Raw genomic sequence first — 127,486 nt, 5'->3', positions numbered from 1 at the left:
TAGAATCATACTGCGGTATGATGGCCGGTAACAGGTTTTTTTCCCTTGATACTTTGTATCGACCGTTCTTCGTCTTCGTTCGCTCTTGAGATTCCAAGTGTGTGAACTATTCCAACGCCTGTCCATGTATGACATCACTGCAGCTCCACTCCACACTAGTGGAATTGTGATGTGACAACCAGCCCGGACTCGATTGTGTGTGTGTCATGTCCTCTGCACATTTGGGGATTCAATTTGAAATCCTGATTCTTACCTACAAAGCTCTTGATAGTAGTTCTCCTACCTACATCTTCTCACTAATGTTCAAATACCCACCTACTCAGTCCCTCCACTCATCTGATGATCTTCATCTGTGTTCTGCTTTGACTTCCACCCCACACGCTCTCCCCTTGTCTCCCGTCTTACAAGAAATCCCTTAAAACCCACTTCTTCAGGGACGACTATCAACCGTCAGTTACCTCTACGCCGCCTCTCCCAGCCTCACTCATGATTTTCTTATATATATATATGTAATGAAGAAGAAATTTAAATTCACTCCCAAACCACTCCTGAAACAAAAGCCGTCCAACTACTTTATTAACACATAATATTGTGTCATCGAGTTGTGTTTGCAGCTACGTCACAAACACTCGCACACCATCGCTTATCGGGGGCAGGAATGTGGAGAAGAAGGATCTGGTCCAAAAGAGCAGTTCTTCCTCCACCATAGGGGTATTTAGGAACTATGCTTTGGTCAAATACCCCTATGATTGCTTTGATCACTTGCACTTTACAAATTCAGATGAAAGAAGATCCTTCCACTTCATTTGGCTTTGTTTCTTTCTTTTTTTTGGCAGAACTTATGTCGATCTGCATATTTCCAATAAGACAACGTGAAAGACAGATTGGTCTCATTTCAAACTGGAACTGCCTGGGGCATTCAGGAGAAGCTGTTTCAAGAGATTCATTGTGTTCCACAATGTATGAGCTTCCCAAAGATCACTGCATGGGGTGTCCGTACCCGGTCCCTCTAATAGAGTTCAATACACTATTTGAACCCAGGGATAAGCTCTAAACCCGACCGTCTAGTCCTATTTAGTGGGACAGGGATCTTAAGCTATAGAGATCTCTGTCCCACTGATTGTCTCATCTAATTGCAAATGTGTTGGCAAAACAAGCTTTGTGCATACATTTGATGGACTGAACTGGAGCATTGTGCTTGTGAGCTGTGACATCACACTGCCACCTTCCTCTGACATCACAGGATACATTTTTTTCCCCCTCCACCAGGGCATCAGCTTATTCCATCTGTTTCTATGAAGCTTGTGTGGTACCCTCTTCTCCCATGACAAATGATTTGTGACCATTCCTATAATTTTGTCTATGAATGTCCAATTTATAAAACTGTACATAATGGTATTAATGAAAAGGGTTATGTTAATTTCTATGGAAACCAATTACTCGTTCTGAAGCTTTGTGCTAATGAAGCATTTATGTTCATTAGTCCTCTGTGTGTTCTTCTAGCCTGTCAAACATACATGAATATTAATAGTAATAATTTAACGATGGCCCCTCTAAAGCACACGTTTCACAGGAAGACCTCAGCAGCTGTTTCCTTCTTCTGTTAAAGGCGAACTTCTATTTTGACTGCTCAGAAATTATTTTGATTATTCAATGTGACATAAAGCAATGCACTAAAAAAGTAGGATGTTCTTTTTTGATGCATAAAACACGCTATATCTGCAGACAAGGTGGCCACCATTTTTGACGGTCATGTGACTCCACTATACACCCTAACACTATGCACCTACACACACGTACACGAACACAGTCATCCTTCCACTCTTTTTCCCCTCTCGTCCCATCTCCCATGTTCAATGGATCTTGCGCGGCTCCTTCTCCCACCTCAAAACCTCGCACAGAGCCCTGTCATCAGTGAAGATTGCGCTCTCTGTACTACCGTTGGGTCATGTAATGTGACCATGTTAGGTGACCACACTGGGCGTCTTGATTACTGGTCGCATGGGTGCTGTTCGTGCGTTTTAGCGCACCCCTGATTGTGCTGTATGTAGTATGCTGCTGTCTTGCTGCTTCCCCCCCAAGGTATTTGTGATAATAGCCTTATACAAGAACTCTGTAATCAATATCTGGGGCTAGAGGCTCATGCGCTGCTTGGCCTGACAGTGACGTTCGAAGTAATCTCCACCGAGGAACGATGGGAAATTGAGGAAGCTTTGCCTTTGGTGGATGACAGACCTGGAAAATATAACGCTAAATAACTTTAAAACATGTAACTTTAAATAATGATTATAATAACACATGTTACAGATGGTTTTCAGGGCTGGAATCAATTACTGTTTTATCTCAGATGTGACAGTTCCCCTTTCAGGCACCGAATATCCTTCATGGCCGGATTAAAGTGGCTTTGTGCCTCTCGTCTTAAAATAAATGCATATTTTCCATGGAATCCAATTGGGTTCCGTCTCAGTTTATGACATGAACCTGGAACAAAAATATGAAAGGATATTTCGGAAACCTCTAAAGGGCTATTACTCTTCTGTAGGTTGTGATACCCTGGTATTAGGCAAAGCAGACTCTAGACAACTATTTCGGCAGAGCAACCAATACAGCATGCGGATCTTCTGAATTAATACTCCTTATTAGACTAGAATGCCTAGATGGAACAAGAGTCATTGTAACCCAAGGAATAAATCACTAAATAATCCAGGTTTCCACGAACAGAAGCATCTTTCGCTAAATATAATCGGCCATATTTAAAAAAGACAAGCAATTCTATTGGAAAATTCTAAATTTGTCCCCAGCAATGCTACGTAATAAAATAATTTGAAGCTAACCCAAATTTGACCTCACCAGGTCCATAAGTTTTGGTTCTCTGTTTTGTTTCTAAGAAGGAGATCTTGATGGACTAATTAACATGGTGCTGGTCTAGGACTAGGACGACAGAGCTAAGAAGGTTGGGGGGGAACGCGGGAGACGGTACAGAAGATGTCCAAGGACTCTGAGAGAGCCGACGCAGGGATCAGTGAAGCAGATGGAGCTCTGGAGCGCTACGCTCATCGCTATTTCGGCTAAATCCGGGTTTCCGTGGGCTTTCACGCATTATCCGGTGGCTACTCAGGATCCCTGAGTACTGGACCCATGCTGGTTCAGTAGATTTGGAGAGGGAAGGAGGACTTCTTGATACCAAAAGAACTATTCTTGTTTTGAAACGAGGAACAAAAGACCCCAAGTCAAGCGCTCAGAGTATACATTTTGAGCCTGGTGCAGATCTCGCCTCTCTTAATGTAAAAGGTGTAAATTACCAGTGTTAATGCATTCACACGGGATCGCTAAGTAGATGTTGGGTTACTAGAACAACTTACAACCCGTGTCGCGGAACGTGTATTGTACACCCCAGCGTGAAATGCTAATGTCCTCGTTGAAACACAGCTCTGATGTTGGAGATGGCCACCTACAGACAACTTAAATCAATAGCTAAAGAAAGGCTTCCACGTGTCATATAAAGCATTGCGTCACCCATAAGTGCGGACGCCTAGGGAGTAGGATTTAAATGCCCCAGGAGGGAGGTAAATCATATCGTGAAGTGCGAACAAGAGTTTCCACCCAAACCTGAAGCTCTAAAGAACCTGCGCATGTACACTGTACACACATCACATCCCATTAACACAATGGACGTCATTGGTACATACGTTATAAATATGTTATAAATTCCATGTAACCATAAGAGCCGGGCTGTCTTCCTGATGGATCCTTTTGTAAAACGTAACTTTTAATGCAGATCCATTTCTGATCTTTGTGTGCAGAAAACACCCTAAATTCTTGGTATTTTACTTGTTTCCTCCAAGAAATGTTAATATTAATAATGAAGGCAGGGTAATTATTCTTTAGAGAATCCAGCGTTTTTTTAAGCTGATATTGGGATTTAGTGGTACGTAGAGTTATCTCTATTGCCTGGACCTCAACATTGAATATAGCCATGAATTCTGGTCAGTAGCCACCACTCACTTCAGTCCCAATCCACCAAGAACTTCCTCTACGGACAAGTGTCCCTGAATGCAACATTAGCCTTTCCCGTAATGGCAGTGGAAAGACTTTGCTACATTTTGCTTGAGATAATGTAGCCTGGTCGGGAAACATTTGTTTCCATGTCCCTAAAACATTTTCCTACCCAACTAGAAGAGATGGTGAAGCCACCCATTCCATAGACTACCCAGTTCAGCATCTAGAGTCTAGGTTCCTACAGCGTGTCCTTCAAGAGATGTTGTTATTTTTTGGTAATGAGGGGACAAAAAACAGCAAGTTACCCACAAAATGGGAAAAAGAGAGAGTTATGGAGATTAGGCTTAAGAAAAAAAGTTCAAGGAGTCGCTGATCCCAGAAGTGATGGAGTAGCCTCTGGTAGATGGTGGTGTCTATCTTGACATCATAGAGTCGACGGCGGGGTCTTCATCTTAGACAAAGGTAACGAATCCTGAAACACCTTAGCGAATGAAGATTCTTTGACTGGTTGATCTTGGAAAAGGCCAAGGGATGGTTGGGTGTAAGAAATGGAGAGCTTTACCTTTTTTCTTCTCCATTATTCCGATCGGTTATTTGAAACCCAGATTTCATCCGAAACATTCTAGTCAGTTGGATTCCGTTGACTCGCTGGTAATGCGGATATTAATATGAATGCGTAAGTCTATAAGTTGTTTGTTCTTTGCATCCATTAAGGGAATAAATGTAAAAATGCTAATTATGCATCAATTTAACAAACTAAGTATTTATTTGCATGTGAGCGGCTGTGTCAAAGGATCGTACATAATGTCAGTTCACGGTCATTGGGAAATTAATAACTCGGTAATTAAGAATTCTACAGAAACGCAGTCATTTGTGAATTAATTTGTTGCAGGAGCATGCTGTTGGCAAACACAGTGTATTAAGATTCTGCTTATTTAAATATATACATTAGCATTTGGTAAAAAAAACTGACGTTATTTCCGCGGAGTCGAATCTGTGCCGCGAGTCTGCGCTCCTCGTGTTTCACATACTGAGCCCGGCAGGTAGACAGCGTGGGTTTAGGCCGTGGGGTATTTACCCAGGGCTGACCCACGGCAGCGCCCCCTGCTGCCCCCTCTGCATTAGCCATCTTCACTGTGAAGCACTAGGATATGACATCATATCCTGACGCTCTATGTCATAAAGGCACACAGCTCCTTGTAACGCGTCCAATGGAGGCTGTGCCGGCCCTCCATAGTGTAAACCACCCATTCAGTATCGGCGCAGTGGAGGGGCAGATCTTCCAAGAGGGCAATCCCCTGCTACGTATGGAGAGCCCAACTCCACTCCTCATCTACCCTGTGCATTCAGGATCTACTCTGATGAACAAAGCATCCCTGTCTGATATATGAGCTACCTGTACAGGTGAGCAAAGCCTGATGGTGTGCTTCATACGCACAGCCATATATAGAGCAACATCCAAATAATAGTACAGTATCCAAGGTATAATAATAATTATAATAATAATTTATTATAATAATGGAACTGAAAGTATTGTTGTTGGGTTTGTTTTGTCTGATAGTAGTAATAATAATAATAATAATAAAAACAACAACAATAAAATGTATTATTATTATTAATCATGATAATGGAACTGAAAATATTGTTGGATTTATTTTGCCTTTTTATAATAATAAAAATAACATTATTATTATTATTATTATTATTATTAATATTATTATACAAAACAAACTCAACAATATTATTGTCAGTTCCATTATTATTTATTACCATTATTGTTATTATTATCATTCTCAACACATAATAAACAAATAAACAATAATATTCCTTCTGAAAGATAAAAAAAAAACAACACTTAATGAAAACAGACCCAAGACCCAAGACACAAAGTAACACATTCCGACCTCCCGCGTTTTATTGTTACAATCCACAGAGATGGCAACCAGAGAATCAAGCTGCGACGGACAGCGCGTGTATCCAATCAATCCCGAGGACGGGACGTTTGTGAGCGGTAGCGGCCAATAGGATCGCGGTAGGGGCGGAGCGGCGTGGATTTCGGAGACACGTGTACAGGGAAGCCAGGAAGTGTTCCCGGCTGGCTCTAAAGAAAGGGGCACAGGTGTGTATGGGCTCGGGGGTGCAAGGGTTAAAAGGGCAAAGTTCGCAAGTGTCAGGGGGTATTTTATTCAAGTTAAAGGGTAATGGTGTCAGTAATTCATTCAAACGGGCCACAGCTCCATAGGGGCCATTGTTAGCTGAGTAGCCCTGACAGGGGGTCAGTGCCCCCTTGAGGTAAATTAATTGGGTATCTATAACTGCCAATGCATTTTGGGAATAAAGTGCTTTTTAACATTCAGTAGTTGCATAAAAGGGGCCACCAAGGCCCCCATACAAAGGGTTAAACATGCCTAGTGGTATGTGTTCTAATAAGCACCCTGTATGATGTTTTCCACTGTATGTAAGGAAGGGTCATGTATGGTGTCATGTTATTCGTTGGTGCTTTATCTATAAAATAATAATAATAATGTTGGAATTAAAGGCAGCAGTAAAGCGCGGTTACGGGTACATCCTGCTTGGCATCACTGTGTTTATAGGGTTAATGGGTGAAATGTGGCTTAACAAAGAGGGTCTTAGGTAATAGTGGGGGGTCCTACCAGTAAAGATCCCTTATTGCCTCATGCATACCCTTTAAAAAAGGGACCTGTGACATCATTACTTCAAACAAGTGGCCCTCGTGATACATTTTTGTGAGTGGGGGGGGCAGGTTGTGAAAGTGACACGTAATAGATGGAATTGGGGGAACCCGAAAACATTTTTACGGTTCAGCCCCTGATCGGTGAAGGTGAGCGACCAAATGAAAACAGTCACCTGTCCCTTCTCTTACATCTTATTCTGGATTCACAGTATAAGGCGAGGAGACGAGCGCTTCCAGGACACATACGTGTCAGTATATTAAGGGCTGCCCTGCAGTATGTGCGATGTATAACGGGTTTTCTTCTCTGATCTTCTCCATCCTGCACGCTGCAGGGCAGTGCTTCATGTGTGCGAAAACAACTTCAAAATCATTCTAAAATACCCTAAGTGACTTGGAATTACCCCCGATCTCTTTGCATTAAGATCTAGAAACAGGGCGATCTTTGCCCCCCCCCGTGAGCCCCCCGTTGCTCATATCTTTTCCTCGTTGGTCCCCTCACAGTAGAGCGTGTAATAGTTCCAGGACATAGGATTAGGGTGATTCATCCGTGTTCTGCACCTATATCCTGCTCGTTCGGTTCAGAACGTGTTGACGTTAATTTGCTGCCTATAGGAGAGAGAAGTGGAAATTCCAGTTGGATCACTTAGGGAAGAGAGTTAAAACGGAGGGTGTTATCGGGTAACCCTCCAACCGTTGGGCTCCTGATCCAGGATCTCTGTGAATCTACTTTTGGTTTGGTGACTTTTTCAATGTTTACAGCTTTAGATTATTGGAGCTCGGGAAGTTCTGTGCATTTTCTTTTAATTACGTTACAGTAAAGCGTAACAAACTGTCACCGAGACAGCAGTGAAGCAGCTTATAAAATATGTTTGGAATAAGAAGAATATCGAGGCAGGAAAGATGTCCGTTGCTTAATGTTAGCCCAGCCTGAAGTCGCCCTCTAAGCAGGCCAGGGTCGTCTTCAAGGTCCAAAGACCGTTGGGGCGCCTGTTGGTATCCTGCTGGTGAACTTGGCTTAGCTAAATTTTAAGTGAAGTAGCATCATCTTAACACTGATATTTCACCTTCTAAATGGGTAACCCAGCTCTTATGAAAGTCCAAGCTTTGCAAGATAAGAAAAGTGGAGAGTGCCCAAAATGCCACCTGAACACTATGCTGTAGAGCACAGAGGATGAGAAATAAAAGCACTTTATAGCAGCTTTTATGTTTTTATGTTTTATCCCTTAATCCCAGCATAGAGCCCATCTGCGTCAGATTTTTGGAACCTCAGCTCTCCAACTGTTAAGATGGTCACTTTATCGTCATTGCTGAAGAAAGGCCAAGTCATGGTACCTGCCAAGTTTCCTGTAGATGACATCAATGATGGTTCTTTTGCTGGCCAGGGGCTAGAAGGTCCTAACTAAGCCTCCATAGGGACGTTCTCCTTTAGTTTGGGAGGGAAGGTCTTTAAGTTGCCCCTTCCAACTCTTTATTCCCAACGTCAATGGCCGTATGAACGGAAGTTAGGAATGATGGTCCTCAGTAGTGCTTTCTTATATCCATATTCCATAGTTACGTAGCAGAGTCAGAATGGACATTGAACGTAAACGTTTCAAGTAATAGAAGTGTTTTGAAAGTCAAAAGTGGACTGATGTTCACGGAGATCGGAGACAAAAAAAAAAGCCAGTGTTTTCTTTATATCTCTGCTTAATCTGGCTACATTCATCATTAGCTGTGTGTTTTCAAGACAAGTGAAAAGTTAAAATGAAAACAATTCTGTACATCTAAAGATGAAAAGACAACGGAGAGAATGTTTGCGATTTCTCCCAAATGTCACGGAAATTCCACTTCCAAAGTTATACAGTCCAGACTCGTCATGGGGGGAAGAGTACAGCACTTGAAGAAGACTGTCCTAAATGATCTGATAGGGTTGAAGCAGTGCAGACCGGAGACATCTTGGTCTGGGTTCATTCCTTAACTAGGAAGTCTTCTTCTGGAAGAATAAACCCTTTGGAGGCCGTAGGGACCTTAGCTGTCCGTTGGCGTGGTGGTCGGTTGACACGATGACATGCAGCAGGGAGTTATGGTCCTCTCGCTGAAGTGACATTGGGGACAGCCACATTTTTTCCTCCATCTGCATCGTGACTGCTTTAAAACCCAGGAGCCATGGAGCTTGTCTGGCGTTAAGAGCCCTGGAGGGGACAGACCATCTCTGTGATGTTGATAAATAATTTGGTGTCTCCTGTCTCTGCACAAATTATAGTTTTAATTATCTTCAGCTATATTAAAATACTTTGCGACCTTCTCCATGTGTAGATATTGTAAGAGTCTACTTATTATATATTCTTGTCTTCTTTGTAAGAATGTATCCGGTGGGAGAGGGACATAGGGGACTCTAAATGTCCTACCAGCTTTGCTGAAAGTTTGGCCTTAATATTTGGGACCTCCTCAATTGTCCACTCATCACTTTCTATGATATACGGTACCCAAAGAGGTTACGTGTTATTTTATATATAGAATACATTTGAATGATGTCGTTATGCAATCAGGTGTGTCATTGTGTTTTTAGAATGCTGAAGTGACAATTATTCCTGTGGCGCTCAGTAGACAAAAAATGAGGTGATGCCATCTTGGATTAAGCATCTCTAAAGAAACCAAAACCCAGTTTGTATAACAATTATCCCTTCTTTTCAGGATCCAGGAACATGATAGAAGGAGTCAGCCCGGTGGTGCAGTCCCTCCTGGGGACCCTGTTTACATGGGGGATGACGGCAGCAGGGGCGGCTTTGGTGTTTGTCTTCTCCACTGGCCAGGTGAGAGGACAGGAACCTTAAAAAGTTCTCGACCGTGAACCTATTGTCACAAAGGTATAAGAGTTTGCATTGCCAGCCCAATGCCACCACGCCGTTGGCGTCCGGATGTACGCGCGTTTGCGTGCCAGTGTTCCAAATCTGTACTCAACAAGCATCTGATTGGAATCATTCCTATGTTTCGGGTGAAAAGTCTGGTGTTTTTTTCACATTGTGTGACCACCTCAAAAAAAAAAAAAAAAAATCTCCCTCCTCAGGCCACATCTGTCCTGTTTAGTCTGCAGGCTCCATGGAGAAGATGCCGCTTGTCTGTTGGGATCTAAAGCTCACGATGTAGTGATAAAACGTGACATCCTTAAGCACCATGTAACTGGCAGCTTGATAATTTTACTGACATTGGCCACTAATTCTCCCGCAAACATCGAAGCCTACAAAACTTTCAGATGGCGAGAACTCATGGTTAACCCATTGATAAAATGACCTTAATCTATCTGTCAGCAAAGAATGGGGAATAATGTTTTTCACAAATAAAAATCTACCGATAGAACACCATGACTTCTCAGCCTTGAGGAGGTGCTTGGAATTATTCCCTTTACAGGCGGTAATTTGGTGTTTTAAATAATAATCTGTGGTCCGAGGTCGTAAAAAGTGAAAGATCGGGTTAATGGTACCATAAAAACATATCTCGTAGCAGAGGAACACAAGCATGCCGGCTTCTCCCTGTAGTTGTTGATAACTTTGACAGCTTAAGAACCGGGTTCTAGACAGTGCTTAACATTTAAGGATGAAGGTTTTGCTTATTGAAGGTTGAATTCTAGATTTGGCTGCCACATAAAATTCTATCGTTCTTTGTCCCCCACAGAGACGGATCCTGGATGGGAGTCTGGGCTTTGCAGCTGGGGTAAGTCTCTTTCTACCTCCTTTTCTGCCCCTCTTCGTGGTAATTCTGGTTTGGCCAGATCCAGCAGTTGCATGATTTTAATTCCATGATTTCTTGCGTATTATCTTCTAACGGGTACTCGGGAGTCCAGGTTCATCTTTTATGACTTAATGACGTTGTCATAATGTAGCTCCTGGCACAGACCGGGGTTGTGTTCCATGAGTAGTGTTGGCAGAAAGATGTGTGACTCTTAACTTTGTCAGTTAACTTTTGTTAATGGGTTTCCTAATCATCGCATAGCAATTTGGCTCTCCTAATCACGGCTCAGTTTATATAAGATGGAGCATCTAGATGCAACACCGATGACCACCTATTGCAGGGACCAGCCGAATGCTGGATATTTAAAAAGCAAGCTATTAAAAATATATCTGTGGCAAATGATGGCACAAATCGCATTGCATAATCAATTTACTATTATGACGTCTTCACCCCCCCCACCTCTTACATAGGTTGCCTTATGCTTAATGGGGGAGATATAACAATGTATTTGGGTCACCATTAACTGGCTCCTGGGGTCTTACACGGGAGGAACGATCCGTGAACCATGGAGCAAGTTATTGTCTGTCGATTGAGTGTGGAAGAAACAGTTCGGTTATTAAACAGGAATATTAAAAATGTGACCTGTGTCCCGTGATAAATACAGACTTTCTTCCATTCCTGAAAATATGTTCCGTTAATGCACAAGTCAAAGGTCCTGTTTATGAGGGTTTACATTTTATGTCTTTTTACTTGATCTCCCTCTGTTATGTTATGCTTTTGGTTCTTCCTTTGAACACATTAACCCATACATCTCCTGCACTGTTTGAATTGATTTGGGTGGAAGAAGTCTATGGTGTCTGTAGATAAATCTCCTGCATTTTCCTCCAACGCGGAACAGCCACAAGTCGCTTGTTTCGTTCACACTTGTTAAGATTTAAAGTCTTGAACGTTTAAACTCCCCTACAAGTCAAGCCCAGGCATACAGACACAGGGTTTAGATATTCTACTGAGGGTTCGAGTCTTATCAGTATGAGGAAGGGCTACAAAATTCTAAGAAAAACAGGTTTTAGTGTGCAGCATTTATTAGTATAAATAAAACAAATAAAAACAATAACATAAAGTTACATAATGAATCTCTTGGGGTTCTAAGATTCATGTGAACCTTGTTGAGTCATGGTAAGCATAAACACAACTCCGGCACACAGTCCTTGCAGAGTACTTGCGGCCCATACATAATCTACCTGGAGAAGTCTCTAGGTTTGGCTCATGTTACTTGAACGAGCAGAGCCCAATTCTTTTATCTTCTTCCACTCCCTAGATTTTGAGTTGAGTTCCAAGTCGAGTCTCCTTGGCCAATAGTGAATTACCTGATCCTTCAAACACTCACCGCCCGCAGGTTCCTTTTGGGTTGGAACCTAAAAGACTCTTACAAATTAGTATTCACTAAGAGATACGAGTTTTGTTTATTTCCCAAGGTAAATGGATATACATGTAGTGGCCCAAGAGAGGATGAGGTCTTGGTTGAAGGTGATAGCTTGTGTTGGCCAACATGGAAGAAGATGTAGATTCACATAAACCTTTAGGATCTCAGAGGTTTCTTCATCAAGTGAAAGTCAGTTCTGCATCCAGGGTGCCAATAAAAGCTCTTGCCTTTGATTACCCCTCTGGGTAGGAAGCCTCGTTCCGCAATTGTTAATCGTAGTCCTATAACTCGAGTCAAACCATCTTTTAAAGGGACCTATTACAATGATCATACAGCCTCTGAGAGAAGTGAGATTATACAACATTACAGCTCTTTCCTCTAAAGAACCATTTTCTTTGATGAAGGTGAAAGTCTAATCATCCCGGCACGGCTTTGTTTCATCTTCACAATCCATTCTTCGGAGAAATCATTCAAATGACCTTGAATATTGGAAAATTGAACCATATAGATTCTCTTTAAATACCAATATATATGTAATTTTCTTTTTATGTTCACATGCATATGCCAAACGAGTTACTTTGCAGTTGCATACATAATTAAATATGAATTTATTATGAGAAAAAAATCTCATAAAACATTTCTATAAAAATAAAGGTATAGAATAATAAAAGCACTTATGTTACAAATCGAACGACTAAAATTAGACAAAAAAATATCTGACGTAGAATTTTCAAGGCTCAAATGGATTAAATTAGCTACTGCTTTTCGTCTTTTTTTTTTTCTTTTTGCTTACATGTGACTAAGCGCTGATGAAAAAATATTACTAATTAACCTCTACCGGTGGGTGTATAAAAAAAGGAAATAAAAGCAGTTTTCTGGTGCATGTCTAAGAAGAAGTAGAAATCGGTCTGGATTTTATTTTAGGAATAACTTTAAACTCATGCACATACCTGAGAACTGTCTGAGTTTGACCCGGAGTCTCCGAGTGAAGAGCTGCTTCTCGGGGTCTCTGGGTTACTTTCTTCTTTCTCTGGGAAAGTTAGTGGTGTTTGGCCGCTCCCGCTCCCTGCCCACTTAACCTAATCCTCACCCATTAAAGGCTGCCTGGATCTAGCCCCACCCTTATTTATGGCTAGCCCCGCCTCCATGCACGGCTAACCCCACCCCCTCTCAAAAACACTGCACCCGGAGTGAGAGGGCGAGCTCTGGGTAGCCTGCCCCGATTCCCCAGGGAATGGGATCCCATCTAAACTTCTCGGACTCTGCATGATCATTTCTCCTTTAGTTTTTGCTCTCTTGATGTCCCCGTCGCAGGTGGATGGAGGAGAAGGGAAAGGACAACAGCACAATATGCAAATTAATATGCTATTTGTGCCACGGATCTCAGTTCCTGAAGTGGCACGGTTGAGCGCTTTAAGCTAAATGTACTGAAAATGATCAATCTGATTGACAAAAAGTAAAACAGGCTGTTTTTTTTTATTTTTTTTTTATTGAATTTATTTAAAAGCTGCGAAGGCGGCTGTTTCCCTTTAAGTCGCTCCCCGGCCGTCGGGTCACTTCTTGGCTGTCTGGCAGACGTAGAACCCCTGGGATATGCGCGGGTTTGACTCCTTCACCCGGCGGACGCATCTCATTTAGCTAGTTTGATTAGGATGTAAATGATTGATGAGCCTTGTGAATATGGATCCCGCCGTAACGATCTTAATACGATGCCTGTTTTTTTTTTTTTTTTGGAGAGGTTCAGACTCCAGAAAACATGTTTTTTTTTTTTTTATTATTTCTTAAAGAGAACGCAGGCCATATTTGGAAATTTTTCTTTCCCATCTATAAATCAGGACAGAAACGCTTGCAGAGGCGCGTGATGAAGGGTTTTGAAGCCTGCTATGTATCAACGATCAGCCGCTAAAACACCGAGAGTAATCATAGGAAAATCAGGCAGGTGGTTTTTTTGGCAAGTTTGCAAACATTCCTTTTTCTGCCACCGATCTGAAAAGTTACATTAATAGCAACGCATCTAATAAAGGGTCTGATTCCAGAGTGTTCACATAATAATTAAATGGGGATAATTATTGTAATAGCTTAGTATATCGTGCGGCCTCAGCATGGATTCTGCTTTGGGTATGGTGCTGTTATTCCCCCCCCCCCTTATATATATTTATTCACTCCTTGTCGTCGGTGGTTCCTGAACAGAATATTTCAATCTTTCTTCATTCAACATCAGCACATAAAAAATAATAATTGCCATTCCTGCAAACTCTCCAGGGGTTGACCTGGAGTCTCCAGGTGAAGTTGGCAATTGGCCGTGCCAGTTCTCCACCCATGTTCTACCTACTCTGCGGTCCCTATCCTGCTGTAACGACTCAAACCTTAATCAGTCGTCGGCCTCGTCTTAGATTCAGGAGCCGTATGTCTGCCCCATGCATGTTTAATACCCTCACTGTATTACCCTCTACCACTTCTCCTTGGAGGCTGTTATCTACCACCCTCTCAGTAAAACGTCCTTATGTAGCATCTATGCCACCGGCCAACCGCTCAGTGAGGCTTTAACTCATAACTCGGAAAGCTTTCTCGATCCTGAGTGATACCTGCAGCCGCCGCGTGCCACGTGAAACCCATCTAGAAATCCTTTTGACAGTTTGTTCCTCGGGCTCGCGTTAAAGCACGACGATTTATAAGAAGAAAAAAAGCCACCTCCTTTCTAGGAAGTTTTTACATTTCTCAGAAGTACTTATTAACAATGAGAAAAGAGCCCCTCTGGCTCGGTTACTGCATACATTTGGTGATTTAACTTGGAAATGCCGAAACTTGAAAAGAATAGAAGAAAGGAAATTAGGATTTTTTATTTTTTTGCCTGAACCCATCATAAAAATGGGACTTTTAAAAATGTAATTTTTTTTAGAATTTTAAGCTGTGAGTCTGTTAATTTATTCCGAGAAAAGTTCTTTCAGTGATAGTTTGAAAGTTTTGCTGGCATAACCGGAGTGCGATGGTTCAGCTGCTTTCTATTAACGATAAGGGAGCAGAATAAAGTGTCACGGACGGTTTGTCCTGTTGTTGTTTAATGTTTGATTCAAATGCCCCGCAGAAGGGTAAATTCTCGTGATCGGATAACATAAAGATGGCCAGTTGTTTGCCTGTATCGGCCCACGCCTTTTGTATAACCGAGTGGATAAATTACTGTACACTCAACGCTGGATGGAGTCTACCGCCATTTTTTTTTTAAATGTAAGCAATAGAATGTCTCGGTCTTAATTACCCTCCCAGACACTCTGACTAATGAAAGTGAATGGAGAAATGGACTTCATTATCACTGCCATAAAGCATCAGCTCAGTGTGGTGTTGGAGCAGGGAAAGTCACCCCAAAATATCACATGACTGACAACAATGGCGGCTCCAGGTCGGTGGTCTGTGGGTGTGGGGACCCTACAACGGGCCCGCTCATAGAGGTGAAGATACCACTGGTGGAACAAAGAACTAGACTATCTCCACGCAATACCAGAGGCTCCTTGATGGAGTTTAAAGCAAAGTTGCGAATTTAGAACCATTGTTGTGGAAACCAATGGATTGTTTCTCCTCTCAGACCAAAGAGGGAAGTAACAGAATACAACATGGCAGCTTCTTGTTTGATGGGGCTTTATCCCATCTTTAATATTTACCCCATTGTGTCCTCCTGTATCTTCGATGAAAGGGCTCCTTCTACGTTCTTGGGATATCATTTTGGGGACAGTCTGGATATGTCTGCCTTTGTTACCACTATAGGAAAGTTATCTCACAAACCATATTACCCCATAATTTGTGAACTTTTTTCTTTTGAATAGCTGTTTTTGTTCTCAGATTCCATGTTCTTCTTCCTACGGCGGGAACTCCAAGTCGAGCACTAATTACAAAAAGCAGCGCGTACGGTCTGTCATTAGACAAAAATATTACATTAGGACGCCGGCAACAATGATTAATCTGCTTTACTCAGCCATATTAATGTCAGAGACTGGATGGATTCTGGGTGATAACGCGACCCAACCTTCTGCTGTTTACTGAATGGACTCCTTCCAGACCTTCTTCGGGCTTTAGTCATTTTATAGTCTTAAGTGAAGTTAACCTATGAATGGAGAAACGCAGTCAAAAATGTCTTCTACAACCCAACCCAAAATTCTTGGGGTGGGGGGGTTAATAATCAAATCATTATCCATTATCGAAAAAGCCCCTACTGCCCTCCACATTCCAGAATAGGACATAGCGATAGGATAAATATAAGTGTTGCCCCCGTTTTGTGTATGAAGAGACATATGGAGGGGGAACACGGCTTACATGTTTTGGGCTGAGACCTGTTCTGGATGCGGCACATGGGATCCGAGTGGGTTTTATCTCATGAAAAATGTCTACCTGTCGGTGTAATTATTTTTAATAAGATAACCGCGCGGTGATTAATAATACATTAAATGTGCTTTACAACTCTTTGCCTATCAAACTAATTGTAATAAACCCCGAGGGGGCTTAACCCCTCTCCAGCCCGGCTGCCAGAACACTAGTTCATGGTATTAATTATGCGCGTTCGTTAATATGCAGCTTCTGGTTGGTACGGGGACGGGGGGGCAGTTTTACACCAAGAATAGCATTTCGGAACATCGTGATCCGTGCCGCGTGGCCCCTACGGTCTGCTTTAAGGAGTCAAAAAGGAAATCCTAATGGGGGAGGATAGGGGTATATACAAATTATGTGATGCCCTACTCGTTATGTCTCGTTTACCCATTGTACAGCGCTAAGGAATATGGTGGTGCTATATAATTAAATATATAATAATAAATATATCATGCCAAGATACTAGAGCCTCTTAGTGTTTTGTCTCTGTAAAACCTTTTTTTACGTGTTTATCTATTTGTTCTCACATCAGCAAAGATTTCCCCGCTCTGTTGCTTGCCCTGGTACCGTGTGATAAATCCTCGAAGTGTTTATCAAGCAGACCAAGATACGGTTAGAGGTTTTTATACAGCCGATGAAAACGGGCTCTGTTTTTAAACTGAATTTATCAAGTTACTCTTTTTGCTTTTTATTTGATAAAAGAAGGTTGATGGCCTTAAAAGTTGTCTCAGTATCCCTCACTCTCCTTTTTTCTCACTCCTTTTTTCCCCTTCTTCTCCTTTTATCTTCCTCCTTCTCCTTTTTTCTCAACATCTCTCCTTTTTCTCCCTCCTTCTCCTTTGTGTCCCTCCTTCTCCATTTTCTCCCTCCTTCTCCTTTTATCTTCCTCCTCCTTTTTTGTCCCTCCTTTTCATTCTCCTTTTTTCTCACTCCTTTTCCTTCTCTTTCTCCTTTTCCTTCTCTTTCTCCTTCTCCTTCTTTCTCCCTCCTTCTCCTTCTTTCTCCCTCCTTTTCCTTCTCCTTCTTTCTCCCTCCTTCTCCTTCTCCTTCTTTCTCCCTCCTTCTCCTTCTCCTTTTTTCTCTCTCCTTCTCCCTTTTTTCTCCCTTCCCCTTCTTTCTCTCCCTTCTTCTACTTCTCCTTTTTCTCTCTCCCTTCTTCTCCTTCTCCTTTTTTTCTCCCCCTCCTTTTTTCTCCCCCTCCTTTTTTCTCCCCTCCTTCTCCTTCTCCTTATTTCTCCCTCCTTCTCCTTCTTTCTCCCTCCTTCTCCTTTTTTCTCCCTTCTTCTCCTTCTCCCTTTTTTCTCCCTTCCCCTTCTCCTTTTTTCTCTCCCTTCTTCTCCTTCCCCCTCTTTTTTTCTCCCCCTGCTCCTTCTCCTTCTCTTCTTTCTCCCTCCTTCTCCTTCTTTCTCCCTCCTTACCTTTCTTTTTTTCCCTCTATCCCTCTCTTTCTTTGGCATTCTTTCTCTTACTCTCTCTCTATCTTTGTTTAGCGTTGTTTTCTCTTTTGCTCTCTCTCTCCTCCATTCTCTATTTCTTTCTCTCTTACTGCCTGTGTGAATATAAATTATAAATATGTGAAGCATTCTTAAAGGTACAGCTTTCAGTTACAGGGGACACCCTGCTTATTCAGATTAGTTAACAGCGAATGCCGCGCTCTAACGGGCAGCCTGTGTTCCGGGGATAAGCTAATCGTTGACCTTTCTGGGCAATTTACATAAAGCCGGTGTCTGTTATAGAGCAGTAATGTGACGGTGATGGGCAGTCTCATTGACAGCGCTTCACAAGAAGATACACGGCTCTAATTAAAAGGGGAGGAAAAAAACCCATTTCCATGCTTGGGTACAGATTTGTAAATTGTGTCGTCCTCTTCGAGGGAGACGTAGGACGGAATCTGCTAACCCGAGATGCTTGTAAAACGCACAGCGCAGGGCAGCAGCGATTTCAGTGCCCCCCGTTACTATTGGTGATCTGTTTAAATGATGAATAAACCAGTAGTCGTTGGTGACTGTAAATGGATCTTTAATAAAAGGAAACTGGTTACTGGGGGGGGGGTACATTCGCTGGATAGAAAACAAATAATTAAGTAAACAATATGTTTTTAATAATAATTTTTAAGAATTTTTTTTTGTGTCGTTCTGGTTGCGTGTTCTCAATCTATGATCGCATCTATGTAGATGCGATGCGTTCCTTGTGGATGCTCTGCAGCAGCAGTGCCATAAAAAGAGCTGAATCTGTGCTTTTTTAACCGAGCGTTCTTATAATTAGTTCAGACAGGCTGATTCTGATGAACTCTGTAAGCCTTTTGGGATAGAGTGGATAATAAGGCATCTGTCCATCTGTTGTTGGACTACAACTCCCAGGATGCATCTTTGTGCGCTAGAGCATGGTGATAACTATGGTTCCATAACAAGAGAACCCCGTATTGGCTTATAGAGTGTGGATTTATACAACTACATGTAGGCTGCTTCATGTATCCACTACTACATCTTCTTGATGAGATGATTGAGGCTTTTGAACTCCAGATCAGGTTAAAGTGTCTTGTTCTTGTGCTCTTGTCCCTCTTCTTCTACTTGAACCTGGTTAGTGGGATTAATTCTTTCTCAATCATTTGAGAGTTTGTATTCTGTCTCTCCGTCCTTTCTTGGGTTTGGGTCTTTACAGCAGGAAAAAAACGGGCAGACCAGACGGGGCCAAATGGCTCTTATCTGCCGGCGGCTTCTATGTTTTCCATGTAAAAGGGGCATTTTTTTGTAATCCCAGCAGATTTAACAGCAACGGCGGAGAGACTGTAAATCTGAGTGTTTTACGACCCGGAGACATTTTTCCCATGAGAATGAACCTCTGTACATAGCCTGCAATGCAAATGTAGCACGTAGCCTCATCCATGCCTTCTGCGTTGGGGGTCCTCAAGGAGAGCGTGACCCCTGTAGCTTTAGGAAGATGAAATCAGGTTAAAAGGATAGTATGAAGAATTGATGTTATTCTACTTAACCTTAATCACACGTTAAATCTTTACCCACCTAACGATTAATATGGATGTGACATTTAAATTGTCCTTTTGTTTCCATTCGAAGCATTTACGTTTTATCCCGGCTACCTTCCCTTAAAGGTACATGCTGTGTATGTGAATCTCCTTCCGACCTGCTGACATTGTTTTAAAAGCTCCGCCAAAGCAAAGCAATAAACCAGGGTTTTGCTGACGAGAAGCGTAGGTTCGTTTGTAGGGAAACGATAGAACTGAAGTATATAAACAAAACATGGTAATCGTATCGCAAATTAAATTTGTGTTGGCCGAACAAACAAAACGAGTCCTCGTAACAATGTGAGCGCCAAAAGGGCGCCTAGAATGCTGCGAGCGTGTATCTATCACCAACGGAACCTGGCGATGGCTCATCTTCCTTTTCTTTGTCCTTCAGGTGATGCTGGCGGCTTCGTACTGGTCTCTTCTGGCCCCTGCTTTAGAGATGGCCGAGATGTCTGGACAGTACGGCTCCTTCGCCTTCCTTCCAGCCGCCGTCGGGTTTGCCGTCGGAGCCGGCTTTGTTTACTTGGCAGACAAGATCCTTCCAGCTCTGGTGAGTGTGATTTTTTATTTATTTAATTTATTTATTTATTGTTTTGGCCACTTGGGACGGCGTCGTCTTTGCAAACATTTAAGAAAAAGGAAATCTAATAAAATGTTTGCAGCAGCTCGAGGAGCGAGATTCCCGGCTTTCTAAATGCTTTTTAGAGAGACTGGTCTCGCTCGGGAGACTTGGAACTACAGGTCGAGATGTATCCCTGGAAAGGAAGGGTCAGGTACCTCTGAGATGTCCAAAAGTAAAACCGTTTTTGAATTTATTTACTAAACTATGAGCTTCGAATGCAAGATTGGTTTCTGGAGAGTCCTCCAAGTCAAGTGCGACCAGGTCAAAGCGCCCAGCGAATTGGTGTTCATAGGCAGCACCATTGTTAGGAAGTCAGAGCTTTTAAAAATTTGCCTCCATTGAAGATCTCAGGGGATCCTCTTAAGATTGACAAGTCAAATGTGAGAAACCCACCAATCGCTGACCCCAAATGCCCCCCGAATAAACTTCATCTGATCAATGATGACAAAACATCAGCTGAGCCCTCTAGGTGTAGAATAAACCGTCCCAGATCTGGTGTTTCATCTGAAGCTTTAATGATGTTACATAGTAACTCCAACTCTATGGCAACTTCCTATCGGTGGTTTCTTTTGATTGTCACATGACACATTAAGCATTCCCTGAAATTGTTAAACACTTTCACACCATTAACATTTAGAGTGATTTCTTGGAAGGCTTTGGCCGTTGAGCGGCGACGTTCCTAACGCTGCGTTTAGTTATAAAGGAGTTAAGCTCGGCAGAGTAGGTGGGACGGCATGCTTTTTATAGACCCTCTAATCCGCAGAGCACCCGTCACCCCCCCTTTCACCCGCTGATGGGTTTTATTATTTATTATTAAAGTTACCGCAGACATTATAACTGTTGTCAGCCTCCCATTTAACTGGAATAAAGGCGCCTTTGTCTGCGGGGATGGCGAATGCTATTCAGAGGATGCTGTGTATTATTAGTCAAAGAACCGTCAGCCTGACACGTTATCCCGGATGTATCTAGCGACAGGTTTCTGACGTTTAGAGGGGACAATGTGTGGGTTAGGAAGTAGCCGCTTAATGCGGATTTAGCCGCCGTAATCTGCTCTATTAGATGTACAAGACGTACCTTTTCTTGCTTTCGGAATGTAATGGTATTCCATACTTATATGACGCCATGTTTATTTTTTTAAGTTGACTTATAGTTTTGAACTCTTCGCATTCCAAAAGGGACAAATAGGAGCTAAATCACTAATATCCGCCGTTATTTCTAAAGAATGTAAGTCGAGGCGCCAAAGAGATGGCGCCGTCGTGGCAAAGGCCTCTCTCCTGATGGGCTGTAGCTTAAATTACCATCGAGATCTTGTATGGCCGTTAACCCTGTGGGTTTTAGGTATGTAAACGGGGTATTTTACATGGTTTTCGGAGCTCAAAGGGTGTTCCGTGTAACAGCAGGAGTAATCTAACTCGAATTGTCCATTTGGAGGAGGTCAAACTCCAGACGGGCACTCGGGCCATCAACACGTCGTTACCAGGCAATAAGCGCTGATAATAAAGGACGGGCTCGGGCTCCGGTAAGGCGACGTTGTCGTGATAGATAGTTAACGATTGCAGCGAGGTGTGTTGCTATGTTACCAGGCGAGAGAGGTGCCAGGTCCTTATCAGCCTCCGGGAGAGAGATCTCCTTCACTTGACAAGTTAAAGTACTGAACAGGTTCGATTAATGCTTTGTAGAGCCGCCAGCAATCTGTCTGCAGCGGCGTTCCGTGCGTGATCCCCCCCCCCAGCCCTTTCATATCACATTTATGTGCGTATCCACCGCTTTCCTCCAAATGGAACAATTCAATATTCATTAGTAGAGCAAAAAAAGCTGCTATGTGGACAGCTATGGGTTCCTGCTTCATGGAACCAAAGGCTAGCGTGTTGGACTAGTAACCCCCCCCCCGCTAAGTGTACAAAAAGATTGTTGAAGTTTGTAACCGTTTCATAAATTGAAACAAATTTTTGCCGTTCTCTCGCTTCTCCTCCTTGCCCTCTTATAAATGATTCCTGAACCAATCAACAACTGCAGCAATAGAGGAGAGGTAATTTAATGGGGAGGAATAACCGTGAGAATCCTGAGAACACGACGTTAAGATGGTCTCTCTGTATACACATTTCATTAGCTTACTCAGTGTTGTTTGGGGGAAGCTGACGGCCCCATTTTAAGTATAGCATCTGTTAAGGCTGATGTTTATCTTACAGGGTCTCTGCTTTAGGATCATTCTATGGATGTGGATAATCACTAGATGTCCAGATGCTGATATAAACTTCTCTTTCCTATTTTGGTTCCGCTCCACGGTGTGACTCTGCTTTGAACGTAACGCGCCCTTTGTAGCTTTAAAATATGTGATCAATACAGTACCGGCCCCATTACTATTTTCTTCCGCGCATCTCAAAGGGAAGAGCAGTCTGGGCTTCTAACGGTCCAGATCTCGATCTCGAGAGTCCGGTCAATCGTTTAGTTATAGAGGAATTCAGTTCTTTCATCTCTCTGCTGTCTGCCCTGGCAGGGAAATAGAGATACTCCTCCTCACGTGTCTAACCGGACTAGCTGCGTGATTGGGACAGATTGCGCAATAGCTTGGCGCGATTGGAGGAGGACAGATGATGAGTGGTGTCCACCAGAAGGATGTCCCGTTTGCCAAAAATACTAATAACAATGAGAAAACACGTCTGTTGACGAATTCTGTCGCGGGCCCGTCTTTTTCTTCTGTCAGAGCACGATTTTTGATGCTCATGTTTGTCCCACATGGAACCAAACTGAAAGTCTTATAAAGAGTATGTCCTAGAAGAGAGATATGAATGTTTTATGGAGTCTGTTCGCTAAACCTAGAACTTTTTGCTTTAAATTTAGGTGGTAAGAGCTTGAGTCTGCCAAACTTGGCTCAGCGTCCCACCTGAACTCCACGGGCTCTTGGCTGTTCCCTAATTTCTTAATGAACTGAACCAGGAGTTTTACTACTAGTTAGAATACTCAATGAGAGCTGGTAGTAGAAGAACTCCTGGACTAAAGAACGGGTTCCAAAGACACTTTCCCAAAGAAACCCAACAAATAAGAATGTTAAAAGGCAACATTGTATCCCTTCAAAATCATTGTTCCCACCGCAACTTTTGAGCGTTCTCCCTGCACGTTATGATGCAGGCCCATCGGTATTTCTAGCTGACGGTATTTACAGTCTATGAAAAATGAAGAATCGGGGACACAAGCGGAATAATCTGACTTTCACCGTTCTGTACGGTACATATTCTCTCTCTCCTTGCGATGGAAACACTGAACAGGCTGATAATCCAAACCCTGGAACAGCATAGAGGAATGTAAATGAATGTGTACGTCTCACACGTGGCATAAAGAATTCTCAGAGAACCTCAACATTCCAGATCTATAAATCCCCTGGAATTTCTTTATGGAATAAGTCATTCTCCCGGGACTTTTATTTGTCGGCACCCTCCAAACATGGTGAGGTTACAAGACCGGATTCTGGCTGTAAGTGATATCCATGGTCTCCCAGTTTGTGCAAGTCTTTAAAAAGGAATCTTATCAGAAAATAAAGAAAACATGAAAAGGAACGACTGGTTAGTTTCCAATTTGCGGTAATTACACTCAAGTTATCTCGCATCTGCTCCCAGCCAACTTATTATGCCAGTCTGATATGAAAAGACTGCAGCAACGCATATCAAGAAGGATGAAGGCACCAGAAGCTGTACGTTTTATATGGGTCTTGGGAAAAATCAACAGACCCATCTAAAATATCATCTCAGTCGATCTATACTTAAGTTTTATTACTTTTGCCCTGTGCTGCCTACACGGGACCCCTATGCACACGCCTTTTGGTAACATTGCTTCGCACTCATTCAATGAATAGTGCGTGGGGCGTCGGGGAATAGATTGATCGTCTAAAGGAACTGCAGCTCTAAGGGTTGGACGGATGGAACCTATGAGTTGACCAGTTACTACAGGCTTCACCTGGGTTTAATAATTGTTTTAGCTACAGGAACTCGGTCTGAGCCAAAAAATGCTGGATTCCCAACAGCAAGACGAGAGGATGAAACCGACTGGAGTCCGAGAACCCCCGACTCACGAGAAAGGAACCATGGTTCAACAGTAAAGGGGAATGAAAGCCTCCTTCCATAGATCTTGAGTGGGAAAGAATACCCCAGCTCATATAAGGGTCACACTTAACATAGATTTCGCAGTCTTTCTGGAGTAAGTCAGATTTATTCTCCCGCTGACCTCTCCAAAGCATCACAACACGCAGTCCATTATATAAATGTTGATTTACAGAGGATAACTCTTCTCCCCGTAGTTAACCAAAAAATGTCCCATCATTAGGCTAAACACCAATATTATAATTAGTCCTTTACACGGTGCATAGAATTTTATTGGAATCTTGTGATTCCTTAAGCTCTATATATGACGCTGGGGCTTCCCTTACCTCTGGAGGGAGCAAAGATTTACATCAGTTTATACACGATGCAAAAACTAACCGTATTTCTTCGTCTCTGTATGAGAACCGGGAAATGCATTTGGCTTTGTTTATAGGAATCAATATTTGTTCAGGCTGCACACACACACACGCTCGCCTTTCTTCCACTATTATTTCAATTTCTTGACCCATATTGGTCCTCGATGTCCGCAAAAGTAAATCAAAAGGTGGATTAACAGTAAGTCTGAAAACCATCACTTATTTGACAAGTTCCATAAACCCCAAAGTCCATAGGTGTATGAGAACCCACAGCTCGGGGCCACGTCTATGCGTGTGCCACGCAGGCTGAGAGTACTTAGATGTTGGTGCAGAAAAAGGCGACGGTTTCGAGTCTCTCGACGGTGGTGCCCACTTCTTTCTCCCTTTCTCGCTCTCACGTTCCCGTGTTCGCATCACAATATGGGTGTATCCATGGCAACCAGCGAAATGTCCTTGATATGTGGGAGAAAAGCGAATACGCGTTCGAAACACTTGCCTCACTTACCCATCCGCCCCCTTCTTAGCCACATGTAAGCTCCCCCACAGCCACCGAATCTGCATGGGACAAATCTTCATGGGATTTACACGCCAGACCCATCTAGCTTGGTTAATTGCTAGTGGCTTCTACGGTTAGCTTGATGGTCATCGGTGGCAGTGCCCATTGGGACAGTATTATTTGCTTGGGCCATAGACCCTCTATAACCCTCTTGTAAAGCAGTGATCACAGTGGAAGAGGGGTAAGGGTTATGGATATCGACAAACATTTTATAATTAGTACATTATCACAGCCATGTGTTTGTCTGGCGTGTGGATTAAGTTCCATTTTAAGAACAGGTTATGATGTTGGAATGGTTTAATTAAACATCTTCCTGGATTTATTCTACTGGCTCTCTTCATCTAACAATACTGTTTAAACACCAAATATTATTCTGAACTATTCAGGAAATAGGAAATGGTATTAAGTATTAAATCCCCACTTTGTATGTATGGGAGCCGCCATCGTAACTTCCGTTTTTCAGCATCTGCATGAAGATTCTGCCTCGTTATCTCTCCCCTACATTTAAGTTGCTGGTTATTATCGATTGGTTCCAGCAGCCTTTGTAAGGAAGAGGGAGAGAACGTCGGCACAGGACATATGTTCTCCTTTGCCTCCTTTTTTTCCCCCCAAAGAATCTAAAAACAATGCCAATGATCTAAAACAAAAGTTCTGAATAATGAACTGAGTTATGCTTAAAGCAGTGATGGTGATAGATCTCCTTTAATAAGGGAAAGCTATTTGCAAATGCCTGGAATATATCAGTTATTGCATTTAGATTGATTTGGCCGTCAACTCTTTCATTTATTGGTTTCCTTCCCTGACCTGCAGCAATGAATTGCCCTCCAGCCGGATGCCTTTTTTTGGGGGGGAGGAAACCCCTCCTCACTCGTATTTAAAGGGTTAAATGTGCTATGGCTTATGAAGAAAGCAGATAAAGGTTGTTGAGGAGTGAATGGTAGTGAAGGTGGAGTATATTGAGAACACTGTGTGCTCTGAGTAATCATATTACCTTGAGATGGAGAGGGAGGAGGGCAACATATTAAGTGCTGCTCTCAGCTAAAAATTAAAGCGTAGTGCAGCCTTTGAGGGTAGTTTTTTTTTGGAGCGGATAGGATGGTTGTGCAACCCTGCTTGTTGGAATTATTCCAAGGGGACCTCTGTTGTCATACATGGAAGTCACTTGTAAGGATTTTGTTTGGTTTGGTGGGCGAATGAGCCGATACTTATACTATTCTTGGTCATGTACCCTAGCATTGTGTCGATGTGACAATGTGTCCACAATGTATCCATAGATAGAAACTGTTCCTTGAGAACACAAAGATACTTTAAAGGAAAGGCATGTAACCAAAAGGGTTAACGAATGTTTAATCCCGGGAAAATTGGTATCGGAGACTAGGGACCCCTCTTCTTTAATCCTTTTATGCAGAATAATTGTGGACGTTATTAAGCGCGCCAGATTCAGCCAGGAGCAGCATTGTGTATCGGAAAGGGCAGAGCCGTTTAATCTCATGCTTACATCTCCACGCCCCGCTCTAATCCTGTTCTGCGTCTCTTTAAGTGGAGGATTTGGGGGTGACAGTTTATATAATCTGTGTCTCCAGGGGCCGGACTCTTTAATTAGACATTTTGCCTCTAGTTTCGTCATCTGGCGGAAGATGGGAAACACTGATCTATTCACATGGAAAACAGTAATTTGTTTCACTTTTAAGAGATTTTTCCTTTCTTCCAATCCTCCCTGTGCCTGAGGGAGGGCAACCTCGTTATTATCATCCTATTATCATCAGATTTAAGAAAAGCTTACGGAGCCCTAAACACTGTTTCGATGGCACCGTCAAGCTTTCAAAGTCCCCCGTAACGCCCTTTCAACTTAAAACAGCAACATTGTTGATGTGATCTCAAACTGAGCTTTAGCTCGCGTTGTTACATTATCTCCTTATTGTCACCATTTGCTGTTTAGGATTGAGATGGAATTTGATGGTTCCTCAAGGTTTTGCTTTAGAATTAGGAAGCTAAAACTCAGAACCTAGACTCCGCTTGGACAAACTCAGGAGTAACGACCCTTTTGAGCAGAGTACCTGCTGGCTTTATAGCGGAATTTGGGTGGAACTTGGTAGAAGTACGCGTTTGCAAGGGCTTACAAGGTCAGCAGTTGGGATGGAGACCCCAGATCACAAGTGGACTTCGTCATAAAGACCCTACAACCATTAGTTCTTCCATTGTTGCTGGGATGTAATAGGAAGGGGAAACGGATCTTGCTCTTTTTTTTTTTTTTTTTTTTATTATAAAGCTCCCCCTCCCCCGTTCTGGAACCAAGGAGTAGGGACAACATACTGGCCACTTATCCGTGTTCTCTTCTCATGGCAATAAGACAGAGAGGGCATCGTGCCCACATTCTATCTGTTGTGTGTACAATAAGAAGGCTTTCAGAGCCATATTTGTGCCAAGAGGAGTAAGACGTGTTGTTCCATGTGTCTCGTGGTACTTAAGAAGTTATAAGCAGTGGGTTTCTGGCGGCATTATAAGGGAATCACTGGCGTCTTCCATATTAGAATGATCTGGATGTGTCGTAGCATAAAAGCAAACTCCATTACGCTCCTTAACATTCTGGACCAAGCGCCGTTATTATTCTATTAAAGTTTTAGAAGGCGCTTTGTGACACAGAAATGATTCCTGTGGATAGTAAGGGTCATGAAATGGGATACAGACTATCTAACTCATAAATCAATGATAATAAACTAAGCCGAGCATGTACTTTAGTATTCTATGGAGAACATCATCTAAAAAGGTGATGAGACTTTGAAATAGTATCAACTAGTTACTAGTTCTAACACAAGACAGTAATTTAACTATCACTCCTTGCAATCATGTAGAGTATATAGAATGAATTCTGTAGGGCACCATGAAAGACTATGAACTCTTTCCTATGCAACTTAATTGCTTGCGCATGGTTGATTCACATCTGGCAGAGGAGCCGGCAAGGATTCTTTTCATGGCCCTGCTCATGCTGAAAACATCAGATTCACCCCAGACTGCCATTGTCTTCCGAACCCAATTACACAGCGAGCAGCGCAGCGGGGGAACCCAGCGTCTCATGAGATGACGATCCATCATGCGTCTTGATGCTCCGTCAGTTCTCTGTACGAACACTAACCAGCGAGCAAACAGTACGTAGGTAGAAATCTTCTTCACACATCTTCTGAAGAGGGCTGGTTGTAGGAGACGTAGGAAAGAGATATGGATGCATGGAATAGCCTTACTGCATTGATGGTAGCATCTAATACCGTACCAGAAAGCGAGTATGTATTTAGGTCCAATTTAGGTACATAATCAAAAAAGTAGACAGAATTTGTTCCCCAAGAAAAGAAAGCGGCTGTAAGCAAAATATAAATTGTATTACTAATTGTGTCTCGCTTCATCAAGAGATGATCAAGTATCGGTTTGGAAAAAGTTTTGCTTCATATTTAAGTGGGGGAAACATTTGTACTAAAAAACCCAAAATCCTCAGCCAGGCTTTCCTTAATAAACCCTCTGCCTCTTCGCTGCGTCTGTTGCTTCCGTGCTCGGAACTTCATGGTTAAACATCTCGGGTTCTGTTTATTTTGCCCGGGATGTTAATGGATTCAGATGTATCGGTGGCAGCTCTCTCGGACTTCCTGCCAGTTGGAGACCTTTTTCTGGGAGGTGCAGATGGCACCGCTATGGCACGGAGCCATGGGGTTAACTGAGGGCATCTGGGCCTTGGGCAGCATAGACGTGAAATATGGCAACTGATGATTCATCTAATCCTATCCATTTCTCAGTTCATCAATGTTTTTTGGTTTGCTTATTTTTTTATGATCCCAAAACTCTTTATCCTCTTGGTTCTTGATCCTTTTAATCTAACGCAGATCCTCCCTCCATCTCGTTAGCCTTTTCTGACAGATGAGCTTGTTCTCTCAGCACGGAGAACGGTCAAAGGAACCTTTGTTGGATTCGCAATAGTTAAAGACCAAGCACAAGGCATCCTGCAGGCGCTGAGGTTCTAATTAGGTAGACGCAGCGTTGCTGTCTGTAAATGCTGCTTGGCTGTAGACTGTTTATCGGGAATGGAGAACGCGGCTTGGAGAGACGGATAAGAGAACTAGAGACAGGGTAAATGTGTAAGATGAGACTCTGTGAAACATTAATGAAGTTATTAGGGATGGAAGCTATGGCTTAACGAAAGTGATCTGATATGTTTAGCGTATGCGGTTTACATGTAGGTGAGGCTTGGTGCTCTGCGGTTGGGAATGAGGCTTTGTGCTCTGCGGTTGGGAATGAGGCTTTGTACCCTGCGGTTGGGAATGAGGCTTGGTGCTTTGCGATTGGGAATGAGGCTTTGTGCCCTGCGGTTGGGAATGAGGCTCGGTGCTCTGCGGTTGGGAATGAGGCTTTGTGCTCTGCAGTTGGGAATGAGGCTTGGTGCTCTGCGCTTGGGAATGAGGCTAGGTGCTCTGCGGTTGGGAATGAGGCTAGGTGCTCTGCGGTTGGGAATGAGGCTAGGTGCTCTGCGGTTGGGAATGAGGCTAGGTGCTCTGCGGTTGGGAATGAGGCTAGGTGCTCTGCGGTTGGGAATGAGGCTAGGTGCTCTGCAGTTTGTTTTGTAGGAGAGGTGAGGTTAGGCACTTTGGAACTTGGTGAAGATCACTAAAACCTGTTCTGTAGACGAGGGAGAGACTAGATGATGTGAGAGCGGCGGAAGAGACTTAGTTCTTCCACCACTGGAAATGTGTTTATAAGCAGGTTGCTTTAGAGCACTATAGGCACAAGCAAAGAAGAATAAAGGATGATCGCCTTCTCAACAAACTTAGATTATCTGTGAGTGGAGAAGGATGATCAAGCTTGTAAGAACAAGTTCTGGACAAGAGAATAAAGGAGATCAGGTTGTGGCAGAGAGAGAGAGACTGGAGGAATTTGGGTTTCGTTCGAGAGAGACTTGTGGTTGTTAGGTTCTCTGTGAAGTAGAGATGGAGGTCAGATTCTGGGCAAGAGAATCAGACGATAATCATGTTCTAGGTGAGATAAACGTGGTGGTCTTGTTGACGGAGAACCATGCAAGAGAGAGGGGCCGAGACCGGACTTGGATAATACAGGGGAGAGACAAAGCAGAAATAAGAATATCCGCATGTTTGCCAGGAAAGAAGGGTTTTTTTTGTATCCCTATGTGACCTGAGTCCTAAAGAAAGGGCTGTTAGCACCTCTTCCCTTAATATTCAAGGACTTTGCCGTGCCCTTTCGTGTTTGGGTTTAGTAAATACAGCCATTTAAAAGAACCCATGCTGACCTTGAGCTGACTTTTTTTTGGCACTTAATTGATTGACAAACATCTACGCCACAAACTTCACACGGACAATAAAGGCAAGTGGATCGGCAAGTCCTCCTACAGACCTAGACGCGATTCATATCGACTTAAAATGAAATTGTACGAACACGGAGAGGGAAATGAGCTTTTCAGAAGGTCAGGTTTCCCAGGCACACGGCTTGATTTGGTAATAAAAAGGAAGAGAAAATCAATTGAATGTTTGTGTTTTTAATTTCCTGGTGGCAAATCGTGATCCAACGAGAGCCACGGGGACGATGTTTTCCCAGCTTCATCCTCCCGTGAGCGCCACATTGGGCATGAGACGTGTTCCCTCTAAGGTGAATAATCCAGGACTATGTATAAACAATATATGCATTAGAAACTCGGTCGAACTCTCTTCCATTTGAACATTTGATTGTTCCACCTCCTCTTGTGTTTACAAGCTGTATAGGAGACACTACACATACATAATGCAACGGTAACAATATATGTGCCCACGAACGGTTGCTCATGGGCACCGTGTGAAATAAGCTTCATTTATTAAGACTGGAAGCCGTGGTATTTCTGTGTACGTCGCACCCACGCTCGTATGCCCGACTCTGAGTCACCCTCTCTGTTTAGAATCGGCTTCTAATACACGCAGTTTTATCTCTCAATCCTCGCGTTCCTCGGTGAGAAGGTTCGCGGTGACAGTCTTAAGAACCCCGTCGTCTCCTCTCTTCATAAAGCCTTGCGCGTCCTGTCAGGGTCTTTGTTAAATCCCGTGATCTGTCTGTTCTCGACACATTCATTTTCCTCCACGAGATAGATCGTGCAAACCCAGAGAAATAAACGCCGGAGAGGGACAGAGGAAAAAGTCCTTGTCCGCCAACTGTCAACCTCCGCAGACACCTTGTGCCTTTATGGGGGCTCGTTGGGAAGGAACATCATCTTATTCAAATTACATTTTATTAATCGAAATCTAGGCCATGAGAAATCTAGGCCTTTCTCCACTGCCAAAACATATTTTTGTTGTCAATTATAAAACCCTAGCCCCAGGAGCAACACTTCAGAGATTGTCCAGGAAATGGCCTGACAAAAGGTGGCAAACCTATTCGGGGGGGGGAAGCGTTTTTGCTGCGCTCTCCACATTTCCTGTCGTGTTTTACAAACTGTCTAGTACAGGAAGTACTCTTAAGAAATAATTCCCTTCACCTATCATGAAACTAAACCGCAACATCCCATCAGTTGTGTCCAGGCATAAAAGTTTTACGTTTTGTGAAAATAATATGTTCTGGTAAACGACCAACTTAAGTTTTCTTTTTTTTTTTTTTTTTTCCAAAGCGGTTTTGATGACTCGGTTATAAATATTTAGTATCTAGTTGTCCAGCTGCGGAAAGTGATGGGTTCGAGATTAATTCTCACCGACCTTGAGCTGGTTGCATTAACCGTACAGAAAATTCACGGTGGAGCTCGGACACGCGGAGCGTTAATGGCACAAACACACGCTGGTGTAATCAGAGCCGTAGGTTTAATAACTAATTCATCATTAACGGGTTTTGGGTTGTTTGGAGAACAGCAGAGGCATGAAGTGAAAATAAAATGACACCCGCAAGGATATAAAACATTTTCTTCCTACACTACGCGTCCGTTCACACTGGGGCTTCCTGTAACAGGGCACATTTAAAGGATTAATGTATGGGGGCAGCCATTTTTTTTTCTTCACTAAATACCTTCAGATGAGGCAGCATGTCATCTAAAATGAACAAGTTATTTAATGAACGAATTATAGAATTCTACATAGTAACGAACTGCCTCTTATGCGGTATAGTGCAGGGTAATGTAAATGTTGGGTGGAGTGGCAGGAAAGGGTCAGGGCCAGTGCAGGCAATGGGCAGTACCAGCCCTGGAAGTGGGTGTGGCCAGAGATACGACTTCCTGTCCACTTCACTTGAGGTGGACATGTGGGAGCTGCAACGGATTCTACATCTTACTGTGTTGGTCAAACCGGCTCGTGAAACCCGCTGCAAAAGCTGGACAGTGAACGGAAATCGGGACTGTATCCTGTACCCTTATTTATCTTATTTTTGGGACATTTTTCACCCTTTCTTATTTTTTGCGTGGTCCTCCTTTCTGATTTGGAGCCGCGCTTTCTCTGAACGCGTAATCCTCCAAAGGAAACCCTCTGGCTCGTCGCTGCGATGCCAGGTAGGCGGCCGAACTTCATGGGAGTTGCACTTCTACATGGCTGGAGAGGAGATATTTCTGCAGCTTTCGAGAAGCAGCCAAGGCCGCTGGTATATTATAGCGGTTTAACGTCCAACGCTGCGAAAGGATGAGTCACCCAGGGACACGAACCGCATAGATCTTAATCATATCGGCAGTGGGAAGGAATAACTCACGACCTGCATGCTATGAAGCTACCACGAGAAGCTGCCTTTATTACAGCATGTCAAATATATAACATTACTAAAATACATGAATGAATAAAGGAGAGAGGCGTAGAGGCGGTAGAACCGGCGTGGTGGCGGTTTAAGTACTTCAGAAGTATTCCGGTTCCTGTTACTTTATTGTAATCCAGAATTACAATCCCTCGGGCTCCATGCTGCCCCTGATACAGAATTGAAAGATAAACAGAGGGTAATACTCACAACGTGGAGACCTTTACAGCTGAAGAGCAAATATATTGAAGGTTTGGAGAGTTTCAGATGTCCAAGGCTTAGACCGGTCTGTTCACATGAAGAGGAGACTCTGGTCCATACATGATGAAAAAATATGGAGGAGCAGAGATAGCTCTACTAGGGCTTTCTCATAGCTAAATATGTTGATTAAGTCGATAAGTTGTTTCCGTTAGGTTAGTTCATTGATGGAAAAAAGACTTGCTTGTTTTGAAAACTATTAAAAAAGGTCTGATAATTATTAATGTAGGACGCAATTTCAAACCTTGGATCAGCGCCGACCCGGCCACCTTCCTCAGACAGAGAAAAACATTATTTTTTTTATAAACACACATTTCATTATTTTTCCACTGAACTTTTAAAACAAGCTGCCACTTACAATTTATTTAAAAATAGATGTATACACTCAACAAATCAGCGGAGCTTTTGATTTATACCGTGTTTACAGAGATTGAATCTGATTGGAGCAGTGCCTGGCGAGCCAACGCGATTAAATTGCAACGTCCACTTGTGTGGCCCCCAAGCTTTCATCAGATAAGACGTACCCCCCATGCGACACGTGGCTTTGCCTTTGAACCGATTTCTTATTCCGGAGCTTGTTGTTGTGTCTTCGGATTTGTAGATGCTGTCTCTTGGTTTGCCGTTACGTCCATGGCGCCACATCTAACAAAAAGTGAGGCCAAACAAATAGTTTGTCTGTAACACCATACTTATGGGTAGAATGTTACATTGTTTTTTCTACTTCATATAACTCAATAGATTCTGCAAGCACTTCTTCTCGGTAAATTGATTGAGGAACATGTATGAACTTGATACAATGTTACATTGATTATGTGTCAAGAACGTTTTAAGTAACTGTAAACCACTCTTTTTAAGTTCCAACTCCTTTCTAGATGGTTCCACGGCAAAACTAAAGTGAAACCTGTTAAAAAGACAATTTTAGCAATCAGAATTTGTTTCTCGTGGACAAATTTAAGCCACATCACATTTTTTTTTCTGAAAAAGGGACTCCATGATGTTTACTAGCTGAGCTGGTTCTGTAAAGTTAACGGTTACGTTAACATTTTTTTGTTACAGCATTCCTGTCTTGCTTCTGATGGATCTGATAGACCACTTTTTCTCCCCCCTAAATCTTCCAGGAGGTGAGGTTTTATTCCCCTTCCGTGTGTTGATGACCTTTGGGGCAGAATGAATTGATCGTTAGATCTGTATTGGATTTAAAGTTTTAGGAATGGTTAACGATTGACAGTCGGGGCTTTCCGTTTCCTACTGAGCTGGGAATATTGTTTGTAGTTAACGAAGGAATAATGGATTTAATGATTTGCCTTTTCCGCGTTTGCACCGCGCTCGTTACAAGCCCGTCTTTGTGCGCTGCGGTGACGTATCGCTGATTATCACAACGTAATCGCATTGATTGAAGGCTTTTCCCTCTTTAGCCGTGTTTCTGTGTATCGACTCGCGAAAAAAAAGTGCAACAAATGAATCTCGCGGCTTAGGAATGCGAGCCTCGCTCCTGGCGTTTTCAGCGCTGCGGATCCTCGTGGTTCTTTGCAACAGCAGCTGATTGCTTTTTAATTATTCAGAGAAATTGCTTTTGATGGCTTGTCTCTTGGAACAAAGAGTTAACCCCTCTGGTGCCGGAGGTTGGCACCGGGGCGACAGCTGAAGCAGAGACGCAGTTTGGGAATCATTAAGAATTAGCATATTACGGTTAATTGGAACCTTTTTTTTTCTTCAAGGGGGTTAATTAACTACAGTAGGGTGACCTGCGCCCCTATAAAATTACAGACCCCCAGCCAGATGTAAATGATTCCCACCTGCGCCGTCTCTATCGCATTAATGATGCCGTCTGTTTCTTTTTATTAATTTTTTTCCTTTTTATGTCAATGTCCACGTTTTGCAGCCATTTTCAGTTCTTCTTCTCCAGATCTGCTTACCAGCTCTTCCCATTACGCCATCTCTAACGTATTCAATGGCGCGTTCTGACCTAGGGTGGCGGGTCCAGTGGGCCGGTAGCTCCTCTGCCACGTAACAGGGAGCCGGTTGCCCTATTGGGGCGATCAGGCTCCTTGTAGCTCAATGGGCCGGTTAAAAGGAAGAGATCATTGATTTCAATAACCGGCCCGTTAACACCATGGAGGGCTGGCGTAGCCTCCGTTATTCAATGCCCCCCAGCACCGCGCTTCCTTAAAAGGTGGAGCGCTGGGATATAATGTCTTAGCGGGGTATTTACAGGTGACTCGGGGGCAACTGGTGGGGCTGCCGCCTTGGTTTTGACCTAATACAGCCACGACTGTATCGTTAAAGATGCTGTTACACTTACAGCATTGATTGTGCTGTCTGGTCTGTTCAGCAAAACTTCTCTTGTGTCGCATCATAATTGCGCGTCCAGGAAAAATAAATGAATCAGGCAGAACGTTACCTGATGAAATAAATATTTATGATCTTTCATGAATGTTGTGTGTCCAGACTTTGTCACACTGCGGAGGAAAGAAGGGAGAGAACTCCAGGACCGGAAATTGATTAGATATGCCGGCTTTGCCACTCTTTGCCACTCATTTCAGCGTCCCCTCTTCTCCAAAAGAATTGTCCTGATGACGAAACAAAAAAGCACAAGTCCGGGTTTTATAAATGCAGTTATAATAAATCCTTCACGGTGACGGCTCCTCTTTAAATCTTTCATCGCCCGCGTCTTTGTTCCGTATTTCTGCAGGTGATAAGAGCTAATTCGGAAGAGAACACAATGAATTACAACATGTTCAAACACACAATAGATTTGTTTGCCGGGGGATACAAAATCAAATAGATTTTTCTATAACGCCAGCAAGAAAAACGATCCCCCTTCATCTCGGAATAAATAAGAAAAAAAGACTGATTATGGGATGGAAAGGGAACGCGATATTGATGAGAGTCTTCAGATTTTTTGGTTTATTCGCAGGGGCCGCAGGTATTTAGCTCATTTCAGTTAATTGCATTTCGCATTAATACTTATTTTTATATTCATGTGAATAATGAAAATGATATTTTCTCTAGGCTGTATCATAGCAACCGGGGGTTGGTCTTTTCCCAAAATCCTATGTTTTACAGTTCTTTTCATGGAATAAACCTATGTTTACAGGTTAAAATATGCTATATATATATATATATATATATATATATATATATATATATATATAACACACACACATTATAATCTGACTATATCGTGTAAGGCATAGCTATATGGTGTTGGGGTGAAACTCAAGATAAACTTTCCTAAAAGCCTCATTTAACCTTAAAACACTGAGTTCCGTTTGGACGGCTGATGGAGTCAACTGGTTGTATCCCCTGAACTGAAACATAGAATCTGCAGTCAGATCGGCCCACTCGGCCCCCGTCTAGTCTGCCCGTTTCTCCTGCTGTAAGGACTCAAACCTTAATCAGTCGTTGGTCTCGTCTTAGATTCAGGAGCCGTATGTCTATCCCACGCGTGTTTAATCCCCTCACTGTATTACTCTCTACCACTTCTGCTGGGAGGTTATTCCATTTATCTACCACCCTTGCTTTCTTACTTTGTTACATTGCATATAAGCCTCTGACCCCCTAGTTTTAGATTATGAGCTCTTGTTCTAGAACACATGCAAGGTGTGTATTTCAGGGATCGCTGAGGTTCTGTTGAAGATATTATAGCTTGTAAGGGTGGACAGCCTGCTCCCCTTCTGCTGCTAGAGGGTTATTCCCACCTTGCATTTGATTTTGGCTCTTAAAGGCCACGGCTTGTCCCGCAGCGAGCAGTCGGGTCTCCCCCGGTTCCCAGAGATCAGGTTGTGACGTCTCTTGCAGCCGGAGGTGAATGGGACGTCTCGGACAGGTGATAATGCCGGGCGGGGCGACAGAGACCTTGGCATTTCCCACCGAAGATCCTCAAAAAGCGGCATTCGGAGACGGCTGCCAGCGATGGCTTTTCAGAAAAAGGTCATGTTCTCCTACTCAATGCCTCTTCCAGGACGCCATTGTTCCATTGGAATTGCTCCGTACGGTAATACCGCCCCATTGTGTTTAGGCTTTTATTTATGTCTTTCAGCCCAGATCCTGCTGTGATAATCTCTCCGTGCTCCGAGTGTCTCTTTGCTCTCTCGGTACAAAGACTCTCTCCTTTCTAGCTGCCTGTCTGTCCGTGTCTGTGATGCGAGTCCTGGCCTTGGTAGTTTAATAACAGCAGGGATGGGGGGGATCACATGTTTAACGGCAGTAATTTAGATTGTAAGCTCTTAGGAACAATGGTCTGTATGCTGCCAGCCAACATGTAGATCCCCAGCTGTTGTGGGACTACAACTCCCAGCTAAGCTTAGCCCGCCACAAGCACATTAGGAAAAACACCATATCATAATCCGACATTGCAATTGTAAATGTTCCCTTTTTATAATGATATTTTATTAAATTGTACTTTGCATGAAAAGATATAAAGCCTTTTCTAACGGCCTTTATATTTCCATTTAAAGAGTTAAAGTGAAATGAAGGCCGGGATTAAAAAGGAAGCTTTATCTTTCCTTGTTATAAAAAGAGCTGAAAGTTGCAAGATTGTCAGCGAGACGTAAATAACGGCCGTTTTCCTGGTCTCTCCGCCGCTAACACGCAGTATACATTGAGTCGCAAGGTCGCCGAGCGGGGCTGGCCTTTCAACTGCGGCAATTAATAGGCATAGCACCAGTCAGGAACTGTTAAGGCTAATGCCGGAGATGAAAATCCAATTTATTTACCGCCTCCACCTTTCATTGAGAAGGAATAAAGAACCACTTATGGACGGACAAGACGCCAAGCCGGTCGGATGTGTCTGTTAACCCCACGAGTGCAAGACGGGTCTGCAGCGAAATGCGGGTCATGCTTACAATGCAGTTCTTATAAAGGGTTAAAGGGCGATTTCTAGGATTACATTACATTCAATCCTCACCCAACAAGCAGGATTGTTTCCATTACTAGAATTACCACTGGTCGGTCCAACTGGGAGCCTCCAGTTACCAGCAGACTTGCCATTGGTGCTCGGCCAAGGCACATGGGTGTTCTGCGTTCCCGATGTAACCTCCTAAGTGCCAACAGCAGTCTTTCCCCTCAAATCCATCGACCGTCCTTCCATCAGAAGAGCATTGGTGAAAAAGGGAGCATGATGGGAATTGAAGTGCCTAATTGTATTGGCTTCAGTGAGCTTGAAGTGGAGTAAATCTTTTTTTTTTTTTGTTAAACCCTTGAGAAAGGGAAGATGTGATGGTGCCCGTAGTGTTTGGCCCTATGCTTCAGATAATGATTGTTCAAATATTACATTTCATACCCTTACTTAAGGTTTGCTTAGTCTCCATAAGTGTACAGAGGCCCTTTACCACTCCCATCACTCCCGTGTTCCAATGGCCCTTTATCCCTCCCATCACTCCTGTGTCCCAATGGCCCTTTATCACTCCAATCACTCCTGGGTTCCAATGGCCCTTTATCACTCCCATCACTTCTGTGTTCCAATGGCCCTTTATCACTCCCATCACTCCCGTGTTCCAATGGCCCTTTATCACTCCCATCACTCCTGTGTTCCAATGGCCCTTTATACCTCCCATCACTCCTGTATCCCAATGGCCCTTTATTGATCCCATCACTCCTGTGTCCCAATGGCCCTTTATCACTCCCATCACTCCTGTGTTCCGATAGCCCTTTATCACTCTCATCACTCCTGTGTTCCAATGGCACGCTGTGTTCACTGATTTAAGTTTAAAAGGATAATTGATGGTTAGAAACCCTTTTGTAATTATGTTACAGACAGAAATCTCCTTTTCCATGAAAACAGCTGAGTGACCCCAATCTTTTAATGGGTAGTGTGTGTGTGCGTGTATACATATAATCACTTTCATGCTATGTTCATTTATCGCTCCCTTTAAAACTGTAATTTAATTGATATTATTTATGGTCAGAGTGAGGGAAGAGAGTTATGGTCACAGCGGCTTAAGAAGAAGACAGACATTTTACAGTTTGCCTTTTTGTGTGGAAAGAGCCAGACTTTCGGCCGTAATCAGGCAGCTGCCCCGGTAATTTAATTAGATTTATTCACTCCCAAGGCCGGAGGAACGTCTAGGAAACCGAGGAAAAAGAACAAAAAAAAAGTTAAAACAGATAAAAGAATTGCTAAACCCTCCTGGAATTAGAGAGATCTACACAATCCATAGCGCATTTTAATGCATCCAATTTTTATTGCTTACAGACGGCAAGCAGGAGTCCATCGTTCCAATTATGGCTTCCTAATCAGATTGTTCACTGCTCGGGACCGCTTCAGAATTCCGACGGTGGTCAGCCTGGGCAGGCATTGATATTTTATTAAGGTTAATGGTCTTTGCGCGTTGGCAGATATTCCTTGGAGCGTTGTTGAGTTTTTTCCGCCTGTCTGTAGCTGTTCTTTTATATATAGGGAAAAGTGATAACTTTAGTAGATGTTTCTGTATGAAAGATTTTATGATCGTTAATAAACTGCTGAAATATGATGAAACGAGAGAACATTAGTCAGATAAAACAATATATTTTTTTTCTGCGTATGCGCTGTTATTCCACTTTTTTGTTTCCTTCGTGGCTCCCAAGATTTTTTGGAATGTTTTTTTTTTGTGTCGCAAAATTGCCCGACCTAAAAAAAAAAAAAAAGAAAAAAAGAAAAAAAAAAAGCCTTTAAAGGAATTATGAATTATTGCCAATATGACGTTAACATCTGTATTTGGGGAATAATATTTTTTCGACACTCGAACTAATGAATGTCTGTGGAGGAACGGACTTCATCAGCATTGCCATAAAGCGTCAGCTCGGTGTGGGCTTGGAGCAGGGAAAGTCACATGACTGACAATGGCGGCCACCAGGTCTGCAGATAAAGGGAATTTATTGGAACAAAATGAGATAAAACCAGGTTTCTGGCGCTGGGGGGGTTATTACTGTATACAACACTGGGGGGGTTATTATTGTATACAGCGCTAGGGTGTTATTGCTGTATACAACACTGTGGGGGGGGGTAATTACTGTATACAGCGCTGGGGTTTATGCTCAAAGAGAAAAATAATTTTTCCTTTGGGACTTCCCAGGCAGACAAAAAGGTGTGAGAGGTGAATACCTGTTGTGCTAAATAGGTATTTATATTTGATTAATGTATCAGTAGAATAATGCCTTATTTATAGTGGTATCGTGATGTTGGTGAACCGTGACTCCCATAATGCTCGGGGACATAGACTGATTATATAACTGCCAAAGGAGCTTTATAAATCCCAAAGCACTCCTTACAGCACAAATACCTCTCCCCCGGTTTGGCTTCCATTGAAGGAAGTGCTTTTACATTAGCGGTGGAACGTCCTCTGCGAACGCAATTACTCCCAAAAGAGCTTCTTGGTTTGTAACTTCGCCGTTTTGCAACCTGTGGAAAGTTGGTCTTCCGTAGTTCAAAATGTTTTCTTTTCGGCATTAAAAAAGAAAGTGTGTGTTACAAAAAGGTAACATTTCATAATTAAAAACATAGCAAAACAAACAAAAGTATCACCTGGCATAATATTTATCTGATTCATTCACAAAGCCTTCTGAATGGTGAACGTTGAACAGAGATGTCTGTTCTAGAATGTATTGCCTTATATGGTTATATTGAGTTTAAATTTGTCCTTTTCCCTTCTTTCTGACAGGGCGTGGTGGATGATCCATATGCCATTGCAACCCAGAACCACGACGCTAGACCCGTCAAGGAGAAGGATGAGGATTTGAGCTACGAGGACCGGGAGCTGAGCATCCGGATAGGTAGAGGCTCCTCTTACACAGGCAAGCATCCTATGATGTCATATACCATGCAGGAGCACAGCCGAGAGCTGGGTTACCATCCGCCTGTAGTACCGGCAACCATTCATACTAACACCTAAGAATTGCCACGTTGTATCCGCGGGGCCATAAGACCGATATGAGGTTGTCGGTGGCCTCCGGGCACTAAAGGCTGATGGTATCTCCGCTGTGGAGCAATGTGCTGGAATAAGAAGACGACCTTTACATGTTTTGGGTTCTTGGGGCTCTCTTCTTCCAACTGTCTGAGGGAAGCTGTCTGATCCTCACAATGTGGAATGAGATGACTTGAGGAGGCTAAAGCCTCTTTACCAAAACTGCAATACCATGAATAGCCAGGGTAGCAGACTGCGCCCACGTTTTGGCTGCAAACATCTGCAGATGAAGTTTCATAGAGTCATTAACGTAAAAAAAAGACAGGACGTTTAGAAATGTGCCTGTTGTATTCCTCACGAGGAAATGACTATCGAGGTCTTATCTATTGTATATTCAACATACATCTGAAACAAAACTTCATCCCATGGCTCGCTACATTCTAAATTCAGTTTGCCTACATAGACAGCAAACATTTATTCTGCGTTCCCAGTAAATGGGTCAGGTCACCGGTTCTGGTTGACCCTCTGATGTCGTTCCGCTTGCACATTGTGATGGATCCCCACAGCGTCTCTCATGTCTCGGGGTGTATATTCTCTGTCTGGCCGGAGGTGTTGAAAACATGGCCGTGGCACCTTCAATTGACTAATTACCAAACAGTATCGCGCTGTGCCATCCATTTGGCCGTGGACATTCTCTCAAGGACTGCCTCCGCTCCTCTTTATTTATCCTTGCATGGAAAATCGTTTTTGTTTCTCGTGATTTACTGTCCTTTCGGCCTTCGGCAGGAAACTAGAACAAGGTGTTCGTTAATTGCAGTCACAGAATGACTTGTGACCTTTTCAGTAGGATGGGGAGGCATCTCCGTTACTTGGTATAAGGGATTATGAGGGCAGATCAGAGATGTTACAGGCTGTGGTCTCGTGGAGGATGGAACATAATGGTTCTAATAGATTATTTTAGTTTATGTACAGATTAGGCACAGATATTATGGTGGGCAGCATATGCAGGACCTTGAAGACATCTTCTTCGTGTCTGTAGAACTTTCTGAACAGGGTCCAAAGGTCTCATGGGTCTTCATGTCCCTTCACTAACCCCTTAAGGACAATGGGCGGTCCCTAAACCCATTGAAAACAATGCATTTTGAGCCCGTACATGTACGGGCTTTGTCATTAAGGGGTTAATTAATGTCTTTAGTTTACAATAGGGTAAATATATGTCGGCTCTGATACTTACAGATCCTTTACCCACTCACAAAAACGAACGTTCGTGTGACTAAATCCCCAAAGGTAGAGAAGCTCAGAATAAGACGGCGTTAGAGATACCTTTTGATTCTTCTCAGTCGTTTTTCCTCTGAATCGGGCACTTTTTGCAGGCTTTGTCCTTTGTTTGATGAGATTATAAATCGTTCTAATCCTCAGTACTTGTAAGAAAGCCTAGCTCCGTGCCCGGTTTTTCTGAAAGGTTTTGAACGAGATAGCAGCGACGATCAGAATGAACAGAAAGCCGGAGGAAGAGCGTTTGCCGTAATGCGCTTTAGAGAAGGGAACCAGAACTCAGAGAAGAGAATAAAACCCCGGTCCCTTTTGTGTTCTTTGGAAGTGAATTGGCTTTTCCAATACGCAGCAAGCAGGAGGACAGACGGAAGGAAAAGAACTGTAGGAGCGGTCAGGTCAATGGAAGAGCGGCGGCTTTTATTCCGCTTTGTGAACTCATAACTTTATACTGAAGTCTTAGACAGAGTTCTGTAGAGCGGAAGAAAAGGAGCTCGCAGCGTCGGGGTAGTTGGGTAATATGAGATCCGTAAAAACTTCTCCAACTCTCCACTTGCTTTGAAGTGGTTGATAAAACCCATATTATTGAACACCCTGGCGCTCGCCTTGCCTACGGAGTGGTGGCTTCTGCATAAAAGATTGTCAAAACTGGTCTTGCAACGAATGCTTTTAATTAATATTGTTGGTTCTGTTGGCAGTCCTCCACCTAGAAATGTGTCTGTCCAATGATTTGTGGAAAATAAAACACTTAAGCGCAGATAACAATTGTTTAGCCCATTTTACTGCCATAAAACATCCAACCTCAGATGGTCCTTGGCCTTTTGTTTTGTCCCTTTTGGCCTTTTGTTTTGTCCAGTATTAAGCATGCTTAGGTGTCGATCAGTAATGCATCAGCCCTTTCTCTGCCTGTGTAAGTTAGGTGATAGGATTCCATCATAAGAGAAATCAGTCCCTCTAGCGGTTTGACTCGTAGAGCCTCCAGAGATAGAGGATCGTGCGCCGTATTAAGAAGAGAGGGTCTTGCTGCCAAGTGAAATGGTGGGAAGATTAATGATTTGTATCGCTAGCGGGTCGGTACATTCAACCAGATGGGTTTCGCAGGTCTAACGCCAAAACTACTTCTGTGATCTTATTGGAGATCAAGAGAATCAGGCACAAGAAGTAGGACTCATATCAAACATACACCACCGTTCAAAAGATTGGGGTCGCTTAGAAATCCCCTTGCTTTTGAAAATCATTAAAAGTCCATTAAAATAACATGAAATGGATCAGAAATGGAGCGCAGACGGGGTTAATTTTTTAAATGAATATTGTAGCTGGAAATGGCTGAATTTTAATGGAATCTCTTCATAGGCATACAGTGGCCCTTTATCTCTCCCATCACTCCTGTGTTCCAATGGCCCTTTATCACCCCCATCACTCCTGTGTTCCAATGGCCCTTTATCACTCCCATCACTCCTGTGTTCCAATGGCCCTTTATCACACCCATCACTCCTGTGTTCCAATGGCAAGTTGTGTTTCCCGATCCTAGTTTAAGTTTAAAAAGCTAATTGATCCTCAGAAAACCCCTTTGCAATTATGTAACAGTCAGAAATGTCCTTGTTTTTCATAACAGCTCAGTGACCCCAAACTTTTGAACGGTAGGGTGCATGAAGCTCGTAACCCCGGGGTATCGGGGTGTTAGGTGTTTCATATGAAGACATGGCTCAATGCGTAAAAGAAGTTATTCGTTTCTCTGGCACTGAAAGGATTAATCTGAGGAAGTAATCGCGTGGAAGCATCTGGGACTCGATGTTTCTTCTCTTGGCTATAACACCCCACAGTGTGTGCCGGCCTTCTGCCACTTCAATTCTTGGCTGTGGTAATAAAAAAGACAAACGAGAAGAGGATAAACCTGCCAAGGATCTGGGCAGCGACTGCTGCCGGTTAAACGATCTCTGTTATTATATATGCTTTATGGGGTGTTCTGAGATTTTTCTCTCTGAGTTTATCAAGTTCCAATTGAAAAGTCAAACGCTGAGAGAAATGGAGGGCAGACCCCACTAGAGTCGCAAACTATATATGTTTACCAAGTTACAGCGGTATAATGGGGTGACAAAATTTCCAGCGCTGTATACAGTATTACCCCCCCAGCGCTGTATACAGTATTACCCCCCCCAGCGCTGTATACAGTATTAACCCCCCCAGAGTTGCATAAAGTAAAGTAGGTGAGCATTGACAGAAACCTGGTTTTATCTCGAGCTGGAGCCCGCCATTGTTGTCAGTCATGTGATGTTTTGGGTGACTTTCCCGGCTCAAACACCACACTGAGCTGATGCTTTATGGCAATGCTAATGAAGTCCCTTCCTCCATAGACTTTCATCAGTCAGAGAGTCTGGCTGACTGATTAAGACTCTTTAGAACATATTCTTTATCCGATACTAGTAATGAGGAGTGTTCTCATTTAACTACCCAAAGCTTACAGTTGATTAAATAAGCGCAATAATTTTATTACCGATGAAATCTGGCTTTGGCCATAGAGAGACTAAAAAAAAACTTTCGGAATAATGCTTTGGAGATTAATTACAGCGCGGTGATCACGGAGCCGTCGGGAGAAGGTCGTATAGGAGCTTTGCAATAACCGTAACCTTTCTCAATAATCACGCGCATTGCTTAGGCTGGCCATGATTGAAAAGATCTTTCTCAAGAGGTTTTAAATTTCCGTGTAGCGATCCCAGCAGCAGTGGTCACATCATAAAATGCTCCGTTTCTTTTCATCGGCCCGATAGAGACCCCATAACAAGTCTTTGCTCATCCAAGCCTCCCTTTTTAATCCCGTTGCCGGCCGCATCAACGTGCTGACTTCAAGAGGAACTCTTCTTCGTCCTCCAGCGTTTCAATAATATATATTATTATTATTTATTATTATTATTATTATTATACGATAATGTATAGGGAGCTAGAGCTTTCAGCTTATCCAGACACATCTTAGTCTTATTATCACCCTTGTGTCCCGAGGGCACTTATGCCACGTAACTCAATCCCCAGTAGTGTTTATGAGGTCTGATCCCGTTGACAAACACAGACATGCTGCCAACTTGCCATTCAGCAGCTCAATAATCTCCGATTCATTTCCTTGACACGAGTATAATGTGTATTTTCATGCTTGCGCACATATTCCAAATAGCCCGGGTACTTCACGGTACCTCCTGGGGGACGAGTACTTTCAATGTGTTTACGGGTAGAGTTCCTCAGAGACCTTAATCTGCGTATCTGCCACGGAGGGCGAGGGGGAATAGCAGAGTGTACATGGTACGTGAGGGAATTGCTCGGAATCTGGAAGCTGGGGTAATGCTAGAACTACCTTAGAGGAGGGGAGGTGGATTAAAGGAACAGCTTGCTAGAAGCAGATGCATTCTAATGGGGGAATTAAAACATTTCTGTGACGATGGGAAAGCACGATCATTAAACGGTAAGGAGTTGTGTTGCTCGTTGTTGTAAAAAAAATTACATTGTGAAAAAATGTTATGTTAGGGACTTGCAACGGTGAGATTGGTGGGATCTTATGCCGCAGTATGTGGAGGAAAGACTAGGCGAAATGGGAGGAATCCAGAGCTGGGAAAGTGCTTAGGTCGTAGAAGAGTTAACCGGAAGTGAGGTCAGAAGTAGTAGATTAAGGGGGCAATCTGACTTGAGTTAGGTGACTGCCGTCTCTGAACAATCAACAAAAATCAACAATCTATCCATCTATCTATCGATCCATCCATTCATCTATCTATCTATCTCTCTATCTATCTATCTATCTATCTATCTATCTATCTCTCTATCTATCTCTCTATCTCTCTATCCAATTAATGTTAATGAATGGGTTTTGATTCCTAATATCAGGATGTGTTTATGAATGTGTGTGTTTTTTTTTAACCCAACTATCCGTGTTTATGGTCCTCTGGGATGCTGTGTAATGGATCCTTACGTCTGCTGAGATGCTTGTTCTGCAAATGCTTGGGTTTTAGTCTCTCTCCTGCCCCTTTTCTCCTCCGATACAAACATTTGTGGTCGGGGGTAATATGCATTGGCCACTTGAACTGTCCGAACCTACTCTGCGTGTGCTGTACGGTCCAATCCCCAGAGCAGCTAAACTGTTCAAGACCCGCGAAGCCCATTGCTAAGACCTTAATCTAATAGCTGTCCGTGGTTCTGAAACCCTGGATATCAGACATACATCGCAGGTTCCTCCAAACTCCTTCCACCCTGGTAGAGTCTCCCCCTCAAGGCTTCATCCCCTAGACATTCTACAAGATTTCTGTTTTGACTTTGTTACACTGTAGCTGGTTGTTACTTTGTCGAAACAATCAGAAGATCGCCAAGATTCCTCCAAAGTGCTACAGCAGTGTATCTGTTCCTAACGTCGGCATTATCCCAGTCTGCCCCTTCTTGGGTATTTTCTGGGGTGATATAGAACCACGCCAGCAATAGAGTAGACTAACATGATTGTTGACTTTGCACCGGTTCCGGTGTTGGACCGCAGAACCCGGAAGACACACGCGTGTGAGTGCTGAGTGCAGCGTTAGATGTGAATGAATGCGCGTCTCTTCTAAAAACCTTAAAATCCAAATGTCCTGATTCTTTTGATTTTGTTTCCTCTGACCTATCCTTTACCTCCGCTCCCTCATCTCCTGCCTCTTCTGTCGTCGTCCCTTAAACAGGATATCCTGGCCTTCGGGGCCACGCATGGTATATGGCAACGGATGGAAAATGCCCTCATTTATGGTTTTACTATGTATTTTGTTACTTTTTTGTCCTCTTTTTCTGCCCAGGTATAAGGTGCTAAATATTAACCCATCGTGTGTTTTATGACTGCCTGTAAGTTTAAACAATTTCCGCACCAACACAGAAGTGAGTCCGTTTTCTGTGCATCGCACAGCAGATTAAAGGTGCCGTTCCACTTAGACAAAACATTAAATGCACTCCCTTTCATGTTAACCTAATTCATTTTATCGAATCTGTTTCAGCATTCCTTAATGGGTTTAATCACTTAAAAACACAGCAAAGTTGTTAGTTTCCATGGCAACATCCTATCGTGTGAGCTTTTGTGTCATGTGATAATTAAGAGTTCCTGACAAAAGTTATGAATGCTGGAAAATTCAAGAATTATTTCTGGGAAGGGTTTAAGCTTTCAATAGAACTAGGAATGGTGTTTGTAATGCTGCATTTAGTTATTAAAGAGTTATATTGAGCAGAGGAGGTGGAACAGCAGCTTTAAATGTTACAATCAAGCCACAGTTTGTCATCCAAAAGACAGCCAACTTGTCTGGAAACCATCTGTCATTTATGTTAATGAAAGAACTATTTTTAAGTTAGTAAAATGTATAATTTTGAGCTATAACTTAGCATCTGCCGCTATCAAAATCAAAGCCAGGTCATTTCATGCAAATTTCCCTTCATTTCCCACAATTCCTCAGTGCAGACTGCATTGGAGTCCCAAGTTGTGTGTGTGTGTAAAAAAAAAAAATAAAAAAGTGTAAGAATTGGGTCTGATGAGGAATTGGCTGAACCTCTTTTCTCCTTAAAGACTTCAGTTGCCCCCTCCGTCGGGGCTCCTAGAAGATCTGGTGCTCCTTTAGATTTGGAGGTCAGAAAGGGGATGTTCCAGAAGTGGAAGACTGGATATCCAACAGGGAAACATGAGATATTTTGGGTGAAAAGAGAACAACTTTGGGTATAATCTGCTGTGTGACTTGCTCCCCATTGTGATCTTGCATGCAGAAGCTGTGGACCAAGTTGCCATCACCCTTTTCACCTCTTACCCCTTCAGTGAGTCTGGAGGTTTAAAGAGCTTTGGGCAACTGAGAACAGGCCTTTTTACTGTTAGGGATGTTTTTCCCCCCTTAACATGCATTATTTGCAAATAAAGACATTTCTCGTAATCAGTAGTGTCTTGGAACAAAGGATGAAGAGCTGTTTCCCTAGGCCCCGTCTAGTCGCCCGTTTCTCCTGCTGTAGAGACTCAAACCTTAATCAGTTGTTGGTCTTGTCTTAGATTCAGGAGCCGTATGCCCTGTCCCCATCAATGTTTACTACCCTCACTGTGTTACCCTCTACCACTTCTAACTGTTAACTATTGAGCATGGGTCTTTCACTGGTAAACTGTCGGCTTGCGCTCCTGCTGTACGCTGCTCTGTACTGGCTCTGGTCTGGCAGTGGAGCTGACCATGGTGCTGAAGCTCAGGTTAAGCTCCTAGCGGAATACAACGAGCCACATCTAGTGATGAAAAGTCGTCAGAGGCATGTAGTGGGTTAATAGCCGAAGCACATCTCATGGACTGAAAAAAGCTGGGGGGGGCAAATGCATTTGGGGAAGATTCTGCAGACCCCCGCCCCACATGCACTAGAAAGATTTAAAGGGACCTCTCAACTAGTGTTTCCCTTTTAAAGTCCCTCTAAGGTGCTTTCTCGTGGCAATTAGTGCTTAAAGCGCTAATTGCCACGAGAATACTTTTTGTTTCATTTTCCTGAGGTTTAATCTGTTAACCCATTACACCTCTCACTAGCATTGGCTGTAGCGCTCTCCCTTAGAGAATGTATAATGTGCCTGCCGCAATGAAGGGGTCGGTATTATCCCGGGGTGACTGGGAGGTGAAAATGAGCTTCCTGGGGGTAATTTAGTTAGTGATGTCCGGGCAGCCGCCTCCCCGGAAAATGCTGATTGCATCCCGTCCGCCTGTCATTTGTGGAAAAGTCACGTGTAATTAGCATTTGCTAGAGAGGTTTTACCATCTCAGGACAGCTGCCCGGCACTTTAACCATGTAGAGGGCGTATTATCTACAGAGAGGATTCCCTCGGCGGCTTTGCCTGGGATGTTGGGAGTTGTAGTCCAAAAATCAGCTTGGAGTGGTAGGGCTGCAGCATACTGAGGTTATAGGTCTGTTATTTTTAATTTCTCGTGTATTTGTGTTTTTTTTTCTTTAATTTTGGCTTTTGGGTGTTGTATTTTCCAAAAAGTGTAATTTTTCTTTTTTTTGCACCACTCTGTTTATCTCTTTCAATTTTCACCGATGCACCTCCGCCAAAAATCTTCCCTGCGTCACGCTGAGAGATTGGTCGTTAATAGTAAGTGACAGTTTGAAATGTTCCCTGATGCTGGATAGAAGCAGCAGCTGTGACTGTCCATTAAGAAAGAAATAATATATAATACTGGCGTCAGTTTCTTCACCTTGCACAGTAACCGTATAGCAGGTAGTGATGCCTTGCACTGTAGCCGTATAGCGGGTAGTGATACCTTGCACAGTAGCCGTATAGCAGGTAGTGATACCTTGCACTGTAACCGTATAGCGGGTAGTGATACCTTGCACTGTAACCGTATAGCAGGTAGTGATACCTTGCACTGTAACCGTATAGCAGGTAGTGATACCTTGCACTGTAACCGTATAGCGGGTAGTGATACCTTGCACTGTAGCCGTATAGCAGGTAGTGATACCTTGCACTGTAACCGTATAGCGGGTAGTGATACCTTGCACTGTAGCTGTATAGCGGGTAGTGATACCTTGCACTGTAACCGTATAGCAGGTAGTGATACCTTGCACTGTAACCGTATAGCGGGTAGTGATACCTTGCACTGTAACCGTATAGCGGGTAGTGATACCTTGCACTGTAACCGTATAGCAGGTAGTGATACCTTGCACTGTAACCGTATAGCGGGTAGTGATACCTTGCACTGTAACCGTATAGCGGGTAGTGATACCTTGCACTGTAACCGTATAGCAGGTAGTGATACCTTGCACTGTAACCGTATAGCGGGTAGTGATACCTTGCACTGTAGCTGTATAGCGGGTAGTGATACCTTGCACTGTAACCGTATAGCAGGTAGTGATACCTTGCACTGTAACCGTATAGCGGGTAGTGATACCTTGCACTGTAACCGTATAGCAGGTAGTGATACCTTGCACTGTAACCGTATAGCGGGTAGTGATACCTTGCACTGTAACCGTATAGCAGGTAGTGATACCTTGCACTGTAGCTGTATAGCGGGTAGTGATACCTTGCACTGTAGCCGTATAGCAGGTAGTGATACCTTGCACTGTAACCGTATAGCGGGTAGTGATACCTTGCACTGTAGCTGTATAGCGGGTAGTGATACCTTGCACTGTAGCCGTATAGCAGGTAGTGATACCTTGCACTGTAACCGTATAGCGGGTAGTGATACCTTGCACTGTAACCGTATAGCGGGTAGTGATACCTTGCACTGTAACCGTATAGCAAACTCATTTCAACAGCCACTCGCTCTAACACCGTGCACTTACACATATATAAGCCCTCCTCTCCCTCGCACTACTAACCCTAGGCTCACCCTTGATATTCTAACTTCACATTCATGCCAACACCACACACTAACCTACACATAAACACTTTAACACTAAATGCTGACACACACTCACGCTAACACCATACACTAATTGATATGTATGAAAATATCCTGTTGTGTACATAGTGCTACAGTAACCTAACCATAAATGCATCAAGGCTTAATAAAGCATATACATAGACATGTTGATCAGACATCCCGCGCATGAGTTCCATAGCTGGCTAGACCTCTGTTTTCGGTGGTGTTCCCAGTTACTGGAGATAGACCCTACGCCAAGATGAACTGAATCCCATATCCACGATGTCCCTCAACAGTCAAGTGTCCCATTTACCTTCAGGTGGATTCATACCATGTTGTTGAGTTCATGGATCCACATGGGTTGAATTTGGGATCTGACCTTGCTTGTTGAGCCAGACCTTTGTCCATGACCCGAAGGCATCTTGTGAGACTCTTTGAGCAGTCGCGACCCAATGAAATGTATCTCCAACCCGAATTTCAGAACTCTGTGTACAATGCATAATAATCAGCACAGGGTGAGTGATGATATTTTCTGAAGCCTATTCTATGTGACATATTTTGTGTGGGGTATGTTTGTGGTGCCAAATGTGACTATTATCAGCGGAGATCTGTTTAGTACTCTCTTCCCCCACCCCCGTTAGTAATACTGTTTCAGTAATTGGGTCCTCGTGCCAACCTAGTAAAAACAGAGCAATGATATCTTTGTGTTCCCTGGAGCATCTTGCATCTAATTAAACATTGTGTAACTACACGAACAGAGCTTGCTAATTAAATCCCCAAATATGAGAAGCGCGGATTAGGTAAGAGAGACGGACCGGCAAACGCATTTTCCTTTTTTAATATATTACTTTGCGGTGTGTTGGAGGCAATTCTAAAAAGGGTTAACTTTGCCGCGCTTGATGCTTCAGTGACGCCTTCCAATGTAACTTTTATTGGACAAGAAAAACAGCATCTTCTCTGTTCACAAGAATTGAGTTGAGTAGAAGGCTGTACGGTACGAGTCTTAGGTCAAGTTGGCTTGAGTTATCATCAAGATGTTGTTGAGTTCAGCTTGATTGCCGTCAAATTGGTCGTCAGCCGGGGGTTGAATCAGTCATTTGAGTCAACCGTCACATTGGATGTTGAGTCATGATTGCTTGATTGCTGTCATGTTGGTCATGCCAGCCGGGGGCCAAGTCTTTTTTGTGTGTCAACATTGGCCGTTGAGTCAGCCATCCTTACTGAGTTTTTTGGAGTTTGGGGTCAATGAAGTCCCTCCTAAGGAGTTGAGTGGATTTGGAAGGTTGAAGCCCCTTTTCAGCTCGACTACAAAACAAACTCTTATGTTTTCCATAGCAAATCGCTACAAGTTGGCAGTGAGGTTGACCTTGGTCGAGTCCTTCTGAACAGTGGTCAAGTTGACTTTGATAAATGGCCAAGTGGCTCCATTCCGGCACACCCGATGTAAGCTCAGTGAACGGAACACATGTAGAACCTAATTGTTGTGACCCTAAAACATAAAGAAACCAGGTCTGCCATTTCAGTTTGCAGTAGGACAGTGTTATGTGCGGGCCAAGCGGGGCAAACCACCAGTTGTAATAATGTTCTTGGGCAAATGTTTGGCTCCTCAGATTGTCTGCAGTTGCTACCTGGTATCGCTCATGGCGTATAATAATAATAATAATAATAATAATAATAATAATAAGTCATGAATATAAGTAGCCTTTACATGATCTTTTACATGCATGTTGTTCACGTAACACACAGCACACGTTATAGGGCACTGATTAAGCCACGCATGTTAAGGCTTATTAAAGGTTAGTGTTCGGTTATGGTTGGCGTGGTAGGGTACATTGCACCCCCCCCAGGCCTGTTCTTTCTTGTCAATAATTAGAGAAACAAAGCAGAATGTGTGATTGCAAATGGAAAAGAATGTATGAGCTGCGATAAAACAATAATTAATTCACAGAGGTCTGCGGCAATTAGACAAGAAGTGTCAGAAAGGGAAAAAGTCAATAACAAGCAAATAGAGCGGGGTAAATAACAGAGAGTAAATACAGAAAGACTTTACCTCTCCCCTCCTCCTAATACACAGACATCAGAACACCCACCTCTCCCCTCCTCCTAATACACAGACATCAGAACACCCACCTCTCCCCTCCTCCTAATACACAGACATCAGGACACCTACCTCTCCTCCTAATACACAGACATCAGAACACCTACCTCTCCCCTCCTCCTAATACACAGACATCAGAACACCTCTCCTCCTAATACACAGACATCAGGAAACCTACCTCTCCCCTCCTCCTAATACACAGACATCAGGAAACCTACCTCTCCCCTCCTCCTTATACACAGACATCAGAACACCCACCTCTCCTCTCCTCCTAATACACAGACATCAGGACACCCACCTCTCCCCTTTTCTTAAGGAGGTATTTGGCAGGTTAAGCGAGGTTTAGACCCTTTTACCCCCCATTACTTGCGGTACTTTGATGCATTCTGACTGGCGGGTCATTAGTAGACGCCGGGCACGCTCTGAGTTAATGAAGCGCGCCTGGGATAAGCGTGGGTGATGTTATAATGGGATGATGTGAGCCTCATAGGGTGCGTAAGTCTGCCACACTGACACAAAGGAGGCTGCAGGAGCCTAATGTGCAGCCAGACGAAAAAATACCACCCCCCAAAAAACCCAACAACCCCGAACAGATTGAAGAGAGAGGATGATCTTAATAAGTAGCCGGTGATCCATCACCACCAGACGCGCTATTATCTGCAGGCTGGCACCGGGGTGAAAGATGTCATCGCTCTTTATTGTAAAGATAATGTTTGGGTAGTAATGGGGGTATGTGTTTTTTGGACAGGTTTGCTGGGAAGAAAAAAAAAAACTAAAATACTAAACATAAATGTAAATGAATTTATTCCGCATTGAGGTTACCATGGAACCAAAGCTTTCATCCCCGGCCGCCAGCGGAAGGAGAATGGATACAAACGCTCAATGAATTCCGACACTTCTGCTTCTCCGCGTCTAGACCAACTTATGTATTTTTTATTTTTTTTAATCTTTTTCCTTCTGTTTTTATAGCTTCTTGTCCTTAATGCCGCAGTTTGTTTGCAGCGGAGTCTGAATAGAACAGAGTGGAGCTTTAATCTGTGTTTCTCGAAATCACATTATCCGTCTTCACCAGAGCGTGGGCAGCTCGGGGAGGCAGAGAGCGCCGATAGTAATGGCATGCTCCGAGGGTTCCTCAAAGGCTCTTATGCCACCGGGGCGCTGCGAGGGGCTTTTCTACAGCTCTATAAACAAAATATTAGTTCTGGATGAACTACAATTATATATCTGATTAACCAAAGGTGTTGAAGGCTTCTGAACGACACCGCGGGGGTCTATAGACCGTGGTAGGGTCGCGTCTTGTTGAGAGCGATGTGCAGAACTATGGGTCATGGAATGACATGACGTTCAACAAGATATCTAATAACAATGGACTTGTTGCCCCATTCCGCAGCTCGATGCTGCGAGTTAGGAGATGGAATCCGGCAGCGCTCAGCTCCTTATTGTAAATCATTCGCATTACGCGGTTATCCATCCAGCAGACATGACGTTACCATGGATAAATCACCGTGTGGGTTTGACACTGAAATTTATTAAGTGTATTAAGGAGACAGCGCAGATCTCGTGAAGGATTAGACTGATTTTGACATGTTATATAAACACCACGTTCGCGGGTAGTTGGTGGGGATAAGTAATTCCTCTGCTCGACACGGAGGTGGCGGGGTAAGTGTGAATACGGAGGATTATATGAGAGAGGGAAAAATGGGTGAAAAAAGCGGAAGTAATGCGGCCCAAAGCTGGACATTTCTAATCGTCTCAATGCCAAGAAAGCCGTGGAGAAAATCCGGTCTGCCCTACGTTGAACTTTGGGTGGTTTTGGTCATAGAGGGCAAAAATTTGAGCCGGCAGCGTGTTCCCCGGCTACTGATATTTTTACGGTGAAATCTATCGATGCATGAAGTTAAATCTCTCTCCTCCCTGCTGCGGAGCTCATTGTGCAGAGGTGAGGGTGGTTTAGGCGACGATGTACAGTTACGAAGTTGGGCGATCCCGAAGCTTCGCTCCGTAGTTTAAGCAGACCATCTGCGATTGGTTCTTTCTGTTGCTCCTGCAGCCAATCACATTACGTCTGCTTTTCTGTATTCAGAGCAGACGTCCGACATCAGATGTGCTCTGAAAAAAGTATTACATCGCCTGACAAGCCGCATAGCAGATGTCAGGCGACAATTACAAAGGAATGAAAATATCAAAGGCTGGGAGACGACAAATCCAAATCATCCAGTTGGAAAAACAAAACACACAAAAAAAACTATAATCGTCAAAACAGTGCGTTTCAAAATCCAGGACGGCGTGAGTGGCAGCCTCCTGGAGGACTACAGTCCTCATCATCCAGAAGAGCTGGGTTCTGGAGGCCAGTTATCCTGCCAGATCCTTCCTCTAAGGAACACAAATGAAACCACGTCTTGCGTCTTCGTGGTATCCTGAAGATCTGGCTTGTCTCCAGCATCCTTGGCCGATAAAATAGTAATAATAATCCACCGATCTACCAGATTTTTTGCATCATCAGGGCTATGATCATGATGCTCCAACGAGACTCTCTGTGCTCTCCGGAAATCTGATCAGATTTTTACGTTATTTAATCTGGTGGATTATTATTAGACAGATTTGGTGGGCAAGCACCTTCATCCATGTTGCTCACAGTACTAAGGAGTGTGAGGGTATCTTATCTAGCTTTATATCTGAAGCTTGGCCGGTAATACTTTATGACCTTTATGTGGTCGTCGTCGGAACGCCTGATGTTCCAATTCCTACACGCTGTTCTAGAGTGTGACCTCATCTCACGTTCTGATGGGACCCCACGGCATGTACCTTACAGCCTTAAGTGCTAATGTATCCCAGTAATGGCTTTTCATTATGCAGCACAAAGAGCAGAGAGCCGGCGTGATTAACCGCTAGAGCAGCATTGGAAAAATTGTCCAAATTGGTCCGATTTATACCTCTGAACCCCCCCGTTTCCATGCGCTGTGCTTCTTCCAGTCTTTGGTCTGATTAATGAAACTAATGCATAGCCGAAAACAAAACGTATCAAACGTATCACAGATACTTGATTCGACTGTTTAACCACAAATTGCGAATCACTTCATAGATTCCGGCAGCTGAGCCTCAGAGTACCTTTAGGGCAGCAACTGCGATTATTCCATCTTAGAACGTAAACGTCATTGTGTCTTGAAAAGACGAAGCATGATGGATACGGCAACAAGTTCCAGTATTCTGATGGGGTACGAAAGGAGGTGGTTGAGATGAGTCTGCTCATCTAAGACGTTCTTAGTCCGTTCCTCGGCCTACGCTTACTGTGTCCTTGGTGAAGATCCCTGCCCTGTCTTGCTGTCTCTGGCCACCTCCTGTATGTAAGAGCACGGCGTGCGGCCACACGCGTGTGATTCGTCAGCCGCTGGTTTTAACATACAACATGCTTCCTATTGCATCCCGAAGACCACCATCTCCTGAAGGTTATAGGCACTCTGGGGTCTAAAAGGTAGAATTGTAGTTAAGCGCCTTGACTTCACTGTTCGCTAAGAAGGTCCATCCACCGTGAGTGGGTCAGGCATTCCAGAGCAATGAGATCTTACAGATGGCAGAGGAAAGGCCGGACTACATGAGCCAAGTGTCTAATGAGACATATAAGATGAAATCTTTGCTGTCTGATTTCAAATTAGACGCCAATCCACAGCGGTGCCGGCAGGTTATACCCGGCGGAAATCAACCGAAGCACCCAGATCAGCTCTTTCGATTGAACAGCTGTCCATTTAAGTCTGATTATGGATTTCCTTTCCTACGTGGAACGCGTTGTCAGGCGGCACCATAGTGCGCGGTGCTCGAGTGCACAATCGACAACTCTCAACAAGAGCCTCCTGTACATATTGAACAGACTGCCGAAATGATGCGGTGTTCAACTCAAGAGTGTTAGAAACCCGCCGTTAATCTGCTTGATTAGATAGCAGAGCCAAAAATAAATTGAATTTAGTAAAGTCGATTTTTGGCTTATTTGCGGAGAAGCCATGCAGAGGAATCTACCCCGATCATAATATAATAAGAGACCTCCCCGTATTTACTACGCATTACTCCACACAAGGTCGGCCCTTTTAAAGGGAGGGGGGTGTTAGAAGAATAGGCCATAATCTAAGACTATAGGGTCAGAGGCTTAGGTGTTTTACTTTGCTGAGAGGGTGGTAGATAAGTGGAGCAGCATCCAGAAGAGGTGGTAGAAGGTAATACAGCGAGGGTATTAAATGTGCATGGGATAGGCATACGGCTCCTGAATCTAAGATGAGACCGACGACCGATTTAAGTTTAATTCTTTACAGCACAGACGGGAAGGTCGGGTCTGAATATTCTTTGTTTCTGTGTTCAAAATGCAGAGCGAAGTCGGAGTTTAAATGATCGACGCTCCTGCAGACTCTCGTTTTAGTGAATTTACCCCATAAAGCTGACAATAGAATGGAGCCCTAATAACTCATTGTCATGGATTCCCTTCAGTGCTGGTGACGCGTCTAAATGCCAGGGTTAATTGACTGTCTGAAGCACTGAATTACATTAGCCAAGGGGATAGAGTTCAGCTAATGAGTGAACACGAAAACCGCTCGTCTCAAACACCGCATTAACCTATGCAAATGGCTGCAGGAGCGAAACCTTTATTCATTTTTATTACAACTGGAAAAAACATTCTGTGGGTGTTGTTTTTTGATTGTATTTACCACCCTTTAGATATCGCCTTATCGATTCCCACATCGGGTACCAACGGGAAGAGATCAAAATCCGCATTCCACCAGGTTTTTAGCTCTTCGATGGTCCTGCGTGTCGTGGGCAGATCTAGTGGAGCTCATCTCTATGTAATGCCATTTATGGACAAAAGTATTGGGACGCTTGACCATTACACCAACAGGGACTTTGATGACATCACATTCTAAATACATTGACATTCATATGAAGTCGGTCCCCCCCTTTGCAGAGATAACGGCTTCGGCTCTTCTGGGAAGGCTTTCCACGAGATTGTGTAGCATTTCTGTGGGAATTGTTCCCCCGTTCATCCAGTAGAGCATTTGTGGACGAGACGTCCGGCTCGCAATCTCCGCTCCAGTTCATCCCAAAGGGGTTTGATGGGGTTGAGGTCAGGGCTCTGTGCGGCCGGTCAAGTTCTTCCACCCCAAACTTATCCAGCTATGTCTTTATTATGGAATAGCTTTTTGGTGTCCAGTTTTTCTATATTTTTTTCCTTTTGTCCAGTCTTTGATGAGTTACAATGAATACTATCTTAAAGCTACAGGTTAGGAGTTGCATTAACCTGCGGCAGGTGCAGGGTTAAGCCTGCGCGGTTTCCCTCGAGGAGGTACCCGCGATTCAGTAGATCATTCCCACGATAACCCATCTTATTTCCCCGGTGGCCCTGCTGCTGCCAGATCCATCACTCTGCACTTGTTAACTCCTGCCCCTGGCGCACCATCAATCTCGGGGGCAATCCATCGATCTGGTTTCGCATACCTCTCCTCCCTTGTTGGAAATAGATTATTCTGCACTTGTGAGTTTCTGTCTACTTAACCCCTCCGGTTCCCCAGTCTACACAGTGCATAAAACGATGAATATTGTGTTTTAAAGGAGATTTGTCGATCTAAGCAATAATATTTAACATTAATATATATATATATTGGGAACACCTATCCTAGCTTCCTGTTCTCAGTATCTGCATGATTTTTCCTCCCCATTAAGCAAGGTCTCCCCTTAGGCTGCTGATTGTTGTTGATTGGTTCAGGCCGACATTTCTAAGGTTTGGGAAGGAAAAGGGAGAGAACCTATGGAGAGAGGATATTAATAAGATAATTATCAACTATCTGGCTGTCGGGGACGCGTTTAACCAGAAGCCCCGTTACCGAGCTCTGTACAGCCTTAGAGACATATTGAAATGCACAGATACAGAACCAGAGAGGGTCCTGTCTGCTGTAACTTATAGTTATAATAATGATTTTGCTGTCATGTGATGTCACCGTCATGTAACTAATGATGTCATTTGCAATGTCTGATGCCAGTAGCAAATGTTTCTTTACTGTATTTCACAGCTTCTTTACATTTGAGAGATCTTAACTCCATCTTGTTTAATGTCCCTGACAGCCCTCTTAATAAGCTCTTAACTGAGGTAGAAGCTGCAGCCCTGCTGCTGCCGCCCTTCTCCTCTATGGCTTTTCGGTTCTTACAGCTGATTGGATGATTGAAACAGCCAATCAGTGACAGGAAAGGCATCTTATTGAAACCAGTGGAAGCGCTTTCTCCACATGTGCCCCATTGGTACCGTTCAGAGCCAGCACTCAAGCTGACTGGTGGCAACTGTATCGGATGGGCTAGAGGCAAATGCATATGGGGGGGCCGTGTATGCCCAAGGGGGGGCATCACAGAAATTTAAAGGGACCACACAGCTATCATAATCATTACAGTGTATATAATGTCTTTAGGGTCCCTTTAATGTTGGGAAGCAGCATTGCTTGCATTAGCCATGCCCCAGAACCTGTTTAGAGAGTTAGCAGGCGTTTGTGTTTCTTGCGCATGTCCAGGCCGATCTGTGTTTGTACAGAATGTTTGCATGTACACAGTGCTTTACAGCGGTAACAAAAAAAAGTAATTAAAAGGATAAATGGAGCCAGATGTAAATCTACAGATATCGCAAAAGTCCACGTGAGCCTCTATACAACGAAAATATAATAATTCTGATCGCGTCGGGGGGGGGGTCGTCCGCTGATCACGTGAATGAATATTTATTAAAAACAGATATCAAGGTGAATTCAGAGGTCTGCAGGATAGTTCCCGTAATATGATTATAATAATAATTTACCCGACCGTTATATGTCGAATAAAATGCTTCGGGCAAATGCTGGTTGGCTACTTAATGGAAATGCTTAAATCTCCTAAGACGTTTTTGTTGTAACTGGTGCAGGAATCAGGGTTTTGGATAAGAGTATTCTCTGCGTATCTTCAGCACAGTGGGTGTCACGATTCAAAGGTTTCATTACAAAAGGTTCATTTTTAACTCGTATAAATATGTTTGTTATAGTTTTCTGGATGTTGGTGTCGGCCTTCGATGGCTTTTCCTTCGTAATTCCGGATTTTAATGGCGCCGCCTCTGTTTCCCTGCAGATAAAATTGAAAACGGGGATGTGCACCAGAGGAAGAGAGGAGCTCAGACCGTCTCGGGTGAAGAGTCCTCCATGCTGAACCCCAAGGAGCCCAGGCAGAAGTCGGGGAGCAGCTGGAGAAGGATCATGCTGCTGATACTCGCCATCACCATCCATAACATCCCAGGTAACGGCGCGCGTAATAATACGCTCTAAAGAGACTGCGATTCCTGTATCCGCGTCTCTCCATGCTCTACAACCTTACACGTGGGACAGTTGGGGAGCGGCGTCCGCTCTCTCTCTCTCTGTAATGTAGCATTATGTAGACTCCGGGTCCTGCTCTGTCCTCGAGGGGCCACAAGAAGAATCATTTCTAAAACAGTCTTTTATATTATGGTAAACATAGAAACGTTTGGCGGCAGATCAGACCCCGTTCCCCCCCGTCTAGCCTCCCCGTGTCTCCTGCTGTAAAGACTCAAGCCTCGTCGGTCTCGTATTGGATTCAGGAGCCGTATGTCTGTCCCATGCATGTTTAAATACATTTCCTCTCTGTATTAACCTCTACCACTTCTGCTGGGCGGCTGTTCTGCTGAATACCTCTGACTTTTTTGGCTGCAGAGGACCAGAATTGGGAATCACTAGTAAAACTAAATTGTATGTGTTCAGAAAGTTTCTCGGTGTAGCGTTGGGTACTTTGGTCTCTGCTGTGCTCACGCAGGTCTCTTACTGGATGTGGCCGTCTCATGTTTTTACAGCAGCGCAGTAAAATAAGTTTTGAACACCCTTTCATGGCGCACATTGGCCTCCTCGGCTTTGTCGCTGTCGGAGACGGACGCGCGGCTGCCCGCCAGCTCTCCATCTCGCGTGGAAAGTCGACGGGCTCTTGTTTGGTTGTCAGGCGTAGCCCCTCGTGGCCGGCGTGCGCGGCTTTCATCTGATCGCTTTGTGCTCCACTTGTCAGCTTTTGTGCTTTTGTTGTCTCTTGAATCGCGGCGGCACAATGTCGTGCAAAGTCCCCGCGGTTCCCTGCTTTACAATGATACGCGAGTTGGAGCCTTTTGTGCGACTGCCTTGAAGGCAAACGTATTATAATGATGTTCTGCGTACGTTCAGCGCCAGCAACCCCGCAGCCTCAGCGCTCCGTGCAGCAGAGCTTTTACCCGGTAACGGCACTGGAAATACTCATTTATATCATATTTATAGCATTATACAAATAATGGGTTTGTTCAGAAAAGGCACGGAAGCTGGTAACGCCGACCGCGGCCAGAAGGGATCGCGATGCCCTCTTCCGGGAGTATGCTGCCCGTTTCCCGCCAGGAAGCAGGCTGCAGCGCCCAGGTTCAGTTTCCCGCCCTGGCACGACGCGGATGTCTGTCGGACGCCAGTTTTACAGACGTTGCCCAGGCTGACGCCGTCTCTTCTGGTTTGGGCCCCCGTCTCTTCTGGTTTGGGCCCCCGTCTCTTCTGGTTTCGGCCCCCGTCTCTCCCGTGTTGTTACTTTTATCGCTCCACGGCATTACCATATAGATGAAACCGCAGGGAACGCGGCGGGGACAGAATATTCTACGCTACTAAAAAACGGGCCAGAGCTGCCGCCTGTCATAGAATATTTTTATAATAAATATATATTTGTAGGATTTAAATCCTCGCTTGGCCTTTTGTTTTGTTTTATGCAGCTCGATAGTTTCTGCTCTTGGACATCAGCAATGACTGCCGGGAAAAAGAAAATCGCATAACTTGTGAACTGATCTCGCAGTACGGCGTGTGATGTCATTTGTGTGATGTCATTAGAGATTTTCACCTGTTTGCAAATAAGTGCACCGTGTTTAGTGCTAGAAGTGGCTTCCTTCTTTGGAAAATGGGCCGCCGCTTTCTATTGATGGCCTTCCTTCTAACGTGTGGCCATTCTCGTCTCTCTCACTGTTTTTCCTCCCCTGTTCATGCTACTTTGTTTGTCAGTCCTTGTCTCTTTCACGCTCTCCTTTTTGTTCTCTCTCCTCGTGACTCGTGGAGCTCTATCTTGTGTCTCCGTCTCCCGTTCTGTATCGCAGAGATTTCCGGTTCTCTCTCCGGATTTTGACGGCACGTTTCTCTCTCTCTCATCCAGCGAAACCAAACTCATTATTTGTGTTCCTTCTCTTTCTGTTTCTCTGTTTTCCATTCCCGGTCTCTGCCTTTTTTGATACCATTATGTTTGCTTGCTGTAGTTATTATGTCTCGTTCCACACTCCTCTTTCTTGTACTCAGTTGACTTCCTCCTGCTCTGCATCTCTCTCCTCTCCCATCCCTCTGTCTCTTTGCGTCTCTTTTCTCTTGTCCTATGTCTTTCCCTCTCTCCTTTCCCTGCCCCGTCTCTTCCCTCTCTCCTATCCCTGCCCCGTCTCTTCCTTCTCTCCTTTCCCTGGCCCATTTGTTTCCTTCTCTCCTTTCCGTGTCCCATCTTTATGATTCTCCATTTCATCTTTCTCCTGTGCCCCTGTAGCTCCCGCTTTGTGACCATGTTGCATGTGACCGTGTTGCGTGTGGCTTTGTGGCCGTGTTGCGTGTGGCTTTGTGGCCGTGTTGCGTGTGGTAGCGCGCAACATCTTTCATGCCGTGTGACCGTGTTGGCTTGTGGCCATGTTGCGTGTGACCGCGTGGCCGTGTTGCGTTTGGCCGCATTGCTTTGTGACCGTGTTGCGTGTGGCCGTGTTGCGTGTGCTCCTCTGTCCTGAGCACACGTGCAGCGAGCGCGCTCTCCACCCCAGGGAGCCGAGGATTAAATATGTAATGCAGTCTCTTAATTATAAGATAAATGGGATCCCCGACGCTGTAATGAATGACATGTTACTTAATATATCATTCATGGTGTGTCATTCCTCCAATAATCTAGTCTCTGGTTATTAACTCATTAACTGCTGGCTTGGGGAGACCACATCTCCTAAAAATCACCGCCCAGCTAACCATAATCACAATCTCTTATTCCCAACAGTTAGGGAAAGCAATAACCACCTCCTCTGACGGAATCCACGATCCAACTACTCATCAAAGAGATGGTCCTAGCTGGACCATCCATGGAAGCCTCTCCTGCAAACCCCTGACTTTGCTCTCCCTACTATCCACCATCTGTATGTCACCTGGACGCGCGCTAATATATAAAATATATATAAATTATGGATAAGTTTAAAGGTCTGTGAAGGTTCATAGAGGTTTCTGGGACCCTACAGACGGGTAAATGATATCAGCTTTAACTTATTCTTCTGAACATTGTTCTTCTTATCGTTCTCCTGGATATTGTGAGCCGGGGGTCGCCTGATCCTTTGGTTATCGGTGGTCGGTCGGTGTCCATCGGGGTCACGTCCGGGCTTCGGTTTTCTTGGAAGGACTTCTATCGATGCTCGTAAGATAACTGATTCCTGGCGAGGAATGAAGGAGCCTGATGACTATCGATCAAAAAGGGCTGTGCGAGGAGCGGAATCTCAGAACCTAAATGAAGTCCGGCGACGGAAGGATCGCTCGATGAGTCTCTGTATTCAGGGAGGAGCGCGGGGAGCAGCCGGCGCATTCATTATGCATGGAAGACGGTTTGCTGCATGCGGGGGTTGAGAGAGTTTTACTACATCAGAGGTAGAAAAAAATCGCTATCCAGGGTCCTGAAACAGTCGGTTAAAGACGCGGAATTCACCGATGTGACCGAGTGTCCTGACTCACCCCGCAGTGCCAGGCCGGTCTATGGAGCGTCTTTGGTGTCATATAAGTGGCTCTTTATTATTGGCTAACCTTGGGGAGCAGAAACATAGGATCTGCTGGCAGATCGGCCCCATCCGGCCCCCGTCTGATCTGCCCCTGTTCCTGCTGTAAAGACTCAAACCGTAATCGTTGGTCTCGCCTTAGATTCAGGAGCCGTATGTCTATCCCACCCATGTTTAATACCCCCACTGTATTACCCTCTACCACTTCCACTGGGAGGCTGTTCCATTTAGCTACCATCTTTTCTGCTCTGTGATGTGATCTCTGACAGATCTGGGATGGTTCTACCAGATCTCTATCTTACTTACTATATAACTTGCGTCCACCCATGGCAAATTACTTATAAACTATATATATACCCGTGTGGGTTATGATGTCACAATGTAACATTATCTGTTTTCCTATCCTGCTTTTTGATTTTTTTCCTTTTTAAAGTTAAGCTTAATTGTTTACTCTTGAGTTTTTGATTTGTTCTTTTGCCCCTTTTCCTGCTCTTTATTTTCTTTCTCCTGTTTATCCACATCTTTACTCTCTCCTCTCTCTCCCTCGCCTGCCCTCCTCCTCTTTATCCTTCACCCCCTCCTAGAGCGATTACCCTGAGCTGATTGGATTCGGCCCGGTGAATGGAGAGCTCTCTCTTCTCTGCCGGTTCCTCTTGAGATGGACTCCAGATTGTCTCGTATGAAATCAAATCTCCCCGGCCCAGGGAAATGATTGCGCGATGAATGAGGCTGTAAAATCCATTATTGCTCTGAAGTGTCAGCATGAGCTGATGGAGTGATTTACAGAGCGAATAGGAAGCACCTGATGCCGCGGTGCAGACACCTCCAGGGTTATATTACCTGCGCCGGGGCTTCTATAGAACCTTCCGGTGCTCCTTTTACAGATGTCTACAGTCAAAATAAATTGTAAAGGGATACAAAATACATCTACGGGGCTCATTCATTCGCATATTTCCCAGCACTGGCTCGTACCCGCGCGTCTATCCCAGTAACATGGCCTGCGCATGGCTGTATTGATAAATGACCCCCGAGTGGTATAAAAAAATACCCCCCCCATGTTTATTTTGTCCCCAGGGCTAATGTCCTTTCTCAGGAAAACGTCTTGGAATTACGTTTGGTAGCGAGGTTATCAGATCCATTTGTCTTTCATGTTTTGAGGCCGTGTGGATCGTACGTTCTGTTAGTGTTCGCGTAACTTGATGTTTTGTATCTCTGATTTTAATTCCGGACTTAAGTTTTTCTTACTGTTTTTGCCTCTGGCTACCTCATTGGGGAAGCAATTCCCCGCACCTACTACTTGTTTATATAGAAACATTCTTATTATTAGGTTGAACTTTTTCCTTCCGGTAATTTTAAAGACTCCTTTGGGAGAAATCCTCCCTGCGCTCTCTCAGTAACGCCGCAGCTTGACAGGTAAAGAGAATGGTTGGCCGAGGTGTAAATGGCCACGTTTAGTCCGGTTAGACCCTTTTCGTGACTCATTAAAAGCCTGACATTGAAGCCGTGCGCGGATGGCCTTTCATTCTAATAAATTGTCTGTTTCTCTCTTTCCTGAGCTTGAAATAGCCTAGAATATAATTTCTAACATTCTAGAACGTCACCGCTATTATCGAGATGACGACGCTCTCGGCTTGGATAATGACCGCATCTCTTTGCCTGTTATATATATATATATATATATATATATATATATATATATATATATACCGTGTATATATATACCGTATATATTACATTTGTCTAGGTTCTTTAACTTATTTCCCTGCTTTCCCTTTATGATCCTTTTCTTGCTGGCGGGAGCTGGACGTGCTTTCTGTGTCCCGTATCTGATATTGTACTTCAGGAATAATAGGAAGTAATCGGGAGAATCGTTTAGGTTTTTAGGGACCCTAAAGTCCCATCTTTACTGCAAGTAATAAAGCAAATCGTTACACTAAGGAACTCTATCTGCAACCGCAGGTTTATTTAAAAGGAACGTACAGAGGAGTCACTTTTTTGTGCGTCTTCCGGTAACCCTGTAGGCAGCCGGTTAATCTGCGTGTACAGCGGCCCCCACGGCTGGCAGACCCGCAGTAACAGAACCCATCGACCTTCCGCGTTTCTCTTTGTAGCTGCAGCTTGGGGTCAAAGAAGTGTATCGGATCCGGCGTTATCGGCCTTTTCTATTTAATTGGCTGCAGCCCCGATCCTTTTGTCCGTTATCTGGACGGCCACCTTTTATATCCGGGCGCCGGCATCCGTTTGCTCAGCTGATGCCTCGTGAAGAGTAATTACCAGCCTGAGAGCGGCCCAGGTGTTCACATATCCGGCGCGTTCCCTCGGCCCCCGGACACGGCTTCTGTAACCAAAAGACAAAAAATACATGATGCAGATGAAACGGTAACGTATAAATCACATTGTAACGTTGCCGTATGCCGGTATTACCCGTTTGGCGCGAGGCTCTGACCTGAACGTGTTTGGGAAGCCGAGTAGAGAATGTATTGTCTAAATTTCACGTGTCAGTAGCCCCCCCCCGTTTTTTGGAACTATTATTATATCGGCTAATTGAATGTCCCGTTTCCTGGGCGATCGCGTCCAAATAGTCCTTGTAGACGAGTGTATTTATCCGTGCGATTTCCGAAGCCCTCGTGCATGCGCATGTTACGTGCTTATCGGTGCCCCGCATCGAGTCCGGAAGAGGAAGATAAAGCAATTAAATCACTCCACGCGTCCAAAAAAAGCTAGTTCTGCACTCAAAATATCCGCGGCGCGTCACACAGCCAACAAAGCACTTTGGATCTTGCCGTTGGCCCGGATCCTCTCGGTGCGTCTCACGGGGCGATCGTCTATTATCTAAAATTACAACATATCGCTGGTTTTTATCTAAGATTTTTTTCCACTACGGCCTGATGGAGAATTTGTCTTCTATTAGAGGGGGGGGGGCTTTCCTCCGGTCACAGAACCGGGGCCCCGGGTGCCTTCTAGATGTTTACAGAACATGATATGGGTGTTTAATAAGTTCTGCTATGCCGCAGCGTTAGTTACTGTATAGAGCGTCGGGGGAAATGTGCCAGCTCTGCGTGGTAGGGGTGGTTGTCTTTTACTATATACTCCGTGTTTGGAGTATGCGGAGCGGCGTTTGGTGTATACAGCTGCGTGAGAAACTCCATGTCGCCGGAATGATTTTCACGCCCGATATTCTTCTCGCCTTTCAGAGGAAAACTTCGCCAAAGATCAATATTCTAAAAAAGGAGTGTAAGTGTTTGAAAGCCCTTTAGAGCCGCGCTCATCACATCGGCCTCGTTTCTCTCACCGTAACGTATGTCGTAATATCAGTTGTGTGGCTGTTGACCAGTGCCATACCTCCCAACTGTCTCTCTTTGGTCCCCAAATCCCTGATGTCCCCTCCTTTCCAGGAGCTCATAGTGGGGGCTGGGATGAGGGCGGAATGCTTTACGCGACTGATATTTTTGTGAATGTATTATTATTATTATTCCGTTTCATAATGAATTCATCTTTTCTGCCATTTTCTGAGTTAGTTCCAGTCTCCCCAGACACGAGCTGACCTGTTTAGACGAGGTTGCCCCAGAGGCGAGCTGAAGCGGCACACGGGAGCTTGCGCGGAGTCTGACCGCAGGAATGTCTTGGCTGCGGGAGGGAGTCGCGCAAGTTCCACGACTACCGCAGGTCAGCGGATCCACGCCCGGGGTACTTATTAAATGTGACATGCTCCCTTGCAATGTGCGGAAGTCAGCGTCTTCTCCCCAGGCAGAACATGTCTCAAGATAACGTGATAATGGATAGAGGAACGCTGTGTTTGGAGGGCGAGTTGCGTGACATTCAGGGTGACCCTGGGAACTTGCAGTTGCGTTCTCACGCCGTGGGGTGCGCTCCCCTGAGCCACAAAGTACTTCTAAAACTGCTCACACATGCAACAAATATGATTTCCGCTCGCCACCAACCACAGCGAGGAAATAACGGAATTTATATAATCTCTAGAGAGATCGGTGGATCGTGGAACTCTACAGATCTACAACCAGCAGCCAACCCTTCTGCCAAAAGCGTAGATCCCGGGATGTTTAGAGCTTTGTGAATAATTGGACGTCGGACAACTTGGAATGGAGCATCTGGTCTGGAGCGGAGGGTCGTGTATTGTGGTGGCCAGCGGCCACTTCAGTGACAAACTGAAGTGATTTTTGGAGAGCTCTTTATTCCAGATCACTCTACGGACCCCAGCTTTCCAATGATTTATTTGGGAATTGATATCCAAAGGTGGTAATTGTGAAGACTTTGCCGGATACCGGTCAACTCTTCATAGGGACAGTTTAATGTTCCCGACAGCCCCACCAGAGAAGAATTTACTCTGAGTTACCCTAACCCTCTGTGATGACTTTTTCATTTTTTTTTTTAAGAAAAATCTTCTTGCTTCCTCCATGATGACGGCAGGAGAGGTCCCCGTTGAATGGCGTGTCTGGGCGTAATGGGAGTTGAGTCCTTGGTTCCCGGGGCTATGTATAGCGGTTCCTCGCCCCCCTCGGAAGTACAGCGCATGCAATTACCCAGCAGTGAATGTGGAGCGAGTGCTGGGGGGGGAGCGTGATTGTATGCGAGGCGCTGTAAGTGGCGAGTAGGTGGGACGGCGTTCTGTTGTAAATCGGTTGAAATCCATTTGTTGCGGCAGCTTCTATGGGACTCGCTCTGGATTATAATTTGGTTCCATTTCTGCCGTTGTGTTTATCGAGGCAGCGAAAGGTGTACCCCCCCCAACACCGCCCCGTAGCGCCCCCCTCATGGATGTAAAGTACCGTAATAGTAGTGTTTTGGTGTTCCCTGGATAATGCTTTTCACTTCTCTGTTATCAGCAGTGAGAATACTTAAGAAAATGATAGATTTATTTACGTCTCTGGAAGTTCTAAGTAAATTGCAACAAGATGAAACGTTTCAAACTAACGAGGGCCGGCTCGGCCCGTCTCTCTGATAACAGTATCTACATTATAATATTTCTGTATCACCACCTTATGTAGGCTACTGTTTTAGATGTGACGTTTAACGTGTCCTCTGCTAAAAGCGCCCGGAATCCATTATTTGCGGCCGGTTCGGGGTTAACCATTTGCCGTCAGCTCCAATCGAAACTAAAAAAGATAAAAAGTCGGCGTTCCGAGTAAAAACTAAACCGGCGGCAGGGATTTCGCAATCATCGCTGCGGGTAGACATCGATCACGTTGATTTTCTTGTAGAACCTGGGAAATAAGGTCATCGTAACTGCAGCCGGCGCCGCTGAGGGTTTACCCCGACCGCGAGCTGTACGTTAGGGAAGGGACAGAGAGTCTGGTTTCATTTGACGCCGGGCTGCTCGTGGAAGCCGGCAGCTGGCCGTAACGTATCATTTCTCTCCCGGCGACTTAATCTGCGTGATAAGACCGGAGCTCTTCGCTCCCCGCCGTCCTGCCGCACGCCGTTTGATAGGAAGCTGTGTTGCTTGGATACTGTAACAGTCTAAAGCGGATCGTTCAGAAGGTCAGACATTATCATTTTCTTTCCCGCAGGAGTTAAAAATAGCCAGACGGCGGTCTCCATGTGCATTATGGAAAATGGCGAGCGGTGTTTCACCACCTCCTGCCTCGAGCGCGTCTCCTCTCCAGTAACCCATCAGCTGGTCTGGTGCTTGACGTTCCCATTAAGAATCCGTTTCATAATTTCCGTCCGCTCCTGGTTTCGCCCGCCATGTAGATGAATGTAACGGGCATTTCCCTAAATCCTCTTGGGTTGCACCATGTTGTGAAAGTACAAGAGTCCACCGGCTACACGTCCCGCGATGGATTCTAGGCTGCCCGGCCATAATGTTCTGATGCCCCTCTTCCTATCAAAGTGAAAAGTCCATTCAGAAGACGCGGTTCTTGACCCATCTCGGGTTCCTGCCCTCTGCTATCATCCATCATGATGGTAAACATTTTCTTTTAGGCTTTTCTTGCCTCTTGAAACGCCTGTGCCGTCGCCTTTGGTTTCTCCTTCTTGTACCGAGACTCCTGTGACCCACCGAGCCGGGAGCCCTCATTCCGTCCTCCACCCTCTCCGAGAGGCCACCTTTCAACCTAACGGAGCTCTCCTCCCAACCATCGGCCACAGATTAATATAAAGGCACCGAGAAGCCCCATTTCGTTATTGGCAGCAAAATTAATTCACCGCCGAAAAGAAAAAAGCAAAATTAAAGTTTTTTAAATGAAGAGTCCGTTCAGAACGGAGAAGATACGAGCCGACGGCTGCCGTCTCAGACAAAGGCGCTCTGGTAGAGTCCAGATCCGTATCTCTCTATTTTCAGCTGCCGGAAGGGAAATGTATATTCCGAAATAATTACGCAAATCGGCTGCTTTCAGCATCAACAAAATACCAATAGTCCGACCGCGTGCTGGGGTTTTGAAGCGGCTGATCCGTTCGCCTGGGTATAATCTCTGCCGTCTGCGATAAAATATAACGGACCCTGTTCCAAAAACGTGTAATTTGCTGAATATTGATTGTTTTTAGGGGTTTAACGTCTTCAGTCGGTGTTGGGCGGGGAGGAAGGACTCCGACCTCTCTTTTGTTTGCTTTATGGCAGGCAAATTAAAATGGGAAATGTATTTCCCCGTAGATTCGCGTGGAGGTCTCGGGGACTTGGGGCCTACGAGTTAATTAGCAGGGTTTGGCTGAATCTGGAGCAGCTCATCGGAGCGCCGGCATCTCCAGAAATCATCCTAATCGAGTTTGATGGCTGTGCTAATTACATCAGTCAAGTCTGCAAAAAGTTTGGCCCTTCGTTATTCAGGGAACCGGCATACAATCTGCTTAAAGAGCGCCCTGTAATAAGAATATTGAAAACCAAATGATTGACGCAGCGGCCAGTTATTGACGTGGGGGGGCGGGGATTCCCTACCTGTTACATAATATCTCGCTATCTGGGAATGGATCTAAAATGTTAATTATATAGAACTGATTAGAAGAAAAATTGGGTTTTATACCCATTTTGACCTGTTGCCTGGCATGCAAATTATTCTTGTTAATTTGCATATCAGGCTGCATACATTGGACTTGCTGCGTATGTTTTTTAGTTCTGCGAATAAAATATATGGATTTTTTGCCCTGGTGTAGAGATTTCATTTTAGTTGATTGGAGGAAAACGCTGCATCGGGTAAAGTTCCAGAGTTTAATTTAAATGACGACATAATAATACAGCGTGAACTTTTAAGAGCGGTCGTTTTCCGTGGAGATTTTGTAAGTTACAGGCGAGGGCAAGCGATGCGGGGCCGTGCTGCTGACATTGGATCAAGCCGTTATTGTTCAACAGAAAAGGTCTTGATTGTGATAAGGAGGCGGGCGAAACTGCGTTCGATTTCTTGTTTCCTTAGTTAGAGCGGTCAAAGGGCAAAAAGGAAGAGATAAATGCCATTAAAACAGCAGCTTTACGGAATGGGGGGGCTTCTTGGAGTGGAATCCTAGCATTGGTAAAGTAACGCGAAATGCGCCGGTATAGACTGAAGACCGGGAATTAAACGTGATGAGCGAGAACGTTTTGGAAAGTTTTTTTTAATTCTAAATAATCTGTTATGATGAGAAAAGGCGAGTTAAAATATCCGAAATCCCTGACTTCGCTCTGCATGAAGGGCCGACCCCGGTGCTGTGAGATAATAGCACAGGTTTAATCATGCATGATGCAGGGTTAGCGTGGACCTTTGGGCAGAAGAGACCGGGGTTGTCTTCATAACGCTCACTTCTGGTTGTGAGATGAGACCGTCGCGGTTTAGCGAGGACGTCTCTTTCTTTTGACGGAGCAGGGGAGACCTGGGACTGGGTCGAGCTCCGGGTTGTCACCCCGTTCCCAAGGTTTCGGGAAGTCTATGGGGTTGCGTTAGGAAAACCATACAGATGTGGATGGAATCTTTGTGTGTGTAGTGTGTGATTAACCCTTTCATAGCACGGAACAGTGATCTGCCTATAGGCGTCTTGTAGTATATAAGGAAGGAGCTGATTCCCCAAACCACGCAGTGAACCCCTAAATTCTGCAGCTTCCCGGAGATGAGCAGCCCACGCAGTGTCCACTCCGCTCACGCAAACACCTGGCGTCTCCATGCGTGCCATCTGTGTGAGGAGGTAATGAGAAGAGCAATGGCGCTGGTCCCTTTGGCATCCGGTTTGTTTAACCTCTGCCCTCACAGTGAGTGTTTCGCACGTTACATGGCAGCCTCTACCTGTCGGCGTCTCCGCAATAGAGTCTTTTCCTCCTACTCTAAGCGCCTTTACCCTGACTGTCAGCAGAAGCGACGGCCCCAGCAGGGCTAATAATGTCTTCTGCCCACCTGCCCGTCAGCTTGGCTGCGAGCCGGCAGCGGAGTCAGTCTGTGAGTAATGCAGCTGCGTCCCTGCGCACGCCAGCCGATACGGCAGGTATTCCGGAGAGAATGTTAAACGGTCCGAGTGACAGCTGGAACTCGCATCTCTATTATGCTTTTATCTGCCAACTTTCCCTCTGCGCCCGTAGGAAACAGCGGCTGCTATATAACTAGTTACCATCCTATAATAAATAATAATAATCTGCCCCGTCCCCGCTGTAACGACTCAAACCTTAATCAGTCGTTGGTCTCGTCTTAGATTCAGGAGCCGTATGCCTATCCCATGCGTGTTTAATACCCTCACTGTACTACCCCTCTACCACCTCTGCTGGGAGGCTGTTCCACTTATCTACCAGCTTCTCTGTACCTTACATTACATCTCTCTGCTCAATATGCTTAATAAACATCAGTTGGGTTCTTCTCTTCCAAACACTGAAGTCGAATTGTGTTTAGCGTTAGATGTGGTTTAGAATCCTTGGTATCATCGCTGCCGGCTCGAGTGTCTCGGCATTCAGAAGTCATCGCCGCTGGCTGTCTTTTTTTTTTTTTTTGACAACGTGTGTCATCCCGACTCCGTGACTAAACCAAGGTCTGTCGCAGGACGCGGCGAGAGCGCTCGGCTCTGAGATGTTTATAACGTTAATTACTTCACCGGCCCCCGTTTCTCCCTAATTAAATTCCTTTAATGCGCGAAGCCTAATTGCAGGGAAAGGTCGGCGTAACCTTTGCTTTCCTCGGTGTTGCGTGCTGCTGACGGGGCCGTTTGCCTCCTCGGCGGTCGCTCTCGACAGGGTGTCCCCTGTCTCCCCTTGGAACTTCCTGACCTCGGGGAGAAATAACTCACGAGATATAAACATACGCAGCTGGCAAAATATCACCGCTAGTTAACGGCTGGGAGCTGGGAATGTTACCGGCCGTCTTCATGCTGTGACTTAGGCAAAGACTGAATCGACTCTTCTCTCCCATCGCCGTCCCCGTTATTACCGTATTACCGGCCGCTTTCCTTCCGCGCCGGCAGAAAATTGCATTTCTGTGTAATTAGTTTGTTCAGAAAATAGTTTCTGGCCTGGCTTTCTCGGGAAGTTCTCCTGAAGACCAGATCAGGACCGCATAAGGTTTTGAGTCTTTACAGCAGGAAGAATGGGCCGAAAAGAGGGGCCGACAGGGTCTTCTGTTTCAGAAGGCTGTGGTCAGACCTGCTTTCTGGGGGGGGGGTTGTGACATCATGCTTTTAAAATATGAGATGTGTCGTTATCAGAGAAGTTGTGTTCTGAGAAGGCCACGTTTGACCCTGTTCTGAATGTCTTCTACGTTCCGTTTCAGAGGGGCTGGCCGTCGGAGTGGGTTTTGGTGCCATCGGAAAGACCGCGTCGGCCACGTTTGACAATGCAAGGTAAGAGAACATCGAGAGTCCTGACCCCGGCGTTATGTAAAGGCTTACAACCAAACCAAGAACATCAAAGATCTTATTTGTGATGGGATGGGATCGGCGTACGGCTCCTGAAGACGAGACCAACGACTGATTGAGGTTTGAGTTGTTACAGTAGGAGTGACGGGGGCCGAATTATTATTTGGAAGTGATGCTCTCGTTCTCGCGTGGGAGTCCCTGGGGTTACGGATTTGGGATATGTGTCTGCCAGATGTGGCAGCCGGCGGTCACCGTGCGAGACAGATTATTTTTCTGGTCCATTGTGGCGGTTTATGGAGTTAATGCACAGGACAGGAGTCAGCAATCTGACTTCACAGAGCAATTAAAATGCCGGCGCTCGGCTGCGTGAAATAAAGGACAGGAGACGTGTCAGGGGAGAGGCGCTCGTCTGTCTGGCTTTTATTGAATTTGTTTGAGCCCTCTCTTCCTCGTCTCGCTGTCTCCTGAGCGGTGTAAGGGTGCGTGTGTGCAGGTTGGCGGTGGGGTACGGACACTCTGTTCTGTGACGGGTCTTCCTCTGTGAACAGCTGGCCCCAGATTCAGTTACAGTTCACGGGCTGAATATTGTCAATGAAAATGAAGCTAATCCCTGCGCGTTAACCCCGTACAGGGCGAGCTGCCGGAGCACTGCCGGAAAACCCTTTGAGTGCTTCTCAGAACTTCCCCAAGGGTGAGACGCTGCCTCTCCTAAGTACAGGACCTGTAGCTTAAGGTGCGATTAGAAAGAAATAGAGGTTTATTTACTAAACTGTGAGTTGCAATGCCTTCTCAGTGAGCTTTACCTGGAGGTCCACAATTATGGGTATGGGAAACACTTACTAAAAAGGAATTATTTTTGGGAAAAGACCAGTAATAACACGGAGGCACGCTCGTCGCCGGCAGCGAGGGGTCATTTGTATGCTTTACTAACAGGATTGTGCTGACATGGAATCTGATGGCGGATCGGCCCCCATCTAGTCGGCCCATCTTTCCTGCTGTAAAGACTCAAACCTTAACCAGTCATTGGTCTTGTCTTAGGAGTCATTTGCCTGTCCCATGCATGCTTAATACCCTCACTGTATTATTGCTCTTCATACTTTAGCAGTAGAGGGTAACAGAGTGGGGGCTCCTGTGGCCCCCGGGGTATATAATGGATGCCGGCCGTATCCGTGGGGTTAATGCTGTAACGCGCTCGTTAGCCCGGAGTTTTTCTTGGCATCGCGGACGGATGGAGATTTGTGTATCTCTGCTGCCATCTGCTGCTCCGCTCGGGGAAGTGCAGTATAGATGGCCGGGGGTAGCGCTAGTGATTAACCCTGGAGGTACCTGATCAAATGTGGACACCTTTGTTTTCTACTCTCTGAAATTGGCTTATTTTATGATTAATGGAAGTTTTGGGTTTCCCGAATTATCCTCTTTTTTAATTAAGTACCAGAAGTTTGTGGTCTGTCTGCTGGAGGGGGGGTCCGGGGGCTGGGTATGCGCTGGCCTGGGAGTCAGAGAAGCGATACCTGGTGGGGTGTGTGAAGGACTGGGGTCTATGAGATACCAGGGGGGGTTAAATCAGGAATACCCAGCAGGTTGTTTCCCAGCCATTGGGGGCACAGCTGATAAAGGTTCTACCCCTTGGGGTGGCAGAGGTAGTGTAACGCGTAGTTAGATATCAGCTGGAAACTGCATGTTAAGTAGAACAGGGTGAACAGAAAATGGATGGAATATTACTTCCCTCCCCAGCGGAACAATTACAGGAAAATAACAGGCTCCCCGGTCGGAATTTGTGCCGACGTACACGTCACAAGCATTACGATGGTCTCTCTGGTTCAATAAGACTAAGACATTCTATTGTTTACCATAAGACAGTAAGATAAGGATTTAAATGAATTAACAGAGAAAATACACACCTTCAGCCCTAAAAATACGCCCTATTATGAGAAGACTCATTGTTTTGAAACAGAATCTGTAAATATTTATAAAAGTTATTAAAGAAGCGGGAGTTCCCCTTTAATCCTACGCTCTGCGGACATTCGCCCGACCTGTCTGCGAGGCGCTGCCGGCTGAGTCTTATGCCGCAGACTCGCGAGGAGACCCCTTTCTGCCCATTTGACCCCAACCCTTTTATTTGGTGGCATACGAGAATGTTTCTGTTGTGCCCCCGTGAGCCCGGCAGCTGTCTCGTTGGCGTAGGCAGTCTATACAGAGCGCGCTCTCCCGGGATGTTCCGCGAACCCACAGCGTGCTCTTTGGGAGAAACGTCTGACACTGGAACCCTCTGTTCTGCTTCGTAAGAAAGGCTCCTTTGTGGCAACAAGGCTTTAAATCCAGTCACCCGAGGCAGCCTGTGCCAAACCGGGGGGGCAGAAATCCGGCTACCAGTGCATTCTTGTACCCTTCAGTAATGGGAAAGGGATGTGAATAAATAACCCCGATCTGCTGAAAGTGTCTGGAAATTCCATCTAATAATGACTTGGAATCTTTGAAGCAAGCTCAGCCATTATGGTTGGACTACAACTCCCATCAGTGCCAGGGAGGACGTGCGTGGGGGGGGGCAATAGCTTCTGCCCGGTCACAATGTCTCCAATGGAAAAGCTCTAATTGTTCCATAGAACAAATCACTTATAATATATACAAAAATAATCTAATAATAATCTTATCCCTAACGGGAGATCCCTAGGAGACCCCTTTGTCTTGGCTATTTTTGGGGGTCCGTATGATCAGTATCGCTGTTAGAGCTGTCACGTAGTATGTAGAACGCATTGCTTTTGTGTGCCCCAGACCCTGATACTGGTCACCTATGGGGGTGGTATGGGGGGGCAGCGATTGGAATCAGAACGTTGAGGATTGAACGTTCAGCGGCCGTTTCCAATGACGTGCGCCAGCGCTTCTGCTCGCCCCTGCCACATTCTGTAAGAAAGGAATTCATTGGCTGCGAGTCCACACGGAAAATCTTATGGGGTGCGACAGCTGGTGATTCCCCCCCACGGGGGCTCAGCTGGAGACACGGAGCGCGATGAGGTCCGGATTGGAAGCAGACGGGCAGCGCGAGACCCCGGCATGAATAGACATCATTGTGAGGCACACACTGTGTGTCTGTCCCTCGCTCCGCGGGCCAGACGGTTATACGACACGCGCAGCGGCGGGCACAGCTCTGAGAAGGGACACGCGAGACAACGTGGCCGTCTGTCCTAGAATACTTAAACCAAACCAAAAATATCTGTCGGAGAGACCGCCGGGTATCAATACGCCAGAGACAGATATCACAGAAAAAAGTTTCCTATATGAGGAAGCCGAAGCGCTATTTAGCAAATCTGTGCCGTAGAAATGTTTTAAAGCGTCAGCTTAATTGCTTGTTCGTTAACACCTCGTCCTCCGACAATACCGATTGCAGACGTTATAATCCTAACCGCTTGCCCTGTAAACAGGCCCGGGGCTTCCTGCGGCAGGAGGTGGCACTCGGGGAAGACGGTCAGAGCCGGTGCACGCTGTGTTAGTTCAGGTGATAGGGTGGAGCGGGGCTCATGGAGAGAGGTTGCCAAGCGGAACTCGAGTGTTATTTCAGATGTTAGAGAAAAGAAAGAATACTTGGATTCCTTCTCCGTCTGGATCCTGGAAGGAATAACGGGCTCATTGTGAAAGGAGCCAGCAGTTAGAGGTCCGCGGGGTGGAGATAGGCTCAGCTGCACTTAGTGTGTTTAGGGTAACAGAACTATACCATTAACCCTTTTGACGCCAACAAATTGAAGGGAATCCGTACATAGAAGTTCACTACGCGCTACAAAAAGGTTTTTACGTTCGTGGAGTGAGATTCCATATAAGAATAAGACGTCGCTCCGCGCCGCACCGGATAACAGACGTGCTTCACATACCTGACACTTTGCCCCGTTAACCTACAGAGCGGCGAACGCATTGTTATGACAGCACACGGCATGCACACGGAGTTTCATTAAATGGATATATATATACCTCGCGCTCGGACGGAATCCCCGGGTAACCTGATACAAGAAATCGTTAAAAGGGGCAGCAAGACGAAAATAAATGATCCCTAAAACTAAAACTTATAACGCGCTTGGACAGAACAGAGCTTGTGTTTAAAGTATATTTTTTAATGTGGGTTTTCTATACAAATGGCTCTTGGTTTAGGGGTTTGGAGTAACGTTTGGAACCCCGACTGTCTGGAGCCAAAGAGGGCCACTTTATCAATAGATCATGTGAATAATCTTGGTAAAGTTGTTAGGATGTAAGGCCCTAAAACAATGTATTTTACGTCACTTTTACAACTATGTGGCTTTTAGGGCTGTAGAACCCTGTGACAGATCCATTCGCAGCAAACGCTCTGAGGGACACGGGGGATGCGCTTAGATCATAACATGTTGTTTTCCCGTGTAAATAATCTTCATAAATATCGTTTGGCTCTGAAATCCATTTCTTTTTGCTGCGCAGGAATTTGGCAATTGGAATAGGGATCCAGAATTTCCCAGAAGGCCTTGCAGTGAGCCTGCCATTGCGCGGAGCCGGCATTTCCACATGGAAGGCGTTCTGGTGAGTAACCATTACTGGCCGAGCTGATGGGGGGCAGGCGGACGAGAAGACAATCTGGGGGTAAAACACAAGAGGCTTCCATCGATGTTTCATTAAGAACACGGATGAGAAGCTTTCAGATTCACTCAATGACATCAAATGCCATCAGATTCACTCAATGACATCATTACCCGCTCAACGGCTTCATAAAAGCTGCGTATGTTAACCAGCTTTCTACAGAAGTTTGTGGGGCGGAATGCGGAATCAGTTTTAGAATATGAGCAAATACGAGACAGGTATTATACATGGATTTGCAGGTAGCCTCTTGTCTCGTATCTGCTCATGTTCTAAAACTGGCTACACCATGTCATCTGCGTGCTGGCAACAGGACAAGGTACCCTGCAACATAAGTAAGATACACACGATATATATTAACCCAGCTCAGATTTGCTGAAAGTGCCTCTAGAAACACTTCTTACGGTCTTTTTATCGCCCCTGTCAGGTACGGCCAGTTGAGCGGGATGGTGGAACCCATCGCTGGAGTATTAGGAGCTTTTGCAATTTCTCTGGCAGAGCCGCTGCTGCCCTACGCTTTGGCGTTTGCAGCTGGAGCCATGATATACGTTGTGATAGACGATATTATTCCCGAAGCACAGACCAGGTAAGAAAGAACGGAGGCATTTAGGTGCATTCGATGACAAACTGATACACAACTGGTGCCCGCAATATATAAAACCCTCAGAACTATGACCAGACTCGAGGTGATTTATCTCCCTCGTGGCTGAATCCCTTTTCTCCTAGAACCTGTTTGCTTTCTCCATTGCTGTTCCTAGGAGATTCCTTTGGAGGAAACCTTTGGTTTCACCCCCCCCCCTGCTAATAAGGATAGTGCACTATGACTGGTTTTCTGATTATAAAGATCTATACACACAGAATATGGAGAGCTGCGCCGTCCTGGACCCCCCTGCAGGTCCTGCAAAAACCTTATTTCTGATAATAAAAGAAGGAAGGAACCAAAAAAAAAAACCTATCCTACACAACATGTAAACTGCAGAGTAACAAGACGTGTTCAGAAACTCAGACAACAGAGAATGAAATCTATAACTTTCCCCCCCTTTTGGCTTCACGGAATCTTTATACAATGATCTAAATTTAATATTTTTCTTCTCCCTTTAGCGGCAACGGAAAGCTGGCTTCCTGGACTTGCATAGTGGGCTTTATAGTAATGATGTCTTTGGATGTTGGGCTGAGCTAACCGATCTCTACCGGGAACCCGAGACGTGATCCAAAAAGCGCTGGGCGCTTGGGGGTCCAAGAAGAAGAAAGTGTTTACAGTTCTTTGATTTTATTATTTGATTTTTTTTAAATTAATTACCGAGCAGTAGTGTATTTATAGCGGGACGTACTTTATGGCGGAATCAGAGACAATTAAAAGGGGGCTGGTATGTCCAGAAATGAGGGTGGGTTTATAGGATCTGCCTCACGATAGGTGATGCATCTTACCGTGTGATTGGTGAGATTGGATGATTTGCGCTCCCATTGGCACAGTCGTGTTCCAAAATGGAGCTTTGTGTTTCCGGTTCCTAGAGGGGGAGAGCTGTGTTTATAAAGGGGGAGAGCTGTGTTTGTAAAGTGGGTTTTGGACAGGGTTTGGCAGAATCGAGATGTACTCCTGTACCGAATGTATGAACGAATATAACGTAAAGGAGCACAAACGGTCAGAAGTAAAATGTACGGAGCGCCCCGGCTCCTTGGCTTCGGACAGTGAGGGAGCTAGCGATGGATCGAGTCGTTATGTATCATCTGAAAGTAATTCTAAATAAACTGGGGTGACGTTTTGGAATAGTTTTCTTCTTTGATGAGATTTTTTTAGTAATTTAAGGTTTTTCAGCTTACCTGAAAACCAACAACGCCTGCCTTTTAAGTTTAGCGAAAACATTTAAAGACTCTTGGTTTTCCTTAAAGGAAGTTCTGTTTTGTTAGTTTGGCGTTCCAGGGCTAGCTGCCGGCTGCCGGCAGATGCGAGTGGTGGTGCGTGTGGTGGGGGTTTCGTTGCCATTTTTCTGCTGTGTACCAGTATTTGGACTAAATATGCGCTAAAGCAGGAGACAACATGCAAGAAACAGACGGCTTCCCTCTTAAAAACCGTTATAGGTGACGTTGATGGTTTACTCTCAAAACAAAACGGCTTCCCAGTTATCGTCAGTTAGGCTACCCCTGCGTTAAATGAATACAAATCAAATGCCAAAAAATATATTTTTCAGGCCCATAAGGTCCACAGGGTGAGGGGACGCGGAGGTGACATGGAGGTGACCTTGCCCCAGGTGCCAAGAGCCCTTCACTTGAGTTCTAAAAGTATCCAAAATCCTCCTAAAGCCACCATAATCACCATTCCATCTCTCTGAATGAATGCATTAAATGCTTTAAATACAAGTAAATGTTTTAATCAGTTAAATATTATCAGCTATTACCCGTTCTGAGTTTGTTTGCCTGCTACATGGAGACTCGCTGGGGGTAGAATAAGATACGCTACTCAGCAGGGACAGAACGTTTTCATGTAACGGGCATAGAAGCCAAGGAGAGGGCATAGAAGCCAAGGAGAAGGCATAGAAGCCGAGGAGAGGGTATAGAAGCCGAGGAGAGGGTATAGAAGATGATATTGGTACATTAATACTTTTTCCAAAATCTATTTACTAAGAACTCTCCAAGCAGATTTGGTAGCTGAAGAAACCACCTGACTGTAAATGTGCCAAACCCGTCATTTCTGTGGAAATTAACTCCTATGTTTCAGTAAAAGAAAAAAAACACATAATATTAAGCTATATCGGGAGTCCGTTAAGCCGCTGATTGACATTTACTAAATATATGTTTATAGTTAGCGCAAATGTGAACCGCGCCTGCGAGAGACCCTTTTGCACTTGTTGGTAGAAAGGAAAATGTGCAATTTTGTTGTTGAAATTGTCGATTTTGGAACATACTTGAAATGTTTTTACGTCACTTAGTTACACAAATTAGTGTTTCTAAAACAAAAAGAAAAACGCAGCTTGGAAAGGGTTAAGGATTCTGCTTTTTGCTTATGATCGCTATCACATGTAAAGAGTTTATATTGCGTAGTCCTGAAACTCCTGGGGAAAAAACTGAAACTTTTGGGGGAAATAATATGTTTTGGGGAATACAATAAAATCATTTGAAAGTTATTATTTTTTTGAAGTAATTGTCATTTGATGACCGTGGCAATGAGACCGACCGTGGCCCACTGACGCGATACGCCGACGCAGCATAGGCACTTCAGGGTTAAATACGGAAGTAAAAATAAAAAGGTCCCTGTTGTCTAAACAATTGTATTTAAGATTGTCATTGGAAAGCATTAGGATTGATGTCCACACATTTACCAGTCTACAGGGGGGGGGTTACCCTTATGCAGGTAAACTATATATTGATGATAAATAAACTATGTCCCTGGGTGGCATCCTCTGTGCTCCATGAAAGCTGCTGATACAATAAGCAAGAACATTGACAATCTTAATGTTTATGTTGGCGTTCGGGGGTCCCTGTATCTACAGCAGCAAGTAACCGGGCGCATGGTCTCCTATGTGTCTTCACCTAAGAGTAAATCGACATCCAGGCCAAACACCACCAGGATTTTGGGGGAAACAAACCGCAACAAGCGCTGATTCTCCACGTTCTGAACCAAACTCTACTGGTTATGATTAGCAATAACGTTGATTACCTCATAACTCGCTCATCATGATGTCAAAGCTCTGTGTGAAAGTCGTACAGGCTTCTGTAATTTGATACATTGTAGCCAGAGGGCCTGCTTATTCTGAATCTGAAATGACTAATTACCTACATAGTGTAACAAAGTCCGCTGATCATGCAGACGAGTATCAGTGGCCGCATAAAAAGCAACTCATAGGTCAACTAGAGGGGTCTTTACTAATTAATTAATTACTTCCCTTGAAGGATCAATAAAGATGATCTGGCCTAGCGCTGCCCTTGGGCTACATTGTATTAAATTACACACAGTCACACAGGAATCTTTGATGTCATAATGATGTCATTATGTTGTCAGTCAACTGTTATTAAAGAACGTATGGGTACATGTTAAGGTACAAACCGCTGCAATCGGACCAAAATGGTTGAGGACGATACTCCCGAGGGAAGAACGTTTGAGGTTTCACCAGCTCTAAGTCAATGCCCACTGTGTCAAAACACAGGTCTATCTCACAAGCCATATTCCCCCCTACCCACAATGCTCTACTCCAGCTAGAACAAGAAAGGACCAATGGCTACTCAGAAGCATAGGACACAGGGGGAGAAACTATTAAATGATGCAGCACAATAATGCGAGTGAGGAAGACCAAGGACTTCATCAATTCCAGGAAGGGAAAAGTCTGCTTTTCATGGAGCCCAAAGAAATAGAAACCTTTTATTACAGCAGCAATCCCAGATAAAGATGTGAATTCAATCAGAATGTCTCTTGTGCAGTGTATGCAGATTCCCTGCTTGAATTCTGGTGATTATATGTAGAGAAAGTACAATGACCAAGTTACGCCACCAGCATTTCCTTAAGAGCTAAAGGGTTAAAATTCCCCATGCTCTTGCACTGATTTCATCTTGATGGCGGGGTTAACTCTTTCCTCGCCGTACGTTTTGCCCCTCACCTGGCAGTAAACAGGTTAATGCCTTCGCTGCTGCGGAGTGCTGAGTCAGCGCACAGGAATGTGATTTATTTCCTTTCTTTATGAGAACGCCGGCGAGGGAGGTGTGATGTGGGGGGGGGGGGTAACGCGGAAAGCCTCCCCGGGGATCGCGTGCAGATGCAGATATGTACCTGATGCCAAAAGAGAGCAAGACAGACAGAAGGGACAAGGTGCAGCTGGGTGTAATTGTGGTTTGCGAGGAAGGGCGGGACGCGAGCCCAAGTTGGAGCTTTGCACGCAAAGGAACAATGCGGCTATTCTTGTGAGTCTATAAAAAAAAAAAAGAGAGATCGAGGAGGAAACGTGCGAAGGAAAAGTCTTGGCCGGCGTTCGCACACCTGAGTCACTCGTAAGCGGAACTATCCCTTCCATCCACTGAGAACGGGTATTGCGATGCGGCTTCGAGACAGTTGGGACGCGTTTCAGAGTAGGATGCAGGGTCTCATAAGCTTGAATAAGGAATCCCTGAAAAAAGGGGCCGCAAGGGCCTATCGTTCTATGCACTGTTCTATTAAGACGTCAACCAATCAAAGGCATCACAAAAATCATTGTGTCAGACACGTCTACGACGCATGCACAGCGGGTAACGGTGTGACATCACCGGGCTTTCCCCCAATTAAACGTTTCCATTCCATGCCATCCTGGTCACCTCTCGTGGAAGACCCTCGACCGCCCCAATAAACAGACAGTTCCAATAACAATTACGCCTCCAAAAGCCATTAAGAAATTCATCGCGATTACAATCGTATCGCACTTCTCAGCGACGATCACCAATCCTTCGCCGACACTGAATCAGCCGTTACAGCCTGCCCTGGGAATCCAGGAAATTGCGATATTTCACCTACAGAAAATACTATAATATTTTATTTCTAAACAAAGCCTAATCTGTGCAGAACAAAACCAGAATCTTAATCATTAATATAACTTTGTCCGTCCGTCCACCATACAGTGTGAGAGTAAACGACTAAAAAGTAACCCATCATGCCAACTGTCCCGGATCAGGACGCTGATTCCAGAGATGTTTCCTTTTCCTACCTGCCTTCTGTTTATTTACGGGATACGTTGTTTCTTACACCATTCTGTGAGAATTATATGAAACCGAGAACCCCGTCTTATCTTGTATTTAAAAGCATTGAACGATTATTTATCACCATAGTAACCTTAAAACGCTAACAGGGCAAATCTGAAGTGTCAATAGTGACAAATTATTTATTGGCCTCCTTGCACGTAGATAACGATGTACCATGGTGACCATGTGAGCCCCTTGGGGCTTCCATCTTGTTGGTGGCATGGATCCCTGTGACCGTGTTTATGGCCCCTATTCTATGGTGGGGGGAAGACGTAGGGGAAGGTTTGTGGTGGGGAGAAATCCAACTTAACAGCAATTTAACACCTTATCCATGTTCCACATGTTTTGCGCCAGCTAAGCTGACACTAGAGATGAACCAGCGAGGTCAGCGAGATTAACTCTTCCAGGTTCATCTGCAAAACCTCTCCTCTCTCTACATTCCCTTCTAGGATAAAACCTACGGTGATCCAGGGAGCCGCTCTGTGGTTTACACGATGTGGCAAGCTATGTACACGCTTTAGGTTTGAGCATAAAATCTACCGTTCCATATCCTGCTCAACCACAGAGCTGGCAGCGATATTACCCGACGTCACTGGTGGCTTCATGCCAACCCGGTGCCTAGGGGTTTATCCAATGTAAACCCAGCTCTGAGATAAAAGAAAACAATACCCCGATGAGCTCATAATAGTTAAATAGTTAAGAGCATTGCTAACCCTTTATTGCCTGCCAATAATTCTTCTTATAGACCCGACATCCATCTTCACTCCGAGTCAACGGCAAATGCCCTCTAAGTGAAGTAGTTCTGGACGCGTGGTGGCAAAAGGACAAAGCAGATCCATCGCATCCCTAATGGAGCCACTTGAATCGCGCTCACTATGGAGCATGTGCTGTGTCTTGGACAAGGTAAAGTTTTATCCAAGGGGTAGACTTTATGAATAGGATATGAAGAATCAAACGTGTAACCCTCTGTATTCAGGAGTCATGCTTTTTTTGTAAATTCAAGGGTGTCCAACCAAGTTGTCAGATGCTGAACTCTTGCCAAGTTATTACCCAATCAATGTGCATCGCCGTGGTGAAAAAATGCTGTAGATGTGGACCTTACAGAACACAGGGTTTATCTGTTCCAGCCGTGACAATAATTTGAGGTCCTCTAACGTGGTAGATGGAATGAAGACACCTCAGGTTTTGGTCTTAGACTCCACAGCCATATGCCTACCCTCTGCGTTTTTAAATGGCTTCACTGTATTAACCTCTGCTACTTCTGCCGGGAGGCTGTTCCACTCATCTACCACCTACTAAGCCAGCGCTCTTAATATGTCAGCCAGGGTTTAAACGTCTTGTCGGCCACAGTGGGTTGCCATCTTTCAGTTGCGCTGTGTCAAAAAGAAACGCACGCAGAGGGCATTTCTTTTGTGCTGCATACGTATTACTTGTCACCCCTCATGTTTCAGCCATGAATAAATCAAAGGTAGGAACTGACACTTGGTACTTGACTCAAGCCCTCATTGTCCTTCTGCACTCGGCCATGAAAGGATTCTCACCGTGTCACCTGTCACTAAGCGTATAACGCCGCGGTTTAAGAAGCAATTAGATCTGACATCCTCTTCACTTTCTCATTGTACACAAAGCCTCGCAGCTAGGCAAATAATGGCAAACATTCGGTTACTTCTGCCTCTCACAGACCCCACGGGGATTATCTTCAGAACACTTTCATCTATGAGACCGGAGAGAACGAAGAAAGAGGAAAAAGAAGAAGACAGAGAAACAAAGGGGTCCTTTACTTCATAGAAAAGTGTGTTACAAATACAGAGTCCCTGAGCCAATAAAGTATCATCTCTACCAAATTTACTGTTTTTCTCATTATAATTATAACTCATTAGAACTATCCGGCACTCCTTTCTAATACATGTGCAGCGGGGGGCTCAACCGTAACCCTCTCAACTGCACAACCTGGGCTCGTCCTCGCGCTCTTAGAACGTGCGAGTGGGATTTTCTGGAACAGAGCTAGAGAAGAAAGCGCTTTGGAAATCGTTGAGTGGAGGTTATAAAATCCAGATGCTGTAGGTGGATTCCTGAGCACGGACTTAAAAAATGCCAACATTTATATGTAAAATAAAAAAAAGGATGAATCAATAGACTTTTCACGGATTTGTTCGTTGATAAAGAGCAGAATAGTACGAAGCGCAAAGATCCGTTCGAGGCGGAAGTGCCCGAGTCTGAGAATGCTGGGACCCCAGAGATCTCATTGTCTCGCCGTTCGAGGGCACTCAGAAGGGGGTCACTGAGTGGACCTGGCTCAGCCAAAACATAACCGTTGCTGACTGTTCCTTTTATATACAGTCATTGCTGACAAAAAGCATCCCTTTATATGGGGGAAAAACCCCAAAAAATAGGAGGACGAATGGGGTGTTTGAACGTGGACTTAAAGGGCATTTAAAGCAAATATCCAGTTACTCCAGGTAACCGGCCCCGCAGGGACACAACGATCTCTGTGCATCTCTCCCGGGCTGACACGCTGCCCGTGTGACGTCCCGTGCAAACACGCTACGGCTCTCTGAATGACACCTTGCGTGTAAAGGAGAGATGATACCCCGCGCCCCGGGGCTGTGTGGTTTCCTTTGTGTCTTGGAAGCTCTGACAAGTGCTGAGTGATCTCCGGGGAAGGCCCAGCTGCTGCCTGCAACAATACGCAGCATTGTTCTCACGTGGCAAGTCTCTGCTTGCGTGGCCTTCCTTTCGCTGCGTGGAGGACAGGTGTATGGGCTTCCAGTCACGCTAACCGCTACGTGCGGCCCGGGACGCGGCTTTTGGGAAATATTCAACAGATTGTTCTCATCGCCAAAGCAAACAGTGACTTTAGTGAGGTCTCCTCTCTGCAGCTATACCGAGTACAGTCAAACCGACGACGAAGAACATCCGAGTCCCTTTACCTAAATGCTTTAGGCTTCACTAAAATCATGAATTCATAGACCGTGCTTCGTGTCATTTATTTGGAAATACCTGGTTTAAAAGCGAACCTCATGGGAGCAGAAATCAGCGGCAGCCTGTGGCAGGGACAGCTTCTGATCAAATTCTTGCTATGACGTTCTATCCCTTCTCCTCTCCTACCATTACGCAGGCTGCCTGAACCAATCAACAATCAGCAATGGCGAGGGATAACTTATTGGGGAGGAATAATCATACAGATCCCAAGAACAGGAAACCAAGCCTGTGTTTTGTGGTTTATAAAATATGAAAACCGTAAGAGCTTAATGATGAATATTTCATTCAAAGTGTCACATGAATGGGGATTTTGAAACACAAAAAGCATCTTTCCGGCAAAGAAAGAAAGTTGGTCACCAAGACTTCCCAGATGGTACCGCTGGATCCCAACAACAGCCTTTTATTCTATTCCTTAAACAGGCGGTGTTTCGACCTTAATGGGTCAAGCGTAGAAAGATCAAAACCATTGATCAAAAGCCTCTTTGAAGCTGCGTGCGCTGAGCTTCTTGTGGTCTCTTACGGGTATTTATGGGACCCCCACACATTACCAGCGGAAGCATCCCGAGTGCGAGAGGTTTTTTATTTTCTTACGAAGTGAGACCGGCCACTAAATATGTCTGCCGGGATCCAAGGTTTGTCAACCTCTTCATTAATAAATACATTGTTACAATAATGCAATGCGTGTCAGTCACACACTAAGCACACGTCAATAAAGAGTACACAGACCGATATGACACACGGAGCTACACCTGAGGCATCTAGTACATTACTGGCCCTCATGCAGTCACCATAGGAGACTTGGCCAAAAGAGGAGGTCAAAATCATGCCCTGCCGAATCCGGCCAATTCCGCAGGAGAACGTATATAAACGGACCCATGAGACTTTACAAAGAGCTGCCTTAACGCTGTGATCCCAGACGTTGGCATGGAACGTGAACATGTTATATAGGTTAGATCACGTATGTTAAAGCAGTGTCCAGACGGAATAAGACTAGAACGTCCTACTAAATTAAAAGTATGCTTTTACAGACTTCCGGACCAACATGATCAACATTCTGAGCGTTATGAACACTATGGAACTCCACACAGTGGTGTAACTACAGGGGTGCGACCCCTGCTACCCCTTGTTTATCTCCTCAACCGGTTCAAAGTTGTCACGTGTGAGCATAGATGCGAAAGTGGGGTAAGATGGGGAGTGTGTGTTAGTATGTGTATTTTTATTTACATAGGTGTATGTTGGAAGGGGCAAGGGGGCAAAGGAGGCACAAACAAGTTTGGGGGGGCAACAATGGCACAGACCAACTGTTGAAGTTGAGGGGACCCGGGGAAATTTCCACACCAGGGCCCTGTGGTTTCTCGTTACTCCCCTCACCCAGGCTGGAAACCCCAACACAGCAGGTACAACATTACAATTCAATATGCAGTCCTTGGAATGGGATCATACGTGAAGTCACATTGGGGACCCCCCGCAGACAGACAGCACACTGAGAAATCCCCAGGACCACCGAGGATATGCCCAGTGAGCCTTTATACAGATGATCCATAAACACTGGGACCCGCAGCATAGAAATGAGGAGAGCAGAGGGAACATGCCACAGCTGGATGGAATCCTGAACCAAGCAGCTCATAAGGCTCCTGCACAAAGATTCATATAACGGAAAATCTTTAAAAAAAAGTGACTCCTAAAACATTACGATGCCGTAAACCGATCAGCTCAAGCTAAAGAGTTCGTCCGCTCTTTACCCCTCCGTCCCACTTTCCTCTGGCTTTACCAGCTTTAGTAGCCTTTTCCTGTAACCCTGTGACTTACGTTACCGAGGAAAGCAAATGTATTTCATTTACATCGTTTAATTTATAAACATGTTTCCGTCTGTTTCTATACATTATTGATACTTTTATGGCTGTAGAACCCTGCGATACCCTCACACCCAGCAAACATTCCGAGCTCCTAAAAATGAGGGGCATCAGGACCGGAAAGGGGGACAGAGTGGTCTGTGTGCCAAAAAAAAAAAGATTATTCCTCCTAAATAGGGACTGCCGGGAGGTTTGAGTCTTCAAAGCTTTTCAGAAGATCTGACCTGGGTGGAAAGTTTCTTAGCTGCTCCAGTGCTACAAAGTGTTCCCTTGGATAAAACCTCATGTGATTTTCTGAGAAATGTACGCATTTAGACTCTTCTTATACATATACAGGCCAGGCAATCAATCTGTCTTTTCATGAGCACAAGGAGGCCAACCATCAAACACATTCTCCACATACCATCACACGACAAAGGAAGGAATGCCACTCCGAGCCACAAAGCACAAAAGCCTTTCTGTAAAGTGTTTCTGCAGTCAAAGCTAACCGGTAACCGGTGGCCACTGACTGTCCCAACACCGTCTGGAAGAGCAGAGGCCGGAGCACTGCGGGGTGGACAGGAGAGCTTCCATCCTGGTCAAGAATTAAAGATGGAGAAGACAACAGAGCCAAGTGGGATGGAGGAAATGAAACACGCATGAGCCGAGGATTCTAGGAGTTAGACATCTGGATTGTCTATCGTGTCGCTCACTAGAGGGAAAGATTGGATAAAGGCTCAGGACCAAGGTCACTGGCCCGAGCTGTCTCTCTGTACAAATCCCAGCAGTCAGTGTCAGTCTCTCGGCTGTCTCTCTCTCCAGATCCCAGCATTTAGAGAAGTCTCTCGGCTGTCTCTTATTCTCCTTAGTCTATTCACATAGAGCAGATGATTCTACAAACCATGAAGCCCCGGACACCGCAACCGCACAACCGCACCAGGAGCAACAGACAGCAAAGCTGTAATCACACGCGACTGCGCTGTTTCTAATTCTCCAAACACGCTAATTATCTCTAACCTGACTTACGATGAGATGGTAATTACCCCAGAGGATGCCACAAGGGCCTGATAACCGGGCCGAGGCCACAGAATAACGCATAAGACTTCCTACCATTTATGATGCCTTCAGATTATGGGGAAAGGTCAGACCCCAGGAAGGTTTCTATGTTTCAGCAGACGGGTTCCGTGTCTTTGGCTGAAGCCGCTAAAAGAGTTTTATAAAAATAAAGTAAAACAAAAAAAGCGCATAGGACCCATACAGAGATCACAGAATGGATCTGGTCACTGTGTAAATCCTTCCTAAAGGTCAAATTGGGCAGACCAGTTAGCAGTAGCCACCCCCTCCTCTGGGTACCAATTATTGCCCTGGGGCACTTAGTGTCTCCCTATGTCAGTATTAATGGGCTGTGCGCTGCTAGCACATTTTACTTAAAATACCCTTTTCAGATTAATATTCACCCTGCTGATGCCAAACACCGCGTACCCGGAAAAAAAGGCTGCACAAAATATCTGAGAACAAAAGCTGGGATTGTGGGAGTTATAGCCGTACAAAGCGGCCTTTGAAGTGGCAGACGGCAGATCCAACGCGTGGTAAAGCCGGATACAGAATATCGCTTTGTCTTGGTCCCAATCATGCGAGTCGATAACGCTGTGTACATCGCCACAAAATATGGCAGAGCTTTTTAATAAATCATTCTATTAACAATAATTCTGGTTCTCAAACTACTTAGCTATTTTTTTTCTCAAGTTGGGTTAGCTCAGTGGAGTCATTCACCTGGGAAACTGAACTTCTGCTGGGAGGCTGTTCCACTTATCTACCACCCTCAAAAGTAAACTTATGTAATGGTGTTTACAGATTAAAGAAGCAATGCCTACGTATAAGAAACCCATCCTGTTCTCAGGATTTACACGATCATCGCTCCCTCCTAAGTTATCGCCCACATATTTTCCTTTGGTGGAAGCTGCAGCTTTCGTATCGTGGGGTCAGGATAATAAAGGGGAATTTTATTGGTATGCTAGCTTTGCCATCTTTGCGTTGAATTCATTTATGGGTAAATTCTCTAAATGTATTCATTGACACCAAGCCTCAAACCTAAAGAGACCATCTCCAAAAACCGCAGGGAAAAAGCGCCAGCGCGGCATAGGTTAACACGCTTAGGGATCAGGGTAGAAGTTTGCACACGAAGCACATTGCTGGAGCAGCAGCTGGACCTGCGTGTGCACAGCGGCTGGAGGTTGTCAGTCAGCCCTTGGAGGAGGAGGCGGTTTTTACTCTCGGTGATTGCATTCCTCCCTGCAGCCTCGCAGCAGTTGTGTTCAGTGAGAGCTGGGACTGCTTGCCAGCCGGCTGCCTCTCTCAGGATGCTCGCTCCCTGCGCAGGCACACCAGGTTGGTGGCGAGCGCATCCACCGCTCTACACGGGTCTTCTGGGAAGCCACATTTGTAGACTTTTCTTGGATGTATAGGCTGAGCTTGGCAATTGTTACCCCTCATGGAAACACAGAATTCCCACGAGCCTCGTCTATGAATCTCAAGTTGGATTTTGCTTTTTTTTTGTGGATTTATCAATTTCTGGTGGTCCAATTCTGGATTTATTCATTAGAAATGGGATATAATTACAGTAACGGAGGCCAGGAATCCCGTTGGAGAGGACGTGACCAAGGATCCTACGAAGCAGGTAAGCGGATTTGGGACAGTCGGACCCGTAGACATTGCTTCCTCTGTAATATCATGCGGCAGGTGCACAGATCCAGCGCTCCCTTCCCACCACCCCATTCAACTCTATTTAAACCTCTGGAACTACAGTGAACTCTTTGTCACCGCTGGATCCTTTCAACAAAACTGGATCCATTTGTATAATCTGTAGGTCACATCTGGTTCCTTTTACATTTTCTTTAGATCACCACTGGATCTTTTTTCATATTCGTTAGAACATCTCTAGACTATCTTGCATGGTTCCTAGAGACCCCCAGATCTTTTCCCATGGTTTCTCTATAGATTACTACATCCTTCTACACATTCCCTAAATTATGACTTGATTACATGACATGGTCCCTAGATCACCACTGGATCCTTGCACACTGTCTGTATAAAACCAATGAATTCCAGGTATTTGTAGTAGGATATAATGTATTCATGAAGATGATCCCCTTTCTCTTGAATCCCTTACTGGTGCCTATAGATCGCCACTGGATCCATACACCGTGTCCCTAGATCACCACTGGATCCATACACCGTGTCCCTAGATCACCACTGGATCCATACACCGTGTCCCTAGATCACCACTGGATCCATACACCGTGTCCCTAGATCACCACTGGATCCATACACCGTGTCCCTAGATCCCCACTGGATCCATACACAATCTGTACTGCTCCTGCTGCATCTGTTGGTGATTTTCACTCACGTCCTACACTTGTCAGGCACCCAAATAATGTATTCAGGTGCCACCGGTGCGCTTGCCGAGAGTATAATAAGGAAGCAGACATTTATCAGTGGCTGGTGCCACCTGCAGTAAAGCAGGTACTAGGACACCTTACCCAGAGGGAAGCTTCGCAGGGGACACAATAAATTAATCAGGAGGTATATACGCTTCTAAGAACAAAATACAGTAACAATACGGGGACCGTCACGGTTCTGGCCCAGGTAGGTCTTCAGGAGAACTTAAACGCTATACCAATAAGAAGTCCCTGCCAGCCAGCCCGATCCCGCAGTCACACTCCTGTCTATCACCTGCCATGGTGCCACTCAGCATGATGGGATTTAAAGCACATAACAAGCTCTACAAGGGCAACTTTAACTGCCCTTGGACAGGTAACTAAACCTTTCATCCCATCTCGCCTCAAAGTAAATCTTTAGGTGTAAACGAGACACCAGACTGGGGGGTGGCGGGGAGGGAAGTCCACCTTCCACTAGAGTCAGCGTGCTTTATCCAAGTCTCGGGCAGTCATGACGGGTGTCTTCCTTCCCCTGCCCGTTGCATATAATGTCAACGCAAAGAGAAACCCGCTGATTGGACAGTTTGTGTGGGGGGGGGGGATTCCGCATTTCAGCAGGATGTTCACCTAATAACGATACAGTGTTCAAGGTCAAAGCCAAACGTTATTACGCACCAATTATGCCTAATGACCACATTACTTCCACCGGCACTGGCGGTCTGCCTCCCACCGCCTTTGAGTCAGTACCAAGGAGAATAGAGCGATTTACAGAGGAAGGAACAGATGTTTACATCAGGGGGGGGACCAGGCTTAACCCTTTAACCACTGCAATCAGCTCAACGATCCTACGGCAGCTCTGTACATAAGATATTGTATTTTAAAGGCAGCCCTGCTTGACCACAGGTTGTCAAGAGATGTTAAATAAAAGTCATGTTTCTTTTTCCAATTTTAACCAACTAAACCTACAAGGATCCTGCGCGATAGCCAATAGGATTAAGCTCAACCTTGACTTTATTCTTTTGAAGGGTCACAGGTCATAGTTCACCTGCTATTGGTACATGTCTGTGCCTGACCTGATCATCGCATTTGCTTTGGTTCCAAATCTTACCTGGCGTTAAATGGGATTTGTTAAGGTTGTTGTGAAGACACAAGTAAGGCTCGAATCCAAGAGATTGACACAGGTAAAAATGGGATGTTTTAATAGCCATAGCATCCCGGCTTCTGTTGGTAAATCATCCATCACGAAGTGTTAAATTGTAACTAATTTCATGATGGTTGATTTCAAATTCTGATACAATTGTTGCAAACCTCGGATCGCCTCTTGTGATATATTTTGTCTTTGACTACGGTGATCGAGTTGGATGCTCTTGTAAAAAAACACAAAGCTGACCCTCAGCCCGATAGCCCCAAATCTTACAAAATATAAGTCTTTGAGATGAGCTTTGTGTACAGCTAACAGCAGACAGGCGTTACACGGCGCAGTGACCGGGCTCACCTGAACTCACACAGTGTGGGAACCTTAAGGCTAAAACATTCCTGGGATTACAAAGTAAAGGCTTCTCTCCAGACCTCATAGTCGGGGCAAAGCGTGAACAAAAGGCTTTTTGTCGGGCCCAGGAGTGTCCCGTAGGTCTCCTCCTGTTTGGCTTTTTGATGCTCCATGACCAGTCTAGACCTGTAGGTCTTCTCCATCAAAGACAGGACTGTCTGAGTTTCCAACTGCCCCGACAGAGGGGGTGAGGAGAAAGGTATGAGGCAGTAGAGCAAATGAATGCTTCACTGAAGGGTTAAATAGAAAGAGTAACGAAACAAACAAGGATAGGTTATAGCTGAGCAACACGGTCCCCTCCGGCTGGCCTGAGACATTAGGACGCTGCTTCAGCAGACCATTTGAGGTCACCGGGCTCTGAGCGCGCTGTTGGAGCTGCGTAAGAGACCCGCCACGCCAATACAATACAGAGGTTTTTAAAAACATATATATATATAAATAAGTTTTAAAATCATGTCAGATGATCACATAACAGAATTGTCTCATTTTTCCAGGGCACTTATTTTAACTCCAACTTCATTTAGTAAAAATCTACCTATTCCGCGCGTCGAAATATACAGAATATTCATCTGATGGATTTCTTAGTTTCTCTGCACAACTAACGTCATCAAAGCGAAAGGAGCTTTGTAAATAAACTTCTGTTTGTTAAAAAAAAAACTTCATTGCGGATTGGCTGGTAAAAGGAGGAACACAATGGACCCGATCCTGACGCGTTTCACGCACATAATGCTTAATATATGTTTTAAAGACATTAAGGCCCACTACATCATCATCATCATCAGATAGATCAGTGCTCACCAGTCAAGTAGACCTGGTTTTCAGGAATTTCCTGCATGACCACAGGTTAATTCACCTGTTCCAATTATTTTGGCTATCCAGCGTTTTTGGGGAAAACTCCAATGTGTAGTAAACGAGTGGGTCATATTTCTAAAGAGCAAATGGCTCATTCTGCGAGAACATTCCACTTGTTTCCTTGGAGGTTTAGAACATTAGCATTCCAGTATCTTTGTAAATATGGTCATCTAGTGTGACCACCATTGGCACCTTCTGGATATGAGAGATTCAATTAAGTATAAAAGGTTACTTGTTACGATATTTAATGCCAAATCATGGCTGTGTATTAGAATTGTTTCTAAGAATGCCACCCATAGAGGGCAGTTACCTTCCATGGTGCATCTACACCTGCAACTAATACCCCACAGGCTTTCAGATGGCTAAACTATAAATGATCAGCAGTGCGGGCAGCCACAGTTACTTCATTAACCTGTAAGTGTCGAGGGGCATGTCGATGCTTGTAAATGACCCTTAAATTTTAACACCAGGATCGCTCAATGGCATTAAAAGGCCCAAACAATGCCATATTTAAAGCACCTCAGGGGCCCATCCAACGGCCCCTTGGTGATGGTCGCATACAGATAGCCGGACTGCTTTTGCAGTTCAGAACCCATCTCTGTGACAGAGGCGGAAAATAGGTGGGTTGGACCTCACTCGCCAGGCTTGCGATGTCATGACGTGTCGGAACCTAAGACACCAATTAGGTCAGAGATTTAACCCTTCCGCTGCCAGACAGAAACTGGATGAGTAACAGTTATTCTACTTCTGGGCATACAAGCCTCAGAGGAAGGGATTTTAGCCAGGGAGCAAAGAATGGGTCCCTTCATAAAATCCCAAAGGAAGAAAGGCATCTCTTATTGTTTCTCAACCCTCACCCCCTCCTGTAATATTATGAATGCAGACCCCCCCCCCAGCAACACCTTCCCAGGCTTCCCCTGCAGACTAAAGCTGTAATAATTCAATGCATTGTGAGAATGGGACACAGAGCCCTTTGTCCTCATGTTCTCTCCTAGCTCGCCATTAAAAGGACAATCAGAACAAGCCCCTCATTCTGCCCATAAGAGGGTCTCCATGTCTCCTCACACAGCATTTGTCCTGTAGAGCTCAGAGTATAAAAAGCTGAGGTCCCAGCATGGTATGGAGGACACAGACAGTCTTTCATTTCTCCCCAGAGAGGAGACAAGCGCTCACTTTGTTCTGCAGAGCCGGCTACTAACACAACACGTTTGTTTGAGGGCTAAAGGGAAAGGGGGGTAGGGGGTGGTATGAAATAGCTGGGGTATTTATAATGGACTCCTCTCATGCTTCCCTGAAGGGTGAGGGGTAAGAGGAGCAGGGCCCTGGAGGACACACACACAAAAAAAACAGCTGGCATTCTAGGCGATAAGGACACACAATCATGGCCAGCAGATGGGTTGTCCACAGAAACTGGTTGCTATGGTAATAAGACCACAATCACTTTTATAAACCCCCATCACTATCCAATCTTTATACTGCACTAGTTTAATACACAGACACACACAGTGACAAGAAAAAGTAAATTAATCCTTTGGAATTACCAGCAAAAATTTGTCTTAAAATATGGTCTGATTGTTCATCTAAGTTACAATAATGAACAAACACAATCCGTTTTAACAAATAAACACAAATTATTGTATCATTCTTGTCCCTTTTTAAAACATCATTCAAACATTCACAGTGTGGATTGAAAAAGTATGAGCTCCTCAGGCTAATTACTTCAACAAAAGCTAACTGGAGTCAGGAGTTAGCAAACCTGGAATCCAATCAATGAAACAGGATTGGAGATGTGTTTTAGAGCTACTTTGACCTATAACAAAAACCCAAAAAACAAACACAAACATTTTGAGTTTGCTATTCTCAAGAACAATCAGTCCACAGATAGACAAATTGCTATCCAATAGGCTCCAGGATGACACTCCACGATGCTACTGGGAACATGTTATGTGGATTGATAAAACTAAGGTTAAGTTGTTTGGGAAGAACACGCAGCACTATGTATGGCATAAAAAGGGCACCACATACCCGCATGAAAATATCATCCTGATGGTGAAGGGAGCTTTGCTGCATTGGGGCCTGGGCAGCTTGTCATCATGAAGGGGACAATGAATTCCCAGGTTTATGAAGGTATTAGACAGGATAATGTCAGGATAGCTGTCTGCCAGCTGAAACTTAGTAGAAGTTGTGTAATGCAGCAGGACAATGACCCTAAACATCAAAGCTAATCTACTACTGAATGGCTTAAAAAATAAAATCCACCTTTTGGAGTGGCCCAGTCAGAGCCCAGACCTTAACCCATTAGAGATGCTCTAGAATGACCTGAAGAGAGCCATCCTAAGAATCTGGCTGAGCGTAAGCAGTTCTGTAAGGAAGAACGGTCTAAAACTCCTCCTAAAAGTTGTGCAGATCGGATCTGCAGCTACCGGAAGCCCTTGTTTGAGGTTATTGCTGCCAAAGGAGGTTGAGCAGTTATTAAATCCAAGGGTTCACTTTTTTCACCCGCACTGTGAATGTTTGACGGGTGCGTTAAAAAGACATGAATATCATTATTTGTTTGTTATTAGTTTAAATAGATTGTGTTTATCCGCCTACTGCAATTTAGATGAAGCTCAAAGCTGGTAATTCCAAAGGGTTCACTTACTGTTTCTTGTCGCTGTATATAATGTTTCTACCAGTAGGGTTTTCTATTAGTTAGGTAGCGGCGCTCTCTAGTGGTAAAAATGTATTAAAGCAGCTGATTTCATAGATTAGTGTACACCTGCCTCTAACCCCACAAGAATAATCTATGCATATAATCTATAACATATAACGCACAATGTAAACGGAAAACAAAAAAAATGCGGGCTGCTTTTTTGTTTTGTGTATTTAGGAATAAGCACATGCAATAAGTTTAGGGTGTCAGGAACCACTGATATAACTGGGGGTAGGTTGGGGAAGGCTCCGCTCAAAATTTGTAATGTTTTCTGCAAAAGTTAAAAGAAGTAAATAAATAAACAATTAACTGGATAAATCAAAGCTGGAATGTGCAAGCAGAAGAAAGGCATAATTAACTATACTTAAGGCTTATTTGCTTCCCTTCTTCACCCTTTCTATTTTCTCTCTCTTCCCCCCCCCTAGTGCATGAAACATTATCCAACAGCCCCTCTGTCAATATAATTCTAAAGCCCCTGTAAAATAAGCTAACTGTAATTAGCATCCTCCCAGAGACATTGCCGCAATGAAACAAAATAAGCATCGCCCTCTCCTGTATAGACTGCGTAGGGACAAAAATCTACCCAATTGTAATACTAGGGAACGTGCTGGTGCTATATGAATAAATGAAATGTACCCTCTCCAGCTGGAGTGAGACATTTCACAATAATGAAGGCAAACAGTGTCATTCATTACTCGGGGCTGCCCCCTACTGGTCGCTCTTGTGAACAGCATCTGATATACCATTACACAGGCCAACCATTGACTAGTACGAATGCTGTGGATTCCATACAATGTGAATCAAATGGTTTAATTATATCTGTTACAGATATATTGATTTCAAAGGTGACATAAATCGTGTGCTGTCCAGAATATTTTATTGCAAGTCTCTATATTGGCATATGTGTATTTTATGGAGTGGTGGCTCTCATCTCTCTTTTCCCCACCATAAGCATGTATGTGGGATTCGGTGGATTTCAGTAACAGAAACCAGAGACATGACAGTCATACCCCGCTGACAGCGCTGGTAAGGGCAGTATTTGCACCTTCGGACCCTTGCTACACTTTCTTCGCTAGCCTTTTGCTTTTTGCTGGCAGGTTGGGGATAAACATTTAACCTGCCAAGGTCTTGGGCCTGAATGGCACCTTTTATTTTTGTTAACACGCATGAATTGCACCTTTTTCAGTGCATGTGTGCCTTTTATTCTCCATGCATCTGTGACTTAATGTTTATTTGTATATCAGATGCAGTGAAGATGCCCCAGTGGAGTCATATCACTGACTATGGGACATTTTGGTTGAGTTGCGGGCTGACCTTCTGGCTACCTTCTCCCCTTGAAGGCTTCAGGGATTCCCAATTTCAGGGTCCAAAAAGATCTGGTCCTTCTGCTGACCAAGGAAGAAAGGAAGAGGTTGTATTTCCCTTTAAAGAGTGGGAACCCAGAAGTGGAGTACTGGGGGCTCTTGCTGTGACTTTTCCCTGAAGAGGTCTGACTCTAGCCCAACTGATCCGACCCTTATGTTTTCCCCATAAGGGCTCAAAAAAAGAAAAAACTGGAAAGCTGTGTGTAGGTGAGACCGTACCCAATGCACCCCAAAGCTATGTGTAAAATAACAGTTGCACATTCAAACTGACAAAGCAATGGGCACATTTTCTGTGACACAGTTTTGTTGCCATGAAAAATGTTGTCGAATTGTACAGAGCTGCAGAATATGATTATGATATATGACTAATAATAATGATTCATTGATGTGATAGTTCTAAATGCTTTTAGATTTCTGTACAATGATCAGCCTGCATGCCTAAACGCAGTGCTTTGTCACCACCTTGTGGCTAATTGTGGGAACTGCCATCTATGAGGCTTCCAAAGGAATATGGAGCAGATTAAGATTTTTTACAGAGTCAAATGCAGTAGTAATGTAAATATGACATTGCTCAAAGCCCATAAAATTCAGAGCCTTCCGCCTCGCTTTTTCAAAGTGAGTTTTCCAGTCCTTCAAAACCATAGGTGTAAAGGTGCTGTTTCACTTACTACGCCGACTCAACAGTTTTGTAATAAAACGCATCATTCCTAGCACTGCTGAACTTAACATTTTCTCTCATTCATATTTTTTTAAAAGGAAAGCCCAACTCTCATGTGGCAAAAAAGCAGGTATTGTAGCCACAAACTTAAAAGCTTGTTACAAGATTGTTTTATGGGATTAAACTTTCCGAGGAAAGCCATGCCAACACACACAGTCCACGCTGACCTGAAACGGCATATCCCGCATTACAGTCACACATTAAAGAATACCCATTCAGCCACAATAAGCATGGATTGTTTAGAATTGAATTCCAATACTAGAGCAGTCCCTACAATGTTACAGAATGAAGAATCAGTATTTCACTGCATTCAGGCTGATTATAAACATTTCAGACCCACAATCTCCCCAAACTCCCCCTTTCCACAGCTTTTCTAGAGAGATCTTTACATGCAGCGACTGGTGGTCTAGCCATAGGTGGTGGAGATCCATGACATACCGATATAAATGACAAAGACATTAAATGCTGCTGCCTACTAGCCCACCTTGTGCAAAATATGCTTGGGTTAAAAAGGTGAGAGATTGTGCTGATCAAGTCAGAATGGGATACAATTGCCCACTTAGTTATAGGGTCCCACCTAGAGGCAAGTAGGGGCTTGCGAAACTTTTGGGTGCCTATTTCCTAAAGGTTCATTTACATTGAGTTGGCAGTTTAGTTGCTGAGGCTACCTTGACATAATTGGCTAAATGGAGCAATTTAGGGACTTCCTGAAGTCAGCTTGACCAGATTTTATTTGATGTTGACCAAGCCGATGAGTTGCAATGGAAAGCACAGCAGCTTGCCTATTCGCAGAACGTGAAGCTGTCTGACTTTTAGTTAGTTCTGAGTTTAGTGGATAGATGTGCTGTGCTAAAATGTTTAATCTCTAGAGTCTTCATCCTCTGCAATCCTTTCCTTTAACATGGCTAATACATTAGTAAGTTTGGTTGTATCCCATCGGGTTCCATTAATGTGTTTTTACTTTGGAGAGTTCATCTAGAACCTCTTCCTCTGCTGACCCCCATTCTCAGTAAGGAGATCATATATTCTGCTTTATGACTCATCAATACAAAACTGGATAAGGTTTTAATTTATTGGCACAAAGGGAACTATTTAAGCAGATTTATCTTAAACATTGTAATTTTTATTTAGAATACACACTTCAAGTAAATCTTTTATAGTTGGGAATGTCGTACAAACACAAGGAGCTCCACTGTGATCGCTAAACATGGTTGTCAGAATAACAAAATCATAAACTGTAACACCCCTCACTCCCGGCTCGATTTCTGGGCTTCAGGACATAGCTTTTGTGCTTGATGCTTAAACAGATGGAAGTTGGTTCAGCACGGCCAGAGTTAAAAGAGACTGGATATAAAATGTATTGACGATTTGCTTGTAGCAGCAGGCATTGGCCACTTGGGGGCAGTGTTGCTCTACAGTAGCTCATTTACTGCACAGCCGACACGCTTAACCGCAGAGACAGGCTCACAGCTATAACCTGCAAGGCTCTGCAATCTAACGAGAGATGGGCAACATGTATGAATAAATCAGCTTTGCAGATCTTGCTCATAATCCATTATTCCCGACTACGTGGATTTCTTTTTATAAGAGCCCTGCTCGGAAATCCTTAGCATAAAAATAATAATAAGTGACTTTATACGTGAATGTGACCTATGAAAGCAGCGGTGCTGGTGTTAGTATGTATTAACGGGTTGCAATGGCTTGCACCAAAATACTAATCACAATCTGAATGTTTTCGCACCGTGTTGCCTATAAACCCTGCCCTGGCCCGCGTTCTGCGTTGACCTTGGCACATGGCTCTTATCTCCGCTCACCTGCCAACCATAAAGTGAGCAGGTGCAGGTAGAACACTGTAATTACCCTCTGCCCTGCTGCCCCTGTCTGGGGGTGTGCAGGAGATAGTGAGCGGCTTCCCTTCATCTAGTTAACCCTTTCTCCTGCAACAGCAGCAGAGCGTGCAATGGGTTAACGGCCAGCGTACAATGTACACAGGTCTCTAATGCTCGGGAGATAATTCCCAAGTTCGCGAGGCACACCTTAACCCTTCTGTATGCGGTTTGGTGAAGGCTGGGGAGCGCTGCGCTGCTGCAGAGACTTGAGGTGTTGGGTAAACTTTGGGCCACAAAGACTCCTAAAGTAAACGGGACACTCCGGGGACCCCCTTATATTCACTGCGATTCACGGGGGCGGCAGAAACATCCATACTGGAAGCTTTCTGCGGGACCTGCTGCTATGTATTTACATTTAGCCATATGCTCTATCCGATCCCTTTAACTTGTCCTGTATGAATAAATATATTGCCGCGCTACCGGGAGATACAACCGAGCCTCGGAATTCCTCTAATAGTTCTATAAAACCCCCACATAGCCGTACGCGGAACCCAGGTGTCCAATTCAACAGCTTCGTATAAAAATAAACCAGTCCGTGCGGCTCGCTGAGTTATGGTCCCCGTGGCCCTGCTAACTCCTCCACTTGTAAGAGTTCTCTTTAAGCAGCCCAGCTGCTGAAGGGTTAACGCCTATGTGAATGGGGTGGAAGAGGCTCCCCGTGTCCAGCCCCCCCCCCTGCTAAAACACAGAGTCCCAGCGTGAAGCCGGGAGTCGGAGGCAGCAATGCCTGCAATTCAGGGCTCACCAAGATTAATGTTCTGGTTAAGTGGCAGTGACAGCCTGGCAAACACGCTCCCTGCCGAGCTCCCCGACACACACAGGCCTCTCATTCAGCCCGCCAGGCTCCTTCTCCTTCAAACTAATATGATACTATGGGGTTAGATAGAATAAATACGGCTCTTACTCCCCCCGCCGCCACCGCTGGCGCTCCTGTACATTAACCCTTTCATCGAGCAGTGCTGTAGGGGTTTTTAGAGGTTCACGCGGCTTGCGGGCGAAATGTTTTTTCTGATACACTGTTGCTTGTGACAAAGACATAGCAACATAAAGCATGACACCATGTAGCCCATCTAGTCTGCTCTGTCCTTGGCCTTGTCCTATATTCAGTAGAGCCTTACACCTATCTTATCCACGTTTAAACCCTCTACCACCTCAGCTGAAAGGCTATTCCACTTATCCCCAAACATTGAAGTGAAGGAATACTTTATAACTCTCTAGCGTTAGCCCATGACCTTGTCTTTCCCTTCAAGCCTGGGGCAACGACATAAAAGTCGGTTCGTGTTTTTTTGCCGGCTGCTACGACCCGTCGAGGGTGTTTAGAATTTATTAAAACGGACGGGTTTCTACCAAGGTTCCATCCCGGCACTTTAAAAAAAAGTCTCAGAATTCCGGCGATGGTCCTGTGTCTCCAGATGTGATATTGTCACAGAGAGGCAAACCCAAAAGCTGCCGACTCGAGTCTCTCGCCTCTCAAAAGCAGTCTTTATCTGCTCCGCACGATAGCTGCCATGAGCCTCGCTCGCTGGGGATATCGGCTAACCCTTCCAGCCTTCATTTTCATGCATGACACAGGTAGACCGAGGGGGGAGAAGAAGGAGCGGGGGGGGCAGATTGGACGACAAGTCCCAAGCACCCCCCCCCCGCCGCCTTTTTCGGTTGGGTCTCGCTGACGCCTCTACAGTGGAAAAAAAATATATAAATATAAAAAAAACCGTGGCTGAATTATTTTGCTTCGGAGTGTTTGAAAGCAGAACGCGGCCAGAATCTCGCCCTATTTAAACAGTCTGCTCTCAGGCGCAACAGACTTTAGTTTGTTACTCGCTAAGAAATGTGGCCAATTTTCTCCTCTCTTCCTCACCACGGTCTTTTCCTTACCTGAATCCTGGCCTCGGGCCAACCGAGAGATACGAGAGGCTACGAGGCAGGCAAGCAAAATATTTAGTAAAAAAAAAATATATACTACAGCATCTACCCAAAAGATTCCTTTATTTAATTTTAATAAGGTGATACGGTTCATAAATTCACCTCATTTCCAAACATAAGTGTTATTATTATTTTTTATTTTTATTATTATTATTATATATTTTTTTTAATTATCAGGACAAGTTGGCCGAAATTTGATATCGTAGTTTTTCCTGCTAAACCAAAATTGACTAATTATTATCAACCCAAACGGACGGTAAATTATCCACTCAATGTTGAGCATTGATAAGAATTTTTTTTTGATATATAATAATTTAAAAAACTAATAAAAAATTCAGATAAAAAAAAAATAACCACCCCCCAAATAAATAAATAAAAATCCTGAAAAGTGCCCCGTCTGCCAGGTTTTAACACACTGTGTGCCCTGTGGTTTAAACACAGGTAAGAATGACTGCGTGTTTGTCTTGTCTAGCCGCAGAACACACACGTTCGCCGACATGTAGGTTTAAAAAACAAAATTGCTCCGATGCCCAGCTTACATAAAAAAAAAAACAAGCGTGGAAATATTTTTAAGAACACAGGGGTGAGACTTTAGGATAATCCTCGGGGGCCTCGGCAGCGTGGAAAGTTGACCGTGATACGGTCTTGGACGTGAAGAAGCTTCTGGGTTGCTGAGATTAAGCCGACATCAAACCTCCCCGAATCTCACCGAAATCGCCCCCTGTGATTAGTTTAATTCAGTCCTACGTGGGCCGGTGACCTCGGAGCCACATCAGATGAACAGCGTTTCCAAAGTCCTCACCTAGGCTCCGGACGCAGACCCCCGGGGACCGTTCTAATTACTACCAGCTCTGCCGTCTCCTGCTGGAAATATACCATAACGCTGAGGTACGTGTTTAGGACTCGGAAAAATAAACCGAGCCGCGGCGGTGAGCGGGGCAGGAATTAGCAAGGAGGGGTGAGACATACCTGGGTGGTATTTTAAGATACCACTTAATTATCAGCTGCGCTCCATAAACAAGAATATCGGTGAGCGGAGGCTACTACCAGCCTGGTGGGCGACCTGCCATGCAAAGACCTTGTGCCCACTCGGCGACGCCTGGTAGGGGCAGATGGAAAGCTTTCAACCCGAAGACATTTAAAGTATTTTTATAAATATTCCCAGGAGCAAAATATGCCAGGGGTAAAAATTAATGTATACGGCTTTTAACCCATTAGGTTGCCAAAAAAATGTAAAATGATAAAAGAGATGCTGTCGCCATAGCGACCAAAAGAACCTGGTGGATGCCTTGGTTTTGACCACCAGTTCATCCGACATTTCACTTCTCTGAATGATCCTCTGCTCTTCGTTCTTTAGCGAGAACAGGAAAACGATCATTATAAAAATCCAATTAGCCGTGAGTCTGTCTGGTCATTTGAACCCTGTCTGTCCCCATTGTTAAATCCACCGTGATGACTGCAACTCAGGAACAACTGCAGAGTTCCTGCTAAACAGATCGGGGACTCTGACCGCGTATGTGTGTGCGGGGGGGGGGGAGGGAGGGTATTCAGATCTGCTCTACAAATAGTTAAATCTGAGTTAAACCTGGAAAAAAAAATATCTATTCGGATAATAAAATTATTATTTTTAATAATAAACAGAAAAAAAAAAACATTAATTCTCAATTCATCGCCATGTAAATGGAACTCAGTAGAAGAACACTTTTCATCTCTTAGTAAATTAACCCTTTAGTCTCTCCTTTCATATAACCTCTCTTCTATCCCGCAGCCTTCCTCGTCCCTTTTTACCCTTCTCTCCCACCGGTCTCTTAGTCCCCCCCCCGGCCCTCTGCCGCCCCTACCAAGATACCTTTCCCCCATACATCGTTGCCGGTGGTTCAGGTGGGGTAAACCCTCTTCCCGGCTGTCACTGTGTATAATAATCTGTCAGCACTTGCTAGCACGGATTTATTTCTGCACTAAAACCCGCCCGAGGCAGGCGGATGCAGACGGCTCGCGCTGGTTCTGGAAAATGTGTTCGAAGCTGCTAGAAAGCAGCCTTTCCAAATATTTCACCCTTTTAATAAACGCATTTAATTAAAAGTCATATAACTTGCTTTTCATTAAAAATAAAAAAAACGGTGGGTCTGCAACACTCCTGGAACGCGGATTATAGAAACGGTCAAAAAGCACGCATTTCACCCTGTTAAAACAGCTGAAAAGCCAGACAGCACCTCATGGCATCAGAGGGGTTAACACTATTAATTACAGCCTATGAATTACAAAATAATAATGTGTATATATATAAAAAAAAAAGACTAACCGTTCTGGGGTAAAAATGACAAACAAAACTTCACTGAGCTTAGGTTTTAACTTGTTTTGGATTAATATTAACAAGAAAAAAAAAACGTCAAATCATTTTCTATGATTTATAAAAATAAATAAAATAATGCATTTAAATTTTTTTTTGCATAAAAATAAATCTAATTTTCCCCTCAACATATATATATATATTATATAATAGTATATATATTTATATATTATAATTGTATATCATATATACTGGGAAAAAAAACACTTGGCTGTAGCAATAGTAGATATATATATATATTTAACCCTTTTCTTTCTCTGCAAGTGTTGAGCAATACATATACATAAACACTAAATATGTATATAAACACACACACATTATAATTACACATATACATACGCTGCTAAGTGTTCTACATATACCGATCTATTCTATAGACAGACATAGGGGGTGCGGAAATATCCACGTTTTAAGGGGTCCTTATTGTGTCTCCCCAACCAGCGCTTCCCAATCAGACTCTGCAGAGCCCCATTAACTCGCATGAAGGTCGTATATCAGCGGCGTGACGCTTTTCCCACACGAGTTACTGTATCTGAGGGGGATATACTGTTCAAGGTGCTCCTACATTCGATATTCCCAGCATGTCCCCGTCTTCCCCAGTCTGACCCGTCGCTAACCCCTCGTTATGACCCCCTGGGTCAGCCTTTCCTGTTGGTGAATAGGCCAGAGCCCTGCGTGTGTTCAGCTCACCGCCGAGAATGGGTCAGGGTGAATTATGCATTCACATTCTCCGTCGGACCACCAAAGGGTTTTTTTTTCACGCTGTACCCCCATTCCACTTAATTCTAGGCTGAAGCTATTTGAGTCAGGCAACAATTACCTGGCAGAAATGGTAAAACACCTAAAAATATGGATTTTCAGATTTTTAATAAATAATACAATCTACTGCTTGATGTTAGAAAAATACATTTTTGTGGTTAAAACGTTCAAGAAAAATGAGTACTGGCTAATATCCCCCCCAATATTACAAAGGGGTTAATAGCTTTATGTATAACGATGGCCACGGTCAAGTATCTTCTCTATAGTGTTTATGTCTGCTATACTCAGAACCTCCGGTGGATCCCAAATCCAGAACGCCGGCTCACTCTGGAGAACGCCTGGTACTCTGCATATCTGAGAACAGCGACAAGCGGGATTCTGAGTATCACGTGGGCTACGTTGTGTCTCTGACATTCGTCAGCTGGCCACGGAAAAAAAAAAATCTCTGTTATAAAATACGGTCGTTAAAAAGGAAAAGGAAAAGGAAAACCGGACGAAGGAATAACTTCCAGATCAGGTTTCTAAACAAGAAAAATCTCAGTTTCTTCCTCTTCAGAAAAAAAACTAATGTGTCTATCGATAAAAGCTTCGGAGAACCTATATTATCTAGAAATTAATATATTCCTAGTTTTGTAATTTTTTTTTTAATTTTTGGCTCATCATGTCTGAGGTTATGTTTCAGAAATATTTGACACACGGGTTCCAGACCTCCTACGGTCCTTATAGACGCTCGTCATTCTACAATCGTCTTAGGTCTTCTTCAGGACTGTTGATATTTCGGTTTTACCTTCCAAGTTTTAGAATAATACAATTTTTTTTTAAAGTCTTCCCAAAGTTCAAGCTTTAGATTCCAAGGTAAAGCCTAAACTTCTAATTCCTTCTCCGTGCATCCATTGAGCATTCGGCGTCCGGCATCTCTGGAGCTTCTCCACATCTCAGTTATGGCTCATACCGGGCAACGTGTGCCTCTGGAAGGGAGCGCGACAAAACGTTTATATTCGGGTATTATTGGGTATTTTGGTAAATAAAGTGGGATTTGATGGGGGGGTCATAGCTTAATTGCAGACCCCCCATTAACCCTTTACTGACAGACTAGTCTCCAGCTGTTCTTGACCTGCAAAATTTCATGATCCGAAGCAAACATCTGGCTTAGAACCAAGGAAGTTACAGGGTACCTCCGAGGAAGCATTATTGGCAAAAATGTAACTGAATTCTGCAGCTACCCAAACAAATATATATATTTATATCCAAAGATATGTATACTCCAAAATAATACAGAAACTAAATAGCAAAATGCTTCTTTTTTTTTTTTCTTACATTACATTTAATATGAAAGTATTATTATTATTATTAATTTTATTTCTGACGGCCGTCTATCATGGCTTACCAGAAATAAAAATATATAATTTTATAAAATTTTATTAAAATATTCTTATAATGTCTAGTTTATATAATTTATTATATTTCATTTATTTTTAAAAAAATATTAACAATAAATAAGTGCGAGAGGAATGCTGAGCAATGTCGTAAAGTGAAATCTATTTTATCTCGTTGGGATTGAAGGTCCGGGATGAACAGGCTTCCTTGTTGGGTATCTCTGTGGATCTGGCAGGAGACTTTTACCCCGTGGCATTTAAATGCAGGTAAAGTTCCGCTCGGCAGGTCTGTGCAGGTATTAGCTTGGCCGATGCGCTGCGTTTGTTGCGCATGAGAAACGTCGATGTTCGTGGAATTCCCAAACCGGATACAAAGCTACGAGCCGGATGCGGGGGAAGAGGGATCCCTGCCAGATGGTGCGGGGTCCGGGAGCTCAGAGCAAACCGTAGCCGGTGTTATCAGTTATTTGGGGGCTGGATTAAATACTAGCTGAAGAAACACTAGACCCAAGAGCTTGCAATCTCGGTTTTAAACAGTATAGGTGGTCAGAGGAGAGCTGTCAAATTAGGACCTTCACGCATGATATTTTTTAACCTCTTGAGTACCAATGACTGCCTATGAGAACATCATTTATTTCATGTTTATTTAGACTTTATCGTCAAATCATCGTCCACGTCCTCTCTTTTATTTATTTCTCAACTACTTCGTCTCAGACGGGTCATAAAAAACAGTTGCCTGTGCTCAATACGGGGGTCACGCTCACTCCCAATAAACAGCCAGAATAACCGTAGAATAATTAGAGGGGCCGCAGGGTTTGCAGCGGTCCCCAAGCCTCAGGGGGGGGGCAATACTGCTGCCCCTGCACCACTTCACTGCCGGAGGGGGAGCGGAGGGGGGTGCTCTGTGCCACGGCTGGCAGGGATCTGCTCTCCTTAAATCCTGAAATTACCGGAAAGCCAGAACACTGCTGGGAGACGGTAAAAGAAAACACTCCACTCTTCCAGCAATAGCTCCCAAGTGCCCCTGTTTAGGTGATATAGTCCCTCTTTAGGACTCTAAACTCTTTGGACAATTAATATTTTAGTGGTTTCGGGACCCCTCACTCCATGCAGCCACATAAAACATGGAGTGTGACCTAACAGATCCCAAACTATACACAATACAAGAACCTCCCTGTCTCGTTATCCAGACATCATCCTGAAATCCCAGAATATACGACCCTCGGGGATCCATATACATCATCCGACTCTGGTTGGGTTCATGGAGATGACAATAATGGAACAGAATGCGATCGATAAGTTCCACAATAAGTAGAATAGCAACTGATTGGATTTAGCCTCGAAAAAGTTGGCCAGGACACCGCAGGATAAAAGTCCAAAGATGAGGCGAAAGCTCAAAGAAGTCGAGTCCCCGGCCGGCATAAAAAATCACTGATCCGGTGTCTTCTACGACTCAGGAGAAAAGAAAAAGTGGAAACCGAAACCAGCCCTCGGTGATTTACACATCATATAGTATAAAAACCACAATGGATCCCCGCAGACGGGGAGCGCGGACCGGCAAAAAACTGTAATAAAAATTACACCCCCGTCCGCTAGAAGCCCATTACTCACCCGTACGCTTAAACCTGCGCGGCTACAGCAACCTTACAATTTATTTCATAACTCCACTAAATCCTTTATGCCAAACGCCGCACCACAAAAATATATAATATAAAAAAAGCAGATCCTGTGTAATTAAACGCAAATCATATCTCTGTGAATGCGAATCACAGAACACGGCTTTCTAAACTTATTTTAAAAGCATTAGAAGTCATTCCAAACCAGCCGTGATCTACAGAACTTCGGGATCTTACAGTCCTGTCTTTTTTTTTTTTTTGTAAATTTTGTACAAAATGTCTATAAAATGTGATTTGGTAGAAACCGGCACTGCTCTTACAGTCTGGGGACAGGGCTTTCTGAGACTTTTTAATTAAATAATGTAAATGTACAAACCCATTCCCTGCTGTTTCCATACACATTGTCGGGGTTTTTAGGGCTGTAGAACCCTGCGATACCCTCAGGTGAGGAAAGAGGGATTTGGTTGCAAAAGAGGGACTGGCCCACCTAGCCCGGGACACTTGGGAGGTATGCAATATCCTGATACACAAATGACACCGATCAGTTCTCTAAACGATAAACTCCTGGCCTTCCAGTCTAGCGCTGGAGCGTAAGAGTCCGCCGGTCCTGCTCCGTATGGCAGAGACGTATACGTGTGTTTGGCGGCTCGGAGAAGCTGGCCGTGCTAGGAGCGAGGGCTCCTGCGGATAATCCCCGGCGTGTTTATCAGTCCTGGGGTCCGGTCGGCTGTTCACATGCCAAATATTTCAGGAGATCAGTGGTGCAGCCCGAGCAGTCCGGCTAATTTTGCAGCCTGCGGTACACAAGATACAATAACCCCCCCGTAATCCCGGATTAGCTGGGTTGTGACCCCCTACAGAAACAAGTCCCCATTTAAAGGCCGAGGACCTGTTTTTCTCCCAGGGTCAGAGAGCGTCGCTCGGCACCTGCTTTCTGCCGAATGACTCCTAGGAACCAACGTGGAATAATTGGACGTCGCTCCAACGAGATGAAAAACTATAGAACGCCAAACACTTTCCCATCAGACAACGGGGGAAAATAACACATTTTTATACATGGAAAATCCCTTATTCTGGGTAGATTTTTTTTCACGTACTGTCGATGTCACGACGTGCGCGGCTTCTTGCTCATTTTTGGGGGCCGCTGCCTACTTGCTGGAGTTACTACGTCAAGGCGTTAACTCACGACGTCCCCAACGTAACTCCGGCAAAAGAACAAATTCTCGCTTTTTGCACCCCACAGGATCCGGATTCCGCTGGATCCGTAATCTGTATCACACTCTGTCCCCAAGGGCCGTAATCCTGCCAGAATTTTCGGATTCCTCTAATTAACATGTAATCAAACATTTAGCGTTTCGGACTTAGTTCTATCCACGTGTCTGCCGGACTGAAGTGCGACGCCACTGAGCCACATCAATGGGGTATTATAATCCTCCTAGACTCACATGGAAATAAGTGTAAGCTCCAAAGCCGGGCTTACCAACCCTTTTTTTTTTTTTTATTTTTTTTTTTATATAAAACACCAGCACACCTCCCATGTGTCCTTCTTTAATGTGGCCAGTCCCTCTTTGGCACCCAATCCTCTTTTTGTGCCCTAATGTCCCTTTGTTTTCCTAGGAACTCAGAATGTTTGCTGGGTATGAAAGTATCACTAAAAGTAACAATAATGTCTATAAAAAAACAAAACAAAACAAACTGTTTATAAATATAATCACGTAAATAGTAAATACAATACATTATGCTTTTTTATGAATTCCTCGGTAACAAAGAGCAATCAAGAGGTCACAAAGTCACATACAAAGCCAAAGTCACATACAAAGCCATGGTAGAGCCCCTCTCCCAGCCACATCTCTAACACCCACCCTAAACGTAACTTGCCCCTCTCTAGCCATGTGTTGGACGTATATAATTGGTATAAACTGATATTAATACGTTTGCTTATTGATTATCTGGTCTACTGCAGAGCTTCGCTGTTACTTCTTCAAATCCATTCTTCAGCAAAGTATCTCAATGTACCAACACACCTCGTGCTCATCACACCTACAGGCCATCAAAAAGCCAATATATATTTTACAATCCGTATTTAGAGCAAAAGAAGGCAGAAAATAAAGCGTAAACACCGACTTTACGTGACTGCCATATACTGGATGTTGGGTTATAGCCGTTTTGATTTTTTCAGCATGGAAAGCATTGTATTACCATCACTACTGTTCTGTAAAAGGATACATTGTGACATTCCACTCTTTATCTGATACAGGAATCTATGTCCCACCACTTGAAATCTGATGGACGGGATGGAGTTTTACTAAGAATCAGGTACTCCCAATTATGGGGGATTCTAACGGCGGCCCCATTGGTTAGGGGTGAAGATGGAAGGGTTTTTTTTATTTCCTTCTTGTACCTGGTGGTTGTCATGGGGATAATCCTCCTTGAAACAATGTGATGGAAGAACCGGTTGGGCAGAAAGTGGGGTGAGAATGGAGAGGGAGGAGGGTATCAAGGAGAGAACAGAGAGAGGGAGAGATGACAGGGGAGAGAGAGGGGAAAATAACAGAGAGAGGGAGTAAGACAAAGGAGAGAAAGCATGGTAGACAGAGAAAAAAGAAAAAAGAAAAGCGAAAAAGAAAAAAGCGATCAGAAGAGAGAAAGAAAAAAGAAGAAGCAGATTACTAAATCCTCAATGCTGGATGATAAAGCGTAAAGTAAAATAAAAGCGTTCTGTCCGGAGCCCGCGGCATCCGTTAGTAAACGTTCACTAGAACACCGTCCGTATTCGAAGGTTTTTATGTTGCCAAGATAAAGATTAAGAAGCACCGAGACATCGGCAGACAATTCTCCGGTGTTCTTGTGTGTTTTACGTGCAACTAAAAAAAAAAACACAAAATCCTTTCGGCAAATACCAGGACCAGGACGTTGCCAGGTTAACCCTACGTTTACAGAGGTACACCTAATAGCCACTAGATGGGACTCTAACAATCCCTACATCCAAATTTCAACGCACCCCCTCTGCTAAACGTTACCAACTGCAACCTTTAAAACGCAGAACGTTGGATCTGCCAAGGAGGAAGAAGTACGCCTTTACATAATCCTATATATATATATATTAATTATACAGATTTCACGGGGTCCACTTTATTAGAAGTTTGGCCGTGATCTCGTGTAGTGTTTAGCTGCACTCTTGAAAGGAGATCCATCAGATTTTCCACGTCTCATTTGCAGATTTATGTAGGGAAGAAATAAATAAAATACCCCAGAGAATGCGGCTCTCAGGTTGTCAAACCACGGTCTTCTCTGTCTGATAAAGAGCTCTCTCTGGAAGCCTAGCTCTATTAACTGTTAATTAATGCGGGATCAGAACAGGACAACATTCAGGTACAGAAAGAAAATATCTCTGGCTTCAGAATCCTTCAGAAGAGATGACTAACATCTCAACGAGACTGTCTGATATTCCGGCGCATGATAAAGTCAGAAGGCCGAGAAGGGGAAGTAATTAAAGATTAACAATAGCAGGAAAAAAATGTACCGTTGTTAAATTAATGGTTGAAATCCACCGGGTCAAGAAAATCCCAAATAGTTAAAGTGTAAAAGATCAGGAAATTGGGCAAACCAAGGGAAGCCGCATTCAATCAAAGCAGTCATGCTCATTGCCACCGATAGCCAGACCTTCATGCAGCTAAATCGTTTTTTCAACAGTTTGTAAAGCAACCCAGCAAGCCAATCATTTAACCTGAATGTTCTAACCAACTCACTTATAATACTAGAAAAGCCTTACAGACTTACTGGTCCGTAATCACCTGCTTCCTAACATTTCATTTCATAAAGAACTAGTCTTTTGCAAACCATGTCAGATAAATAATATCTATGGCACTGAGTTAAAATGTTTCAGAAATTATTTGCAAACGACACACAGGAGCTGTTTTAATGTTCAATGTTACATTAGGGCCATTATTCACTCTTAGAGAATTCCATTAGGGTTTCATCTGAAATTGTTGGCAGCTCTCCATTAACCCGAATTGTAACCGCTTTGCACTTGAAAAATGGCAAAAAGGGAGAAAAATGAGAACAGCTACGAGTAATCTCACAATAAGAGAGGTATAGATATGCCGGTAAAGTGATTATACCGGTTTGTTTAAGTTGCTGACTTCCTGCTTACAGAGTCTACGAATCCAGTGAAATTTACTCTTATAGAACTACCTGCACGACCAGCACCGCTTCGTAATTCACATTCCCATCTCTGGAGTTCCCCTTCATGGTTCAGGGCCGCGTAGACTAAATAATACCCACAAGATGCTAGGAAACGTAGAACGCTATCAGGATGCAGAAGTATATTCCATTGCCTTTTGGACGTGGCCCAGAAAAGACTAGGAGAAGACATCAGTCTAGCTGGTGGTGATGTTTAGGACAGATAGGATTGTTTTGTAGTTTTTTTCATGTTTCTTGGATTTATTAATCCTTGCAAAAGCTTGTACTAAAAACTACAGGTTCTACATCAAAACACTGATTCCACAAAACTGATATAGATATAAGCCCATTCTGGTGGGATCCAGAAAAGGAATACATCTGTGTTATTTTCAGAATCCATAGGGTTAGATTATCTTTTTGTTTATATAACTCCAACAGTTTCCCCAGCGCTTTGTATATTGTATAGTCCATACCTTCCGACCTACCTAGAATTTACAAAGACAAACAGATACAAAAGGTGAAAGAGCTCTGCTCACAAGCTTACAATCTAGAGGATCAACACAGAACTGAATTTCTTGATCCTAATTTGAAGGAACCTAGTAGCCTCTGCCTGTCCCATGCGACACATCAAGCCTTTATGTCCCAACTGCACTTGTTAATGCCCCAAAACTCAACTGTTTTGTCCTGTGTTGGGGGTTTCGAAGCCTCTATAATCTGGAATTGGCCACCAAGCAGTGGAGTTTGTAGTTATGTAGAAATGGTTGCCCAATCTCTGCTGCCTACTCAGGTCAATGAGGACTTAATTTTGGTCAACTTGGTTAGCTATGAATTCACCAAACCCTGTGAAACTTGCGTTCCCATTTTTACCTGTATCGCTTAAAAAAAGAATGAAGTAAGTCGGGGTCCGTTACCTAAATTCTCATTCCGAAATCACAGAAACGCACTACTAATAATGATGAAAAAATGTTTATAAAGCCCCATATATAACAATACTGTAAGTTTTATACATACGTACATTCAAATTCATAGCTTCTTCAACCCCAATACTAATAGGGGTGTGCATGACATTTAACCCCCTTTTGTAGCCAAAGGGTTAAACAAAAAAATACTGAGTTTCACCCCACCGTGACAGGGTAGCATTCCAGACCTGTCACCTGAGGTTAGGGAGAGACAGAGAGACCAGGAGACTGTTTGTCATTCAACGCTCCATTAATCTGACTTCCGTTTTGGATTTTCTTGGTTTCTCGCAAATCTTTAACTATCTCACTGCCAAATACAGTAAGCCGCCCCCCACCTCCTCCCCAAAACCGGGAACGTTCAGCCAGCTGACCCTTTCTCCCGCAGTGATATAGAGACTGGGATACCATCACGTTAATAAAATAAAAGAGTTAACAGGCAGATCAAGAGGTCATGTTCAGATGTCCGAGACAACAATGCCCGGGGCTATAGTAAACCCTGAACACGAAGAATTGATGAAGTTGGTGAGAACAAGGACTAGAACTGTGGGAATTCAGTAGCGCTCAATGAGTCGGATACTCCTCACTGCAGAGGCTGGAACATTGGGTTGCTGGTTCTAAAATGCCTTATATTTTGGGCCAGAAAAGCCTTTAAAGGCGAAGTAGGAACTCCCTGGGTTTGACCCTGCTTCCCCGGGTCAGCTTTTTTTTTTCTCCTGACACTGGAGTGGTGAGTGGCCGCGCCCACTCCAACTCACATTCAGCCTACTCCCACTAAATGCTTTCATCCCACCCAGTCACCACCCCACGTGGCTCAACACCATCCTGCGAGGAGCGATCCCCCTCCAAAAAAAGAGGAGAGCTCCTTGTAGTCCCCCCCGGGAAGTTCCCAGGAACGCCTTACGGGGGCCGCTCTGGACCGCTCTTACACGTGAAATCAGTCTACGTGTTCTCGAGTGGGGATAACCACTGGACAAAGTATTGGATGAGTTGGCCTTGAGAAGTTTCCATTTACAAACAAATGTAATCGAGTGACCCAAAGTATCGTGTTTATCTCATTTCAAGAAGATACTTTGTCACCAGTTTGATTTATGGGTCTCGTACGTGCCAAATACCCATCACCCATGCCAAATACCCATCACTGGGCCAGAAAGGGCCAGCAACGCCGGGCAGAGCAGCAGAATATCTCTACTACTTATAGGCAGATTAAAATATTTTCAAACCAGGAATACGTAATATTGTAGAATGAATTACCGCTCTGAAAGGGTTTTTGTGGCATTTTACCACGGGCGTCCCCAAAAAGTATACATTAAGCAGAGCAGACTGGGAGGCTGCTTCTAGCACATCTAGCTGCCAGGCGAGATTCACAGGGTGGGAAGGTTATTAAATGAGAATTTGTTAAATAGTAAATCAGGGATCTTGCTAATGAGAGCCAGACCTTCTGTTATTAATTAAAAAAAAGCAAAAAAAAAGGGCCTATTTCCTCCCCTGTAATATAACGTAGGTAGCAGACCTCTATCCCCCTGGAGGAACACGGTTTGAACAGACATTCATTTTCTTCCTGGTATAACAGACCCCTCTTTAAAGCAGGCAGCTGAGTTCAGCTGTGCCCACCGTCCCCATACACCGAAGCAGTAATGGGGCAATATGTTGAGAAAGTAGTGAAAATTATATTTATATTATTCCCTTTTTTTGTTCTCTCTTTTTCCCTCCTCCTCTTCTCACGCTCCCGTGTTCTCGTGCCTCCTCCAGCATGGCAACTATGTTATTTTTTGTTACTTTTAGTTAACAAGATGTGCTTTATTGTTGTAAACCTAGTAAAACATAAAATAAAAAACAAATAAAGTGTATTTTATTTAGACACAGAATGGACGCAACGCATGGTTATCAAACCAATGACATGCCTTGATTTAAAATAAATGTATGATTCTGTGATTTTCGCCCAAATCCCGTTTGATTAGTGTTTTAGCACTGCAAATATTGATTCAGTGTACCCAATTTGGCATTACACAAGCAGAGCTGCCTGCCGGGTCGACAGGACAGTTGGCGGCTATGCAGTTTTTCCAGATATTGTACTTAGGAGGCAAAAGTGGGAAATGCCAAGTCTTAACGTTCCCCTACTTTCCGGTCCACCTTTACTTCACCAAATTCTCCCCCACGGATATCTAAGCATATCGGCGATCACATGACAATGGCGGTGCCAGAAGATAACGCGTTGGGCGGCGGGAATAAAGAAATGAGATAGGTCACACCCTGCCAGAGTGGAAAGAAACGTTTGAATGCTACTGACAATATTTATACTCTATATCAGACTTAGACAACTCTTTGGGAGCCAATGGGTCGTCGCTCTTTTAAATGTTAGTTCCAGAAAGTGGGTGGAAATGGACTAGTACAGGGGTGTCCAACCTGCGGCCCTCCAGCTGCTGCAGGACTACATCTCCCATACTCCTCAGCCAGCCCCTTAGCTGAAAGAGCATTATGGGAGATGTAGTCCTGCAGCAGCTGGAGGGCCGCAGGTTGGACGCCCCTGGACTAGTATCTGCAGTGGTTGTTCTATAAACCAATCCTCCCCCCAAAAAAACCAAATACCTATGGATCTTCCCCTTATCTCTTCTGTGGCACGCAAGGTGGACTCGTGAGCTCCAACCACCTCTTCCGTACCATCCCTACCCTCATGGGGCTATAGAGTGTAGAGCGCTGGGGTATGACACCATAGCTTGGGTCTCAATGGGCTATTTAGAGCTGCCGGGGAGCACCGGTTTCAGCTCCCTCGCACCCGCTTAATGTCACACCTAGTCTGGCCGGACCAAAATATACTTAAATACCCGAGCCCGGGATCCACACCAGACATTTATTTATTTATTTTTAATTTCGGTCGGAGGTTACGCCATCCTGTTTCAGTACAGTCACGGACGCCACCATATCTTCTCAATGTATCACTGTTTATGAAACGCACCACGACGCTTTTCTTTTCTGTATCAACTCCACTCCCAATCAGCCCCCCCCATTTTCTCTCTTTTTTTTGTTTTATATGTTTAAAGTTGTGCCTTATTTTTCACCGTGCAGAGCTACAGAAGAGGCTGGAGCTTCAACAATTCTAATAAATAAATAAATATTAAAAACAAACATTTTTAGAAGCAGAATCTCTGATTTTTTTTTTTTATTTAAACACAAAACCAGAACAAACTGTATGGTCTCCCATAGGCATGATTCCCTGGTGCCACAGACACCACCTGTAAGATTGTCAGCCCCCATAAAATACAAGCAGTATTTAGACATATGCTAAAAGTATGATTTATCGTCGTTTTAGAGCAAAACACCACCCACGCTTTAAACACTTATCCTTCACTCATATCTGCAGGTCACATCGAGTCATCAATGCCCCCCAGGATAACAAATTTAAGTTTATAGCTAAAAATGAGAGATCAGAGGAACGGCTGAAAGTAATAAGCACTTTTCTTCCCCGGTTTCGTGGAGAAGCAGCTGTGATTACTTGTGCAGTGTGTAGAATCGGTGTAAATTGGTGCGACAATGGCGGTGCCAGAAGATAACACGTTGGGTGCTGAGGATATGAAATAGGTCAAGAAATGAGATAGGTCAAGGTGTCTATTATAACTTGAGATTGGAATCAATAAAACCATCATTCATTCACAATCCAACACATCCTTCTATCGGTCACCTATTTGATAAAATGTACTGTTTTAGTTATTTTCTAAATAATAAGTCCCTTGTATTTTGAATTACAGAGGTCACCATGTCCCAGATGTCTATCCTGCATGGACCCTTACGGGCGGCGTTGTTAACGGTTCATCACCAAGCCTTCTTCAACTCTTGGTCTAGTGGTGGTGATGACGTCACATGAACATGTTTCCAGCCAATCACAGCAGGAGCATGTCGTAAAAGCAGATGGAATACCACAAAAACTTGTGTCCGGAGAGACGTAAAGAAGAGAATGATACTTTTTTCTAAACCGCGGTCATTCAGGACGTGAAGAACTTGTGTGGATATGAAATATCGAATTCTTCATAAAGTTTGTTCTTTTCAAGGCCAAGGAGTTTCTAGAAAAGTGTCCAAGGAAGGTAAGCCCCATAACTCCTAAAGAAAGAAAGACAAAAAGAATTCTCTAAAAGCCTCCCTTGGTGAGATTGGAAAATGTGAACTCAGTGGATCTCAGAAGGGGTCCGAACTGAAGTAAAAAGCCCCCTCTGTTATTCCCTCGGTCTGGGAGTTATCTGTTCCTCAGACTGGACCGTTCTGTACGAGTTTTGTTTTATTTTAGAAAATCCTTTTCCTCTTTTATCTCGTGGCCAAAACTTTTCTCTCATTCAGGTCTTCCAGCCCCATACTGAGTGTGGAGAGCTCCCAAAAACCGTGGAGTCCACACAACACCGTATTGTTAGGGTTTGGTAGTTGACCATTGTTGGGTCATTGAAGTTAAAGTAAAATAAGGGAGGGAGGTGACTCTCTTCGCTTTTGTACGGCACCGTCGTGATTTTGGCTTTAAAATTCACTGAACCCACAATATCATTTTATTGGGAAAAGTTACCCAATGGTTTATTTTATGGCGCAGCACCAAGTACATCTGAGGTATATGGAAAAGCAGAATATTTTTTGTTGTTCAGATGGATGGTTTCTTTTCACAATGGAGATTAGGAGAGCAGATTGTAAGCTTCTCTGTACAGGAGGGTTTTCGTGAACATTTAAAGATAGGGCATAATATGACAGAACGAGGAAATGAGTTCCAGAGAATGGGTATCACGGGGTTAAAACCCTACAGACACGTGCGAAGAGGTGATAACTGCACAAGAGAGACACGAGTTGAGGGAAGAGCGAGTAGGGCGATGAGGAGAGTATGACGGTCACAAGGATTTATTAAGGGCTCTGTAGGTAAAGGCAGGAGTCTAAATTTAATTCTGGGGGCATGTGTCATTAATATTTACACAGGGATCTTGCTTGGTTTGCATTCTTAAAGTTTTGGCGGCTCGTACGGTTAATAAAGGGTTAATTGGATTGAGACCCACTGAGGTGAGGGCACTTCTGAGAATAAACCTTTAATTATCAGCTTCTCAGATGTATGATACAGCGCGTAACGCTAACGAGGTGGTCCAGCCGCGCGTACGGGAGAACATTACTCACGACATAAAGTCATACCTGGGAAATTACTCAAACCGGCCCTAAGGCTAAGCCGCCGGCACCTGTCTCAGACGGGGTTAGTTATTAACAGATTACTGATTTAATAGTTTGGGGAACGGCGTGTTAGACAGACAGCTGGCAGGAAAGCGGTCAAGGTTCTGCGCTCGGGCACACAGCGGATCAGAACCCGGCACGGCCGTATCTTCTCTCCCACACTCAGGGAACGGCACATCTGGATCTCTCATTCCCGCTGTCCTTTTAGCCTCGGCACGGCGTCCTCGTGTCCTTGGCCAGCCTTTGCTTAGACAGGAGTCGCAAGCATCGAGTCCATGAGCGTAATAACAGATAAGCGAAAGAATCCCCTCGTTCCAAAATTCTCACAAATACTTCAAATACAGTTTTAGAAATGTTGTTTTTCCTAATTCTTCTGTATGAAATAAAGTAACAGGACGAACGCTACTCTCTACGGAATAAAGACGCGTATTTATGAAAATGCAAAAGTTACAAAGTATAGATATATGTGGAAAATGGAGATTATTGGGAAGAGAAAGATCCAGGTGAATGTGCCAGACATCAGAGAAGGAAGAGTGATGGAGGGAAAGGGAGACGAGGAGTGATGAATAGGAGAGTAGGGAGGAGAGGGAGCGAGAGAAAGAGAGGAAAGAGGGAGCGAGAGAGATGACAGGGAGCGAGCGAGAGAGAGGAGAGGGAGCAAGAGAGGAGCGAGAGAGAGAGAGGAGCGAGGGAGTGAGAGAGGAGAGGGCATGAAAGAGAGGGAGCGATGGGAGAGAGATAAATGTTTATTAAAGGAACGATATGGGGGAATCGAGGGAGAATTATTGAGAGGGGTAACTGGTAAAGGAGAGATGGACGTAGGATAAACAAATTAAAAACGTTCTTGGATGCAAGACACGGAACCCATCGTATAGACCGTGCAGGTAAACAGACAGACAGAAACGGGGAAAAAAATGGAAAAATACAGACTTTTCCTTCCTTCTACTCTAAATGCCACAGCTATTATTTTCAAAGCACCACTATGCACCTCCCCGGCACCGCAGGGGTTAAGTTACCTGTGTAATCTGTAACCGGCCCAGCGCCCGCACTAATATCTGGGGCTTTACCGAGATTAATGATTCCATCAGGTTTCTGGACAGGACTGTGACGCAACCGACAGTCATTACTGCTCTCTGTGCAAACACTCAGCCTCCCCCGAGACCCGGAAACGCTCGCAATCAACATGGAGCCGGGCGATGGGGGGCTGCACCCCCAACGGAGGCCGGATTCCAACTCCCATTGCCTGGCTTAACAAAATAGAGTGTCATAGTCCGAAAAAAAAAAAAGATTGGGAGTGGGTGCTACACAACTTAATATAAAACGCGTAGGTCTTGGCACAGCTAACCACCGAGAACGAAACCCTGCCATTCCAACTCCCATAATGCTCAGCCAGAGTTGCATTTGGAAGAAGTCCAAGCGGTTATTAACCGCTCTGAACGTGCAGCTAAAGTCAGTCGTTAAATATGTGCACTTCAAGTACGATCTTCAGCCAAGAATTCTCGTTCCCCGGCAACCTTAAGGAAGAACGCTCCGTTTCCCCGCGTACGTAGGATTCTCTTTCGTTCTTATGAACGTCCGGCTCTTGTGCTTTCACATTTTGGAAAGCGAGGTTTCGCTGCACCTGTTGGATGCTCTGCGGTCTTCCCACTTCCAATGAGTGCTGCGACCCCCCAAAGATTTATTAACCAGATAATAAACAGGATAAACACTGGACTGAAACCCCTATAATCCGCTAGGGGTCCTCTAAGGGCCACATTTTTGTGAGGAATATTAACAAAGTAGTCAGTTTACAGGTGGGTGAAATGCATTGGGAGTCAAGCTTGCCGGGCCATCTCTACCTGCCAGGGACAGTAAGGACAAGAATCTAAAGATGGAATGACATGACACGAGAGAGAGAGAGAGAGGGGGTGAGAGAGAGATAGAGAGAGAGAGAGAGAGAGAGGAGGGGGTGAGAGAGAGATAGAGAGAGAGAGAGAGAGAGAGAGAGGAGGGGGTGAGAGAGGAGGGGGTGAGAGAGAGGGGGTGAGAGAGAGGGGGTGAGAGAGAGTGAGTGAGTGATGGATATGTAGTTACCAGCACAGAAAGGTAAATGCCAAATGATTTGGGTGAATAATTAGATTTGTATTGAAGGCATCTAGAGTGTAAGCTCGTGAGCCGAGCCCTCTTTCCCTAATGTATCAGTTCATCTTATTCTGTCACTTCTGGTTTTGTCAGATCCTTTCAATGCATGGACTGGAAGAGGTGGGGAATTTTTGGCTCTATATAAATAAATATTAATAATAATAATAATAATAATAATAATAATATTAATAATAAGATTACAAATGACGGCTCTCCTGTTTCAGGTCAGCAGTTCGTCGCTGGACACAGATTCCAACTTGTTTTCGACACCCCAGGACCTGCGGAGCCCCCGCTGTAACATAAATGGCTGCCATCGAGAGAACCAAAGCTTCACGAGGATGATGGGATTGTATTATTTACTTTCTTCAACAAACACTGAAGGCCAGAAGTCTAAGCGTTTAACCCACCCTGTGAATTCTGCCGGAATACAGAAAGAACGGAGTCTGATTGGTGAAATGCGTCAGATACCCTTCCTGTGGAATAAATGAAGACGGTAATATTTGGGTATCATTGAAGAAAGCGCGATTAGAATTGGAAACAAAAGATTATTCTATTTATATATTTTTTTTACAATGGCAAGATATATATGTTTTTATGAGGTTTTTATATATTTGTGTATATTTGTATCTAACTATAATTATTTGTAGTAAACAGCTGTTATCAAGAAAACCATAACTCGATGTTGTTTGATGTTTTAATATATTGTCTTTGGATCCAAGAAAAAGATCAAGGGGTGAAAAAAATCTACATTAACTTTAACTTGAAAATTACCCATGAAATAAGTGAGATATTGGATAAGTGCTGGAATCAATGGATCTTTATTCTCCAATGCATGGGATCCACCATACATTTCATTTGATGTAAGCTTAGATCTTGAAGCTCCTTTAGCTAAAGAAGAAATAGTAACAATGTATTCACAGATGTAGAAACTTATAAAAGAATTTCAAAATGAATGAAATGACCTGAAGGGGGTATTTTATTTGGTGCCAGGGTAAGTATGTGTATATGTATGCACATGCAAACGCACCTCTCGTTTATCAATTTGTAGATAAGGAAATCCAGTTTTAAGTTAACATATAGTCTACAAAGTCTGTAACTTTGAAATCTTCAGAAAAGTGGTGGGTACCAAGTCTACTGTAGGCACTGTTAAGAGTAGGCAGGAGATAGCTCTCCAGGAACTATAATTCCCATCATGCTCTGCCATTATTCTAAAGGAAAGGCTGGAGATCATTGGGGCCGTGGTCCCAAAAGCAGCTTGAGACTATGTCAGCAGCACCAGCAGTTAGATAAATGCTTCAATGGGTTGGTTTGTTGGGACCAACATCCCATTACGATGATAGAGATCAATAATAAATTGTGGTAAGATATATGGTTGACCTCTGTGGCACCCAAGGGGTTAAGGGAGGAGCGGAGAGCCTTGAACATTCCTTGCGGTGAGGACGCAGCTCCGGAGAACATTTTCAAAGTGTTGTTTTTGGAGACGAAAGCCCAGAATTCTGAGTTTTATGAGGATCCGAAAACGATTAAGCGCCAAAAAGGTCAGTGTTTATCCAGTTTCCATTTTCTGCCATAATATTTGCATTGCGAAAACAAGCGTTAAGAAGAACGCTGGATGGATAAAGATGGATAACCCTATTCACTGGTAGGCCAACGGCCCATACAAGTACTGCTCTTTACCCCGAGAGCACTATACCCATGTCCATATCATAAGCCTATTAGAGCACTCTACCCATCAACCTCAACGCCAGTCCCGTGACCTGGAGATAGTTCCCAGGTATGGCCATTAGGTTCTCATTAGAGTTGCTACTCTGTACCTTACTCAGTTGCTAGTCTAAGGGCATTATATCCTCGTCTGCTCTAATGTTTATTAGCGGAGTGTGCCATATATTAAAGTCTGTGTCCTATTCTGTATTTACGGCCATTAGAGTGTTATGACCATCCGTTTCACTTGAATTCCGAAGCCTTTTAAATCTGTGCTCCCATAAGGCAACGGAGCAGATGTTTTGACACACAGAACGGGTCTGACTTTGCTAAGCACGCGCAGCACAGTCCCATAAAGGCTTGTTTAATAGTTTGCTTTTGTGTAAGTCAAATATTAGCAGTTGGCTGGCCGTTCTGAGATTTTTCACTCTTACTTTTGTGGTTCCTCCACGCCCGGCGCCTTGAGATTTAGATAAGAGGCCGGAGGAGGTGGGGGTGAGAGCGTAAGAGTTTATTTCCTTACCTTTACACTAAATCACATACTCCCCACCAACTCTCAGAGCAAACACTCCAGAATACGCGCACCGTAACTCATACCTGCCAACTTCTACCTACGCCGGAGGGCAGAGTCTGGGAGGTAGAGCGTCACTCACACTGGCGGTGCTACTGGGTATGCACATCATTTTGCCCATGTGCCGTATTCATTATCCAGACGCCAGACAATGAAATCAAGACCACAATCCACAAGGGTCCACAACCCAGCCAAGCTTCACCTCTATCAAAAAAGCGGGGCAGAGGTAGAGCTCGGTAGGCCAGCAGGAGCTGGCAAAATCAGGACTGTTCCCCACTAAGCGGTACCGTTGGGAGATATGATAACCTATAACGTAACAGTTTCTGTAGCCAGGAAGATCAAAGACCCCAATTTGCCCCAATAGCCACCTCCGGGGAACAGTCAGGGTTTTTCCTTAAGCCTCGGGGTTTGTACCCGAATCTCCAGGTGATACACTGACACCCGGCAAACATTCTGAGCACCTAGAAAAGAGGACATTAGGGTCCTACAGAGGGACACACTCGGGAGTTACAGCAGAACGCAACTGCTTGCATACAGTTGACTTATTTCTTTAGCTCCCGACAGGTCATGGTTGTCATTAGATCCGTTTTTGGTTGCCCCCATTAGCGCGTTACTACAATAGAATCTTTATGATGGGTGCCCTGCGTAAGATTATTAAAGAAATGTTACATAGCGCAGAGCTATAAGTAAGAATGCCATGTTCTGGAGCGTGTTTTTTTTTTTCTATCCTGCGTTTTCTTCTTGAAGAAAAATAAATAAATTACAAAATAAAAATGCTGAAGTGTCTTTGTGTTTCCTGTTGACCTGTTTTACAATGAGGGTCCTGCTGCGGGCAAGGAGGGATTGAACATGTCCTTGGTTCTTGTATAAAGAGATGGGTCGGCTCTCTGGGGAGCATTTGCCCCGTCGTCTGTCTGGAGGACATCATATCTCATACAGAAGCCGGCCAAATACAGACACCGTCCTTCCTGGTCATTGTTTATTAGTTCAAAATAAGCAGCTTCCAGCTCGCTGGGATGAAGACGTCTTCGCTGCCAGATGAATTCATCGCTGCTAATTAGATGTATCTTTTTCTGCATCAAGATGAGCTCTGCTTTGGTCACTCAAAGTGGATGAGATGCGGAGAAAGATTTTATTATTAATATTAATGAGTAAGAGACCCAGCCCTGCCATGGACACAACTTTCATGCATGGACCTTTTGCCCATCCTTTCTCCAAAGTGATGCTGGATCCCCCCAACTTTCTTAGGCATCCAAAAAGGGACACCTGTGTTATTGAGTATGATCAGTGGTAGGGTGGGTCGAGGCCAGAGGCAGGACCCCCCATCCACCTTGCCCAAAAAGCTACCTTGCCTTGCCCCCCATTTACAGTGACTTGGGGATCTCCCCATTTAGCCCATGATCCCCGCTGCCCAAAACAGTAAGACAGTGAGGCAGCTAAGCAGAACCAAATAAAACCTTTCCACGCTCATCCCTATTCTATCTTGAATGTTCTCGCTGCACTGGAACACACAAGGTTTTCATTCCCTGCCGCCTTGCGCTGCTCTTCATTTTCACCGATTCTGTTTATTTAGCTTTTCTCACCTCCCCCCTGATCGCTCCCCTGTTGGTTCGGGGACCCCTCTCCCTCCCTGTATTCCGAGGCGCCGTCGCCCAGTGCTAGCTGTCAGGATTGATGCAGACATACCGCGCACAGGACCAGTGTTTCCCCAAACGTCCGTTTCGGAAGCAACCGGATCCCAATATTTAGCCCTTGCCCCAATAAGCTCCTTGTGGGAAGCAGCGCCGACTCTTTGATATATATATATTTTTTTTCCCCTCTCTTTTTTTTTGTCTTTTTAACTCAGGATGTAGGGGACGTTGGTTGGAGAAAAATAAAGATATCAAAAGCTTTCAGCACCTATTCATTTCCTCGCTGCGCATGAGCCTCTTACTTCCCAGCAGGAATACATTAGCGGGATCCATCCCCATTCCGTCCGTCCACAGGTCCTTCTGGACAACAACAGGTTAACATCACACGTAGGTACATTAAAGGAGAAAGGGGATTTGTGCCGTTTCTTTAATACTTCGGACAGCTTACAGTTGAGAAATCGATTCCTTCAAGGTGTTATTCCCTGACCTTTTTCCTGAAAAGCACCAAATGCGGCCAACATCTGTTCTTCATCTCCATATAGCTGGACACAAAATCACGTGGATCACGTGCATGCGCTTAAACTGATAGTACGGGTATAAGCCGGCCACTACAAGTCGTAGAAAGTATAATGAAAAGCTTATGTGTCTTGGTTTAGTACAAGACTGGGGTTCCCATACCTCCCAAGTCTCCCGTGATTTCAAAGACAGTCCTTAAGAAAGTTACGTTTTTGAAAATACGGCTTTTAAGAAACAAGACATGTTCAGAAGTCAGACAAGCTAGTTTACTTAACACACAACTTTACACATACACTTAATGGGACACAAAGAAGTAACAACATTCTAATGGTTGCTATGGTGACTGCACAAATAATAATTTGCACCAGGATTGGCATGTATTTATCATTTCCATTGAACCTGTAGAGGAAGAGGTGTTGCAGCAATCCTAAATAGTTAAGGATTAGGTTATTTTTTTAATAGGAAGAGAAAAATAAATGAAAATGCATTGGGATGTAGATTTCTGAATGATAACTCCTGCTACCCTTCAGAGGTTAAATCAGAACGCACACCATAATACACTTTTTTAGTTCTACAATACACAAAAATATAGAAGTATCCAAATATTTACAGCGGCAAAAAATCTACTGCCGATTAGAAGAGAGTTATCAGACTCACAGAATCCCACTTCTAACACCAATTTGTCGAAAATGCAAATAATGAAACTTCCAGCGTTTGCACTCGGGAGGTTTTTTTATGGAACATATTGGTAAAATTTACTACTATTTGTAAGACCGGAGCAAAATTATAGCTTATAAAGTTTCCTAACCATACATGCGATTGCCAAAACAATGAGGTTTGGAATGCTCGGCGCTCCATAATTCCATCATTCACTTCGGTCTCCTGAATTACACCAACGGCTACGACGCAGTCTAATGGAAATCGCTTGGCGACAGCCTAGAGACCTCTCTTTGGAGAGGTCCCTTAAAAAATGTCATTGCAACCAACTACTATCTCTGCCCCGGAGAGTAAAACGGGTAGATTGTCTATAAAGTAACCCAAAAGGTAGGAAGAGGCAGCTAACACACATGGAACCCGCACATGGTTCTACATACTGAAACGTGTCTCCACAGGTTCACAAACCACAGGTTTATCTTACAGACGCGGCGACATTTCGTTTGTATACTGCAGGGTACAGGAGCCCTTTGTTTCCCACGGTCTCTCCAACTTTATAAGGAGCAGCCCCCTCCCCGCTGCTCCACAATTACATATTATTATCGGAGGAATGCAAACCAGAGAGGGCCACTCTCCGTGCCAATCTGGAAGATTGCATTGCACAGGCAGAGCGCCGCGGTACCGCTATTAATCCCTAAATTACGTTCAAATTCTCTCTTTGGTTTTAGAGTATGGACACCCAGCTGCCAACGTGAAATGGTAATAATTAGTACAGAGTATCCCAATTACCATTAAGCCATTGGTTCCGCTAATAACACACTTCGAACATCTAGAAGATGGGCAGCAACCGGATTCATCTCATTCGATGTGCTTCTGTGTGAACCCTTTAATAACGGGGGGAAAGTGCCCAGAAGCATCCGTCACGCTGCAGGAGTAGTCAACGCGTAGACTCCAGAAATCAACTCAACTACATGAAAAAAAATAAAAAACACCAAAAACCATATGGACTATAATGACCAAGTTGAATTTAGATGGTCACAGAGCTATCATTTATTATCCGCGGACGATGGAAAAGAAATCTCTGTGTGTTGTCCAGGAGACTCCTGAGCGTCCTCGCTCTCGTTTGTTCTATTCCTCAATCTCATTCCTAATTTTCTTTCCTTTCCTCCACCTTGGCCTCCTTTTCCATACCGGGTTCTAGAGCCAAGGCCATCCCATTCCACTTAGCAGCTAAGGCTCTGTGACATTATTAAAGAGTTGGGTTAAAGGCAATTAGGGGCAGAGGGGGTCAGCCCCGGGCATCGAATGCGTTGGGCAGCTCCTATTTTACGTCCGGTGC

At 44.4% G+C, this 127,486-nt stretch overlaps 1 protein-coding gene and 1 long non-coding RNA gene across 2 annotated transcripts; both read left to right on the top strand.

Annotated features, from left to right (window-relative positions):
- The first annotated feature begins 6,059 nt into the window (after window positions 1–6,059).
- SLC39A11 (solute carrier family 39 member 11) lies at window positions 6,060–78,842 on the top strand. The gene is made up of 10 exons (XM_053453062.1): window positions 6,060–6,118; window positions 9,368–9,486; window positions 10,346–10,384; window positions 19,598–19,756; window positions 40,455–40,566; window positions 59,544–59,708; window positions 72,918–72,987; window positions 77,440–77,538; window positions 78,020–78,178; window positions 78,694–78,842. The coding sequence occupies exons 2-10, from the start codon at window positions 9,379–9,381 to the stop codon at window positions 78,770–78,772; spliced, it is 990 nt and encodes a 329-aa protein (XP_053309037.1). The 5' UTR covers window positions 6,060–6,118; window positions 9,368–9,378; the 3' UTR covers window positions 78,773–78,842.
- Window positions 78,843–90,504: 11,662 nt separating this feature from the next.
- On the top strand, window positions 90,505–121,559 carry LOC128471690 (uncharacterized). The gene is made up of 3 exons (XR_008346121.1): window positions 90,505–90,780; window positions 117,513–117,845; window positions 121,299–121,559. It is a non-coding gene; the product is annotated as an uncharacterized LOC128471690 (long non-coding RNA).
- Window positions 121,560–127,486: the final 5,927 nt, after the last annotated feature.

The sequence above is a fragment of the Spea bombifrons genome, chromosome 13 (genome assembly GCF_027358695.1).
Source record: "Spea bombifrons isolate aSpeBom1 chromosome 13, aSpeBom1.2.pri, whole genome shotgun sequence".
NCBI classification, from domain to species: domain Eukaryota; kingdom Metazoa; phylum Chordata; class Amphibia; order Anura; family Pelobatidae; genus Spea; species Spea bombifrons.
The sequence above is the reverse complement of the archived record's forward strand: the minus strand, read 5'-3'. Positions and strand labels throughout refer to the sequence as shown.

Coding starts and splice junctions, on each gene's coding strand:
- SLC39A11 (XM_053453062.1), top strand. CDS start 9,379: ATGATAGAAGGAGTCAGCCCGGTGGTGCAGTCCCTCCTGGGGACCCTG. Junction 10,385..19,597: donor GTCTGGGCTTTGCAGCTGGG/GTAAGTCTCTTT, acceptor TTTGTCCTTCAG/GTGATGCTGGCGGCTTCGTA. Junction 77,539..78,019: donor TCCACATGGAAGGCGTTCTG/GTGAGTAACCAT, acceptor CGCCCCTGTCAG/GTACGGCCAGTTGAGCGGGA.